The following is a 137,835-nucleotide window of genomic DNA, read 5'->3' on the forward strand; positions in this document are numbered from 1 at the left end:
TCCACCTCACCGGTGCCTTTCCAAATCCAGCTTTCCCATCTTTGGACAAAGAGGTCATCATTAACAGTTTTTACTGCAATAAAGACAGGACACAGATGTATTTTCAGAACGTTTCAGTGTATCAGAAAACTGAGGATCTGCTTTTTAAAAAAGAGAACAAGTGCAATCAGGCAAGTCTTGGGCAAGCACAAGGCAATCAAAAGATAAAAGTCGCACGGTACGCAGGAGTCACTGAGATGCTCAAGGAAACCAAGATAAAAATGAAAAACAGTGACTTATACTGAATGCTGAGCTGCGAAAAGTATCTAGTAATTTCACCATAATTCTGCCACAAGGTTCTTGCAGTCTCTCAAATTTATACTTTTAGTTCCTTACAACTGCACATAAGCCATAACACACTGTAAAAAACTATACAAATATACAAATAACAGCTCGAGTACAGGAGACACGTGGTGTATCTTTGAAGTCAGGGGTCAGTTCACATCTATTCTTCTTCGGAGGACTCACCATCGTCTGCAGGATCCGGTGGCAGGGGGCGAGCTCTGTAAAAAACATTGGCAATTCAAAGGAGTCAGCAAGAACTCCATCAACTCTTGTTTGAAAGGCTGAGAAGCCTTTTTCCTAGAGGCTGGGTGACCTAAATGACTTTAATTACTCCCAGACTGCACCTTGAGGTGCTAAGATGGACAGAAGTTGCTTTATCCTCAGTGCTAGAAACCCGGATTAAGCAACACACACACCTACCTTTCAGATGGGACAGCCTACTCGGGCGCAGAAAACATCGCACACCGACACATCCCCGGCCATCCTCTGCGCGTCCTTCTCGGCCCAGAGGGCCACACGCAGCTTCCACGTCACCTCTAGGAAGCTGAAAATTTATCTCCCACTTCACGCCTGAGTTTCAACCTCATTTACCCGTGGGACTGAAAAAAAACGTCGCGCAGTTACGCGAGTACAGCTCTTGCTTCTTCCAGAACACACCGGGAAGCTGTAGATCCTTTTAGGTGGTGACCCTGTGCGGTCTCTGCAGGGTTATCACCACCCGGCCCTTACTCAGCCAAACAATTCCAAATGGAAGAGATGAAAGTTTTGCAGCACTACAGCGCACGCCTTTTGTTTCTCCAAGAAGTAGAATGCGCTTAGAAGTCTTTGTTTGCTTGTCCTTCAAGACAGTTGAGGACTCATTCTTATGGGGCCCTCCCAGTCAAGTTAGGATTTTCTGTGAGAACCTCATGAAGTTCAACAAGGCCAAGTGCAAGGTCCTGCACGTGGGTCAGGGCAATCCCAAGCACAAGTCCAGGCTGGGCAGAGAATGGATTGAGAGCAGCCCTGAGGAGAAGGACTTGGGGGTGCTGGTGGATGAGAAGCTCAACACAAGCTGGCACTGTGCGCTGGCAGCCCAGAAAGCCAGCCGTGTCCTGGGCTGCATCCAAAGCAGCGTGGGCAGCAGGGCGAGGGAGGGGATTCTGCCCCTCTGCTTTGCTCTTGTGAGACCCCCCCTGCAGGGCTGCCTTCAGCTCTGGGGCCCCCAGCACAAGAAGGTCATGGAGCTGCTGGAGCGGGTCCAGAGGAGGCCACGAAGATGATCCGAGGGCTGGAGCACCTCTGCTCTGGAGACAGGCTGAGAGAGTTGGGGCTGTTAAGTAGAAGGCTCCGGGGGGACTTCCAGTACCTAAAGGGGCTACAGGAAAGCTGGAGAGGGACTTTGGACAAGGGCGTGTAGTGACAGAACACGGGGCAATGGCTTTAAACTGATAGAGGGGAGATTTAGAGTAGATCTAAGAAAAAAATTTTTCACTCTGAGGGTGGTGAGGCACTGGACCAGGTTGCCCAGAGAGGCTGTGGCTGCCCCATCCCTGGCAGTGTTCAAGGCCAGGTTGGATGAGGCTTTGAGCAACCTGGTGTAGTGGAGGGTGTCCCTGCCCATGGCAGGGGGTTTGGAAGTAGATGATCTTTGAGGTCCCTTCCAACCCAAACCGTTCCATGATTCTATGATTCTATATTTGGCGAAAAAATCCTTGCCAGTTAAGAATAGTGTGTCCGTAAGGCAACATTTCACACTAGAAAACTACCTTTCTAGTCTGTAGCACATCCTACAAGTTAATCTTGGAAGCGTCAGCTTGGCAGAGCGATTCAGTTTCTGATGTACAGAAGTCACCGGTGGTCTCCTAAGCTTTTCTGACACAGAGCTGACAGCCGGGGAGAGTTGCATCGCAAAGGAAGCGTGTCTGAACACTGAGAATTTGCCTGAACTGCCAATTGCTGCACTCATTTTTGGACAACCCCCACGAGGTCAGTGGAGATGGACGCTGCATTTTACCAGACTTTGCTGAGGAACATTATTTCGATGAGGATATCAAGGTTAACGGACGCACCATCAAGTTTCTAGTGGTCGCTTGCTCCTCCAAGAATAAACTGTAGTTTCAAAGCAGTCATGGAGGAAATCTAGTCACAATTTGTTTCATCCAAGGACGCGCTGACAGCGCCCACACACCCCTTGCAAGCAGCCAGGCATGCTGCTCTCCACGTTATTTGCAAGTGCCAGGGATTTTGCTGTTCGATGTCACTCCACGGACCAGTTCTGACAATACCAGTGCAGACTTTAAAGCAACACCACGGAGCACCAGGTGCAGCGATGACAGCTGAGTGCGTCGCCGCTGCTCTGCAGGTGGTTTTAGCTCGGTCGTTCTTCAAACAGCCTTTTTAATTTTTTTTTTTTTTTTTTTAAAAAAAAGGAAGTGAACATTAAGTTCAAGCAGCACGCCCCAAGAGCTGGGCTCAGCCAACGACCCAGACTCCTCAAGCACACCAAAAGCGTTCACACTGCGTTTTGCCCCTCCGATACACCGAGCGCCCCTTCCCTGCCCGTTAGCCCCAACTTCTGCCCCTCCTCCAGCCCCACCTCGTCGCAATTTCGTTTTGGAGGGACTTCCAGGGCCGTTCCCAAGGTGGAGAGGGAGGAACCCGGCGACCAAACACCCCCTTGAGAAAGCCCCAGCGCTCCGCGGGCCGGGCAGACGGACAGACGGACAGACCGGGGGTCACCACCTACTTTTTGGCGGCCGGCCCCAAGCCGCTGCTCCCCGCCGCTTCTCCGCCGGGCGCCCGGTTCTCCTTCTGCGCCAGCTGCAGGAACTCGCCGATGCCCCTTTGCCAGGCGGGGACCGGCCTCACGCACACCGGGTTCCCCCCACCGCGGCGGCCGCCGCCTGCGAGGAGAGCGGCCGTCAGCCCCGCCACAGGCCGGCCGGAGGGAGACGGAGGGAGGGAAGGAGGGAGGGAAGGAGGGAAGGAGAGGAGCCGCGCCCGCGCCCCGCTCTCACCTCTCCTGGCGGCCGGCGGCGGTCCCGCGTTAGGGCTGCTGGAGCCCAGCACCTTCCGGGGCGCCCGGGCGGCCAGCACTGCGGGGAGAGCGGCGCGGTGAGCGGCGGCGAGCCCGCGCCTCGCAGCGCGTCCCTCCCTCCCGTCCCGTCCCGTACCTTTGCGGAAGACCCCGCCGCACGCCGCCTTCGTCCGCACCATCCTCCTCCTCCGCCGCCGCCGCCGCCTCCGCGCCGCCGCCCGGCCCGCGCGGAAACGCTATTGGTCAGCGCCCGCCAATGGGAGCGCGCGGCGCGCCCGTCCCTTCAGCGGCGGCTCCGCGGTCCGGCCTCGTCAGGGTCGGTCCCCTCAGCCCGCTCCCTCCGGTCCGGTCCCCTCAGCCCGCTCCCCCCGGTCCGACCCCGCCAGGGTCGGTCCCCTCGGACCGGTCCCCTCAGTCCCCTCCCCTCGGACCGGTCCCCTCAGGGTCGGTCCCCTCAGCCCGCTCCCCCCGGTCCGGTTCCCTCAGCCCCCTCCCCTCAGACCCGTCCCCTCAGGACCGGTCCCCTCAGCCCGCTCCCCCCGGTCCGACCCCGCCAGGGTCGGTCCCCTCGGACCGGTCCCCTCAGTCCCCTCCCCTCGGACCGGTCCCCTCAGGGTCGGTCCCCTCAGCCCGCTCCCCCCGGTCCGGTTCCCTCAGCCCCCTCCCCTCAGACCCGTTCCCTCAGGACCGGCCCCCTCAGCCCGCCCCCCCCGGACCGGCCCCCTCAGCCCGCTCCCCCCGGACCGGTCCCCTCAGGGTCGCTCCTCTCGGGCCGGCCCAGGATATCCGTCCCAGAGCCGCCGATGGCTGCCCGGCCACCGCCCCCGCTCCAGCTCCCTCCCCCAGGGCTGGAAGCAGGGAAAAGTCCAGCAACGTGTCACGTTTTGGGCCAAGGCTGCCGTTAGATGCTCAGCACCGGTGGGAGTTCGGGTGGGTTCAATGGGAGTTCGCAGGGAATAAGGTGGGAAAACGGCTCCGGCTGAAAAATGATGGTGCTTCGTGGTGTTTTCCAGGGTCAAATGCGCTGCAGGACTGGGCGAGTGTCGTGGTAGCACATCCATGGACTGGCAGTGCTGGAGGGTAATCCAGGTCCCTGGGGAGCAAAGCCCAGGTCCTGGGGAGCGAGGCGGCACGCCAGGAGGGACACTGAGGCAGCTCGGGAGCCCCACCGGGCACGGAGCCTGGACGCTGGTAGCGCAGAGAGTGGACTGTTTGTTATCTCCTGCCTCCACACTATGCCTGGAGCTCCCTCTGACTGCAAGCCAGTCATAGAATCATGGAATGGTTTGGGTTGGAAGAGACCTCCTAGATCATCCACTTCCAATCCCCCTGCCATGGGCAGGGACACCTTCCCCTACACCAGGTTGCCCAAAGCCTCATCCAACCTGGCCTTGAACACTTCCAGGGATGGGGCAGCCACAGCTTCTCTGGGCAACCTGTTCCAGTGCCTCACCACCCTCAGAGTGAAAAATGTCTTCCTTAGATCTAATCTGAATCTCCCCTCTTCCAGTGTAAATCCATTGCGCCCTGTCCTGTTGCTACACGCCCTTGTCCAAAGCCCCTCTCCATAGGTGAGGAATTAGCTAAGCAGCACACAGGGAGGAAGGCCAGGCACCCTGATTTCAGCGACAGATCGTGTTATGACAAATTAAATCACGGTCTCTCCGGTGTGAGGCTCCCTCGTGGCAGCTGAGGGTCTCGCTGTGCTTCAGGCTGGCAGCGGCTGGGGCTGGAGGTTTTGCCTTTGCAGAGGGGATGAACCTCACTCTGATACCCAGCTGGAGCTGTTTTTTCTAAGAAATCACATCATCCTTCCAGTATGTCCGATGTCTCAGCAATGTTGGACCCAAATACATTCCTTCCCAACCGTTATTGCTCGTTTTATCTTTTTAACTTTCATCCTTATCTGTCTTTGCTTAACCAGGCTTCTAGTGCTGACTTTTTTTTTTTTTTTAAATGATGGCATAGTTCCCCATTCCCTTCTATCTCATGGTGCTGGCACACGTGAAACGTGAGCTAAGAATAAGATGTTATTACTCTGTTTGGAATGTGGTTTTGTTTGGTTTTCCAAGAGTGGGTTATGACACCCTAAGCCTAAACATTCCCTCCTCTCCCCAGAAGCCTACGTAGAGCGGCGAGCTGCATCTTTTCTTTCACGCAAACTTACACCGCTTCTGCCCTTGGACTTCAGAGGAGCTTTCCGAGCGAGAGAACAGCTGGCTCCGCAGATGGTTCCTAACTGGGGCCAGAGGGAAGGGAGCGGGTTTCAGAGCCGGGCGTCCCTTCGGCAGAGCTCCGCCATCATCTGCGCGGCCCAAGTACGCGGCGAAGAGACTCGGGGACACGGCGCACCTGCCTGCGGGTGAGAAAAGCTTCTTAACAAACACTCTGCAGGCAAGACGGGGTTTGTGCAGAGTTCAGGGGTGCAGGCGGTGCCTCGGGGAAACAAACCTCCCCGTCTGCAGCGGGAAAGGTGCTGAGATGTCTCCCACGCACGGAGATCCCCTCTCCCCGCTGTGCTGGGCTGGCTGCAGGCGGAGCGGGGGGAGTGAGTCCTGTCCCAGCTGAACCCTCGGCCCTTCCCTTCAGGCTGGGCAGGAGGAGGCAGCTCAGACACCGGGGGGAGGCAGGAGGCAGCTGGGGGCACCTTCCCCGCACCCACCCTGCTCCCTGCCAGCCTGGGCACGGCGCTCAGCGCGGGCAGGGGCTGCTGCCGCTCCCCCAACCTCAGCTCATCTTCCTCGCCCCAGCGAGGAGGAGAGAAAGGCCGCTTTCCCTCGCTTTCAGCCCCGGGGAGTTGCCCGCGGGCACAACCGGGGCCCGGAACGGCGGCGCCGGGGCCGCGTTCCCGGCGGAGCGGAGCGGGGCGGGATGGTGCGGGGCGGGCGGTGCGGCGCCGTTTCCCTTCCGCCGGGCGGGAGATGGCTGCGCCCGACGCTCTGCTGGACTGGTGCGTCCAGCACCTGCGCGGAGACTTCGGGCTGGACGTGGGCGAGGAGGTGGTGAGGTGAGCGGGGCCGGGGGCCACCCCCGCTCGGGGCCGTGCCTTCCGCCGGGGCCCTTCCCCTCGCAGCGGCGCGGCGGCTCCTGGCGTCCCGGTCCCCCTCGGCCCCGGGGGCCAGCACAGCAGGAAAATGGTGTTTTCAGAGCAGATTTCAGGGATCTGCGCCCTGGGTTGTCCCTCGGGTGGGTGTTCCGAGAGGGGAGCGGGAGGTGGTGGGAGGGATGTGGGGTCCTTGTGGGTGGGTGAGGAAGGGCATGGTGCTGAGCTTGTTGGTTTATGGTTGGGGTTTTTTTAGGTGGCTTGTTGGGTGGTGAAGTCTCAGAGTGAGTTTTGTAGAGTGTGGGAGAAAGGCCGGGGAGGACGTCACTCTGTGGTGGGAAAGGGGGGAAAAAGATAATTTACCTTCCATTTTATTTTTCGGTGAAACAGCCACGAGGGATTTCCAAAAGTGTTTGCCTCAAAATTTCGTGAGGATATCCTAAAGTACCTGTCTCAAAATTTGACTCATAAACCCATTCCTTACCCTGGTCTGTACAGAAACTTGAACTAAAGAGTTCAAGTTAACCATTTTTCACCATCCCATCCACTTGCAGGTACATCTTGTCAATAACAAACGAGGACGAGATCCGGGAGTACGTCATCGACCTCATTCAAGGCACTGACGGGAAGAAGAGCCGGTTTGTAGAAGAACTGCTGGCCAGGTGGCGGAAATCCTCCCAGCTCTCCTCCGAGCCTTTGCCAGCGTATCGGAAGAAGGATGGTGGGTGGTACAGGGAGGAAAGTCTCAAATAACTTCATAGAATCATGGAATGGCTTGGGTTGGAAGGGACCTCAAAGATCATCCAGTTCCAACCTCCCTGCCATGGGGAGGGACACCTTCCACTACACCAGGTTGCCCAAAGCCTCATCCAACCTGGCCTGGAACACTTCCAGGGATGGGGCAGCCACAGCTTCTCTGGGCAACCTGGTCCAGTGCCTCACCACCCTCTGAGCGAAAAATTTCTTCCTTAGATCTGATCGAAATCTCCCCTCTTTCAGTTTAAAGTCATTGCCCCGTGTCCTGTCACTACATGTCTGTGTCCAAAGTCCCTCTCCAGCTTTCTTGTAGGCCCCCTTTAGGTACTGAAAGGCTGCAATAAGATCACCCCGGAGCCTTCTCTTCTCCAGGCTGAACAGCCCCAACTCTCTCAGCCTGTCTTCATAGCAGAGGTGCTCCAGCCCTCGCATCATCTTCGTGGCCTCCTCTGGACCCGCTCCAACAGCTCCATGTCCTTCTTGTATTGGGGCCAGTTATTCTGTTTATAAAGAATTAGATGCCACGAATGCCCGTGACTGGTCCTATTTCTGTTCATCGTGACAGTGTAAAGCCTGTTTCCATTCACCAAATAAGAGTTCAGGGACATCTTTCTCTTGCTGGTAGTTACCCAGCCTTTCTTTGTGCTTCCAGAGGCTTCAGAAGTGCCTCGGGCTGGAGACCAGGCGAAAAAGGGAAAACGCAAAGGAAGGAACAAGCAGGAGACGCCTGCGTACGCCGAACCGAGCGCACACGTAGAGGAAGTGAAAACCCCCCTCGACCTGGCCAAGGTGAGTGTGTCTGGAGTCCGAGGGCAGGCACTGTGCCACTGGACCAGAGGGAAAGGTATATCCAGTGCTGACAAAAGGTGTGATTGGGAAGCGGAAATAAGCTTTCAGAAGTATGATTTCTTTGTTATCAGAGTCCTGATGAGAGGGATTATGGACCTGAAAGCACGTTTGTGTTTCTGAGCTACGTCACAGAGTCTAATAAGTGCTTGCCTCCCCCTGCAAATGCTGTGTTGTCTCATATACAGCACAGCTTCTGTGACATACACATTTGTGTGTCCTTGGTCGCTCACATAGCGCAGTGTGGCAGCTGCAAGCCAGAACCTGGGCAAATATTTTGGCAGCCGTTGGGACGGGCGAGGGTCCCACGCTGCAAGCGCGCTCTCCGTGGGTTGTACGGTTGCCCGGTTGCAACGAGAGGGGCGGCTGTTCCTGTGCATCGGCTGTTGGAAGCTGGCTGTGGGTTTGGACAGGCCATGCTCGTACCCTCTGTGTGTGTACGAGGGTCTTTCGTTGCTGTGGGGCAAATAATCTGGGGAGAGGTTGGAAGATTGTGGAATTTAGGAAGCCACCCAATGAATAGAACATTCCTTCTTGCTGTATTTAAAACTTTGGAGTCGTCCTGAATAAAGCTTTAATTGGCAACGGAAGCGTTTCGGGCTGCTCCAGAGGGGACGCCTTGGGCACTAGAGGAATCTGAGAGCTGTAGCGAGTGCCTTTCCACCGAGCAGCAGCTCTGGTTTGGCGCTTTCCCTCGTCTCTTCAGCTCCACTCCTGCACCCTTAGCCTTGAGATTGAGATGTTGTTCGATCCTGTGGAGACCTTTTTTTTCAGTGTTCATAAACAGTTTCGGCTGCAATGAAAGAGACTGCAAAATAAGAGCATGGAAACGCTGAGAAAGAAGCAATGCTGCTGTTTTGAAGCAGCACAAGGCAGTGCAGCAAGCAGCACGTGCCTTTCTCTCTGATAATTAACCAGTCTTCTGCAGCAGGCTTGCTTTCTGTGCAGTAGAACCGTTTCCCACAGTCAGCGCATCAAATAATGACCATTTTGCTTCTCAATGTTCTTGTAATTACCTGGGCTGAACTTCTAGATTTGATTCTTGGTGTTGTGGGTTTTGACTCAGAGCTGCTTGCTGGAAACCCAGACTCCTTTCTTAGGTGCGGATCCAGCCATGCCACTGCGGTGCCAGGTTGTATCAGATACAGAAGATCTGATACAACCTTGACCTTGACAGGCTGGAGAGATGGGCCTGTGAGAACCTCATGGAGTTCAACAAGGTCGAGTGCAAAGTCCTGCACGTGGGTCAGGGCAATCCCAAGCACAAGTACAGGCTGGGCGGAGAATGGATTGAGAGCAGCCCTGAGGAGAAGGACTTGGGGGTGCTGGTGGATGAGAAGCTCAACACGAGCTGGCAATGTGTGCTGGCAGCCCAGAAAGCCAACCGTGTCCTGGGCTGCATCCAAAGCAGTGTGGGCAGCAGGTCCAGGGAAGTGATTCTGCCCCTCTGCTCTGCTCTGGTGAGACCCCACCTGGAATACTGCGTTCAGCTCTGGGGTCCCCAACACAAGAAGGACATGGAGCTGCTGGAGCGGGTCCAGAGGAGGCCACGAAGATGATGCGAGGGCTGGAGCACCTCTGCTCTGGAGACAGGCTGAGAGAGTTGGGGCTGTTCAGCCTGGAGAAGAGAAGGTTCTGGGGTGATTTTATTGCAGCTTTCCAGTACCTAAAGGGCCTACAGGAAAGCTGGAGAGGGGCTTTGGACAAGGGCGTGTATTGACAGGACACGGGGCAATGGCTTTAAACTGAGAGAGGGGAGATTTTGATCAGATCTAAGGAAGAAATTCTTCCCTCTGAGTGTGGTGAGGCACTGGACCAGGTTGCCCAGAGAAGTTGTGGCTGCCCCATCCCTGGAAGTGTTCAAGGCCAGGTTGGATGAGGCTTTGAGCAACCTGGTGTAGTGGAGGGTATCCCTGCCCATGGCAGGGGGGTTGGAACTGGATGATCTTTGAGGTCCCTTCCAACCCGAACCGTTCTGTGATTCTATGATCACGCTGTGGCTCGCTGAAGTGCTCTGCAGAAATAGGCGTGTGGATGCGCAGCGCACTTGGCTTGTACCTTCAGACGTGCCATGGAGTCCTTCATGCTATAAACATCGAGCACGTTGCACCTCCCCGAAATGAAATTCCGTAATTTATCCAGGTGCAACCCTGACCGGGCAACATCCGAATCCTGAGAGTCAGGGTTGCACTTAAATAAATAGTGGAACTTAAATTTATGTTTTTAAATGGAGATTTTCATAGCAGGGAGGCTGCAAATGGTTGAAGTGTTTGTAAAAGTATTTGTAAGACAAAAAAAAGTGTTTTTTGAAGTGGAGGGTTAAAAACGGACAGTAATGTTTCATTTCCTTGTAGTTTTCTTTTAACTTAACCAAAAAAACAACTGAGAAAGCTCTGCTAAGGTTTGCTAACGAAGGTCGCTTTATCTGGTTGTATTTTTTATTTTCCTGACAGCCGTGTTTGGATCTGGCAGTGGCAGTAAAGCCACTTGGGTAGAACTGGGGGGACTGGAAACGCTGCTCTCACTTGTCACTAAACCAGTAGCGTGCTACTATTGGGAGCAGAGCAGGTAAAAAAGAGTCCAGACAAGAGGTGTCCTAACGTCACGGCACGGCTCCGCCGCTGGGAAAGGCAGCGTGGAGGACGTGGGACGTGGAAGCAGAAGAAGCTCGCGGAGGTGTGGGGCAGGGAGCGGGAGCGATCCTCTGGCAGCGCGCAGAGAAGGCGGGTTGTTGTTGGGTGGTGGGTGCAAACAGGCTTTCTGGGAAAGGGCTTCTGAGAAATCCTCTTTTCTGCTGTCGAGAGGGACTGTGGAGAGGAGAGGCGAAGAAAAGCTGCGCCCGAGCTGCAAGAGGATTTCCAAGTGTGTCACAGATACGCCAACGGAAGGCCGGAGAGTGCATTTATATGGGAGTGCTTCTTGCTGGAATAGATAAGGGTAATAAGTCCTGGGCTTTCTTGGTCATGGCCAGCGTGCAATTCATGATTCAAACCAGTCTCATCCAGTGTTATGAGATAGCTTTGTGCCCGGAGTGTGTTGTGCTGGCTTTTCAAAGCATCTGGTTTGGAGTATTGCCAGAGAAATGGCAGGAGTTGGCTTTGTTCTGTTCCTCTGGAATGATTGCTGTGCTGTAATTAATCCCTGCAGTGAACTTCTCAACAATTCACTTCTCAACTGGTACCTGCTGGAGGTGTCAGGTGGAAGGAGGAACCCTTTTATGGGATCAAGGTGTAAGGTCTGAGGGAGAAAACAGAGAATTCCGCTGTTAGATTATTAATCCAGCCATCATCTCAAGTACCTTGCTTTGTGTCTGATCAGGGTTTCTCTGCTTCAGCCTGACCTGAAGCTTAGTCCCTGACCCAGTACAGTCCCTGATTGAAACTCAGAGAGGTGAATCACGGAGTCACCGATGCCAAGTCGTGAAATGAGGAGAAGAGTTTACATTACAGCTAAATACTGGAACGTGCGGTGCATGGAAAACCTCTGCGCAGGTGGCCGTGCCGGGTGGAAGGCGTAAAACACGCTGGGTTGTTGAACTGGCTGCGAATGAAGAGGTCCTGCTGCCACCAGCAGCTCTGTTTCTGGGGACAGGCACACGCAGGACGTCATAGTTACAAACAGGGCATCGCTATCATCTAAGTAGCCCTTGAAAATAAATCTGGGTGTAGCTCAGCTGCTGTTTGAAACCGTTAAATCCCCGTGAGTTGATGACCTGAGTCTGGAGGACGGGTAGTGCGCCTGCCATCTAGCCCCGAGCAGTTTTAGCTTACAGAGGCAGCAAACAGCGAGTGGATCTGCAACATCCTTACGTCCTTGCTTTGCTTAGATTGCTTGAACCCTTTCTGGCAGTCCTAAGCTTGTCTTTCCGTTGAATCTGGGGTCTGGTCCAACTTTCATTCCAGTTGAGCAGAACTTGAGTTCTCCCCAGCCTGTTGAAGGGTCAGTGCTCTCTCTTTGCTGCGGGTATTGCCGTGTGAGTACACTTTGTTTATTTTTTTGTGCTTCTCAGGCGCAGGAGAACAGCAGCGGAGCCAGCAGCAGTAGCAACTTCTCTAAGAAGAAGCCCAAATATGTCAGCCTGTATACCAAGGAGGGGCAAGACAAGCTGGCCGTCCTCATCCCCGGGCGTCACGCCTGCGAGTGCCTGGGCCAGAAGCACAAGCTCATCAACAACTGCTTGGTTTGTGGGCGCATCGTCTGCGAGCAGGAGGGCTCCGGGCCCTGCTTGTTCTGCGGCGCTCTGGTTAGTAACGAGGTGGTTCGTGTTCGCCGGGCTTGGATGTGGTGTGGTTTGCTCAGGGCTTGGAAATGGCGTGGGGCTGAATGAGCCTCTCCTCTCGGATCAAAGCTGCTGTAGCAAAGTGCTCCAAGCTCTAACGCTGGGCGGGAAGGAGCCTGCCCTGCCTTCTTCTAGAGGAAGGAGAACTGTTGTGGCTTTAAGTCACTTTGTGTTTCTTCCATGATGTGCCGCATCAGGGAGCGGAGAGGTTTCCCTCACAATTTGCATCATTTTGGAGCTTGCCTGATTTATAAGTCTCCTGTGGCTGTCCCGTGCATGGCACTAGTGTCCCAAATGCATGCAAGGCTTCAGCCCCATGCTGGGCACAGCCCTGGTAGCTTTGTAAGGGGCAGGAGACGTGGCCAGAGCCGGTGTGCCGACTCTTCTTCAGCACTTGTGCTGTGCCCACCCTTTGGGATACCTGTTACACCCTGTATTTGGTTGAACAGGCACCTTTTGGAGAAGGGGGGGCAAGTTAACAACTCCAGATTCAGTAAAGTTAACTGCAGGATAGAGGAGAGCATCGGTTGGATGAAGTAAATGCTTGACATCGGATCGGCTGCTGTTTTTAAAGATCTGTTTAACTCCCAAGTGGCCAACCAAGAGAGAGGACCTCTGCATTAAGCATTGTTCACCTGCTCGGGGAGGTTCCGAGTGCGTTTCTCATCCTTTGAGGTCACTTAGCAATGTGCCCACCCACGGAACAGAGAAAGACCAAGCTGTACATTTGGGTTGCTTTTAGTAAAGAACGAGTTTCAGGGTTCTTCCCGTGTAAATAACACCCGAGGGAAGGAGGTGTGGGCCATCCTGGCCATTTTAAACAACTTACCCTGAGCTGTTGGTGAAGCCGGTCAAGCATGTGATGTCCTTCTCAAATCTTTGTTGTTTTTTTTTTTTTTTCTTTCTTTAGGTGTGCACTAAAGAAGAGCAGGACATTCTTCAGCGGGACTCAAACAAAAGCCAGAAGTTGTTGAAGAAGCTCATGGCAGGTCAGTAGCAATTACGTACCTGGAATATAATGAATCCAGTCAGATATGCAACAGCAGGAACCCTCCTCTGCCTTGCTGTGCTACGCGTGCCTCGACGTTGTATAGGAATGAGCATGTGTGTGTGTCCCCTGGTGGGGGACATGTGTGTCTCCTGCTGGCTAGATCCATTCATCTGAATTTTAAAAAATTGCTGACAGGCTGAGAGAGTTGGGGCTGTTCAGCCTGGAGAAGAGAAGGCTCCGGGGTGACCTTCCAGCACATTCCATTACTTAAAGGGCCTACAGGAAAGCTGGAGAGGGACTTTTGACAAGGGCATGTAGTGACAGGACAAGGGGCAATGGATTTAAACTGAAAGAGGGGAGATTTAGATTAGATATAAGAAAAAAAATTTTCACTCAGAGGGTGGTGAGGCACTGGACCAGGTTGCCCAGAGAAGCTGTGGCTGCCCCATCCCTGGAAGTGTTGAAGGCCAGGTTGGATGAGGCTTTGAGCAACCTGGTGTAGTGGAGGGTGTCCCTGCCCACGGCAGGGGGGTTGGAACTGGATGATCTTTGAGGTCCCTTCCAACCCAAACCACTCTGTGATTCTATGAAAGTCTTTCTCGGGAGCTGACACCTGAACGTTTCTTTGGGATATAAATTACCAGGACAGTTTGTGAACTTCATTTGTGTCAGACTTTACTGAGCCATTTGCCCCCGTTGCCGCACGCTGGTTGTGGTGGGCGTTAAAAGGATGGCTGGGGAGCTGGCCCCTTGGAGCATCCTGCAAGCACTCGGCAGCGTTCCTGCTCTTCAACGGAAGCAATAACCGCGAGTGTCAAAAGGCAGCGTGTAATGTCCTTGCCCAGAGGCCCCCGGGCTGCTCGGTAGGCATTCCTGAATCAGTCACGTGAACTGGATCGTTGTAGCAGTCCTTGAAAATTAGGATGAGTCTCATGTGGCATGTGTGCTGTGGAAGATGAAGTGCTGCTGTCTGATTCGCTGGGTCTAGAGAGGTGGTGGTTAATATTTTCTAATGGCTCTTCTTGTCTAACACTTATCTTGGGAGCTAAAAATAGGATCAGAGCCAAGGAAAGCAAGAGGAAATCATACTCAGTCTCCCAGCGAAGACCTGTGCACTATGGGGATGTTTGTGTGAGTTTAGCTGAAACAGAGCCAAGGTCACAGTGTTCTTGGTTGAAAAATACACTTTGCTGAAGAACTGGGGAAATATTTACTCTGGGTCTCGGTGTCAGCTTCTCTTTAGAGCTGCTGAGATGGCAAGAGGTCCTGCAAGTCCTCGAGAGCAACAGCTGATCAGAGTCGATCTGTTCATAGTCTTGGCGTAGAGATCCTGAGGTACTTCAGGATCCCCTTTTCTCACCCATTTTCTCCCTTCTGCCCCTGCCAGGTCCTGCTTTGTGCTTTATCCGTGTAGGTGAAAGCTGTGACGTGGCTACCTGTTTGTCTTGGGAGTGAAAAAATGTGGATCAGCAGCAACAGGGAAATACAGGCTGTTTTGTTTCCCTGAAATAAAGGCGTTAGCCTGCGAGATGTCTTCTGTGAAATACATCTGTTTGTTCCGTTCTGGCTTTGGTGCAAACCTTTTTTTTTTTTTTTTTTCCTCTCTTTTTTTTTTTGTTCCTTTTTGTTCAGTTGGGTTTTGGCCCCCTGCCAGGAATGGTAAGGAAGAGGAAATCATTGCTGGGAATAGATTTCTCCGTCTCTAACAATAGCTGGTCTGAAAAACCTGCTGAGGTGTGTTGGGGGAGGATTTAATTTGCGAGAGGCTCGTGCAGCAGCAGGCAGAACGCTCAGTTCGGTGCTTGACTGGCAGTTGTCGGTGATCCGTCGTGACCCAAGAGCCTCTTTGGGGAGGTAACAACACTTAGGAGAGAATTTGGCTTTTAGGAGGGGACTCAAGGCCTGTGGCTGGTGATGGGCGGAATTTGGACTGCCCAAATTGTCAGGGAAGGGTGAAGGAAAATCAAAGACCAAGACCACCTCTCTAAACACTACCTAGACGTTGTCACGGTGGTATTTAAATGCTTCCTCCTCTTCGGAGGAAGGAGTCTGTGAAAGGGGCTGGAGGGAAAATCAGGGCTTGAACCTGGTTTGGAGAGGTGCTCATCTTGATGCAAGGTGGTGCTTTAGCTTCTCGAGTGGCACCAAGACTGGGCTTTAAACAACTGACTGTCGAGCTGTGATTTGTTTTCTACCTCAGGTGCTGAAAGTTCTGGGAATTTGGATGCCATAAGCAAAGACTTACTGCCTCGCCAAGAAGCGAGGCTCAAAGCGGGCCTGGAGATGGCTGTGAAGCACAAAGACAAGTTGTTGGAATTCGACAGGACAAGGTAAAGACACGAGCTGTGAGACTATCGTGAAATAACATAAATTATCTGGCAGGCTGAGTTGCCTTTAACAGAAATGTTGCCAAGTTCCTTCTAAAACCTGGGTTGTATCTACACACAACTTAAGGTTGGTGTTTGGTGGAACAAGAGTTCCACCAAAGAGCCCTGCAATGGGTCCCGTTTGGATGTCCCTGCTCTCCAGAGAGAACAGAAAGGAGCAGGTCTGGGGCAGGCAGAGCTGTGGAACTCTTCCCTTGTGCTCATCGTCTGCCGTTGTGGTTGTTTCTCACCAGCGTGCGCCGAACCCAGGTCATTGACGATGAATCGGATTACTTTGCTACGGACTCCAACCAGTGGCTCTCCAAGCAGGAAAGGGAGGCCCTCCAGAAGAGAGAGCAGGAGCTGCGAGAGCTGCGTCACGCCTCGCGGCTTGCCAAAAAAATCACCATCGACTTTGCTGGCAGGCAGATCCTGGAAGAAGACAGCAACATGGCTGAATACCACAGCAGGTGGGTGGGAACCGGCAGGGTGAAGGCATGCCCCGGAGCGGGGAGGTGGAAATCGTTATGGATGGTGGTCTGGCTGAATCTAGAAGAGCAAGGGTAAGGAAAGCTGGGCAAGCCAATCCCTTGAAGGGCACCTCCAACAATGGGATGAAGTTTTGTGTTCTTTTCTTCCTTGAGGCTCTTTTTGGCTTGCGGTGTGTCATCTCTTCCAGCACAGAGCCTCTCCTAAGCCCAACCGTGTGAGGTTTGCACGGTGTTTCGGCAGCTGACATGTCAGGTAAAGATAAAGCTGCCCTGGAAGGATGTAGCAGAAGGCCTATCTCAAGAGAACCAGTTCCTCTCACATCCAAAGCAGGCTGAGTTTCTGTGGTAGATCAGAGTGACTGTTCAAATTGGAGATCGGACCTAGCAAGGAAATCGTTTAGCTAGGGGAGGTGGTAAAAAATGCCTCGGGTCAGAAGTGTTTGTGCAGGGCAACAAACACTTGTTTGTTGTTGTGGCAACACGACGTTGCCAGGGGGAAGCAGGGAATTCTCACGCCTCCTGTTTGTGCTTGCAGACTGGATGAAACCATCGAAGCCATTAGTTGTGGCACGCTGAGCAAGCCTGCTGGGAGCCCGGAAGCAAAGACGGCTCTGAATTCTGGTGTTTTAGTGAATCCCCGGCTTCTCCAGCCTGCTCCTCTGGTCAGTACGGGTTGAATGATTTATTCCAGAGTAATCATAAAATCACAGAATTGTTTAGGTTGGAAGAGACTTTTAAGATCATTGAGTCAACCGTTAACCTAACACTGCCAAGTCCACCACTAGACCATGTCCCTCAGCACCACATCTACACGTATTTTAAATACCTCCAGGGATAGTGACTCAACCACTGCCCTGGGCAGCCTGTTCCAATGCCTGACAACCCTTTTGGTGAAGAAATTTTTCCTGATATCCAAGCTAAACTTCCTGTGGCACAACTTAGGCTGTTTCCTCTTGTCCTGTCGCTTGTTGGAGAAGAGACCAACCCCCACTTGGCTACAACCTCCTCTCAGGTAGTTGTAGAGAGCAATGAGGTGTCCCCTCAGTCTCCTTTTCTCCAGGCTAAACAACCCCAGTTCCCTCAGCTGCTCCTCATAAGACTTGTGCTCCAGACCCAAATGACTAACTCTGGGAGAGCTGAGCTTAAGAATTGTAAATTATGGGATGTTTGCAGCACCTCTTTCCTTCCCTGTGTCTCAGAGATCCTTGGCCATCTGAATTGATTGATCAGGGGACTCCCTGGTCTAGTGGAAGGTGTCCCTGCCCATGGCAGGGGGGTTGGAACGAGGTGATCTTGAAGGTCCCTTCCAACCCAAACCGTTCTGTGATGCTACGACAGAGAAGGTTTGCCGATGCCCTGCTCCGTTCCCTGTTCTCGGGAGTTTTGGTTTATCTGGATTTTAGTCTCCTGCCTTCTCTTCAGGAACTTGGAAGAATTTCTGAGAGTCAGCCTAAGGTTGTGTCACTTTTCCAGCTCTATTTATGAAGCCTTTTCTCCCAGATTTCCAGAGGGCCTAATCTCTCCCCTCCAATTCCACTTTAATCATGGTGTTCTTGGTGTGCGCTAAGCACTTGGACGATTCCCATTTTTGCGTGTTGACGGTTGTGAATACGCTGTGAAGATTGTATCTTCCTGTGAACACTCTGAAACACCAGCAGGTAGATTTGTTCTTTAAATCCATAGTTTAGCTGTGATGCATGAAAGGAAGAGCCACACAGAGTGGAGCGTGACCTTGCTTTTCCTCCTGCCAAAAAAAGTACGGCATGCAAGCGGAGCGAGCTTGTGAGGAGGGAGGAGTGATCCCAGTGAGAGTAATACCTGTGTCCTTAAACGAAGGAAAACTTCAAATAGGATTTGTACTTGATATCCGTTGTCCCTGGAGAGGTGCTAACCTTTTTCTTGTTTCTTTTGAACGCTCTGAAGTGGGTGGACCAAACTGGTTCGCTGCCGCACAGGAAAGCCATCCGTTCCATGGACGCTGGAAACGAGCCCGGCTCGGAGCGGAACAGGTTGCGGATTCAGGATCGAGAGTTGCAGGAGATCTCGGACGATGGCTGGTGCCTCAGCATACACCAGCCTTGGGCTTCCTTGCTCGTCAGAGGAATCAAAAGGTACAGGGGTGGCCTGAACTGTGGTTTATCCTGGTCAGCTCTTGCTTCCTAGGTGAGATGGGAAGTTGTGTTCCTCAGAGGACCTCTGTGGAGTCGCTGGCTTTGTACAGTGACTGACACCTCCTGATAGCTCCAGGTTTGGAAGCTGTGCTTCCTCATCCAGTGTACCGATGGTTTGAGAAGCCGGCGAATCTGTTTTTCGTGCGAGTAGCTAAACCTGGAAGGTAGAAGTTTCTTCACAGTGGGTAAATTTAGAGAGAGGCTGAGATTTCTGCCCTGTCGTCACGGTGTACCTTTTCTGGCATTCGAAAGGTAAATAAGCTGGACACGTGGAATATGTTCTTCTGGTCTTTTTGTCCACCGTAAAGAAGCCAACAATGGGACCAGGCTTTGTTTTGAAAAACCAGAACCACACATCCACCCGCTTTGCCCACCACGTTCTGCCTCTGGGCTAGGAATCAGGTTGCCAAGAGAAGCTCCCAGCATCCCTGGCATGTTCATTCACCTCTCCTACCACTGACACAGAGCACAGAATCTTCTTTAGCCTTTTTTTTCCCCTTTCCTTCACAGAATTTTTCGTTTTTGAGAGCAAAGCTTTTCCACTCCCCGATGCTGTAAATCTGAACGCGCCCGACTTCTGCATCCGGGCAGTCTGGGGGTGCTGCCAGCTGCTGCGGTACAGCTGCAGCACCGATGCCTGGTGCCCACGCTGGGATCCCTGAGAGCTGCAGCTAATGGATGCGCAGTCCATTATTCCTCCCTAAATTTCGTGCTTGCTGTGCGTAACTTTTTGAGCTTGTCAGGGAATCGTGTGAGCAGATTGTCCTACGCGCGTGTCCGGCGTACTGCTGCACTCGCAGGGGACTGATGTCCTTTTCTGCTGTTGCTCCAAAGCAACGAGGACATGTTCTGCTCGTGGCATTATTTCTCGCCCCTCTTAGCTTTTCTCTGTCGTGCTGTCACGTTGCTTGAGTTTAAATAGTCAGGGCAAAGCTGAGCAGCAGGAGTTGCGTAGCGAAACGTTTGATTGAAAAATCTGTCCGTGTGGGCGATTTCTGCTGGAATTGAAAGTCCTAAATTCTCCTTTTTCCTCTAGGGTGGAGGGCAGGACCTGGTACACATCTCATAGAGGGCGGTTATGGATCGCAGCTACTGCTAAAAGACCTTCCCCTCAGGAAATCTCTGAACTGGAGACCACCTACAGAATGCTGCTCCGGAAAGGTGAACTTCTCTCCTTGGATCTTTGTGTTATTTGGTACCTTGAGCCCCGGAACGAGCAGTGTCAGAAGGCTGTCTCTGCTGAGCAGTTATTGCAGCTCCGCTTTTTAACCTTCCCTTCTTGAAATTCTCTTTCTGCGTTTCGTCAGCCACAGGAGCGCGGTGGCAGACGTTGACTCCGTGCTTTAGCTGGTCACGTACTCCAGGCACAAACACCATCGGATTGCTCCTGGTTTCTGTGATAGCTTTTGACAGCAAAGGTCTTGCCTTTCACTCCTGGCTCGAGCGACAAGCCGTCGAGCGTGTGCTCGTGTGCCTGGGAAGTGGCTCGTGCTTCGGTCCGTTCGCACTGATGTTAAAGGCTTTTGGTCTCTTCTGCCCGTGTGGAAATCAGGATTGAAAAGCCGCGGGTTCTCAGGAAGGCGTTATTCCCTCCTGCGGCTGGGAGGGTGCTGGCGGCTGCACCGCACGCCCGTTTGCGCGGTGTTTTGGCACATCACCCAGCTGAAAGGTCACACAGCAGGATTGTCTGCTCCCTCATCAGGGCAAGGAGCTCTTCCTGCACTCTGTGTTCCTCTGGCAAAGCAGGGAAAGGCGTGTATATAATTACATCTCTCAGCCTCAGTCCTGTCGTGGGGAACGTCCTGAGCTGGAAAAAGAATGACAGGGTGTTAAAATTGCCGTGTGCTTTCATATGCCTCAAAAAGTGGAAGTGAATGGTGGGAGGGAAAGGCATCGGGGGGTTAGGAGACCCCAGCTACGTGTGTGGGGATGCAGGCTCCCTTAAGACATATTTCTTTTGATGCAGATGTGGAATTTCCAAGCGATTATCCCTCCGGGTGCCTCCTGGGCTGTGTGGATGTGACCGATTGTTTATCCCAAGAGCAATTTAATGAGCAGGTGAGTACAGTAAACAAACCTTTATGAGCTTGAAGTCGCCAGCAAACTTTTGAAGTAGTGTAACTTGCCTCTGTGAGACGCTCTAGAGAAGACCTAGAATGGAGATTCTTAGACTGTGATGAGGGAAGACATGACTAGCATGTGGCCTCGTATGGCTAGAAGGAGAATGTACGGAGAAAATTCGTTTCAGCAGTGGTGGAAGCGAGCGGAGGACTAACCCAGACTTAAATCCATGCTCTGCCTCTCTGGCAGTGAGGTGCTTTGGTTGGAACTAGTTTCTCACATCTCTGGAACTCTTCTCAGTGAGGGCTGCCGCCTGTTCAATCCAACCAAGGCTAGCTTGAGAGGCCGTGCTGCGAGGGCTCCTGGCAGCCGGTGCTTCTCTTGCTGCATGGAGGGAGGGATGTGCACCAGGACGCCGTGGCTGTGCCGGACTGTGGAAGTCGGGAACCTGCAATGCAATAATGTTGTATATAGAATCATAGAATCATAGAAAGGTTTGGGTTGGAAGGGACCTTAAAGATCATCTAGTTCCAACCCCCCTGCCATGGGCAGGGACACCTTCCACTACACCAGGTTGCCCAAAGCCTCATCCAATCTGGCCTTGAGCACTTCCAGGGATAGGGCAGCCACAGCTTCTCTGGGCAACCTGTTCCAGTGCCTCACCACCCTCAATGAAAAAAATTTCTGCCTTACATCTAATCTAAATCTCCCCTCCTTCAGTTTAAATCCGTTGCCCCTGGATATCTGGTTTTCATTCTCATTGGGCAAACTCAGGAGCTTACCTCTTACCTCGAGGTGACTTCTAAAGCGCTGATTGCTCCTGAAACTTCATGGAGTCCTGGTAGAAAGAATTGTTCCAAGTTTTGGCCAGCCAGGCAGTGATTTTCTGCTATACCTCTGGCTATAACCATGCTGATTTTCCCATCTCAGGGAGGACTCTGATTTAGGAAATGTCGAGTACCAATTTGGGGAGCGCAGCAAACAACTCCCTGAGTGCAGCCAGCAGAGACTTTGCAGTTATTGCAGGAATTTGTGCCGTAGAGGACATGAAGACGCCTGGAAACTCAAGAGAGTGTGGAAACATGGACAGCTCTGCAGCAACAGTGGTGATGTGCCATGGGACCTTGTGCTTGGCGCTGTGGTACCAGCAGGATCAACTACTCTGGTATAAGACAGGGTAGCTTGGCCCAGGCAGAGCCATCCATGTCTGTAGCTGCTGGGACTGCCTGGTGCTTCTCCCTGGAGCTGGTGGTCACAGTGACCTCACTGGTGAGAGCTGTGCTCAGCTTGGGGTGCCCAGTCACTGGGATAAAGAGCTGTGGGAGGATGGACAGGAGAGCCACAGGGTTTTCAGAGACCCTGCAGAGAGGACATCTGGAGCCTCTACATATAGGGAAGGAGGGACATATGGAAATTATGGGGGATTAAGACTCCCACGGGAGTCAAAGGACATTTAAATAGACTTTTTCTGAATGAGGCAGGTGATTTGGAGACCAGGGACACAGATAACTATGGGGTCCTGAGATCGTCTTCACCTTGGGCTTCACCAGCTAGATCTCCCAGACATCTTGTGCCTAGAGGCAGGGTTCAAGGAGAGGAACTACCTGTAGTGAAGGAGGATTGATGCAGGAATCTCTTGAGAAATCTCAACCCTACAAGTCCATGGGTGCTGATGATGTGCATCTAGATGTGCTGAGAGAGTTGGCAGATGTCTTTTTAAGGCCACTCCTCTTACCTTGGAAAGTTTATGGAGATTAGGAGAGGACCGTGGTCACTGGAGAAAGGTGGATATTGCACATTATAGAGACAGTCAGGTCTTTGCTAATACACACGGCAGGAGGATGAGAGAGAAGGGTCATAAATTGGAAGGGGAAGGTTCAATGTGACTTGAGAAAAAACATTCCTCAGAAGGACAGTCGAGCCCTGGAGCAGGCACTGCCCAGAGGGATTGTGCAGTCTCCACCCGTGAAGATTTTCAAGACCTGAAAGGACTAAAGCCGTGAGCAACCTCGCCTGAATTGCGTGTTGACCCTGCTTTGGTCGGGAGGTTGGACTAGAGACCTCCTGAGGTCTGAGTCTGTGCTGCTGTGACCGACTCCATGCCCCGAATCTGGAGCTGCAGCTTTCCTCGGGATGTGTTTTATTAACTTCCAAAGCCTGCGCTTAGTACCAACCACAGCACAGCTGTTCTCCATACAGTTTCGTGCTTGTTCACTCCACTGCCCCATTGTACAAGTCAGGTTTGGTCTGGTGAGCATCACCAGACCATGTAGGGCTTGGTAATGAACCAAGACCATCTTGTGAGACAGAATAAATGGAATCCTTGGGACGGAGGAGGAGGATGCACCAGGCTGGTGGGCATCTTCTTGCCCTCAAGAGTTGGAGAGGCATCAGCAGCTGGGGGCTGTTTCTCATGAAGTGCTTGTCTGGTTTTCCCAAACCCGTGAGGTTTTCAAGCAGAGAGAGATGCCTGGAAGCTGGAGATGAAGTGAGTACTTCTGGTGAGGTTGTGTGGACGGAAGGGGGAGAGGTTGGAGTACGAGCAGCAGAGGGAGCTTTGGGACTGGAATACGATGACATCTGCAGGAGTGTTTGGCCTTGTAGGGGAGCAAGCGTTGGGAGAGAGAAGAGGAAGGGACACTGGGGCCAGTGTAGGGTTTTTCTTCTGTAGCATCCACTAATTTGCAGTTTGGTCTTAAATGGAGATTCTCGACCTTCTTCCGCTGTCTCTGACAGTGATGGAAAAATACGTCCTGCTCTCTCACAAGTACTTTTCTCTCTCCAACAATTCCTCCTCTTTCTCTGTGGATGTGTTCTTCAGGCGCTGGTAAAATGGCTGTGACAGCTTCTTACCATCTGGAAACCGAGCTGTAGGTGACCAGCTTTTCATCTTCCCGTAGAGGAGCCTCCCAGTTAGCTTGTGTTTTCTAGACATTCCTCCCAGTTTGCTGGCACCGGTGGGCTGCCGAGGCACTGGGGGAAGAGCAGCGTGTTCCAGGAGCACTGTAATCATACCTCTAAATGAGAGATTTACCTCTCCTCGATGCCACGATGCCATGGCATGTGCAGGTGCACATCTCACTTGCTTTTTGCTGCTCCCGTGGTGCAAACTATTTATAATTCCTGATTTGTTGCCTTTTTACGGTGGCTTTGTCCGTTTGTTTCCCAGGATTGCTTTGTGCAGCGTTCATTTCCCTGGCTTGTAAGATTGAATTCAGGGATTTGAGCGTCCTTCTGAAGCTGGTTGGTGAGGAAATGTGTGTGTGTGTCTGTGGAGTGTCACGAGCAGCTGAAGGAAGCTGAGATGAAATTAATTGGGAATGCTGGCGAGATGAAAAAGCGTGCAGCGCCAGCTCAGAAATCCGAGTGGGATCTCACTGGGAGCAGGTAATCCCTGTCGCTCACGTTGGTGATTCAGCCCAGGGCGATCAGCAAGCGGCACCAAAGCCACCTGTCAGCGGTGTAATCCACCCATTTCGTGGTGCACAAAGACTCGTCCTCACTTGAGGGGCCGAGGGAAGGAAAGATGTGTGTTTGCCACTTACGGCATGCAAAAAACATGGAATATTTTCTCAAGATCTGCAGTATATCAGCGAGTAAGGTTAATGCAGCAGCAGCAGAGACCTCTTGGAGATGGAACCACCGCAGAGCTCTTTCCAGGCACTGGGCTTTGACTCACCTCTCCTCCTCACCAACCTGCGTTTGAAGGTTCCGCGTTTTTCCGGAAGCAATCGTTTCACAAGGGCAGGGCGAGCCACGTTGGCAGATTACACCCACCACCTGGAGATGAAATAGTGCCCTGTCTTGCTCATTGTCTTTTGATGCTGGCCCTGCCTTTTTCAGCAGCCGCAGGAGTTTGGTTGGATTTTCTTGTGACCGTTTGTTCCCATAGGCGAGGGAGACTCTTCCTGGGCTGTCCCTCCTGGGACTTTTCCATTATTTCTCCGTCCTTTTGATGCTGTCATCCTCTCCCTACTTAGTCCTGGCTGCAGATTTAATTTCCTTGCTGTTTGCATCCTCTCTCAGGTTGCTAATGAAGATGTTAGTGGCACCCCGCTGGTATTTTTTTATCGCTATCCTCAGTTAATAAATATATTTTTTTTTATACTGATGCTCAAAAAAACAAAATCAAGCAACGACGCCCTGTTTCGCCGGGTGCTGCCCCAGCAGATTCAGACCAAATCCCTGCGCCAAGAGCTTGCGTTGTTATTACAGACTCGTTATTTATCCGTGTTGTTACCAGGCATGTGAGTCTGGCCTTGCATAACCCCTTCGGAGGGGTCAGTCTTGCAGCTCTGCCCTGCGTACGGGATTTGAAGAGGGACTGACGTTGGTGGAGTGGTTTGCAGATCTTCAGGGCCGTGCGAGAAGTGATGACAGAAGAGGATTCTTGTACGCGGTAGCTGGCAGGGAGCAGAGGAGGAACAGAGCAGAGATGTCCTTGTGATTAAAATCAGCGTCGCGTCAGATGACATCGCCCTAATCCCAGTTGTGCTACTTATTGCACGAACCAGCGAAATCCGTTCCTCTGGGTCTCTTTCCCACATGGAAAATAAAGCGGCGCTTCCCCGTTAGATGTTATTTACGCCTAATTTTACTGCTCAGAGCTGTGATCTCAGAGCTGCCAACCGTGTCCTGGGCTGCATCCAAAGCAGCGTGGGCAGCAGGTTGAGGGAGGGGATTCTGCCCCTCTGCTCTGCTCTCCTGAGACCCCCCTGCAGGGCTGCGTTCAGCTCTGGGGTCCCCAACACAAGAAGGACATGGAGCTGCTGGAGCGGGTCCAGAGGAGGCCACAGAGATGACCCGAGGGCTGGAGCACCTCTGCTATGGAGACAGGCTGAGAGAGTTGGGGCTGTTCAGCCTGGAGAAGAGAAGGCTCCGGGGAGACCTTCCAGCAGCCTTCCAGTACCTAAAGGGGCTACAGGAAAGCTGGAGAGGGGCTTTGGACATGGGTGTGTAGTGACAGGACAAGGGGCAATGGCTTTAAACTGAAAGAGGGGAGATTTCCATGAGATCTAAGGAAGAAATTTTTTATATTGAGGGTGGTGAGGCACTGGCACAGGTTGCCCAGAGAAGCTGTGGCTGCCCCATCCCTGGAAGTGTTCAAGGCCAGGTTGGATGAGGCTTTGAGCAACCTGGTGTAGTGGAAGGTGTCCCTGCCCATGGCAGGGGGGTTGGAACTAGATGATCTTTGAGGTCCCTTCCAACCCAAACCGTTCTATCATTCTGTGAGCGAAGCTACTCTATGAGCAGAAGTTACTATCAGGAGGGAAGGTCCACCCCAGATACCGAGGGTACCTCACCTTCTTCACGGGGGACTGAAGCAAAAGCTGCTTTCTGAATTCAGCCCTGCTGCTGAGGGCGGCTGGTTGGCTGGTGCCTGGAGCTCCCTCCATGTAGCTCTTAAATCTCAGTATTTCCAGTTGAGCTTTGCACATCTTGCACCTCCTCGGAGCGCGTTCTGGGCTCATTTCCTTCTCTTCGTGGCAGACACCCAAAAACCTTTGGTCAAGACCAGAATGATCCCTTTGTTACGCTTTTCGGCACTAAAGGTGACCTGGAAACTTTTTTTTTTTTTTTCCCCCTGCCGAGACGTGAGCGTTGACGACAGCTTTTCCTCGCTCCGGGCCTGACGTCACTGACACCTCGGGCAGAGCAAGGAGCTGCCCTTCTTTTCCTGCACGAGGTGTCGATGACTTCAGCAGCGCTCGCTGGGGGAACATGGGATGGCGCGGGCAGGGCTTGGCAGGAGTCTAAAGCACGCAGGGAACTATTTACACTGATGCTGTTTGAGCTCTGAAGTCCCTGTTCATTTTGCTGATGACTTTGATCCGAGAGACCACTGCTTTAACTGGAAAAAGAACATTTCCACTGCTGTTTCAGCAGTTGGTAGGTGTGTTTGGACTTGTTTTGAATGCAGGCGCGCACACACGCCGCTATCTCGACGCAGCTGTTATCTCAGGCTGAAATATTGGGTAATTACGGGGGTAAAGTGCTGCTTTTTCATTTCTAGGTGGTCGCTTAGTGTCCTAAATCCGCACAAGGGAACACGGCCAGGCTGGTTTGGTCCCACAGGATTGCAACTGTCCTTTAAATAGGCTCCATCTTTCCCTCGCAGGAAATTCGTGTTCAATCTCTTGTCCTTCTCTTCCCTCCCCAGTGAAAATAACAGCAAAAAAAAAAAAAAAAAGAAAGAAACTTGGGTGCCAAGAATACAGGACTTGCTTTAAATTCTCAAATAGGAGCGAAGGAGAAGGGTAGAAATGTTCTATATTTAGATTCCAGAAGGTGCCTGTTTAGATTATCTCCAAACAAATGAACAATAGCCTGCTGGTAATGTTTTCCTAAGAAAAGTTAACGAGAGGGAGAAACACAAACATCCACGTTGACGTGTACTTCGAAGAACAGGATAAATACGGAGAGACTGTTTACGAGGACCTTCTCCCTGAAGGAAAGCTTTCCTAGTGGAGGCTCCGAGCGAGACAAACGCTCGTTTGTGCGGTGCTGTGGCTGTCCTGGCACCTCTGCTCCCCGCTCCCCCGCCTCAACGGGATATTTGCCTCCGCGTTCCTGAGGCTTACGTATCCCACCTCTACTGATGAAGGATTTTTAGCAGGGTTCCGAAGGCTCCATCAGGTAGACTTCGTTCCGCAGCCATCTAGGTGGCTATTAATGATTGCAGCCGACGAAGGTCTTTGAACTTTACAGGTCCCTGAGTTCCCCTCAGCCGAATTTGTCTTTGGGCGCGTAGCCTGGTGCCAGATCAAGTGGTACGAGGCGTTCGCGGGGACCTGCAGGCGATGCGTCTCCGTATTCGGTTTCTCCTCCCTGGTTTCGTGGTCCTGGGAGCGGAGCAGAGCGGGCCTGCAGCTGGTTTGGATTAGAGGCGGTAAGAGATGGGGGAGTTTTTCCTGATGTGAAGTGCTTTGGTTTTCAGCAGAGACTCTCCGAAGGCTCCAGCTGCCTTGCATAAGCCAGCAGGTTTACTGAGGCCACCGCTCAGGCTGTTAGGATGAAGGAGAGATTGTCACTTGATGATGATTAATTTAGGAATGCGTTAACATGCCAAAGAAATCGAATGATAGAGGCTAGCTTGCCCTCTCCTCTGGTTTCCTAGACCCTAGGGAGAAACTGAAGCCAAGGCTGAAGCATATGACTTAATTAATGATGACTGTGGACTTAGCCTCTGCTACCATTTCAGCAAACTAGTCAGGGATCTGGGATGCTGAATTTTTTTTCCTCCTCCTTTCAGATGTGGTCACTCATACTTGCCGCCTTCCTCGTGTTGGGTTTTTATTTAATCCTGAAACCAAAGGTTAGATAAAATTGACCTGGAGCCTGGCTGCTGCTCGGGTGCCCCACACCCTCACCGGCCGGTTGTAGCTCCTCCAGGTTGCGCCGTGACCACCCTTTAGGTGGTGACCCCAAACGACACGGGAGCTGCCACCACGGTAGATGTCGGAGTGCCCAAGGACTACGCTTGCTAAAGCTTTCCGCGGCGTGTCATCGATTTCATAACCCTGAACCGACCGGTCCTGGTCGCTCCGGTGCATATCCTGGTTCTGCCGCACGTTGGGCCGTGAGAAATTCCATCACGTTGGTGGGATTGACTCAGGAGCTGGAAGCAGCGCTGGCATCATGCCTCCTTGGGGAGCAGCAGCAGCAGCAAGGGTCGGCGCGGCGAGTGGCGGCTCCGCAGTGAACCAGGGCAGGGACGCGGGCGCCTTATCTGCGCAGGGCTGTGTTCTCCAAAGTTAAGGGTTTTTTTTTCCCAAAGTTCAGCTGATCTCCATCACCTGCTGTGCTCAGCTGTGTGTTTTCTACCCCTTTGCTCTGCAGCTCTGATTTATGAAAGGACTTTATGAGGCTGCTTGGAAACTCCTGGCCGTATCTAGCAGGGCGCAGGCGTTCCGAGCTGCTTGAGCAGAAGCAGGTGCCCTGGTTTCCCCTCGTCTCCTCCTCCCCGTCGCCTCTTTCCCCCTCCTTGCCAGTTTTCATCCCACAGCGCGGGCGGTGGGGCCGCGTCGCAGCTGAGGTTAGCCCTGCCTCCACCGTCCCTCAACGCAGGGGGATGGAAACAGCTCTAGGACACCACCAAATATTTTTCCCAGTCCACCCAGTTTCTCCCCGACAGTCATCAGGCACTTTATAATAAACACCTCGAGCTCTTCTCGCGCTGCTTGTAGGGTTTACCGTGGGCAGGTATTTTCTCAGGCTGGGATTGGAGCAGGGTGGTGGTGGCTGTAGGTCCTGCACCACCAGTTCAGGGAGAGCAAGGGAGGGGATGCAACGTGCCCGGTGTTTGCCAGCACCGCTGAGTCCTCCAGGTCTCCCTACGGACTGGAGCCCTGGCAGAAGGCTCGGTGTTTCAGCAATCTGAGTGCACCAGTTTGAATATGAAATCTACATTTCAAAGTCCTGTTATTACGTTTTAATTGCTTCCCCAGCCCTTGGAATCAAAGTACAGCTTGTGGTGTAGGAACACGATGAGAGCCGGGCTCGAGGCCGGGAGGCGGAGAACACCCACCGGATGGATCCGACCGGCTGAGGGAAGGATCCTGCGGCCATCCCGGCCCGCTGCCTCTGGATCTGGTTGCATACCAGCTAAGCGTGCGAGGGGCAGAGCAGGCGAGGAGGGAAAGGCCTGGCTGTGGGAAGGAGGGGAAGGGAAGGGAAGGGAATGGGAGGCAGGCTGGCCGAATTGCTCGCGCACCCTGGCGAAGGGAGCCTGTGCCAGCGCAGGGTCTGCCAGCAGCAGATGTAAGCTCTCAAAACCAGCAGGGAGGATGTTGACTGCAACAATGCATCAGGGCTGCGGTTTGTAACCTCAATAGTGAGGCAGTTAACTTTTCTTTCTTTTTTTTTTTTTCCTTTTTTTTTTTTTAACAAAGACATTTTGATTGCCAAATCCATAACCATTAGCAGCTGTGGTTTCGAGCTGTTCCTTCCTCACACGTTGCAGTCTAGACCTGACAGGCTTTCAAACAAAAGTTTGGCTGCCAGCTTTTGTTTGTGTTTCTTTGCAATCCTGCTGGTTTTTTTTTTTTCCTTTTTGCCCGTTCTGTTGATTCGGATCGAACGTCGGCACGTATCCCTTTTCTAACGCAGCCTCACAGACCGGCTCCTCTGCATCCGTGTGGTCTTCCGTGGCCAAGGGCAGCGTGTGGAGTTCTTCGGGTGCATGTTCACAAGGCTGCAGTGCTGGATGTTTCTGCCTCAGGCTGGAAAATTTGGCATTTCTAGAAAGTTGGATCTGCTTTGGGAGTTCTGTTTAGGAAAATGTTGTGTTTCTCACGGGCCAAAAGCCCGGTTGGCTTGTGCTAAGGCAGAGAGAACAGGTCCTTCAAAGATGACGCTTGAAAACACGCTCAAAGTCGAAAGTGTGATGCAAGACGATGTGTCATGAGGGAGATCAAACCTGGAAGGGAAGCGCTTGGTGCTCTGCAAGCTCTTTCCAAAACTGGAGGCGTGAGTCAGGAGAAGGTGACACAGAGCAGCGGCAAACCTGGATCTCCTGGCTCGGGCGATGGCTCCTGTTGCCAGTTGAGCGTCACCTTTGGGCAAATGTGCCCTGGAGCGCTTCAGGGTGAAGGCCGGGTTGGGAAGATTGGCTAGATAATCCCCAAAAGTGAACGTCCTTGGAAAGAGGCGGTGGAGACTAGTGCTGTTAGAGCAACAGACGGGGAAACGGTGCTCCCACACCGCTCTCCTTGGAAAAGCGACAAGGACGGAGGCTGCAGTTCTTGAAGGCTGGTCCTGCAGACTGCAAAAAGGCTGGGATTTCTTTTTTTCTCTTGACGTTAAAGAATTCCTACCTGGAAAGGGACCATGGAGCCGATAACTGAGCTTCGAGCGCCGCATCAGTTTTGGCTGCAGCTGTACCCGGGCAGGTCCGCAGGGTGCCTTTGGGCAGGAACCGGGGTTATTGCTGGTGGTGCCCGAACTGGAATTGGGGAGTTTGCAGCACCCACAACCAGATAAGCATCATCTTTCTCATTTTTGCTGGCTCCTTTTTTCCTTCATCCGTATATCCGTGTTGCAGGCATTGCTGCGACTGCCCTTCTTTGGCTGTGGCACCCCCGTCGCTCGCCAGAAACTCCCGACTTTCTTTTCCCCTCTGCAAACCGCTAAAGAAACATTTTCTAGCTGGATGGTGAGCAATTTCCCTCCGGAGAGGAGGAGAAAATGGCTGTTTAGTAGTTAATTACCTGTTACGTTAGTCTGACAGCTATGAAGCTTATGAGGCATGAAAGAAGAGCGGATCCGCCTTTCCCACAAATCACCAAGAAAACAGGGTGAAGGAAGTCGTGCCCGGCTCCCGGGGGACGCCTCGCATCCCGCTCCGCTCCGCGCGTGGCCAAGGGGCTTCTCGTGTCGCCCGGGGAAGAGCCCGGTGCGTGTTTTTGCCTGCTGGGGAAAGCTGATTTATTGGCACTGCTGCTTACAGCAGCCCTGCTCTTTCGGAGCGAGATTATTATTTTTTTTTTTTCCCCGTTGAATGCGTTTTTACGGTGAGCTCTCTTGCCAACACATGGGCTCCGCTCGCTTTTATTCTTTCCAGACAGCGTTGCTTTCCAGCGCTGCCTCTTTTATTTCGAAGCTCGTAGAGAGCAGCGGAGAAACGAAGGCTGGAGCTGGTGTCCTGGCCCGGCGCTGCCTGGCGGAGCGAGCTCCATTTCCCCTGTTGTTCACCGAGGAGGCACGCCAGGAAAATGATTCAACCCTTTCCATGATTAACCTTGCAGAACATCCCAACCACCTCCTCGCCGGTCGGTGCCAGTATCCCAAGGCAGCTGTAAGATGGAGAGGATGGCAGCGACCCGCCGAAGGACTACAGGTTCCAGCGTGCCATTCTCTGCCGCGCTCCGGCTAACCGGGATGCGCGCTGGGGCCCGGCGGTCGCACGCTTGGTGGGCAAGAAGAGTGGAGGAGAGCTCAGGCTGCACTGCAGGGCTTTGCAGGCCAGCCTGTGGAAAACACCGGGACCATTCCCACCCGGTGTTAGCGTCCAGGCTCTTGAGCCGCGTTTGCTCGTCTCCTTTTGGGTCCGGAGCCCTAATGAGAGCAAAAGACGCTCTCGAAAGGTCGCTAACGAAGCTGCCGGGGAGTGTTTTGGCTTTGTGCTGTGCAGAGCCGCCGCTCCGTCGCACGCGGTGCCTTTGTTCCTTCCTCGGATGCACCGGAGCAGAGCTCATCTCGTTAGTGATGCCGTGGCTCCCCCCGGCACGTTTTCCTGTGGCTCTTTCCATCCCCCTGCCTTCGGTTCACGGCACTCGGGTTCAAGCCGACGCAGCTCATCGGGCAGGGGTGAAGAAATCGAGGGGCTCAAGACAGCCCTTCTCCATGGTTTGTTTTTTTTTCCCCACTGCTGAGATGGAACTGGGACGACCTAAAGGTCCCAAAGCCCACGTCGTTACCAGCGATGCCGGGCAAGCCTGCACGGCCTCCGCATCCTGCTGCAGGCTTTACCCAAATCAGGGAAAGAAATATTTACTTTAACAGATTGGTGGGGGGGGAAAAATGAGCAGGATTATTATATTTATTTTTTTTGCCCCTTAAATATCAGAGAAGGTGGGTTTGTGTCTCTGCTGGCTCCGAGCTGGCGTGTCCCCTCCTTTGCTCTTTTGCCGTGGGCTGCGGAGCGGGGAGGCTGGGCAGCCCTGCTGCTATTTCTGGTGGTGACGAGCTGGCGATGGGAGACGAGGAACGGCGAAACGGAGCGTAGGGAGCGTTCATTAGCAATTATCCCTGCTTGCAGCTTGATTGGGGTGGCTGCTGGGGACATCTGATAGCCACTTAATATATGTTCAAAGCGCCGGCTCCAGCGAGAGGGCAAATCTGCTGGCTGGTTTTCAGAAGAGCCCAGCGCTCAGCTCCCTTTTCCAGCTCGTACTCAGACTCTCCATTTAACCTTGAGCTCTTTCTGCGTGTTAAGCTGCCTTGAGATCTGCTTTGTTGGTTTTTTTTTTTTCCCCTTTACTGCTAATCTCTTCACAGCTAGGATCTTCCAAACCTGTTAGCAGCAAATTGAAGCCTGAGCGGTGCGGTCGCAGGGGTGGGATGAGCAAGGAGGGTGGTGGTTGCGCAGACGCCGGTGTACGGAGAGCGTATGTGGGGTTTTTGGCTGTGCAGAGCAGTGGGCTGGAGCAGCAGCTGGTGAGCCGTGCCGGCTGTTGGCAGCCCACGGAGCCCACCACCCTCCTAACTGCCTCGTCACAAGCCCGCTACGAGGTGGCAGAAGGTCTGAAAGGAGGCTGAATCATTTTTCTTGCACCGTAGTTGCATTGCATAACCCCTCTCTTCCGAGCTTTCCTGCTCATCTGCAGGACTGGAAAGGGATGGGTTTTCTCCTTCTTGAGGAACAACATGGCCTCTGGAGTTTATTTGTTGTAGAGGGCCTTTTAGCTACCTCCTAAATGCTGGGTTGGTTCCTGCTAGAGACAATGTCAAAGCCTGGAGTGCTGGCACCTGTGTTATTTACACTCTCAAAATCATAACGATGAGTGCCGTTGAAATTAGGAAGGAACATCCCCCATCAGGCTCCTGGCTGGGTTTGATTCTTGGTCTGTTGTAGCGAGGGCGTGTGGTTTCCTTCTAAATTGACCTTTTATTTAAAAAATTGCTGTTGCAGATCCTCTTTACTGGGGATATGCTCTGTCTCCTCTCTCTGGCACACTAGATGTGGCTTCTGGGCTTTTCCTACAAGTCTCAGGTTTGCTGAAGCTGTCTGTGGGGTGTAGTAGTTGGGAGGAAATTTGTTCTCCATCTCCTACATGTACCACGTTGCGGGTTGTAGAGTGACTCGACTGACCTCTTCCAACAGCAACATTGAGAGGTGAGTTGTTTACTCCTGAGATACTTGGAAAATTGGAAAATGTAACCAATTGCGTTTGGTGTCTTGGTGGAGCGTCTCCGCTGAGAGCGTAAGTCAGCTGCCAACAGGAAAAGCATCTTCGGTGCAGGGCAGGTAGGTACCGATGGCCTAGTGCTGAGCAGAAGGAACCACAGAGGTGGAGGAGTGCTGCCGTTCAGCCACGCTGTCCATCTTGGTCTTGTTGATGACAAGACAAGATGGTGTAGATACGGTCTGCAGGTGTCTACAGGCGACGTTGCTCGTGGTGATCGTGCGTGATGTCGAGAGCGAGCGCTGCTCAGGGGACCGCGTAGCAACAGGAGGAGATTTTGTGTAGGAAATAGTAACAGCTCCAGTGACTTCTAGGAACGAGGTCCACGGAGGTGGTTTCTAAACACGTTAAATGTTGGTGGCTTGTTGCAGGTGCGCTGGGGAGAGGCCGTGCTCTTGGTCCTGGTGATGTGTCGTGTGGCAAAAGAATATCTCGCTGTTTCTCTGCTCAGGTCGCAGGCAGTGGTTTCAGGAGGTACAGCGGGCATGTCTAACCTCTCGCTGCTCTCTGAGAGGAGTCTCGGTTCCTACCAGCCCCCTGCCATGTGCTCCTGCCGTTCTCCCGCTTCACCGCACCCTTCTTTGAGTGGTTCAGCCCATTAACCCAATAGAAAACTGACTTTGCCCAAAACCTCCCTAAATTTCTGCAGGGGGAACAAGTTGAATTGACTTGTGGGAGGGACCAGAGGAAGAAGGGAGCCCAGCCATTAGGTTGGCTCAGCATCTTGTGAGTGCTCAGTATCTTCTGGGAGCTCAGCCCCATCTTCTCCACCTGGGAGCATCTTGTTTCTAGGAAGCGGAAAGGGTTGCGGGTTTTCCGCAGCTCCGGCAGGCAGAAATATTCTGCTTTTGTTGTTCACCAGGATGGGATAAGAGGTTTCCGGGGTAGGTACAGCAGGAAGCCTTAAATGAACCAGCTCGGCGAGGGGCTCCTTCCCTGCCTCCTGGGAGTGAGATGCCAGAAGAAGGATGGAGGCTTTTAAAATGCAGGACACAGATGGATTTGGCACATGTACAGGAACATACCCCGGGAGCGAAGGCGAGAGGCTGTGGTGCGGAAGCATAAACCCAAGTCGCAGCTGTGGCATCCGCCTGGGCCTTGGGATCAGACTGAGCTGGAAGCTTTTGGAGCTTCAGGTTCGATCCTGGTTTCAGATGGAAGCTGTCGGTGGAGAAACCAACCTGGCTGGTGCTTTTGCAGCTGATGCCTGGGTGCCCGTTAGGGGATAGTTCCTGTCTGACACCCTGTAAGGTGCGTGAAGGGGGCCACGGTGATGTCCAGGTCCACCTAGGAGGTGGTGGCTGAGGAGATTTGGGAAGCAGCTGTACTCCAGGCAGTAAGACCTCTATGGCACACTGGTCCCAGACACGTAACCTGGCTGAAGAAGCCACTGGTGGAACCACGTGTAGTAGGAATGGACCACCTCTGCCACGAGCTTACGCCCCACCGCTTTATGGTGTGACCTTTGGAGGCCATGCTAGTGTGGGAGCTGCTGGGTCAGTCAGGTCCTCTGGCTACGGAGGGGCCACCGGCCACCTGCGTGACGCTGGGAGTGATAAAGCGGCACCAGCATTTCGCACTCACCAGGCGTTGGCCGAGGATATGCACGTTGGCTCTTTCTAACCTTCCAAGATCCTCCTTCCCTGCAGATGGGAAATGAAAATCCTTGGCATCGGCGTGGAGCAGTGGAAGCAAGTCAAGTAACGTGGCTCAGCCAAAAAAAAAAGAAGAGGAAGAAACCTGTCCAACCCCGGATCGGTACGGCAGGGCATCCGTGTGCGGTGCAGATCAGTGCGGCTCTTTCCCCCCGGCACGGTGTTGTACGGAGCAGCCAAGTGCTCGTCTCTCTCTCTCCCTCCCAGTCGACAGCTCTTACACGCTGTTGTAAAACGAGAGGGGCTGGAAACGCTTTCCCTGGTTGATCCAATCCCAGTGTCAGGCTTCTGTAAATCTCTCCTAACCGCTGGCAGCGCTGCCAAACCCCGCTACGGCGCGGGGAGAGCGGGTTGCTCCCTGCTCCCCTCTCTGTGCCCAGCTGTTCCAGGGCAAATCCAAACTCATCTTGGCAGGTCGGCGAGAGCTTTTCAAACACTCAGCCTAGGAGTCATTTGTTAGTAACAAATGGGGGATTTGCCAGGACACGCTGCTCCATCTGCTCTGGCATCCTGTCCCCTACAGCAGCCTTGATGGATCTGCTCGAGGCAGGCAGGGGAGTGAAAAAAAATAAAAGGCAGCAGTTTTCCCATGGAAGGAAAAGCGCTTCCGCAGTCTGTTTGAGCAGGGTTTCCTGGGCTGGAGCACCTCCGTGGCCTGTCAGCGCAAGGTGTGCAGCTAATGGACTATCTGAAGCGATGGTTGGTGTATACGTTTTTTTAATTAATGTTTTGCTTTTGCTTGTGAAGACCAGTGAGGCTGAGCTGCGTCCAGACAGGACTTGGGTGCGCCTCCCTCGCTCAGCGTTTGGGTTTTTTCCTCCCTTTTCCCTTCATGGGTAATGAGAGAAACAATCTGTTTATACTCTGCCTATAAAATTCCCCCATGTCTTCATCGCAGTGAAATCTCTCCGTAGACTCCGTACGCAGAGCCAGCCCTGCGCGGAGACAGCAGCTTCTCCGAGCCATCGACTTGGCATGTCGCAAGTTGTTTTTCTACCACTCACCCTTCGGATGCGGACGAATCCCAAGGGTTGTGTGTCCCACAGCAGGACACTGCACGCTCTCCAGATCTCAAAACCCTTGTGTTTGGACTGAGCTTCACGGCCAGGAGATGGGGATGTATCCGGCACTGGGACAGCTGCATCAGTAGAAGACGTGGCTGCCCTTCTGGTGGTCATCAGCTCGTTGGGTTGGCCAAGCCATGTTGGCTGAGGTGCTGATGTGCCATCTGCAGCCGACTGGGGCTTGGTGGGGGTACCCGCATCCCCGGTCAGCTGAATCCCGGGATGCTTTGGGCTGAAAATCGGTCTCACGCTTGTCCCAGCGCGAGGCAGGCAGTGAGCAGGCGAGCTTGGGAGGGCAGGGCCCCCGACCACCTCTTCATCGACACCCCGCGCTTTAGATCAACGTGAGCCAAGTGTGAAACTGCAGCGTTTCGGTGGCGAAACGCAGGTCGGTGCTAAAGGGGCTGAAGAGGGTTAGGGAGCACGCAGGGAAGCGGCTCGGTGAGCAGATCCAAGACAGGAGCAAGCTCTGGCAGAGGTGTGATGAGGAGAGGCTTAGTGAGGGGCTCGCTTTGATTAAGACCCAAATCTGCAATTGGTTTGGTTTTGGTTTTTTTTTTTTTTCATTAAAAGTTTTTGAAGTGGTTTAGTCTGAGCTGCTACAGCCTAGATATGACCCATCTCTTGAATTTCTCTGCTCCTGAGCGCCGAGCTCTTTTCACACCCGCGGCAGTCGGTCTGACTTTGTTTTGTGTGTGTGTCTGTGTTTGGCAGCATCCAGATCTGAGCCAGGAGTCCGACTCTCCATTTGTCTTTATCTGCACTAATCCCCAGGAGATGGTTGTGAAGTTTCCCATCAAAGGAAAACTCAAAATCTGTAAGTAGTAAAGTTTCCACAGATGCCCCCCCTTGGCCTTTCGTGCCTGCTCTCGGCACCACCTCTGCTTGCCTTTGCCATATGAGTTCGCAACCTTTGCCCCGTGCTCTTTGATCTGGAGGTGTTTGTTTAATGACTCGAATACATCTGTAATATTTTTTTTTGTCTTCAGTTCCCCTTTCCCCAGATGTTGCTTCCTTCCAAATACGTGCCTCTTCCTGCCTCTGCAAACACTCGAGAGTCAAAGGGTGCTCGTGTCTGCAGCTGATCCGCTGCTGGCATCGGCCGGGGTCGGGATACGAGCCGGTGCAGCGGTGCTCGGTCGGATCCGCGCTAGCTCCTTGCCTGCACCTCAAAATTGCCCTCTCGCCCGTGAGGATGGTGATGGCTTGAAGCAGCAAGAGCTGCGGGGCCAGATGGACGTTCTCCATCCGCAGGCCGGCAGGATGGCATGTCCTGGCAGAGCTCGCAGGGAAGCGCCGCAGCATCTGTCCGCGCTCCCCTTGCCAGCGTCGTTAGTCCCTTTTATGAGCCACCAGCCCCTCCGCAGGCTGCCAGTTATTCCCGCCCGCCGCCGTCAAAAGGATGGAGGAGGGATGCAGCAGCTGGGAGCCCGCAGTCAGCTCCGTCCTTATTAACAGCCTCCCCGCCACACGGCCCGGGGAAGGACTGTGCACGCTTTCAGGAGATGTGGAAAATTAATTTGACGGGCTAAAAGCAGCATAAGCAGAAATAGTCTCGGCTGTTTGCGTAGCAGAGCTGACAACTGGGGGTTTTCTTTCTCGTTTGCAGCGTGGTTCTCCGGGAGTAGAGCAGGATTCGGTCGCGCAGGAGTGGCAGGATTTCTCAGGACCGGTTAATGAGGGCTTTTGAATCGTAGCATAGGTTATTTTTGTTGGTTTTGAGGTTCTTTTGCCTTTTTTTCCTCTCCCTGAGCGTTGAGGGTATTCCTGCCCTGCTGGGGTGCTGAGCAGGGCGAAACACTTGGGTTTCTTCCCCGCCTTTTGCAGCAACATCTGGGGGGTGCGTTCAGCCGCTGGCGACAAACGACGCTTGGTGAGCTGCCGCGCTCGGATCTTGCCAGCGGCACCGTCCTTCCCAGGGATGGGTCTTTCCCAGCATGCTGGTGAGCAGGCAGGGCTGCTCCGAGTTATTCCGGATGCAAACATCTTTGCCGCGGTAGAACAGCCTCGTCGCTGCTGCGTGCTGGAGCAGCCGCCGCATCCTTTTTAAATTTTTTAATTCTTCTTGTTTTAAACCTCTCCTCGCTGTCGTACGGGCGCTCTCGTGCCCCTTCACTGCCACATCTGCCTCCATCCGGCCGCGGTGAGGAGGAGAGCTGCCGGCGGCGGCCGAAGGGGAAGCTGCCGCGCGGTGCGTCTGCCTCGGCGGGTGCAGGCGCTGCCGGTCCCCTCCCCATCTGTCACATCGTCTCCTTTGTGTTGTGACACTTTCCTGCTTGGAGAAGGATCAGTCTAACAGCCTGGAAGGAAGCCGGCTGTGCTGGCGGCTGCCCGCTCCTGCTGCTGGCCCTGCCTTTCCTGCCCTCTGTCCCGACAGGAGCTGTCACGGGAGCAGCGACGGGGGAGACCGTGGAGTTGCACGTTCCCCTCCTGGAGGGGACGTCGTCCGTCTGGGTGATGTTTGTGACAGCCTAGGGAAGGAGCAGGGAAGGCTGGGACCTCTCGTCGGGCTAAGGTGCTGTTTTAATAGGAGCTGGCATCGCGTCCCAGGCAGTCAGCAGCTTAATTCTCCAAGCTGGAAGCAGAGCAGAGGGAAGGCGCCGGCTCACGGCCCCACCTGAGCTCACCGCCTGCCCGGTCGCCTTGAAGCCTGGCTCAAGCCATGACAAAATGCCAGTTTGTCTTGTTGGGGAGCCAAGCTGGAGCAGTTTCCTTGCCAGATAACAGCATGGAGCAACCTGATCTAGTTGGAGATATCCCTGTTCCTTGCAGGGGGGTTGGACTAGATGACCTTTGAAGGTCCCTTCCAGCCCTAACCATTCTATGATTCTATGGACCTCACCGCGATGACATCCGAATGCTTCTCCGTTGCAAATTAGTCGTTTCTTGCAGCCCGGGGATGGGGAAAAACCAAAACCACCCCACTCACATAGCTCCATTTTGGCTGCCGAGGTTGTCGTTTGTGCGGAAGGGACGGGCACTGCGTGTGTCGCGTTCAGGCTGTCCCCAAACGCGACTCCGCTTAGTTTCAGCGCGTGAGGACAAAGCTCGGTGGCAGTTCTCGTGGGAAGTTTCCTTGAATCCAGGCAAAGCTTCCCTGAAGCCTCCCCGGAGCGTCGCTCAGAAAGCTCCCTTCAGCAGCCGACGGCTGGAAGAGCGCGGAGGAGCGGGCGAAGGGACACACCGCAGCGTGAGACGAGGGTCCTTAAATCATTGAGCGGAAAGAGAAGGAGACCCCGGGGCTCTTGCCTTATTTTTAGCCTTTTCCTAGAGGTTATCCACATGATGCTTTATATTTGCCAGCTGCTAGAGCCGAGGAGCCTCCTGATGGCGTTTGGGGTCCGGGAGTGGCAGGCAGGTGCCTTAAATACGAAGCTTACAGCCCCAGAGGTGACACAGCGTTGCTGGTGGGGGACCAGAGCATGGAGCGAGTGTGAACTCGTCACGTTTCTCCTACTGAAAACCCCACGGCTTGGTGACACTGTGATCCGACACGCCGCTTCTGGACAGCCTGGCTGTGCCGGCTCTGCCTGGTTGGGTGCCCGTCACTCTTTCCAGCCATTGCAAGGAGGGGGCTGCTTCTCCATCCTTAGGCAGGTGGGGAAAGTCTTCTCCCACACAGGGTGGCAGAGAGGATGGTGGATCTCCCAGAGCTTGTAGGAGATCATCTTCCAAACTCTGCGGCTCAGGGTGAGACTCCTGTCTGAAAACAGATGTTTCAACTAATGCCCTATTTTACCCTTTTGCTTGGCCTAACTTTTAATTTTCTCATTCTCCTGATGGCTGGAAGAGGTTTGGAGATGCCCTTTTGTGTCCCGTGGGCTGCAGGTTGGCAACTGCTGCACTGAGGTGTCAGCAGCATCTGGTTCCTGCTTCCAAGAACTTCCCTCTCAAGCTCAGACAGGAGCAAGGCTGCCCCAAAACTCCAGCCAAAGGAGGAAGACCAGGTTCAGGGAGGCTGGGTTGTCCTGGTCGGACATCCTGAGCGAAGCAGGATGTAACCTGCCTCTCCTGGGAAAAACGTTGTTGGACTCTTTGTTGGGCTGAAATTGAGAAGTTTTCTCAGTTTAAAGAGAAAACGATGGTCTCTGGCTGGTTTGGATTGGATTTCTCTGGACAAGCACTTGCTTCTCATGTCGTGTGGACGTTTACTGGCAGTTTTTGGAGAAGCGGCCAAAGCAGGACTGGTTTGGAACTGGTGGATCTTGTCCCCACCAGGGGTGAGATCTGCTATGTGCTGTAGCTGGGCTGGAGCAATGTAGCTCTGCCAGGGACCTCATGGGCTGTGCTTCACCCACGGGGTGACACGGGGCTTGATTCCCCAGAGTGACGATGCCGAGGGACTGGAAGTGCCACCAGCTCCAGCTCCATCCGCCTCACTGGGATTTCGCTGAGACGGGTTCTGTCCATCTCCTTGGGATCAGTTTTTCCTGCTGGCTTCTGCAATGTGGTGGAGCCCCATCCCTGCTCCCAGCTACAGACAGACAGGATGAGGCTGGGAAGAGGCAGGGGAGCAGGAGCAGGGAGGTGAGTTCCCAGGGCGATGTGGCATTAGAGGAGGTGACTGGCACTGGCTGATGGCAAAGCCTCTCCGGGAGTTTGGCTCTTTGCCGTGCTGCCCCGCTTAAGGTCACCTTCCCTTTCTTCCTCTCCCTTTTGGAGGAGGGAGCTTTGCCTGGGAGAGCGGGAGCATCCTTGCTTTTTTACGGGCAGGGAGAGGGGGACGGGGACGGGGACGCTCCTCTGAGGCAGCCCATCGCCCTCCTGGCTTGCTCGCCATGCCTGGCGTTTGGCTTCTTCTGCAGGAGCTGCCCAAATGCCGTGTTCTGGTGTCCTGCTCCTCTCCCAGGTGGGAAAGTTGAGCTGGAAGCAAAGCCACTCAGGGGAAGGGGAGGTAGGGTTTGCTCTGGATCCCAGCGGAGCAGCTGACCGCGGGTGCCTGGGCTCCCCGAGATGCTGCCCAGTGGTAAGGGCAGCGTGGCCCTCCCAGCTGGGTGGCCTTGAAGGCCACCAACCTGGCACTTGGCAGCAGTCCCATCACATCGTGTGCCCCCTTGCATCGTCATCCCCACGCTGAGGCTTCATTGTCCCCAAGCCCGGCTTTCCACCACGCCGGGGAGAAACGTGTCCCTGACATGGTGCTTGACGGTCCCCCATCTCCTTCGAACGTGTTGGCACGCATCCCGCGGGCCGGCCGAGCGATCGATTCCCCTCCGGTAGCGGCAGGCGAGTGCTGGATGTTAATTTACTCTCCTCCTCGCCGAATTTCCCCCTCTCCGGTGTCTCTTTGCCGTGTCGGACATGCTCGCCCCCGGCTCCCTGGTGTCGTGCCGGCGGAGGGAAGCGGCGGCGGCTGGAAACGCCTGGCTCCTCAAGCATGATAATTGAATGTGACAGGAACACACTAACTAGGAGACCTCGCTGCCTCCAGCTGATTTGCATTGCAAATAGCATTTAAAAATAAAGAGTGATGAGGGTTTGTTGTGTTTCCTTTTTTTTTTTTTTTTCCCAATCCTCTCTTTGCAGGGAAGCTGGATGCAAAGATCCATCAGGGAGCAAAGAAGGGGTTAATGAAGCAGAAAGCGATGGGGTGAGCCGAGGGGGAGCAGCGCCTCGTTCCCACGCAGCACCCAACTGCCACCGAAGGGTGCCGGGAAGGTCCTCGACTCTGGAAAACAGGTGCAAGTCGGATCTCAGAGCGCTCTTAGGTATTGCTTTATCCGTTGTATTCCAGAAGCATTAAAAGAGACGTGTTTTCACCCCGCTCCGGCCCGACAGCCCTGTGCTTCCCGGGAAGTCACGCACTGCGGACAAGGGTGGGTGGGAGACGGAGCTTGACGGGATGGGATTCAACCAAGTGCTGGTATCTCCACATCTCCTCGTTGCTCCAGGCTCTGCCTTGCCGTGGTTTAGATGCTCCTCGTTCCCCGGAGCGTTCCCCGGAGCCCACCATACTCTGGAGGGGATGGAGGAACCCCGGAGCGCTGCCGGCATCCCTCCTCCTCCTCCCTGGGGCCACGGCGAGGAGCAGGGCAGGGCTGGATCAGCTGCTTGGCACCATCACTGGTTGCGGGTTGTCCCAGCCCTCATCCTCGGTTCCTGTCGCTACCCCATCAGAGAGGAGGAGGAGGAGGGTGCGAAGCCTTTGTGCCAGCTCCCTGTGCCCCCTGAAACTCGGCAGCTGGACACTGCGACACTGGAAATCTCCCACTAGCGCTGCTGTTTGCCCTGGGAGTTGTCTTCTCGCTCCTCTCTTATGGGATCTCCGGGTTGCTGGAGATGGTGGATCTGGATTCAACACTCATCCGCATTATTCCCCATTTGGAAAACTCCCATGGGTGTTTCAGCTCTGAGTTGCCTGGGCTTGGCACGGAGGTGATGGTATGGGAGCTGCTGTTCAGCATGGCAGAAGAAGATGGGCTTCTCCTGCTTTCTTCCTCCTCTGGCTGCATCCCCCCAGTCCCCCAGCCTGTCCCTGTCCCTCATGTCCCACTGTTATGATCCCAGTCAGCTGTGCTGGGACTCCTGGTGACTTCACTGCACATGTTTCTCTTCTTGTATCATGGAAGTCCTCCTCTCTTGGGTGGACGTGCCTCGAGAGCGAGCGGAAACGTCTGCAGTGTCGTAGGAGTGGAGCTGTGGGGATGGATGGGGAGCTCGGGGTGGCATCCTGAAGACCTGGTGCTATGGGGAGGAGGAGGCAGGAGAGGACTTGGCCTTGTGGCCAGGTGGGACAGGCAGGACATCATGCCTGCGGCTCCCTGGAGCACCTCTCCTAGAGGTGGAAGGGGTCAGCTCTCCAGGAGCCGGCCTGAGGGCAGCGCTTGGGGGACCAAAATGGGGGAGATGCTCTTCCCGGCAGAAGTCAGGTGCACAAAGAAGGAGCATCCAGTTACGTGGCAAACAAGATCTTTCACAAAACATGGCTGACATCTCTGCTGCCCTGCCCTGCGCCTCACCGGCATGGCCCGGGATGAGCCCCCGTCACACCTAATGCCCGTCAGAATCCCCACCTCGGGGCACCGCTTCCCGGGACGGGTCGCCCACCCCGTACCTAAGCCGGGCTTTTGGTAGGAACCCGCGATTTGGCTTCGTGTTAAACCAGATCCACCTCCTGCCCCCAGCTCCGTGACAGCAGCAGCTGCTTTTGTCACCTCCCTGGCCTCTATATCGGGCCGAGCCCCCATCCGTGTGCCACCTGAAGGTGCCATCCCTGAGGATTTCACCAGTCGGCGGTGAAAACCATTAGGTGCTGGGGGGCCCCAGTAGCCCCGGGCAGGCTGGATCACCAGCAGCGCTCCTGGTCATGGCGAAACACGCTGTCGGAGGGATGCTGAGATCGTTTCCGAAGACGCTTGGCAGTGGTTTTATTTTCCTCCTGTATTAATTACATCATTAATTACATCATTAATTACATCATTTATGCTTTTTCTGGGGAATGAGCAGGCTGATGCACCAACCCATCCCTGGTATGTTCTGCATTTCCAACGGAAGCTGGTTTTCCCACCCTGGAGCGTATCATTCCTGGTCCAGGATGCCATGAGGATCAACACTGAATGCCCAGAATACCTTTTGCCCAGTCTTTTAAAAAATTTTGGAAAAAAACGACCTGAATTTGTTAATAGAGGTTGCTTTGGGGCCCACCAGCATTGGGTGTGTGCCGTGTGAGGACAGTTTCTCCTCTTCATCTCTTTTGGGTTAAAGGAACGCTCTTCTCATCCCCCTTTTCCTTCTGGCTCCCCTCCCACCTGCCCCAGCCCCAGAAGTCAGAGAAACAGGGTGATGGCACCCAAAACTCAGTCCTCCACGGCATCCCATCTCCTTCGCCAGCAGTTTGGGTCTCCCATTGTCCTCGTCTGGGGGCAAAAAGCATTGGAAGAGGTTGGCTGAAAAGCATTGGAAGAGGTTGAGTGTCTCCTTTGGTGTCTTCCTGAAACTGCTGGAGGATGAGACCCACCATCCCCAGGGACAGTAGCACCTCTCTGGGCTGGGATGCCCTGTGCCAGAGCCCCGGTGGGTGGATGGAGGTGGTGGTGACCGCTCCATTACCCTTCACTGCAGGACCGTGTCCTGGCTCCGAGCTGGGGTGCCGGCTTGGATCGTGCGCCCATCTTCTGTCGGCACAGCTTGTCACCATGGCTCGCCTCGCTCGGGGCCAGCCGCTCCTGTGCTGGGCTGGTTTTGGGGCGTCCTGAGGGACACCCCTCGCTGAGATGAGCCGAAATTTCCTCACCCTGGCCAATGTGGGGACAGCACCGGGGCTTTGGGGTGGGGAGCGGAGGGTTTGGGGAACGTGCCACCTCCTGGAGCCGAGGAGGGCTGGGGATGCGGGGGCTTTTGGGAAGGAACTCCAGCACCGGAGACCCACCTGGCGAGGAAAACTGACCGTGTGGGCCATGACTCCGTGGGGTTTTGGGGTGGATGCGGGTACCCCAGGGGGCATCCTGGGTGGTGACCCCCTCCTGCCCGCTCCCGGCAGGTCTTTCGGAGCCCGAAAACCAGCCTGAGCGGCTTTGTGCCCGACGGGTGGCCGGTGCTGCTGCCGGTGCCCCCGAAAGCCCAGCCGTGGGGGCCGGGGGTCTCACACCCCTAAAACTTTGCCCCCCCCGCCCCTTTCCGAGGTGACTCTGCGGCTCGCACCCCGCTCCGGCCTTCGCCCGCCGCTCCCGCGCCCCGATCGTGATCCGCGCTCCGCGTTTTCCGCCCGCGCCTGCCGGGCCGCGGCGCCCCCTTTGTGCGCCGGCGGCGGCGCTCTCCGCCCTCCCGCTCCGCGATCCGCTTTCCGCGTTTTGCGGCGCTCCCGCGCCACTCCGCGCCGGCTGCCGGTCGCGTTCCGAGCGGAGCCGAGTGCAGCCGAACGGTGCCGAGCGGAGCCGAGCGCAGCCGAACGGAGCCGAGCGCCCGCCCCGCCCCGCCCCGCCCCGCCCCGCCCCGCCAGGCGGACACCGGCGCGGCCTGCGCGGCGCGGGCGGCATGGCGGCCCCGGCGGCCGGCCCTTAGCTGCCGGCGGAGCGCAGGAACGGCCAGGCGGCCCCATGGAGGAGACTTAGGGCCGCCGGGGACGGGAGCGGAGCCGGGTGAGTGTGGGCCCGGCCCCGCGGCGGGGGGTGCGTGTGTGTGGGGAGGCGGCCGCCGGGCCTGGGCCCGGCCCCCCCTCCGGGACCGTTGGGCCCGGGTCTTCTTCCCCCCCCGCGACCGTTGCGGTCCGCGTTGCCCCCGCGGTGACCGTTGGGGCGGCCGTTGGTGCCGGTTCCCCCTCCCCGGTTTAGGCCCCCCCCCCCCCGTGGTTGCGCGCCGCCGCGGTCCGGGGCCGCCCGTGTGTGACCGTTGGGACGGGGCCGCGCGCCCCCCGTGACCGTTGGGGACAGCCCCCCCCGGTGGGGGGGGGTCTGTGGGGGTCCGTACCCCCCCGGGGGTGCCCGCCGTGGGGGTCACCTCCTGTGCGGCTGCGTTACCGGGGGGGCACCCCCGGGGCGGTGGGGGTGGAGGTGCCCCCTCCGCCCCCCCCCCCCCCCCCCCCGCCGTGATGGGGAGGGCTCACCGTGTGCGTGGGGTGCGGGTCCCCCCAGGTTGGGGGGGGGGGTGTTGTGTCCCACCGCGTGTGCGGGGGGGGGAGGGGAATCCCCCGTGTGTGGGGTCAGAGCCGGGGCAGTGTTTGGGGGACACACACACGATGCACCTGGGGGGGGGGGGGAAGATGTTGGTCCCCAGGGGGCGGCTGTGACCCTGCGGGGGTGGGGGGGGTGTCTCCCCTTCTTGCCCCCCTCCCCCCCCGGCTCTGTGCGGGGACTGGAGGGGTGCCCCAGACCTTTTGGGGTGCCGGTGGGGGGGGCCACGCAGCCCCTCGCGGGGGGTTCTCGGCACAAATCGCGGAAGATTAAATTTTCCCGAAGGAGTTTAGCGAGCGCGAGTTGTCCGTGTGTGTTTTTTTGGGGGGGGGGCACAGCTCCTCCGGCGAGGAGTGGTGCTCCAGCCCCCCTCACCTGCCCTTCGGAGAGGGCCCGTGGGGCCCCTGCGGGATGGCGACCCGGTGCCGCAGGACCAGTGGCCCCGGAGCCCCCGCCGTTTGGCAGCCCTTCCCGGGGCGCATCCCGGGAGTCGGGGTGTCGCCGCGGGTGACAACGTGGCCACGGCGGTGGCGAGGCGTCCCGAAAAGGCTGCGGGTGGCCCGGAGGGGCGAGGGCGGCTGCTCCTGCGTGGAGCTCTCCCGCCCGTTGTGTACACCGGGAAGGTCACAGGTTCAGGTCTGGTCTGTGAGACTTGGCTCCCCTCCATCTCCCAGCAGCCTCCTTTTTTTTTTTTTTTTTTTTTTTTCTTTTCCCCTTTATTTTTTCCTTATTCTGAGAAGGCCCTTTCCTTTGGAGGAGGCATTAGGCACCGAAGAGCTCACGGATCCCCTTTTTCCCCCCTCTCCAGAAGATTAAGGATGCCGGCTTTCGAGCTCCGGCGCGCGCAGGGGCGGCACGGGGTGCTCGCAGCCTTCCTTGCCTGGACATCCTCAGGAAAACCTATTTCCACGCTTTGTGCCATGACTCCGGCGTCGGATTATGCTGCACATTTCTAGCTCTTTGTTGGCGGTACGCGGCCGCGCACGCACGGCACTCGGAAAAAATCCGGGCGGCTTATTTTATCGATTAGCTCTTGACCAGAAATAATCTATAATTTATTATTTCGAAGCCGTTTTCGGTCTGGGAACAAAAATCCTTGCCCTTTTTACCCTCGTTCACCCAGCGAGGTTTTTCCTCCTCTCCCTGCGGGGCAGAGCTCGCCGGAGAAGGGAGACGTGCGCAGCACCGGGAGCGCGGCCGTCTCGGTGCTGCAAAAGGACAAGGATTTAATGTTTCACCTAAACTGGCCTCGCGTTCAGGACGAGGGCTCCGAGCCAGTTAGAGCCACCAGAGGAAATTAATTATCAAGCAAGTTGTAATGATCTGTAATTGAGTATGGCCAGGACACGGGGATTATTTTATTTTTGTTTTTTTTTAATTTTTTTTTTTTTCCTTTTTACGAGCTGGGCGCTTGGACTCGTTTTCCAGCGGAGGGGCTGTGTGTTTTCCGAGTCGCCATTAGGCCTCTCGTTAGCCGGAGGTTTGCGAGGTGTCCCTTAATCCGTGCGTTATCCCACTGCCGTGCCCTTGGCGCGTGCCAAAAACGGTGTTATCCTTGTTTTTTTTGGGGAATGGGGAAAAGCTGCTGTGAATAAGGGCCGTTGGTCCGGCTGTGGCCCCGTGCCACGGGCTGGGTGGCAGCGGCGGATAACCTCTCCCTCTCGGCGGTTGCGGGCTTGCAAAGTCCCGACGCGGCGGATGTCGGTGGGCACGGCCTCTGCTTCTGCCTCCTCTAAAGGCTTTTTCCCTTTAAATCCTTAGGCTGGGTGAAAACGTGCCTTTTTTCGGGAAGAAAGGGCTGGCAAAGTGTGAAGGGGGTTGAGGGGTTCTTGCGCTGTGTTGGAGCTACCTAAAAGCTTGTTTGTCTTTATTATGGATGAAGGACGGTCGGAGTTTGCTCTGTCTGGTTTATTCCCTTTGAGAACCGGGCTGCCTTGAATCAAAATTTGCTTCCAGATTATTTTTATGGGACCTTTGTAATTTTAATTGTGTGAATGAAAGAAAACGAGAAGCTGCCTCGTCTTTCTAGTACTCCCATGCGGGTGTCTCTGCCGAAACAATGTCCGAGAGTTGCGTCTACGCCGTGACGGAGGTTGGAGATCCGTCCTGGGATCGCGCTCCCGGAGCTCGGCCACAAAACAGAGGTGCTTGGGGACCAGAGTCGCGTGTCGTGCCCGATGTTGGGATTTATTCGGTATTTCCTGGGTGTCCGTGGCCTAAAAAGAGCTCTTGCTCTGCTTGCTCCTGGAAGGAGGAGGAAGAGCTGGGCCGGATCGTGTTGCTCCTGCCCTCAGCCGGGCCGGGAGGGCTCCCGTTGGGATTAGGGCCTCGGGACGCTGATGCAACACTGGGCCCAGCTGTACCGCAATAAGCCTCTTTGTGCCTTTATCCGGAGTATTATGTAAATAAGATGGTATTTATGGTGCCAGGTATGTTGTTTCGGGGAGGTGGGACTGGGCGTGAGCAGCTGTGCCCTGTGAGTGTTGACACTGCTGCTTCTGGCCGCCGTCCCCGGCTGGAGGGGAAGATCCTTGTGGAGGAGAGCGTCACGTGCCGGCTTCCTACGGGAGGGAGGTGAGGCCGCAGGTGACCTTGCCAGGGGCTGGTGACGGTTTGGCTGTGCCCACTTGGTTGTACGTGGTGAACGCAGCGAGCGAATCGTCTCCGGGTAGTCCGCAGGACATGGAGTGGTCTTCCACCGAGCTCGAGGTGAGGTCCGTGGTTATCTTTGCAGGTTTGCTGCAGAACATGGACTCGTGAACTCAAGTTTCTCCAACTTCTGGGTTGCGAGAGTCGTGGGTGCGTTCCCAAACCTGCCCCGTGTTTCTTTGCAGCTGATGGTGGTTTGTGGAGAGAATTGTTTTGAGAAGCACCAAAGTCCCCGAAGCACCTGGAGATGGCCTGGACTGCCCACAGTTCTCTGATGCCTCTTCTTATGCTTTGTGGGCACAGGGCGAGTGCGTGTGGGCTCTCCAGTTGTGGGGAGAGCTGGTCCCTTCCCCTTGGAGCTTTGCCCCCTTATTCAGGAAAGTCGTATGTTGGATGCTTCTACGATGCTGGCTGTGACTGGAAGGAGGATGATGCCGTTGCTTGGGAGTGCCTGACCCCAGCGGGGTTTTGGGGATGTGGGGTATGTTGAGGAGCTCATCTGGGCGTGAAGGACCTTTTATAGGATCAAGTGTAGGTAGATGAGCTGGCTCAGATCACGCAGCTGCCCAGGGAGCTTGTTGGTGGCTACGTGAAGCTACTGAACCAGAGCTTTGGTCACTTTGGCAGCAGCCGGTCTGCTCCACGTCCCTGTGCTGGCTTGGCTTAGATGAGGAAGGAGTGCTGGTTGGTTTTGGGAAAGAGAGGAAAAAAGATCCCACCGGGACGTGGCTTCTTTCACCAGGCAATTTGCTAACGAGGATTGGTGCCTCGTGGTGCGACGTGGTTTCAGAGGATGGAGTAAGGCTTTGCTCCAGTGGTCCTATGGTTCAGAAAATAGGGGATGGCTGGGAGACTTGTTCCGTGGCTCTAGTTGCTTGTGTGATTTCTTTTTTTTGAATATCTGTCATTTCTTTGAAGGAAACACCTATTTCACTTCTGGGTTTTGGTGAATAAGTGATTTTTGAGATGAAACCGAGAAGTTGTTTTGCTTTTGCTGCAGCTGAGTGTCCTTCACAGGCACAAAAGTTACTGACGTAGCTGCTGAAGCGTCAGCTCGGATGTCGTGCGAGGGTATAAAAGGATGTGAGTCCGTTCTTGTGGATGAATAAGGAGAATTCCAAGAGAATCTTGGTATTTCGTATTTCAACATTAAATGTTCAAATTCTGCAATTCATTTCCTTGTTTATGGAGTAAGCAAAAGGAAAGAGAATATTGTCTCTTTGTGCCGCTCCTTCCCCGGGCATCTTGTGGGCACAGAAAGGTTTTGCGGCGTCGGATTCTCCCTCGGAGCCGTTCCCGGGCCTGCTCCGCCGCTCTCGTGATGGCTGGAAGGGCGATGTCTTTGTACGGTGTTACGTCACGTGTGATGTCTCCTCTCTGAGTTACTGATAATGAAACAAGGCAGTTTGAGAATTATTATTATTTTTTAAAATCAATTTGCCGAGCCCGTTCGTGGTTTTGGTTAAACAGAGCGTTCCTGGCTCAAACGAGTCCAAAGATTTGGCTCGTAGCTATCCCGGTGCTTCTCCAATGGGAGGAAGGCTGGAGGAGAATCCTTTTAAAGGAGTGAGAACGAGGTGTGTAATGACTTCGCTAACGTCCATGAATTCCAATGAAGAGGTAGAGCCTTGCTAATCTCTGGAATTACTGCTCCTTCCCCAAAGATTCCGTAGCTGATGCCGCGATGAAGTTTCTTGTCCTGAAGATCTCCCGGTTGTTTTGGGGGCTTTTCACAGTGAACTCCGACGACCAAAGGGAGCCAAGTGCACTTTGCTGCATGATTCCTCCTGGTTTTTGTTGTCGTCCCTTACGTGCCGGCTAATTCGCAAAATTCGGCGATTTGCAATGGGCCATTAGCGCGAATTAGCGACTTTCTGACGTACATCACAGCTTTGCAAATGGGCGTTATTAATCTGTGAAATGCACCCATTTATTATCCCTCCCCAGGGATAATCCCTCCCTCGCCGCGCTTCCATTTGTCCCCGTCTGCGGACGCCTTCCCTCCTCCTTCGCTTCGCGGGCTGGCTGGTTTTTCCCAAAGCGTTCCCAGGCCGGTGGCTTGACAGCAAGAGAGATGACGGCCGCGCGTCCGGGCCTCCACTGCAAATGAGGCCTTGGCTGGTGTGGCCAAGGTGCCCTAATTGCTTATTGAGTGAAGGGAATTAAAGGCATTAGTAGGTGAAGTGGCAGCTCCTTCATTTCTGGAGCAGCAGAGGGATATTCATCCTCATCTGAAGCCTGGGAAACGGCCAAGGCTGCCTGTGTGCTCTTCTCCCAAAGGAAAGAGTGAAGCCCAGAAGCTCTCCCTTCCCTGGGAGCAACCCGGGAGCGAGCAAGCGAGCGTCTGTCCGTCCTCTCCCAAATTGCGCTGGCATGTACCCCTCTTCTGTCAAGGTGGAGCTGTGGCTGGGAGCCAGCGCTCAACTGGGCATCGCTCAGCCGGCATCGCTCTGGTAGTCCTCCTTTGGATGGAGAAGACGGAAACAAGATGTTGACTTCAGCATGGAGCCTTCTGTATGTCTGCCAACGCAGCTGGTGGTTTCCCTTTCCTCCTGTACCTCCGTGGAGGGTGATCACAGAATCCCAGAATGTCAGGGATGGGAAGGGACCTCAAAGGATCATCTAGTCCAATCCCCCTGCCGGAGCAGGACCACCTAGATCAGATCACACAAGAACGTGTCCAGGCGGGTTTGGAACATCTCCAGAGAAGGAGACTCCACAACCTCTCTGGGCAGCCTGTTCCAGTGTTCTGGTACCCTTACTGGGAAGAAGTTCTTCCTTGTGTTTAAGCAGAACCTCCTGTGTTCCAGCTTAGATCCATTTCCCCTTGTCCTATCATTGATCCTTGTTGGAAACCTCTACGGCTGCAACCACGAGAGCTCCAGCTTGGGACTGGGACCACCATGGGGTTGAGGGACGGCAGGGATACCAGGGTGGCCGGGAGTGACGCGAGGAACCTCACCACCTTCAAAGCCCCCCCCAAAGAAGGGGTACAATTGGCTGGTTCAGAGGTGCCCACTCTACTTCCACCAGCGTCCAGGAGCTTGAGCTGCTGCCAAAACTGCAGCTGATGTTCTGCAACCCTCCTGATGGCGTTGGGCTAGCGGGGGAAAAAGGGCGAGCTCCTTTTCTTCGGCGCTTACTCCAGTGGTTATTTATTCCCGTTGGTTGTCCTGGTCTTCGCCAGCTCTTCTTTCTTCCCCTCACCGTGACTGATGCTTCGCGGATCTTTCCTGATCACATCCATCTTGCTGCTTCCTCGAGCTACTGGCGGCCTTCCAGCTTTCTCTGAAATTTGTAAGCCTTTTTCGTTATTTTTACGTGCTCTCCACCCCCTTCTAGGTCACACCTGAGGACAGGCCACCGGTTCAGATCTCTTCAAGTCTCTCGTAAATCGGTTCGCTTCCATGTTAGCTCTTAAATCCGCACAGCTGCTCTGCTCTGCCGGTGGAAACCAGCTCTCTGCTCACCGGACAACCAACCCCCGGGTTTGTCCCGATGGGAAGCGTCGTGATGCAGAGCTCGGTGCCAAAGGGATTTGCTCAGATGTCCCGTTTTGAGTGTTTAATGTTATTTCTGGCAACAGCCAGCAGCGGCGTGGCTGGCTGGCTTCAACGGAAACGGGCTTTGCGGCGGTAGGAGAGCACCCAGGCCACGGCCAGTGCCGCCGGCGGCACCTCCGATGAGCCGTAGCGCGCCGGCTTGTCAAGCTTGGGCTCATCTGAAGCGCTTCCGAGTTAATCCTGGCCGGTTCTTGCTCACAGGGTTGCTTTTTGCTTTTGCCACCGTGTAGCTGCCAACGGTCCCGGTGTCAGCTTTCGACAGCCAAACCCCGCGGTGATGCCACTCTGCTCCCGCGGCGATGCCTGTGCCTGCCAGGCGCCCGCTGGGTGCCGCGTGCCGCCGACGCTGTGCCATGTGCGGTCGCACGGATGGCACATGGGGATCGTGGGGCGAGCGGCGGGTTGAGGTGTGGGGTGAAGATGGGGCTGTAATTTGAGTTATTGTTTAACCATCACATGTGGGTCTGGGCATGACGGTGACGTGGTGGTGTCTTCAGCGTTCAGACGCAATGGTGAGGGGTGAACCTCTGTCGGACCTCCCTAATTGCGAGTTGATGAGAAGCTCACCATGAGCCGGCACCGTGCGCTGGCAGCCCAGAAAGCCAACTGTGTCCTGGGCCGCATCCAAAGCAGTGTGGGCAGCAGGGCGAGGGAGGGGTTTCTGCCCCTCTGCTCTGCTCTCCTGAGACCCTCCTGCAGTGCTGCGTTCAGCTCTGGGGCCCCCAACATCAGAAGGACGTGGAGCTGCTGGAGCAGGTCTAGAGGAGGCCACGGAGATGATGCGAGGGCTGGAGCACCTCTGCTCTGGAGACAGGCTGAGAGTTGGGGCTGTTCAGCCTGGAGAAGAGAAGGCTCTGGGGAGACCTTCCAGCAGCCTTCCAGTGCCTAAAGGGGCTACAGGAAAGCTGGAGAGGGGCTTTGGACAAGGGTGTGTAGTGACAGGACACGGGGCAATGGCTTTAAACTGAAAGAGGGGAGATTTAGATTGGATCTAAGGAAGGAATTCTTCCCTCTGAGGGTGGTGAGGCACTGGACCAGGTTGCCCAGAGAAGCTGTGGCTGCCCCATCCCTGGAAGTGTTCAAGGCCAGGTTGGATGAGGCTTTGAGCAACCTAGTGTAGTGGAGGGTGTCCCTGCCCATGGCAGGGGGGTTGGAATGAGGTGATCTTTGAGGTCCCTTCCAAACCAAACCATCCTATGATTCTAATGGAGGAGAGATCAGAGAGCTGAGCTTGCAGGAAGCTGCCTCTGTCGTTTTACCCATCAAATGCTTTTTCTCCCATGCATGCGGTTTTCTCAGTTCCTCTTTCCCAGTGCAGCCGAATGTTGAGAGCCCTGGGCACCAGTATGTGCTTAGGGATGTGGATATGAGTGCTGGGGTTGCTGAGAAAGCTCTCGGCTGTTCTCAACTGTCAGAGATTTTGAAGTCTGCAAGGTCGTGCTTGCTGGGAAGGTCTAGCCTGGTTATTTTTTTGGATGAGCAGGCTATAGCCAGCCAGCATCCAGAGGAACAGCCAACGTGAGCCTTGCTCATCTCCGCGGCAGAGGCTTGGGAAGGTGACGTGAGAGCCGTAAGGAAGTGCTGGCACGGCTCTCGTCTGCCCGAGCTGTGCTTGGTGCTTCGCTGTGACCCGTCCTGCAGACCCGGCTCTGCGTGGCAGGAGGTCCCTCAGCTCTCCATGGGAGGGCTGTGCATGCAAGCGAGTCACTGAACTTAAAGGAGGCTAAAAAGAGGACGGAGACTTTCTTTTCACAAGGAGCCATGTGGAGAAGTCAAGGGGCAATGGATACGAGAGGTTTCATCTCAACATAAGAAAGGAATTTTTTTACAGTGAGAGCAAGCAGTCACTGACACAACCTCCTCAGGGACATGGTAGAGTCCCCACCACTGGAGGTTTTCAAGATGCTAATGGACAGAGTGGTAGATAATCTCATCTGGGCTCCCTTTCTCACAGAAGGTTGGACCAGGTGACCTTTTGAGGTCCCTTCCAACCTGGTCTGCTCTGTGCTTCTATGACCTGAGTCATGTTGACATGTATGTTCACGCTTGTGTGTAACGATGGTGCTTGCTCAGCTTCCCACCGGAGAAAGGACTCCAGCGGGGCCATTCAGCGGAGAGCAAGTGGGAGTGCAGAGAAGGTGACATTTGTCCTTCATGGGGACGAAATGCAGTGACGTTTGGTGCCTTTGTGTGAGCCTGGAGGTATTGATGTGCCTTCTGCTTGAGCTGAGGACCTTGGGTGATGTTTCTCTCACCCTTAGCTTTCTTGAAACGTGAAGCTGTGGACATCCCTGTGTGTTGGTGGAGGAAATCTGAGTCGTGTTTCATTCAGTAGGTAGCTTGAAAAAAATGCCAGGGCTGAGAGGCATCAAAATCAAATAATTGGAAATCTGAAGAACTTGCGGGCTCTTGAGGTGCAAACAGATGAAAAATTTGGACTTTGGTGATGACGCTTCCAAGAGCCATGGGAGGATTTAAGAGGAACTCGTTCTGGTTTTCCCAATTTTACGATGTAAAGGAAGACTGGAAACATTTCCTCCTTCTCGTTTCCCCCCTTTTTGTGTACCTCACGTGTTGGTGACGTTGCCACCAGTTGTGTTTGGCTTGTTGGGAGCTGAGGGAAGCGAGAGGGTCTGCCGAGGGCGGCTTTGCTGTTGAGCTGTTCGAGAACGTTGAAGATGTAAAGAAGTGTTGATAAGAAGCAAACGCTGAGTTTTAGCTGATCTGGTAGAGCGTTTTCTTCAAACACTGCCAGGTTGAGATCTGGCACCGCGTGCCCTGATCTTGTATCTACGGTTTTGCTGGGCTTGTGTGCCGTAGTCTCGCTGAATGTTGCTGTAAAGGTCGTGTTTTAAGGTCATGAGCGGATGGGGGTGGACATGAGGATGAATTTTGATCCGAGCTGTGTCTTTGGACTGATGATGAACGGGAAGTTGACATTTGAGTGTGTATTTGGTAGCAGGTGGATGTCGTGACTGATGAATCTGCTGAGCTTTGCTCCAGGTAGGGCGATTGCCTGGCTGCCCCTACACCAAAGAGGTCTTCGCTCACCTCTCCCATCTTCCTCCATCTCCAGCCTCTTCCAGTGACCTCACCCGTCCTGCTTTTGTAATGCCTGGACTGAAATATTTCTGGCTTTTCTCAAGAATGCCAACAAATGACTCATGACTGGGGCGCTGCCCTGTGTCAGGTTCATCTCCAGTGTCAAGGCTCAGCCTACGGAAACTTGGGAGTCCCAGCGTAAGTTTCTCGACGTCTCTCCGGGCGCTCCGGTTGCAGTGCATGCTGGAAGCTGTAGTCTTGGCGGGACGCACCTCCATATTAAAAAAAAAAAAAAAGAAGGGTGGCTCCATTTTATTCAAACTGGGTTCAGCCTTCTCCCTCCTGGCAGCTCGCCGGCGCCGTCCCGCTCGGCTCCAACTTCTCCCCGGGGCCGGCTCCTTGCGCGAGCGAGGAGATGGGGGAGCGTGGCTCCTCCGTTCCAAAAATCTTCCTTAATTCCACATTGTTTTGAAGCCCTGAGCTTCGCCGTGGTTTTGCCCCGGCTCCTGCGGGGCCGAAGGCCGACGGAGGGATCGCGGCCCCGTTGGGTGGCAGTCCGGGAGGGTGTCGTGGTGAATCTCCTTTGTCTGCTCCGGCTTGAGTGATGTATGGGGGAGAGCAAACCCTCCTCCCCTGCGTGGTTTCTGGAGCTGAAAGCAGCAAGTGAGTGAGGAAGCTCCTTTGTGCGGATTTCTCCGTCTCCTCTTGAGCGTGCCAGCTGGCTCGCGTTCAACCTTTCTCTTTTTTCTTTTTTTTTTTTTTTTTTATTTTTTTTATTTTTTATTTTCTCTCCCCCATCCCTAGAGAGAAGGAGGCGGGGAAGAGAGGGGAACGTCTTCAAAAGAAATCTGCAGCAAAGCCATGCGAGTTACTTCACCAAAAATCCAACCCAAACAAGCCCAGCTGGGGGATTACAAACGCGGTGGTAGGAGCCGAGCGGGGAGCGAGCGCGGCGGCTCGGGAAAGGCCGGCGTGTTCCCCCCACCCCCCCCCACCCCGAGTTTCTTCAGTCGTAAAAGGAAACAAAAAGGGATCTTGTGCGGAGGCAGCGTGTGGGGAGAGCTGCCGGCCGGCTGCCAGCGGGAGGAAGGGCCTCGCCACCGCGGCCCCTCGTGCTGTTGCCTCGGCGGAGCGGGGCCGGGGGCTCGCGGGGAGCCCGGTGGGGGGCTGGCATCGCTTCCATGGATGCGCTCCCCCCATCTGCCGGCGTTGCCTTTGCCATGGGAATGAGCGGAGGGGTCCATTTGCTGTCCAGGGTCGTTCCCAGCCGGGGCAAACGTCTCCCTGAAACCCTCCGCTCTCTGCCTTGTGCCCCGCCGGAGGAAACGCTGCGTCCTGGAGATTCACCCCCCGGCTCCTTGATTCCCATCAGCTTCGCCGCTCCTTCTTGCGGGCATTCCTGAAAGTTAATCAGGGTGAAAATTGCAGTCGGTCATGTCTGGAAGCCACCAGAGGCTGATCCTGGAGCGCTGCAGGCTGGAGCATATGGGTATGAGACAGTCTCCCTCCGTGTGGGCTGGTTGTTGCCAGGAGAAGAGCTTTCTCCTACATCTCACCACCCTTGGGCGTTCCGTCCTGCCCCCGCTTTGGTTTCTTGGCCTCTGGGAACTGGGAGAGAAAGCCGGAGCGGGGTGAGTTTGCTGCCGAGCATCCTGCCTGTGTTTTAGCACAAAGAGCCGGGGACTCGCGCCGTTCCCTCTCTCCCTGTTCCAAGGCGAGCTCTTCTCTTGGCCCGTCTTTCTCCAGGTGTGTTCGCAGCTCCGAAAGTGAACTTTCAGGTTCGCCTCTTTAACAGGGTTGGCTCCATCCCAGCCCGGAGATGCGGATTGTGGAGAGGTCTCGATGCACCTAATGGAGTTGAATTATTCATGTCTGGTGCTGTGTGTGTGCAGCATTCCCAAGCAGAAAGCTGTCTCCTTGTAGGATCTGCGCTCCAGGACTGCTCTTAAAACGCTTTGCTGGCAGGTCTCCAGGCCAACAAGTGAGCACATGCTTTCCATGTTGCGCGGGGATCAATCCCGCGGTGGCAGGAGGTAAGGGGAAGGACACGTTTATAGCCGAATCCATCTCCTCCGTCTGTTTGCTGAGACGCCGGGATTTGTGGCGATGTTACTCCCCCCCTGCTCTCCCCGCTGGGAGAGCCAGGACGATCTGGATAGCACCTGGCGCTTCTCCAACTTGGGCCAACTGAGCGGTGGGAGAGGGACCTCCTCCTCTGGACTGTAGGCTGCGGTAGCCAGGGGGTCCCATCCAGCCGGAATAGCAACGGCGTGGCAAGTTTGGGGGTCTTGAGGGGGGTCTTGCTTGGGAGAGGGACCCGAAACGCTCCTCTGGCTGCAGAGATTGAGCCCACGAGAGCGGTGCTTTGGAGAAGAGAAATGGGGAGTCGGGATGGGAATTCTGGGGAGGGGGTTTTTGAGCTGCAGGAAGTGGTTGAGCGCCGTGTGCAATGGATGATGTTCAGGGGATTCTCCCTGCCCCAGATGGTGTACTGGGCTCCTGGCCTTCAGCCCTGGCCTGGAAAGGACGGATCCCTGCTCCGATCCCTCCTCCTGCAGCGGCACGTCCCCGGCTCCCTGCCCCGCTCTCGGCACGACGTTGCAGATCCAGCCTGTTCTCGTCTGTCCTGTTTGCGGCTCCTTCTCCCCTGCGTTAGCAGATCTCGGGCTCCCTTGGCGCCTCCTCCGGAGGGGGAATGTTTTTTCTCCTCTTGTTTTCTAACCCTTTGCGTGCTCCTGGCTCTCTAATCGCCGAGGGCCCAGCGGACTTCTGGGCTCCTTCTTCCTTTTGTTGTGGTAGGAGTTGGCAAACGCTGCTGCCGTTTGCGTAGTTCCAGACCGAAGTGCTGCTCATCTGCTCTCCTCATTTCACAGATATGAATAATATTTATGTGTATGTGCACGTATGTATATATGTACCCTGAAAAGTGCCAGGCGAGCTCCCCGGTCGAGCGGAGAGCCGGCCAAGCTGGCGGCGCAGTGGTGTTGCGTGGAGCGGGCGATGCCGTGCCTGTCGCAGTACAGCCCTGCGGATTGTCCATCACCTTCCTGCGACGCCGAGGCCGGATCCTGGTCTGTCCATCCCTCTGCGCTGGCCCATTGTGTCCTCCAGCCTCGGGTGGGCACCTCTCGGAGCCTCATGCTCTCCCGGTAGCTCACGTGTGTTGGTTCTGCGCGGCAGCGCCGTGTCCCCAAGCTGTGTCCGGCGGGGTTGTGACTGGACACGCTGCTTCGTCTTTGGGCTCGTTAGGGGCTACCAGCTAAAAAAATGGGGTTCATCCACCTCGCTCCTGGCTTTGCCCATCCGGACAAAGAAATCGCTGCGGATCCGCGGCACAAAGGGAGCTGGTTGCGGCAACGCGCGCCGGCGTGGAGGTGAGCGCCATGCGGAGGTGAGATGGTCGCTGCCGATCGCCGGCTCGGAGAGGCAGGTCGATGGGGTTGGGGCTGGGGAGCAGGTGCTGGAGCAGGAGGAGGAGGAGGAGGAAGAGGAGGAGGCAAGAGAAACACGCGGTGCGGCTTTGGGAAGCAGTTAGAGACTCCGGTGCACAAAGTGATCTCCTGATTCGGCACTTTTCTCTGCCGCTCAAATGAGAGGTCAGTGCTTTTCATTTCCAGCTCGCGTGCTCCCCCCCGGCTCCTGGGGTTAAAAATCTCCGTAATGACCTGTCAGGGAGCGGATTATTAGCTGTACGGAGCCGAGGATGCTGCGGGGAGCAGATGGAAAATGGTCTGGCTGCGGCAGCCTGTCTGATGAAAGAATCCCTGGCATTTTTACAGTGTTTGCATCTCTGGAAACGCACCATGAAGCTGCTTTCCAGGCTCTGCCTGCCGGGGTTTGGAGAAATTTGTGCATGTGTGGGGTTTTTTTTTTGTTTTTTTTGTTTTTTTTTTTCTTTCTCATTTCTCTAAGTCACCTGTTTTTGAAGCGTTGCTCGTAAATAGTACCAGGAGCCGACAGACCCGGAGCTCGGCAGGGAAAGGGAGGAGGACGGTGCTGCTGGAGAGGAGCTTCCTCCAAATGGGTGGTCAAGGATTTCTTAAGAGATCTGGAGAAGCGGGCAGCTGGGGCCCAGTAACTGGCCGGGTGGCTGCTGAGAAGAAGCTGTTTCATGTGTTAATTATGTCTCGTCAGTGTAATCGCCACGAGCTAATCTCAGCGAGCGACTCCGACTCCGGGTTGCGCGTGGGTGTCTTGTCTTGTTTTCTCCCCCCCCCCGTCGCTGCCGCCGGGGACACGGCAGCGTATAATGCATCTGAGAGCAGGGATTGGGGCTGGGAAGCCGGGAGGAGAAATTTTGGACTACGAGGAGTTGGCCACGGTGTGGGCAGGTAGGGCCGATCCCCTTCTTCCCGGTTGAGAACCGTGCCTCGGTTTCCCGTCCTTCGGAGCCTGCTACACGGCTCGTCATGCTGGAGGTGATGGTGGCTCAACATCCCAGAGCAAACCGCCTGGGAGTGCGGGATGAAAACCCGTCGCTTCCCACTGCCATTTGGCCTTTGGTGACCACACCGATGCATCCCGAGCATGGCAGGCGCTCTGAAGCTCAGGATTTATTTCCCACTGAGGCACTTGACTTCTCCGGCGAGCGGCTCTCGGCCCTCGCAGCGGGGAGCCCTCCCCTCGGGTGGCATCGGCGGGAGAGGAATCAATCCTCCCTCCTCGGGGCAGCGCTCGATAATTCAGAGGGAAGCAGCGAGCGGGGAAACGTGTGAGTAATGTCTTGTCGGAACCGAGAGCCGTGACCTGCCAGGGCTGGGATCGATCGAGGGACTGGTGCCAGATGGCTGCTGCTGCAGGGGACGGCTGAGGAGCAGCCCCCGGCCCCAGGGGGGTGGCGGGAGGATGGTGCCTGGTGTCGGGCGATGGGGGATTTGGGAGGTTGGGGGGGTTTCACCCTCTCCAAGACTTCTCCTTGCTCATGTGGCTGCTGACCACGGCACATCTGCCTGTTCGGGGCTCTTCGTGCGTAACTCTCTTCTTTTTGCTTTCCCTTCCAGCAGCGATGCTGTCACCTGGGCACACTCCGACCGCTGGAAGCCCCCCGAGGACGTAGGTGACCCCCAGGACGTGGAGGCAGGGAAGAGCCTTGAACCGTGAGGGGCCGTTAACTCTAAGATGTCCTTGAGCAGCGGAGCTTCCGGAGGGAAAGGAATCGATGCGAACCCGGTTGAGACGTACGACAGCGGGGATGAGTGGGACATTGGCGTAGGGAATCTCATCATTGACCTGGACGCTGATTTGGAGAAGGATCAGCAGAAATTGGAAATGTCGGGCTCCAAAGAGGTGGGGCTCCCGGCACCCAACGCGGTGGCAACCTTACCGGATAACATCAAGTTTGTGAGCCCGGTGCCGGGCCCGCAGGGCAAGGAGGGCAAATCCAAATCGAAAAGGAGCAAGAGTGGCAAGGACAGTGGCAAGCCAACCCCGGGGACCTCCTTGTTCACTCCCAGCGAGGGAGCTGGTGGCAAGAAGGAGGCTCAAGGACGCTCTGGGGACGGCGCCAACTCGGGCAGCTTGGTGCCCGCCGTCGCTCCGAAGGGCTCGGAGAAATCGGCCAAGGCGTCTCGCAGCGTGGCCGGCTCCAAGAAGGAGAAGGAGGGCGGCTCGTCGAAAAGCAAGAAGGAGAGGAGTGAGGGCACGGGGTCTGCGGTGGAGAAGGAGCCCGGCGTGCTGCAGCCCCTGGCCCTGGCAGTGAGGGTGGGACAGTACGACGGGGGCCAGGGGCCAGAGCCCGCTGCTGCCGAGCAGCTTGGGAGTATCGCTATTGACACGGGAGCTGCGCTCAATCCCTTGGGAGTTAAGTCGGAGCTGGAGGATGGGGAAAGCGAGTGCCGGCAGCTGAAAAAGGTGAAGTCGGAGAAGGTAAGAAAGGCGGCGGGATGCGGGTGGAGGGGGCATCGCCGGTCGCTGCTGCGCCGGGACGTGCTGCTGGGGCTGACGAGGGACCGCGTGTCTCGGAGCGTTGAGGGCCGGCGCCGATGCGTGGCTGGTGCCCCCTGGGTCTGGCGAGAAGACGGTTTGGCTGCATGATGTGCCAGGATGTGGACGTGGCGATGGGAGGGCAGCGGTCAAGCTGTGCCCAGCTTCTGGGAACTGGTACTGCGCCTCGGGGTATCACCCTGCTGAACTCTGGGGGATTTGGTTTCTGCGGCGCTGCGGCTGTGCTGAGCGGGTCCAAAGCCTCTGGCTCCCGTTTTTCTGCGGGATGAGCCTGGGCTGGCGGTGAAGGTGATGTCCTCATCCTGTGCCTGCTCCAGCTCCCCACAGGACAGGACAGCGTCGGTTGGTCGCCGTGCTCTGCTCCCCGATGGCGTCACCTTGTGTGTCAAAGCTCCCGCAGGAATTTATTTCCCTCTGGTCGCCTTGTTTGCGGAGAAGGAGACCTTAACGTGTTAGTAAATGTGGGATCTGCATGGGGACGTGGGGTCGACGGGAGGTACCGCCTCGTTTCGTGGTCCCCAAGATGTTGGGCAGATTTCGTTTTTCCATCCGCAAAAAGATACGAGTATGCAAGGAGAGAAGGGTGGTGGGGATGGTCAGTCATAGGATGGCTCTGGGAGTAGGTTGGTGCTTCCTCTGCTCGAGAGGAAGGCTCCTGGGGCAGGTGGCTTAAGCCTATAAAATGAAAGAGCGATGTGGAGATGACATGTTGTTTCCTTGTCCTTTCTGGCAGCAGAGCCAGAGTGGATGAGACTGGGAAGAGGAGCAGATGCTCTTTTGCATGATGGATTTGAGCGCTCCTGCAAAAAGCTGCGGATGCTGAAATTTCACCGACGCTCTGGGGCACCGGGCTGGGTTTGTGGAAGAGGAACCCATCGCTGGGGTGTACAGGGCAATGTCTTTTGGCTTGGGAAAGGCCTGAGGAGGGCTGGAGCTCGGGAAGTGGTTTGGGAAGTATCTCAACATGCTTGACTGTTGTGTTCCTTCATAGCCATCTGCTGCTGGCGCTGTCAAAGCCAGCACAGGAGGTGGCTGCAATTTTGGTTGTACCCTGAGTGGCTTTTACTGTGGTTTTTCCTATTAAAGATTTATTTCTTGCACTGATGCAGCTGCAGAAGGCCTCTGCAGGTAGAAATGCCAAAGTGAGTTGGGGATTATGAAGGACCAAACATCACGGACCTTGACAGGGTGGAGGGGTGGACCCATGAAGTTCAACAAGGCCAAGTGCATCTGAGTCAGAGCAATCCTCACTATTGGAACAGACTGGGGGGTGAATGGATTGACAGCTGCTGTGAGGAGAACGACTTGGGGGTGTTGGTTGATGGGAAGCTCAACATGAGCTGGCAATGTGCGCTGGCAGCCTGGAAAGCCAACCGTGTCCTGGGCTGCATCCAAAGAAATGTGGCCAGCAGGTCCAGGGAGGGGTTGTCCTTCTCTAGTCCTCTCTGATGAGACCTCACTTGGGTTGTAGAGGGCTTATAAGAATGATGGAGAGAGACTTTCTACCAGGTCCTACAGTGACAGGACAAGGGGTGGTGGTTTTAGGTGTAGATTGGTTTTTAGGTGGGACAGGTGTAGATTGAACACAGGAAGGAATTTTTTATGATGAAGGTGGTGAGACAGTGGAATGGGTTGTTCGGAGACGTTGTGGATGCCCCGTGATTGGAAGTGTTCAAGGTCAGGTTGGACTGGGTTTTGAGTAACCTGATCGGGGAAAGATGTGCCTGCCCATTGGAAGGCGGGTTGGACTAGGTGATGTTTGAAGGTCCCTTCCAACCCAAACCATTCTGTCTTCTCCGTGCAGATACCTCGTGAGGATGGTTCTGCTGTTTTACTTGTCCAGATTCAGGTACAACTGTGTCAATAAAGGCTCAGCCTGGAGGGTTGAGCCCTGTTTGGAGAAGTGATTTAAAGTCGTGATCTGCTGGAACACGTCAGGTTTGGGCTCAGGAGGAAACACTGACTGTGTTTCGTCAGCATCCTGGAGGCAGCCGGGTGGCTTCCTTCAGGTTGGGAAAGCTATGCGTGAGGAGAAGAATGCATGGTGAGGGGTGGGAACGCAGTTTTGTTGCTTGAAGAACAACCTGAGCATGGGTCAGTGACCGGGGCAGGGTGGAAGATGGAGGTGGGCAGTGGCGTCAGGCTATTCCTGTCTCCTGAAAGCACCAGAAATGCTGCTAAGTGGCGTCTAGAGGACAAGCGAAGAGGGGAGGTACATGCTGGCTGTGGGAGGGCAGCTCTAACAAGGCCAAGCGCAAGGTCCTGCACATGGTTCGGGGCAATCCCAAGCACAAGTCCAGGCTGGGCAGAGAATGGATTGAGAGCAGCCCTGAGGAGAAGGACTTGGGAGTGTTGGTTGATGAGAAGCTCAACGTGAGCTGGCACTGTGCGCTGGCAGCCCATAAAGCCAACCGTGTCCTGGGCTGCATCCAAAGCAGTGTGGGCAGCAGGTTGAGGGAGGGGATTCTGCCCCTCTGCTCTGCTCTCCTGAGACCTCCCCTGCAGGGCTGCCTTCAGCTCTGGGGCCCCAACACAAGAAGGACATGGAACTGCTGGAGCAGGTCCAGAGGAGGCCACGAAGATGATGCGAGGGCTGGAGCACCTCTGCTCTGGAGACAGGCTGAGAGAGTTGGGACTGTTCAGCCTGGAGAAGAGAAGGTTTGAGGGAGACCTTCCAGCACCTTCCAGTACCTAAAGGGGCTACAGGAAAGCTGGAGAGGGGCTTTGGACAAGGGTGTGTAGTGACAGGACAAGGGTGTGTAGTGACAGGACACGGGGCAATGGCTTTGAACTGAGAGAGGGGAGATTTCGATCAGATCTAAGGAAGAAATTCTTCCCTCTGAGGGTGGTGAGGCACTGGCACAGGTTGCCCAGAGAAGCTGTGGCTGCCCCATCCCTGGAAGTGTTCGAGGCCAGGCTGGATGAGGCTTTGAGCAACCTGGTGTAGTGGAGGGTGTCCCTGCCCATGGCAGGGGGGTTGGAACTGGATGATCTTTGAGGTCCCTTCCAACCCAAACCGCTTTATAATTCTGTGATCCTTCTGGGGATTGCATCAGGGGGATGACGGGGAGACAGGTTCCTACAGGCCTGGGAAGAAACCCCGCCTGGGAAGCCAGCAGCTTGCTCAGATTGAAACAGGAACGGCCGCAACGTGACTCAGCCCAACCTTTGGTCTCCGACAACTTGTCCTCTGCTTAACCCTGCGCTGCTCCCGCTTCCGTTTCGGGCCGGGAGCCTGAGTTCCGTTTGGGGATGGAGAAGGAGAGACCATCTCTCCCTCCAGCAGCTTCTGCCCGGGGTGGGTGTCCTCCCTGTGCCTACGTGGGTAGAGGTAGGCTCTGTGGTACCTCCGTGGCTGGGTTGAAGGCCGCTTGAGCAGCGAGTGTGTTTCCCGTGGTGAGGTGCTTCGGTGCCACGGTCAGCGCGCTGCTCGCTCCTCCTTCCGCTTTTGTGCCCTCGAAACGTCTCGCCGTAGGGTTTTGCAGCTCTCCTGTCCCTGCTGGGGGTAGGAAGGAGCTTTTTGTTGGATATTTTCAGCCACTCTTTCGTGCCTGCGGGTGTCTGACATCATTTCTGCCCGTGCTCCCGTGTCTGACATCACAGCGATGGAGCCTGTGGATATGGCTCATGGTCTTGATGGGAGATGTTTTGGCGGTGTGACCTCATGGCTCTTGTGGTCCCTGCTTTCCGGGCTGAAGCCTCAGGAGCCGAATACCCCAGATTCTCATTTTCTAGGCGTGTATCTTGGCCGTATCCAGCCTCCTGGCACGCCCTGGCTTGTTACGTACTCCTGTCAAACACGGTGTCGTCAGTGTGTCGGGACACAAGCGATAACTTCAGGGATGAGGCTGATCCTGACGAAACCTGTTGGCAGTGACCCTGCCGAGACCTTCCAGCGTCTCTGGCATGGGACAAGCACCGGGCGCAGGTCTCCCCTGGGCTACTGTTTGGCACCCGGGCAGCTCCTTGCACCAGCCCGTGCTGCTGGATTCCCAAAAATATTTGGGGAGAGCAGCAGCGGGAGCTGAATGCTTCTTGCAGCAGCGAAAGAAACAAGTCTACGCTGATGCCCCATGTCTGGAGCACGTGGACCAGCAACCAGCCCCGGCCCTGATCGGCACACGACAAGCCACGGGGTGTTGGAGATGGTTTGGTTTGGAGGGGGCCACCGGTGTTCCAGAGGGAACGGCGGCTCTCGGCGAGCAGCCGCGCTCTCCAAGATGGCCGTGTGTGGAGCAGCGGCGCTGGCCAGCCTTGGGAAGCCCGTTTCCACCGTCGGCTGCTTTCCCATGGCCTCGGCGGCCCCGGCACCGGTTCGCTGGGGCAGCGGGCGCTCACTCGCCGGCCCGGCACCCGGCACCTGGCTCCGCGGCACGCTGGGGCGAGCCGGCCCGGCCCGCCGGCGTGAAGCATTAAACAAAAGAGCCTCCCAGCTCTTGGCTGCCGCTCCGGCTTTGTGTTGATGGAGAGGTTGTTCAGCAGGAGGGAGGGCGTTTGGGGTTTGGTTTTTTTCTCTTTTTTTTTGTTTTTTTTTTTTTTTTCTTTCCCTCCCCTCCTGACGGGCGTCCAGATGCGACGCTGCCGCAAACAAGGGAAAGGCAAACAGAAGCCGCTGGAGACTCGGCTCTTCGGAAAAGCCTCTCCGGGTCACGTGCGCTGCGGTTTCGGGCAGCCAGGAGGTTGGATTCGCTCGCGTCCCGCTGCGGGAGTGGGGCTAGAAGCCACCGGTATGGTTTTTTTTGTTGCCCTGAATTTTTCCCTCCGAACGCAACGTGGTTACGCCCTGCGTGGTGGCCCCGGCGAGGGGTGGCCCGGTGGCGAGGGACGTCGGAAGGTGGGGGACACCGCAGTGGATGGGCCCCAGAGCTGGTGTGGCAATCCCTCTGTGGATCTGCAGGAGGACAGCGTGGCGGCGGAGGTGGTGCTCCAGCAGCCACTGGGAGGTCAGACAGTGGTGGTTATGCCACGGTGGTGGTTACGCCATGCCAGTGGCAGCTGCCAAAAAAATAGTCCCCAAAAATACATCCCTGGGCTCTCCCTGCTGCCACTGTCTTGTATGGCAGTTTGCAGTGTGGCTTTGGTGTCATCTGTGCAGACCTTCTTCCCCTAAACCCATGGATGGTGTCTTCAGTGCTGTTCCTACAGCTGTGACCATCCCAGCCTGGCCAGGATGTGGGATGACATTCCCCCCCCCCCCCAGGTGCTGGGTGCCCCCCACCCATTCATTAATTCTTTACCTGCAATCAAAGCACAGTTACCTTTTCATTTTTAGCCATTGTTGGTGGAGCAGTGAGGGTTGGAGTGCAGATGTGCTCAGATGACTCCAGCTTGAAGAGGTTGAGATCTGCCCAGAGGGCAGTAGCTCCACCAGGTCCAAGCCCAACGGGAGATGGCCGTAGACTCTCTTAAAGACGTTTCTGTGTGTTGGATATTGTGTTTGCTTCCAACTTTGTGTGTCAAAGAGACAGGTGCCCTGTGTAGAGCCCAGAGACTGCTGCGGGCTTGGTCCCGACCTGATGGTGGAGGCAGCTCCTTGCACCGTGCCTTGGAGATGTGGCTGCTAATCCTGTGCTGCTGCTTTGCATCATCTTGCTGGTGGGTATAAACGTCTCCAGCTCTGCCATGGCCTCTTCTGTCACGGTATTCCAGCCACCACCAGCTTCTTGTTGTCCCTTAGTGCTTGTCCTCCTTCCCCAGCTTGATGGTGGCACCAGTGAAGCAGCCCAAGGGATTCATATTGCTCAGAGCTTCCAGCTCTGCTCTCCACGCATCCTTTTAGGACCTGATCTCACCCTCCATTGATGACTCTTTGTGTCTTGCTCCTGTATAAAATGGTTCAAACATGGTTTGACCACGGAGCTCCCCGTGGAATGGGGTGGGATCGAGTAGCCACCGTGCCGAGGGCTCGAGCCCTCTGTGCGTTGAGAGCCTCCTGTGCTGGCAAAAAAACCCAACACACCGAAAGAGCTTTTCCCACCCCAAACGCCAAGACGTTTGATGCAAAGCTTAGGCGAAACGGGGGCTGCTCTGAGCCGAGATCCCCATCGAGGTGAGGATGAAGAGGGCTCCTCTGCGTTCGAGGTCGTGGTTTGGGAACGCTCGATGTGGGGCAAAGCCGGGATGGGGCGTTGTGGGCTGGTCCCACCCTTGAAGTCATGAATGTGATTTTGACCCAGATGTGATGGGTAGTGCCCGGCGTGGGTTTCCTTCTCATGGGGGCAGAGTTTGGGCAGAGAAACTCCCACTGTTCGGCGTTCCGGTGAAAACTTCTGCTTTACAGCCCCTCCAAAGCTCGCTCCGTCCATCCCTTCCGAGCTGGCATTAACCCTGTACTTGGTTTTCCCCCCGGGATTTTTAGGGCATGCGGGAAGCCTGGTGCTTGGAGGGACCTGCTCATACCCAAAACCCCGGGCAGAAGCCGTTTTCCTGCCATCCCAGCGCCGGTTCCCACCCCTCGCTCCTCAGGGCTCAGCTGTTTTTGGGGAACGGCAGCTGGAGCGAAGTTGGCAGCCCAAGGAAGTGGCATTGGGGGGGTACAGGCAGCTGCCAGCTCTTGCCAGCCCCTCTCGCTGTGGTTGCTTTGCTGGAATCGGCCGCCTCGAGAGCTGCTGACAGGGCTGTGTTGGGAAGCCTTGGGAATTACACCGCTGGTTTCCTTCTCGGCCCCGGCGCCCAGAGCCTTCTGCCGCCGGAACGCGGCGAGCGGGGGGCGCGCAGCCAACATGTGTCAGGAGCTACAAAGGAGGAAATTGGCCTCGTTCGCTGAAAACCACGGGGTTAGTCTTGGAGTTTTGGCTCCTGCTGAGAGGTTATTTATATGTGGGATTTTTTTTTTTTTTTTTTTCCCTTTTTTCTTTTTTTTTTTTTGGAACCGCTAGATGTAGCAGGCTGGGGATTTCAGCCGATCCCGCCTCGGAAGGTTTTATAAAGGAAAAATGACATCTCTCCCTGTTTGCTTTCCCGGCTGGCAGCGGTAAAGGGCTGAGCTGGTTTTGATGCCCGACCCGTCGCCGTTGCCATATCCCGTTGAATAGATCGTCATGCTGGAGCGGGAAGCAAGACCTGCGCCTCCCCGTCAAGGACACATCTCCCCGTTCCCGAAACGCGGGAGCAGGAATGACACCGCGCTACCGAGAAGGCGGGCAGAGAGGGGACAGGTCCTGCTCCACGGGGTCCGTGCAGCGCTTCCGTGGCACGAGCGAGCCGCAAATTCGCTCCCGCGCCGCTTTGATGAGCAATTTTGACGGAAAGGCCAGCGGGTGATTGATCCCGCTGACTCACGGACCCGATTTCTCCTCTGGTGGAGACAGTAGCTGCTCGAGGTGGGTCAGATTCCGAGGCTATCCGGCCTCTGGTAGACTCTCTCGTGTTTGTTGCGTTGCTTCCAGGCTGGCGGTGGCTGCTTGTTAGCCTAACGACCCCGGTTACCGGCACCATTTATCCGCCCGAGGGAGATTTCTTTAAAGGAAGATTCCAGCGTCTGGAGAGCCCTGCGCTACCCCGAAGGCTTCAAAACCCGCCGAGCTGCTCCCGCGGCGCTGCCGGGGAGCTGATGCAAGGGGAGTGTGCCAGGAATAACCCGCTAATGAGCAAAGCTGCTCCTCCGCCCGGCAGCCCGGGAGGCCGCTGGAAAGGGCTGCGGAGCAAAATGCTGCCTGTGTTTTTTCCCGTCTTCTCCTTTTGAAGGGCGGCTTGTTGGGGATTCACCTCATTTTCCCATTTTTTCTGCAAGCGTGACGTCTTCTGTGCTGCTGCTTTTTGAGGGTGATTCAGGCTGGAGCTGTGAAATCCGTCTGACTTGTGAGTCCCTGTGTGCAGGTGACCTCGGAGATGTGTTGGGTGAGGGGGCACCCAAATATTAAGAGCTGATGGCCAGCAGCACCCTTGTGCAGGATGAAAGACAACTGATAGTCACAGTGCGTTCAGCGCGGGGGTTCCCGACGCAAAAAGGACATGGAACTGTTGGAGCGGGTCCAGAGGAGGCCATGAGGATGATGCAAGGGCTGGAGCACCTCTGCTATGGAGACAGGCTGAGAGAGTTGGGGCTCTTCAGCCTGGAGAAGAGAAGGCTCCAGGGAGACCTTCTAGCAGCCTTCCAGTACCTGAAGGGGCTACAGGAAAGCTGGAGAGGGGCTTTGGACGAGGGTGTGTAGTGACAGGACATGGGGCGATGGCTTTAAACTGAAAGAGGGGAGATTTAGATTGGATCTAGGGAAGAAATTCTTCCCTCTGAGGGTGGTGAGGCACTGGAACAGGTTGCCCAGAGAAGCTGTGGCTGCCCCATCCCTGGAGGTGTCCAAGGCCAGGTTGGATGAGGCTTTGGGCAACCTGGTGCAGCGGAAGGTGTCCCTGCCCATGGCAGGGGGTTGAAACTGGATGATCTTTGAGTTCCCTTCCAACCCAAAATGTTCTATGATTCTATGGACTTTTTGAGGAGACTTCTTGGGATGTTCCCACCTTGTGGTGATCGATGCCTGGAGCTGGAGTCCTCATCGGGCTGGGAGAGGAAAACCATCCCCAGGTCTTGTAGATGTTGAGCCAGCAACTGGAGTCGGAAAGCTGGGAAGACACAGGCTGGGACGGAGTCACCGGGCTCAGAAATGGTTTCAAGCTCCCAGCAGCCTGACGATGTGTTGTATTTGGTGACAACATCTGCTCGAGATATTCCTGTCCCCGTTACTCATTCCTGCCCACGGACCAGATCGGGGAACTGATCCGATGTAAATAAACGCGCTCGGGGTTTTCTAGGGTGAGCTCAGGCTGCGGGTTGGCACAAGTGGGCACGCTGTGCCACCGGGACCACCGGGATTGCCTGGAGCCGGAGGTGACGGCTCTGCCGGGGCGATGCTGTGGTGTCAGGGCTCGGGGGCTCTGCCCGGCCACTGGCCTCTTGCGGGGCTCGCGGTGGCCTTGGCCAGCACCGCTCAACCCAGGAGGCCCCGCGGTGCCCGTGCCGTCCGTCTCTCCTCCTCCCTTGCCCCTGGCTGGCTGAACGGTGCCAGCTGCATCCCGGCGCGCTGTGGCCAGGATAAATCCCTTCGCAGGAAGCCGTTAACCACAAAGCGTTTACACGGCGCGGTACCGGCACGTGTCTGCTGGTGCTTCCCCTGTGCTCGACCCTGAAATTGGTTTAAAACTCGGTGAGCGTCTGGATTTATTTGGGAATAGCGCCCGGCCCTCATTCACTTGGAGTCTGTGGGAGCGAGGAATGATGCGGGGAGCGAGCCCGCTTGGCGGGCGCAAGCCATAATTCTCGTGGCGACGTGGAGGGTGCCACGTTTTACGTCCCGTCGAAAGGACGGGATGTGGTACAGCTCCCAGGCGCTTCTCATCCCGTGCCGAGGGAGCAAGAGGAACCGGCGGGGCTCTCGGCTGCCCGCCCTTGATGGAGACGCTGGAGCCTTCGTGCCTCAGTTTCCCCCATCCTCCTCACAGGCCGAAAGCTGCCCTGTTAGGCACGAGCGCAGGCTTTGTCGAGGAGAGCACCCGAGGTGCTCCGGCTGCAGAAGGCACCGTTACGGCTACAAATCCTGTGGTCGTGTTGGTTTTATGGGGTTTGTTGTTTTTTTTTTTCCTCAAGCCAGGAAGTAATTTCATCCCAGGAAGCTCGCTCCCCCAATGAGCTATGTAAATGCAATGTTGTGATTTTTTTTTTCCCCCAGGTGCTACGCGAACGAGCGTCATTCCCAGACTCTCCCCACTCGCCCCCCCATCCATCCTTCCAGTCGCTGGGATGCAGGTACGCTGCCTCCTGTGCTGGGAACAGGTGGATGTGGCTTGTTGTGGAATGAACCACGTGCCACGTGGCTGGCAGCCGCCCTCCTCGGGCTCAGCCCTTGAACGAGGACCTCAGAGCTGGGGCTTGGTCCTGGGTTCAAGCCTGTTGTTGGCTGGGCTGGAGGAGGGAGAGCTGCATCTGCCTGGCAACTCGTCCATGGATGGTGGCGAGTGGAGACATGGGTTGTGGTGTTCCCTGGGGAGGGCATCCCAAAAATAATCAGTGCTGCTAAAGCTGGTGTCAGTGCCAGGATGCTGCATCACCAATGCCACGGTGTCTGTGATGTCCTCGTGGTCCCGTGCCGGGCACAGTGCGGCCGTGTGTGCCAAGAGCAGTGGCCAATGTGACTACAGCAGCTCCAAGCGGGTATTTCCAACTGGTGCTGCCCTGCCAGCTTGGGATCCTGACCCACCCTTCCCGGTGGGATGCACAGCCCCAGGTCTCCACTCTGGTGCCTCCTGTGTCCCCTTGACCCACCGTGACGTAAGCAAGAGATGCACTTTGTGAGGAGAAGAGAAGGCTCTGGGAAGACCTTCCAGCAGCCTTCCAGTACCTAAAGGGGCTCCAAGAAAGCTGGAGAGGGGCTTTGGACAAGGGTGTGTAGTGACAGGACATGGGGCAATGGCTTTAAACTGAAAGAGGGGAGATTTTGATTGGATCTAAGGAAGGAATTCTTCACCATGATGGTGGTGAGGCACTGGACCAGGTTGGCCAGAGAAGCTGTGGCTGCCCCATCCCTGGAAGTGTTCAAGGCCAGGTTGGATGAGGCTTTGGGCAACCTGGTGTAGGGGAAGGCGTCCTTGCCCATGGCAGGGGGGTTGGAACTGGATGATCTTTGAGGTCTTTTCCACCCCAAACCATTCTGTGATTCTATGAGAAGGCAGCAAAGCCATGGGAGAGATTGAGGGACATCAGCACTGGAGCTGAGCTCCAGCAGTTGAGCGGGGAAGGGAGACTTGGAAGAAGAGGAGAGAGCTGGGGCCGGGCCCGGTGTGCTTGGAGACTGAGGGAGATGGCTTTGGAAGGCTGAAAAAGATCCTATAAGGGGAGGATGGCCGGGTGCCAGCAGCCTCTTTGAAGTGGTAACCAGGTCATCAAGAAGAGCTGGCGTGTGCTGTCGAAGCCTCTCCCGCCCGGGTCTTGGGGAGATGAGCAGATCTGTAGGGCGCCTTGTAAGTAGAGCGTCGTTTTGGGGTTTCAAGTGGTGTTTGCTGTTCCATGGCTTGGAGGGGAGGAAGGCAGCCATGTCTGTGTATCACGGAGCCGAGCAGTTGGCTAACAGGAAGGTTTCTTTTTTTTTGTTCAGCATTAACATCTCAAGGTACAGGAACTCTTTAGGTGTTTAGTGTTTTATGGTCTTCCAGACCAGCTGTTAATTCTTGACTTTGTGTACGGACTGAAGGGAGCTGGAGGGGCCGAGCTTTGAGTGTCCCTTTGAGGGAAGCCAACCTTTTGGTAGACACCCTACAACCTTCAGCAGAACATCTTTTAGCTGCCCTGACCTAGGGGAAGAGTTAAAGCTCTTTGTTAGAGGGTAGAGTAGGTGGTTCAGCTCTTGGGCTGTGCTCTGCAGGGACTGGATCTTGCATCAAAAAAGCAAAGGCCACACGTGAAACCACCCTCTGGCATAAGGGTGACCGAGCAAGCCGTGGCTTTGCCAGGTTGTTGCTTGGTTCGTTTGCGGAGGAGCCACGTCCTAGCAAAAGGCCTTGCTTTTGGGGGTCTCATAGCCTGTACTCCTCTCTGCTCCATCCTGCAGACGAAGAAAACAGGAGATATTGGTGTTCCCCACGATGGATAACTCAAGGGTAGCTAATGGGAGCTTGGAGCCACTCATGTCCTGCCCACCTGGTCTCTGTAAATGGGTTCCCCTAAGGGCATGAGGGGGGTGCATGGCATTAAAAAACGGAAATTTGGGGATTTCCGGGCTGTATAGTCAACAGCAGTGCCTTGGCTCCTGGCAGGAGCACCTCCCTTGATGGGGCCCTTCAAAGGTGGAAGATGTGTTGGAGAGGACAGGGGCAGATCTGGTTCTGGTTTTTCTTGTTGTGTGAACAGAGGCTGTTCTGAGGTTCCCATTGCACCGCCTCCGTACCCAGCGTTCCCAGCATGCTTGAGTCCTGGAGTCAAACGCATCCACCTTCCCACAGGGAAGGAGCACTCTTTGGCTGTTCTTGGCTGGGAGAAGAGGATGGGTGAGATGCACCACGTCTTCGAGGCGTCCCAACGGTCTCCAGCCTTTGTCCGCAGGAACGAGAGCGACTAGACTTGCAGGTGCCTGTTGTTTCTGGACAAGAAACCATTGGCTTCATCTTCCAGGCCGTAGAAGCAGCCAGATTTTCTGGGCAAGGAGGGGGATCCAATTTGATACAGATCGCAAGCTGGTAGCACAAGGAGCCCATGATGAGAGGTTGGCATCTCCTTTGAAGCCACTGTCAGGGAGTAGAGCATATGGAGCTGGGGAGAAGGTCCGAGTTTTTATTAAATTGGACATTTCTGGGCGTGGAGACCTGTGTTACAGCACTGTGCTTTGCTGCATACCCGCTGCTTTGCCGTTGAGCATTGGCCAGAAGCCTTTGGGAACTGTCCTCTCTGGTCAACCCGTTTCAAACGTTGGCACTAAAGCAGCACCTGGTGAGAGGGGCCTCAACAGCCCGTGTCAAGCGAGCGATTCCAGTGTGCACGGCCATTAAAACCCAGTGTCCTCTGGGAGCTGATGGCCTGATATAGGAGATGGGAAGAGAATCGCTTCCAATTTCCCATTGATCCTAACGAGCCGGCGTGGCAGACTCGGGTGGCCCGGCTGTGTCGGTGGCTATAAGCTCCAGCACTGAGTGCTGCTCTCAGGTCCGCTTTACTTCTCGGTTCTAGGAAATGGAATAAAGAGAAAACCACTTAGGAGGATTTTAATCAGTACTTGGCAGAAGAACTTAAAGAAACCCAAGAAATCTTCTGACAACCGCGCTTCACGCTGAGATTGCTAATGAATGGAAAGGGCAGAGACGGGGCCGTGGGTCGGGTGGGTTGGGTTTCTTCTGGCCTGTTTAATGGGATCACATTAGCGTTCCTGCCTCCCTGGGCTGGGTGAGAGGAGGGGAAAAATAAGCCTTCTTCAACGTGCTGGCAGCTTGCTGGCAGCTGGAAATGAGGTAGAGTCCTCTGGGAGCAGTTGATGAAAGTCGTCCCAGACCTGCTGGAGATGGCCAGTGTGGCTCGGGAGGAGAAGATTGCTTAATTTTTTGTAATAGTGGCCTTGCAGATTGGAGCAGCAGTGTGATGTGGTTGGATTTCTTCAAGAAGTTGACCTCGACAGGCTTGAGGAGTGGGCCCACGTGAACCTCGTGAGGTTCAACAAGGCCAAGTACAAAGTCCTGCACGTGGGCCGGGGCAATCCCTGGTGTCAATACAGGCTGCGGGATGAGAGGATTGAGAGCAGCCGTGTGGAGAAGGACTTAGGGGTACTGGTGGATGAAAAGCTCAACATGAGCTGGTGATGTGTTCTTGCAGCCCAGGAAGCCAACCGTATCCTGGGCTGCATCCAAAGAAGCGTCTCTGGCAGGTGGAGGGAGGTGGTGCTCCCCCTCTACTCCACTCTCGTGAGACCTCATCTGGAGTAGTACAGTCAGCTCTGAGGTCCCCAGCGCAAGAAGAGCATGAACCTGTTAGAGCAGGTCCAGAGGAGGGCTGTGAAAACGGTCAGAGGGCTGGAGCACCTCTGCTTTGGAGAAAGGCTGAGAGAGTTGGGGTTGTTCAGTTGGAGAGGCTCTGGGGAGACAGACCTTCCTGTGGCTTTTCAATGTATGAAGGAGGCCTATAAGAAAGATGGAGAGAGACTTTTTGCCAAGATGTGTAGTGACGGCACAAGGGACAACAGTTTTAAACTCAAAGAGGGGAGATTTAGATTGGAAATACAGAAGAAACGTTTTGATGATGGGGGTGGTGAGACTGGAAGAGGTTGCCCAGAGTTGTGGATGCCTTATGATTAGAAGTGGTCATGGTCAGGTTGCATGGGACTTTGGGCAACCTGATCTAGTGAAAGATGTCTCTGTCCATGGCAGGGGCTTGGACTAGATGGTCTCTGAAGGTCCCTTCCAACTCAAACCACACCATGATTCTATGGCGCTAAGGTGTTGACGGTAACGGTAAATGCCGTTGGGCGTGGGAAGTGCTGCTGTGAAGTTCCAGGCCCTCCTGGGCGACTTCTGGATTGAACCAGGCGTGCGTTGAGGAGTGTCTCCTTGCTTGGACAAACCTGTTGCTGTGATGGGAGATGAATCTCAGCTCTCCAGACCCTCGCTTAGAGCTGATGGTGAGTTTCCAATAATGTTTTCTCATCTCAAGTTTCTCGTTTTGGGGTTTGGCTCAGTTGTAACGCCTTCTAGAAATTGGTATTTTGGAAAAGTTGATGAAAAATCCATTGAGCGACATGAGTCACTTGACCATGTAGGGGAAGGAGAGCTGAAGGAGCTGTTCTTGGCGTGCGTGTCCTGCGGATGGGTAACCCAAATGAGCTTTTATTTGCCAATTCCAGGCAAGGTGAGCACGTAGTTTTGGTTTATGAGTGTGGGCCCTGGCGCTGCTGAGCAGAAACCTCCCCAGGTTGTGTTTATTTGTAAAGGGCTCTTCAAGTCTGCGTTGTACCATTGCTTTTGGGTTTATTGATGTTCCAACATCTAGGCCGTTCTTCTAAACGTGCTTTCACCCAAGACGACGTTAAGGGAGCAAGAACTGTTCTGATGAAGGTGCCAAAAATAATCTTTGCTTGAGACGAAGTACGTCTCTTGGGACTTTCTCATGTGAAACAATTTGTGGGTGAGCACAATGAGCAACTCTGGGAAACCCCCAGCTGCTCCAGCTGGTCGTTCCTGCTGGGGGTTATGGGACTGTAAATTCTTCATGAGAGCGTTTGAGTTTGTCACGTGCTGCATGAGATGATCTCATAGCGATCAGGGAAGTTGCAGGAAATCATGGTTGAGGTGACCATATCCTTGAGAGGAGGGATGCGCACGTGGTTGGGTTGATGGGAATGGTCTGGAACCTGCTGGTGCACGTATCCATCTTCCTCACTCACCGCATCGAATTGCTTTTGCTCCTTCAGGATGACATCTGATCCCGTGACAAGCTGATGTAACGAGCCCAAGTGCCGGCATTGCTTTGGGTGTTGAGGATGGTGACAATGCGATACGGATGGTCTCTAGGGTGTTGTGTGAAGAACCATCTGAAAAGTAGGTTGGTGCAGCATCGGAGTTGAGCGTTTGGCTCTTGGCACCTGGGAAGTGCAGAGCTAACCTGAGGGTGGCAGCCTTAACTCTGCCCGCTTCGTCGTGTTCCTCCTGGCAGTGTTTCCACTAAAAATCCGTATGCTGGGACTTTGTTTGACAACTTGTGCACTGGAAAGGAGCTACACTTCTTCCGTGATGAGACGTGTAGGTATTTGCGGCATGTGTTCTCCAAAGTTACATGGCCAGGAAACAAAATATGGTTTTGGATGTCATCTGCTTTGGAAGGGGCAGAGTTAAATCTGCTGGAGGAAGCTTCATCTGCTCCTCCCCTGGCTTGCATGGGATCCATTCCTGGCTTTGTGCCGTGCCATACCTCTCCCGAAGGACGTGGGATTGACGTGCTTGAAGGAGGACTTGCTTCTGAACCTCTTGGCTGATGGCTTGCGTGTCGCGTTGAGCCGTAGGGTTCATGTTTTGTAGGTGGACTTTTCTGTGAGAACACTGGGGGCTTTCATGTCCCATTGTGTAATAGGCACGTAGCCGCTTGGGTTCTTTCGTCGTAGAATCATGGAATCATTTAGGTTGGAAAAGACCCTGAAGATTATCAAGTCCAATCAATTGAGTTAATGTGACACTGCCAAGTCCCCACTAAACCATGTTGCTCAGCTCCATGTCCGCATGTCTTTTAAATACCTCCAGGGATGGTGACTCAGCCGTTGCCCTGGGCAGCCTGTTCCAATGCCTGACAACCCTTTTGGTGAAGAAATTTTTCCAAATACCCAATCTAAACCTCCCCTGGCACAACTTGAGACTGTTTCCTCGTGTCCTGTCGCTTTTCACTTGAGAGAAGGAACCGACCCCCACGTTGCTACAACCTTCTTTCGGGTAGTTGTAGGGACGGATGAGGTCTCACCTGAGCCTCCTTTTCTCTAGGCTGAACAATCCCAGTTCCTTCAGCTGCTCCTCACAAGACTTGTGCTCCAGACCCTTCAGCATCTTCATTGCCCTTCTCTGGACACGCTCCAGCGCCTCAATGTCTTTCTTGTGGTGAGAGGCCCCCATACTAGACACGGTATTCAAGATGTGGCCTCACCAGTGCCGAGTGCAGGGAATAATCTCTTCCCTAGTTCTGCTGGCCGCACTGTTTCTGATACAAGCCAGGATGCCATTGGCCACCTGGGCAAACGACTGGCTCACATTGAGCTGGCTGTCAGTCGGTACCCCTAGGTCCTTTTCCACCAGGCAGCTTTCCAGCCACTCTTCCAGAAGGCTGTGGCATTGCGTGGGGTGAACAACCAACCAGCAGCTTTGGAGGGAGTGGGAATGAAGGGTGAGTGCAACCAGGGGATGACACCACCACCATTGACCAGAGGATCCAAGTCATGACCAACAGCCTTGACTCCATAAACGGTTTTGGTACGAACCTGGAGGGGGTTGTATCAGAGAGACAGCCTGTTCCTTCTCAGGGGCTTCTCTTGGCTCTAGAAACATAAATTCTGGAAATCACCATCAGGCTTGGTGTCTCTGCCTGCAGAGCTCCTCAAAGTCCTGGGATGGCTGGGCGCACCCATGTTGGCCAGGACCCATGCTGGCTCCTGCCTGGGGTTATGGGGAATGGGGCAGGATGGGGAGCCTGGCTCCAGAGACTCGCTGGAGAACTCCAGCTGGCTTGGAACCCACGGGGGCTGAAAACAGCTGATATTCCGTCTGGGCCAAGAATTTGTAGGGGCTTAATTGACCTGTCCTGGCGCCGGGCGGTAAGGCCGTTCCAGGGTCGGATTTACTGCTGTTGGCACGCAGGCGCCCGAGCACCCGGTGCAGCACCCAGTGGGGCAAACACCACTTGCTTTTTCTGGACCAACATGAAAATCTCAGCGTAGGGTTGCTCGTGAGGCTTTCTTTGAAAGTCCAGCACTGCAGGTCTTGACCCTTCATCTTGTTTCTGATGGAGAGGTGGTGGTACAGTGTGTATTTTTGAGTGAAACGTGATGGATTTGGGGAAGATTTTGGTCCTCAGACCTTCTCTGCGTGGAGGGAAGGAATCTTTTATCTGTGTGTATTTTTCATGAGCACGTTAGCAGCATGGTGGCCTGGGCTTTGCGTGCTTTCCACCATAGCTACTGGGCAGTGGTGGCCTGGTGGTGCTTAGCTATTTAGATACATAGCTACTGGCCTGATGGTGTTCTGCTGGGAAGAAGTTAGGTGCTGGAGCAGAGCTGCCTGGGCTTCACCTTGCTGAGGAGCTGCTTTTGGTGGGGATGACAGGGAGATGGCCTTGGGCTTGCAGCTTGATCTGAAGGATCATCCTGGAGTCACGGTGGGATGTGGGATGCTGACACATGGATGTGAGCGCACTATCTGGGGAAGTTGGGCTTGGCTCTGGAAGGTGATCGTTTCACAATGGTGGTGTCTTCCTCTGCAGGTCTTTGTCCTGACGTCTGAGCCTGTCTTCTTGTCTCTGACTGCTTCACCACTTCTCCCATTCCCACCTGTTGTCCTTGTAGGGGAAGCAAAGAAACTGGAGGAGCCAGGTTTGGTTCCACCTTTGGTCTCGGCAGTGTCTGACTCGCAAACCCCTCGGACACGTGGTGTTCTAAGAGCCTCTCATGCTTGAGATGATGAAGGTTTTGCCTGGAGGCACTGGGTTGGGATTCGTTGGTGAAGGAGGCAGGCCAGCCACGTCAAACACTCCCCCTGACATGCCCCAGTGGTTCCTCAGTGCCAGGGTGTCCTACCAAAGCCGACTTGCACGTGAAAGCGGTGGTGTCAGTGTGTGGGTGCACGCCGAAGCACACCTGCATCTTGGGACGTCACTTTCTCTCACGCTAGGTGGGAAGAATAGAGCTGGCAGCTGTGCTGAACAGCTGAATTGGCTCAAAATGAAAGTGTGCATTTTCTTAGCTCTTCCATAAATCTGTCCAAACATGGGAAGTAGACTGTTCCACCTCTTCTGCCACGTTGCAGCCTGCTCTCCTCGATGTGTGTCCTCCCAGAGCCTACACGCAGCTTGCCTGTTGCTCAAGGGCTTGCTGCTACTCTTTGTACCCTTATCATGAAGTTGGGTTGTCCTGAATGATGACTGGCTGAGATGTGAGGTCCTGCTCTCCTCCCTGCTGTCCAGAGGATGACCACAGCCATGATCTTCCTACTTGATGGCACCTACCTGGAGAAGAGAGCATGGTATGTGGGGACAGGAGGCAGTGCTGGGGTATTGCTGCTCAGCCTGGGCATCTCCAGCCTTGCCTGTTGTCCTGGGCTGCTTTCAGCCCAGCCAGGTGTCAGGAGACAGCTCTCTGGATGCAGCAGATATTTGGTTATGATCCCTTGGAATACAGGACATCTTGGAGGAGAGCTTCACCATCCAAAGTCCTTGTTCAGCCTAAGCTTGGGCATGGGAGCTTTCCTGCCCTACCTACTTGTGTGGTCATTGGAGCTTCGCTGCAATACTGGGAGGTGTCCTGCCTGCTCCTGGCCTCCTCTTCCCACACTGATGTTCAAGGGTTTGTGCAACCATGTGGGGAACTGGGTCAGGGAAATGATCCAATTAAAAGCTACACCAAGCAACATCAAAAGCAGGTTTCAACCAGCTGGTTTCCCAACGCGACACAAATGCTTATGTTGGTCAAAGAAGGTTTTGGGTCAGGGTAGGAATGGGTGGCTGTGGACGGAGCGTGGTGGGATGGTTTCTTCTGGTGGTGGTGCCGGTCCGTGAAGACTTGCTGAACGTCGCCTGTGTTGGTAGGGACAACAAACCTGACTCCTGCTGGGGTTCTCACTGGTGAGGCTTCGTTTTCTTCCCGGAGAGCCCAGTCTCTGCAGCTGGATTGATGTTCCAAGGTTGCCGTTGCTTACGGAGAGCCTCCTCGCCGTGCTTCGGGTAGGCTCCTTCTCTCCCAAGGGTGCAGCGCGCAGGGCTGTGGGCGCAAGAGGGGAATGTCGGAGCTGCGCCGCACCCATCGCCGTTCCCGCTGCCTGGGGCGAGGGGGGTTGCCTTCGGTAATCCCAGCTAATCCCTTAATCTGTATCAACACTGATAGGTATTAAAGCAGCAGATAAGGTTCAGACCGTGGCTTGGAGCTCAGCGATATCCCCACCCTCTTCCAGCTAAATCCGTGCTGATTGCGCTTTCCCTTAAGGGGACCGTGCTCCTCTTCCAGCCGAGCAGCTGGAGCGGGTTGAGCGGGTGGATTAGCCGCTCCCAGCTGGAGTACGCCCTTGTCGCTGAGCTCCAGCTTCCCAGACAAGTCCATCGATCTGTCTACGTGTGTTCCCGGCGACCAGCATCCCCTGCTCGCTGGAGCGAACCCCTCCGGTCGCGTTTTCCTCTGCGTGTAGCTGAGCTGGAGCAGATCTGCTGCCTCCTGCTTTTTATCTCTTAGGTCCACCTGGATATAAGCCTGATTTGGCTGTAAACACTTCATGGACCTCTTAGGCAACAAACGTGACACTTCCCTGGCTCAGGCGGTGCTGCTGATCTGCGGAGCCTTGCCTGCTGCTCCGTAGCAGGATTTCTCACCTACCCCACCTCCAGACCAGGACTCCCACCACCATGTCCTTCTCCTCCTCTCTTCTTTTTGGGCACCTGTACTCATCACTGAGGGCTTTGATGTCCTCCACTTGTACAGCACATGGACACCTTCGGTTCCTCAAATGATGCAGTGCTCTCCCATGAAGATGGGACTCCAGAGGTGGCTGTCTCCGTATTTAGTGGGCAGCAAATGAAGGTTATCAATGACTGGAAGAGCCGCTCCTGGTTGAGTTCCCTACGCGAGGGAACTCAACCTTGTAAGCTCATCCCACCTTTCCCTGTCCTCTTCCAGCGTCTCCCTGTGCTCATGGGATTCCTCTGAGTTAGCCACCAGTTCCCTCATCAGCAAAGCCATGGTTAATCCTTCCCATAAATCCTTTAAGCTGTCAGCAAACAACCCCCTTCTTCAACTTCTAGCACGCAAGCTCAGCTGGGATGGAGCCTGGCTCACCACAACCTCAAGGTCTTATTTTTGTTCTCAGATCATCAGCTCCTGGTCCTGTTTTTGGCCAGCACTGGAGGTTCTCTCCACCATCGCTGTGGAGCAATGGGTGACTCGCTCGCGCGTGGCCTGCAGTGATATATCTTAGGTGGAAAAATATTCAGGTTCTTAATTACCTAATGGCAGGTTCCCGGTGTGTCATGTTGTTTGAAGTTGCAGGTGAAGATTTGTTGCTTAGATTGAAGGTGGCTGAGGTCTCACCTCTCCGAGGAGCCTCCTGTCCCGCAGGGCAGCGTGTCTTGGCCTTGCTTCTGGTCTACGTGAGCTGATGGTGCAGCTGGTGGGGCCAGAAGGGGTTAGAAATGTAGAATAAAGCTTTTTCCGTAGGCGTGTTTGCCTCTCTGCGCCTGAACCCTCAAATCTTTGCGTAGCTCTTTCACTTTAGAGTCATGGAATGGTTTGGGTTGGAAGGGACCTTCAAGATCATCTAGTTCCAACCCCCTGCCATGGGCAGGGACATCTTCCCCTGGCTTTGGGTGATTTGAGTGATCATCTAGCTTCCCTATCACTTTGTGATGATGGTGGTTTGACTCTTCCAGCCTTGTTTATTCCTTCAAAACCTGAGGTCGTTGTCGTCGTTTTGGGTTGTGTTTTCATTAGTGATTAAATTGGATGCTTCAGTTATCGCACGTTCTTGTTTTGGAGGATCTCTGGATATCTCCTCTTTGGAAAATTGACGTCCTCTAAGGTATTCAGCAGAACCCAAGGGAACAGCAAAATCAGCTGAGCGCTTCTCAAAGCCTCAGCCTGCGTGTCTTGAGGTTTCTCTCCCGTGTAATTTGGTTTCTCTCTTAAAATCTCTGGATGAAGCACGCTTGGGAAGTGAGGGGGTTTGCATGGCACTCGCTCTCCAGGGCTGCCAAACAAGCACCGCCAGCCCTTTCCCACTCGTCATCCCGGGAGGAGGAAAGGCTCCGAGCTCCCTGAGGAATTACCAAACGCCATCTTGCCGTGGAGCAGTTGTGTCTGGGGATTACTCGGTAAAACAGAAGGGGAGGGGGGAAAGGGTTAATGAGGTTGGCAGCTGGCGGCTCCAGAAGCTGCCAAAGCCTCGCTGGTTCAGCTGGGCGGCTCTCAGGAGCGCGGGGTCCTCAGCTTATCCCTCCAGTCTGGCAGAGGAAACCAGATTTGGAGGAAATCCCATATTAAATTTGAATTTGGGAAAAATGGATTTCTTGAAATTGATTATTTTTTTTAAAAAAGGAAAAAAAAAAAAAAAAGCCACGAGCCCAACAACAGCGTGCTTGTTAGCCCGGGCTAATTGCAAAAGCCACTTGGCTTGTGAGAGTGGACCTGTGACCACCTGCTTTTTGCCCCGGGCTGTTTTGCTTCTTGCTTCTCTCCTGGCAGCGGGAGAAGGAACCGCTCAGCTCCGTGTTCAGGCGGTGGGATTGCCGGAGCAGCCGCCTGCCTCCGAAGCCTGGCACGCCGTGAAAACCCCGGGGCTGAGTTTGGGGTGAGTGGAGGTGGGAGAACACCCACGGGCAGGTGGCGGGCAGCTGCGCCCCCGCTGGTTGCCATCCCTCTTTCCAGGAGCTCCGGGGAGGATCAGCCTCGGGCGTTACGCGCTTTCCGCAGGCTGATGTTCTTGCTCACCTCCCGCCGGCAAGCACGGGCTTGAACAAAAGCCAGTTGCCCACATCTGCGTGGTTTCATTCTATTTTTTTTTAAATTATATTTTATTATTTTTTTACTAACAAGCCGGGCGATCTCGGCTCGGCTGTTGGCACCGCGTCTTGCAAGTGGATGACGGATAATGGGCCTGGCTCTTTGCCCGCGGAGGAGGTGAGGCTCCTATGGATAGGTGACCCGGCTTTATAAATCACCGCCGGTGCTTCCCACCTCTCTCCTGCGTCTTGGCAAACCTGGTATCTGCCGCGAGGCTCCCCGAGCACTCCGTGCTTGCCGTCGGAATCTCCCCGGGGCGAGGAGGCAGGGCGGGCTCCCCTTCCACTCCTCTCCCACCTCTTTTAACGCGGTTTCTCAAAGTAACTCCAATAATTAAACTGCGGGCTGGAGGCATGGCTCACCCCTCTGCCGCGCTTGCCGCGACGTGGCCGACGTCTCCTTACGTGCGCCGGGGCTCAGCCGACGGCCTCCATCTTGAAAAGCCAGAGGTTGGTGGGTGACGGGTGGTTTTGCTGTAGCAAAACTTGGATTTCCAGCAGTTGGCTGGTGCTCAACCTTGGGGCACGTCAAGTTTCCAGCTCGTAGGGTTTGAGCCACACCAGTTCCTCCCTGATCTGCTGCTGTCGGTCACGGACCGACCCAGGAGTCTGTGCCTCCCCTCCTTTTTCTCGACAAACGGTGGAATCAGCACGGTGAAATGTTGTGGTGTCTCTACTTTTGGGGTGCCGAGCGGGCTGTTCCCGTGGGTATCCTCGGAGAGAAGCTCCTGCTGCCAGCTGAGCCTTCCCTGCCAGCTCCCCGCTCGAGCCGGCAGCTTTCCGACTTGTTCCTCCAAATTTGGAGCCCAGCTCGTTGGATTTTGCTTTTTTTTGGAAGCCACCAGCAGGTTTGCTAACGAGGAGGAGGAAGCCTTGGGATCTGGCCAAGGGTTTTGCTCAGCTCCGTGCTTGCTGGGTTACCAGCGCTGAGTTTTGGGGTGTCTCGGGTTGTCCTGTCCGTTGATGGAGCAGGGATGGGATGAATCCGCCGATCTCGGCGCGGGTTTGTTAACGAGCCGGAAGCCTGGAGGGGCTGCAGCGGGAATCGCTCGGCGGGGGAACGCCCGGGCCCTGAGCATGGCGAGCGCTGGCAGTCCCCGGCGCTCGCTAAACAGAGCACAAAATTGCCGGAGCGCTTTATTCCAGCAGCAGGAGCAGAGGCGAGCGGAGCTGCCAGCCTGCCCGTGCTCGGCTGAGCGCGGCGCGACCGCCGCTGCCTGCCTGTGCCATCCCGCAGCGGGCAGTGGCACGGGGCTGGGCTGCCAGACGTGATGAAGAGGAGGGTGAGGTGTGACAGTTCCTGTGGATTTGCCTCGGTTTTGTCTGCCTTCCTTTCAGGGCTGGCTTTTCCAGCTGGGGATAAGACCAGCAGCTTCTGCTCGATTTTTTTTTTTTTTTTTTTTTTTTTTCCCTTCCTTGAAGGTTTTTGCTCCAGCTGTTGGTGCTGCGGCATTCCGGCTTTTCCTTAAGCATCTGCTCCTGGTGGCTAAAGATGCAGCAAAGCCGGTCACGGATCCCAGCGCTTGGTTTGCCGCTTTTTGGCCATGAGGCTTTTCTGGCACCTCGGAGCCTTCGCTTTCCAGGCCGCCTTTGGGGAGCTGCGATCTCGGGGATGGAGCCACCAAGGCTTTGAAGGACAACGTCTTCCAGGGACGGGCTTTGCTCTCCTGCTCGCTGTGGTCAGTGGGTCGGGTTGGGGGCAACCACGGGTGGGCCCTGCGGTGCCTTTGCAGAGCACGGGTGATGGAAGGCTCCGTCTCCGGTTCCCGGTCCCCGCTCCCCTTGGCAGCGGAGCTTGCCTGAGCCCGGATTTTGGGATGGCTTGTGATTCTTGGGAGGGTTTGTGCACGCGGAGGGGTCGGAAAGCTCTGTTGGAGGCTATGAGATGACTTCAGGAAGAGGACTTTGGGGTTTAAAGCACAAAACAAGCCACATTAGCGCTCCAGGTACAGCCTGGGAGATGCTTGGGCAGAGGGATGTAGCGGTGAGGCCACCGCAGCCGCGGCTGTAGATAGCGCCCTTCTCCATAGAGGAGCGGCTGGATCGTTCCCCTCGCTCGCTCCATCCCTTTCTCTCTCCCAGTGCCCTCTTCCTCCTCCTCCTCCTCTCTGCCCTTCATTGCTCAGTGATTGCTGATGCAATTAAAACAAGATGTGTCTGCAGCCTCTGCGCTCGTCTCCCTCCTCTGAGGTCTTCCTCCGCCTGCACGCTGTGCGAGGAGGTGGGAGCTGCTGCCTGCGTTGGCCGGCTCGTGTCCTCAGCGTAGGGTCCCCAGAGAGGGGAATTGGGGGCTGGAGCAGGGATGTCTCTCCTGACCTGAGAAGGTGGCTGTTGGACTCTCGCTGCTCCCAAGGATGTGAACAGGCTGGAGCAGAGACCGTCTGGCTTCTTGGAGCTGATGTCTAACCCCGAACGTGTCCCTGAGGACCAGGGTTTGGTTTGCAAGCGTGACACTGCATGTGTCAGCTTGATCAAGTGCCCGGCAAAGCTTCCCAGGTCAAGGAAGACCTGTGTGGGGGAAGCAGGAAGGTGGGGAGTCCTCTCCATTGGTTTCTTTGGGTGGTCTCCATGCTCCAGAGCATCCTTCTGCTCTCCAGCCATCACGCATGTGCTCTCACAGCCTTGGGACTGTCGTGAAATGCTGGAGCTGCAACCCCGAGCTGGGCCTGGCTCCCAGGAGGACTAAAGGCACTGGTTGTCCCAGCGGGGCTGTATCCCAACTGGAAAGCACGTAGCATGGATGGGCCGAGGCAAGGCTCGTTGGAGGAGGGTGGGCAAGCGGTTGAGCAGGGTGAGTTTTAGGAGAAGCTGCTTGTGCTGTGATGGCTGGTGGAAATGCTCCCAAGATGACATAAATGGAGGCTCCTCTGTGTCTTGTGTTTCCAGCTCCAGAGCGGCTTTCCGTAGCCTTCGTGAGGTTCGTGTGGGTCAGTGCCTTGCCGGCAGAGCCAGGGCTGGCCGTGGTCCTCCTCACACCTCTGCTCCAGGCTGTCCCATAGGTGCCAAGCTGAGGTGATGATGACTGATGGGTAGGACATCTTGCAGGGCTGGGGATCGTTTGTGCAGCAGCTACAGCTGGATGACTGATGAGTTCTGGTCTCTTGGCTTTCAAGGGAAGAAGAGTGACAGCCATGGGCCGTGAGAGATGCTCAGGATCCTGGCTCAGTAATCTCTGAGGACGGCAGCTGCAGAGGCTGCTGGCACGGAGGCCAGAGAGGGCACAGAAGACATCTGCTCCCCTCTGGGTGGGAAGGGAGGTTGCTAGTACAATGGAGAAAGGCTTTTCTCCTCTACTGGTCTGCATCCCGCGTCTCTCCCTGCTTGCATAGCTCTGCCCAAGGCAGTGTCCCCTGGTGTGACTCCGACCGAGCACCCTCCTCTCGGTCTCTGAAACCTTTTGTGTCTTCTGGTCTCTTTACTTGCTCCTTCTGGAAGTCAGTGCCACTCCTCCAGCACTGCCCGTTGGCTTTGGTGTGTCCCTTTGCCTTTTGACATCCTTATTTGTGTTCCTCTGGTTATTGTTGGCTTATTCAGTAACAATAACTCTGGTTATTGGCTGGAGGGCAGGGATGCCATCCAGAGGGGCCTTGACAGGCTGGAGAGGTGGGCCTGGGTGAACCTCTTGAAGTTGAACAAGGCCAAGTGCAAGGTTCTGCACTTGGGTCGGGGCAATCCCAAGCACAAGTCCAGGCTGGATGGAGAATGGGTTGAGAGCAGCCCTGAGGAGAAGGACTTGGGGGTGCTGGTTGATGAGAAGCTCACCATGAGCCGGCGCTGTGCGCTGGCAGCCCAGAGAGCCAACTGTGTCCTGGGCTGCATCCACAGCAGCATGGGCAGCAGGTCAGGGAGGGGATTCTGCCCCTCTGCTCTGCTCTCATGAGACCCCACCTGGAATACTGCGTTCAGTTCTGGGGTCTCCAACACAAGAGGACATGGAGCTGTTGGAGCGGGTCCAGAGGAGGCCACAGAGATGATGCTTTGGGCTGGAGCACCTCTGCTATGGAGACAGGCTGAGAGAGTTGGGGCTGTTCAGCCTGGAGAAGAGAAGGCTCTAGGGAGACCTTCTAGCAGCCTTCCAGTACCTAAAGGGGCTACAGGAAAGCTGGAGAGGGGCTTTGGACAAGGGTGTGTAGTGACAGAACAAGGGGCAATGGCTTTAAACTGAAAGAGGGCAGATTTAGATCAGATATAGGGAAGAAATTCTTCCCTCTGAGGGTGCTGAGGCACTGGACCAGGTTGGCCAGAGAAGCTGTGGCTGCCCCATCCCTGGAAGTGTTCAAGGCCAGGTTGGTTGAGGCTTTGAGCAACCTGGTGTAGGGGAAGGTGCGTAGGGTGTCCCTACAAAGGAGATGATCTTTGAGGTCCCTTCCAACCCTAACCAGTCCATGATTCTATGATTTGGGGACATTCTTCAGATCCACTTCTCTGTAATGTCTGTGGTGGTGTTCCTCCACATGAAGGGAGGAATTTCTTTGCTTTTCACTAAGTTTTGACTCTTTAATCCTGTTGAATCCCTCCCAGTCCCTGGTCCTTTCCTAGTCCCCGTGCAGCTTTGCTAAGGCTTTCATCCCTGCAGCCGTCACCTTCTCTGAGGCAGTGCCCTTCAAATGCCCATGTTTCATCTTTAGTCTCCATGACCAAGAAGCATCCTTGGGATCTGACACGTTGCCTGTGCCCCTCTCCTTTCCTCGTGGCCTCTGCTACCACGCACATTTGATCCCTTGAGCAGGAGCCCTCTTGGCTTCAGGTCTGGGGCAGCTTTGCTTCTCCAAACTGCTGTACTTTGCTTCCTAACTCTTTTTTTTTTTTTTTTTTTCCCCCTGGGCCACTACTTTCTCAGTGGCAGTGGGTTGGCCTGGCCAAGGACTGTGTCCCTGGGTTGTGCCACTGGGCTGCATTGTGTTGGATGCCCTTGGGGAGCTTCTTGGTTATCCCAGCATGAGTTACACGGTGTTGTTGAGGGGACGTGGCTGTGGAGGAGAGGAGCTTGGTGATGTTCAGGCGGGCACCGAGGTGTCACCTTCTGCTTCTGCTTGACGAAAGCCGCTATCGAGTGCAGATTTTGGCAGAGACCCGGAGTGATGGATGGTGAGGGCAAGGAGGGCGTTTGCTGCCCACACCGCTCTTAAGCATGGCACTTACCCTCAACAGCCGTCCATCTATCCGCCTCTTGCCTTCGTGTGCACCTCCCTGCCCGCTCCCAGGGTGTCCTACAGTTGCGCAAAGCCCTGCTGCTCCCCGGTTGGTGCCCTCTTTCATAGCCCTGACCCAGAGCAGCCCTGCTGTCTGCAGATAAGCAGCCCAGTAGCATGCCCTGGCATCCTGAAGCTGCTAGTTGGCACGTTGGAGACCTTCTCCCTCAATCCAAATAATGCCTCCTGTGATTACTGTCAATAAAAAGCTGTTATTCCTTTCCATCCGGTACAAGGCAAGGGTAGATGATTGTGTACAGACACGCCACCTCTGTGTTATCAAGAGAGGTGGTGTGATTGGAGGTCAGATGGATTTATTCCAGGGATTTGCAGGCAAAAATACACTTCTGCTTCTTTAGGCTGAAGGAGAGGTATCTAAAGCTGTTGGCCAACCATTGCAGTAGTCCTGTAGCTTCCAGCGTAGGCTCTGAAAGTCTGTCCCGTTGGTAATGGAGAATCCTCTTATGTGGGGCACCATTGGGTCACAACACCGATCCACGACGGGCATGTGACAGTGATGTTCTTGGGAGGGACTCTGGTATCCTGCCTTGTCTCACTTCCCTCGATTTTGTAGTTTTGGGGTTTTTTTCTTCCTCAAGAACCTGGCCTTGAAAAATCATCCTTGATTAGGAATCAAAGGCCAAGAACTGCTGTGGGATTGGGTTCCCAAGCAGCCTGGGAACGTGGTGCTGTAGGGTAACGAGGTCCCCGTATGATAAAGGCATCCTTTTTACAGAAGCGACCAGAAGGATGACTTGAACAGCACGTGGTGCCCAGCCATGGCCTCCAGGCCAGCCCTGAACCCCTGATTGCAGTCCAGCTCTGAACCCTCAGCCTTTCTTGGGCAGGATGATCTTTTAATCGTCCCTTGAAGCCAACCATTGAGTGTGGAAAGCCTGGGGAGCAGATAAGGAGCTCCCTGATCCCTTCCCACCTCTTGTTGAGGCAGGAGGGGAGGATGGAGGAGGTGGAGACACACAGCCAGCAGGTAATCAACCCCAGCACTTGCTTCTTGTTGGCTTTTTTTTGGCCTTGGAAGAGCTCTCCACAGCTGGGAGCCTCTGCTGCAGGCATTGGGGTGCCTACGGTGTCTCTAGCAGCGTCTTTGCTTTATTTTAGGGATTCCAGCTAAAAATTCAGCATATTGGTTGAAGATGACCTCAGCTGGCGCTCAGCCTCGCTGCTGCCCTGACCTGTGTGCCCACCGGCCCCGGCGTCTCATTTTTTGACATGTGTTGAGAAGGTGCTGCTGGGTGGGAAGAGACACAGCGGCTGCCGGTGGCAGATGGGGTTTTTTTTTTTGGTGTTTTCTATCTCATTTCCAAACAAACGCTGGGCTTTGTTTCGTGGCGAAGGGGAGCGATTTCTCCTTAGCTGGGATGCGCTGACCCGTGGGTGTCCCTGCGTGCGGCCTGAGGAACGTGAGGTTAGAGGCTAAAAACCTTCCCGGAGCTTAACTGGGCTGGAAGGAACCTTCAGCCGTGGGTGGTGTCGGCATCCCCCTTTGGTGGGGACTTATTTGGATTTCAGATCCAAGCTCTTCCCCTCGCCACGGCCCGCAGGAGCCGCCGAAGCCGTGGCTTGAAGCTGTTTTTCTGTTTTGACGTGGAGTGCTCTCCAGGAGGAGAAGGGCTGCGGGCGGCGTAGTCCCGTGACGCGCATCCCGCAGCTCCGCTCTCCTAGATGTGCCGAAGGCCCCCGGCCTGGCTGCGCCGCGCTCCGGCTGGCAGGTCGCCTGCAGGTGATGAGTTATGGTCTGGCTCGGCTCCTCCCCGGCTGCTCAGCCTCCCCGCGAGCGATCGATCCTCTGCAGTCGTGCCGCTCCACCGCCGGCGGTTGTCAGCACAGAACTCTCCGAGTGAGACCTTCAGGCATGGCAGCCCAGCTGTGGCTGGCACCCAGGGCACCGGCTCGCAGCGGCGTGGCGTTCGCAAGGCGTCGCGGTTGATGGAAAGGTGGTTTTTTGGCAAGGGTGGTGCGGGAGAAACCAAACCCAGGATGGGCGCCCGGGGCTTGACTTGACGTTCCCGCCGGCACGGTGAAGCCCGCAATCCTGGGGCAGAACCCAGCTCGGCTCCCCCTCCTCCTGGCAAATGCTTTGGATCAGACCAGAGGCACCGAGGAGTGTTTGAGCGGAAGAAGGGAGAGCTGCTTTTCAGCTCCGAGGCTGGAATTCCAATCCAGAGCGATGGGAGGTGATGGGAGCCCATGGGTTCACGTGCAAAGCTCGTCCCTCCTCCTCACGCGGCTTGTCAGTAAGAGGTTTGGAGTCTCCTTCTCTGGAGATGTTCCAAACCCGCCTGGATGCATTCTTGTGTGATCTGATCTAGGTGGTCCTGCTCCGGCAGGGGGACTGGACTAGATGATCCTTTGAGGTCCCTTCCAATCCCTGACATTCTGGGATTCTGTGTTTCATGGCTGTGCTGCTCCAGGGTCGGTGGGTGCGACTGGGCACCGTTCTGCTAAATTTCATAATTAAAAAACCCCTTGGGAATTGGCTTGAGAAACTTCCTACCTAAATTGCCATGTCCTGCAGGTACCAACACCCGCGTGTTCCTGGCGGGAGCTGGTAGACGTGGGTGCAAACCATTGCTTGAGGGATTGGGGAGCGCGCGGCATGTATTGGATGGAGTAGGAGTATCAGCTTGTGCTGCTTTAAAAAAAGAGCATGTTTGAAAAAATTTGCTGGAAAGGTGGGATTTGGGAAGTGGGGAGAGACACGGTCGTGGGACCCACCACAAAAAGTGGAGATGTTCGTCATCCCCATCTTAGCGTGAGGTTTCCGTCTCGTGCGCCGGGGAGACGGAGGCACGTGCTCCACAAGCGACGTTGGGAGTCCTCAAAGGGCAGCACCGCGCTCGTCCTCGCTCTGTGGCCACCTCCGATGGGACACGTGGGGTGACACCCTCCTCTTGCTCACCCACATCCTCACGTATCATGTGATAGGACTTACTTCTTGCTCTCTTCCCTCCTGTAATCTCCCATCGGGCTGTCAGACAGAGCTGGCTTTGTGTCTGGAAAGCACCAGGATCTCTCCTGGCAACTTGAGCAAAACCTACAAAGCAGAGGAGATGAGAGCCAAGCGGGCAGCTTCCTAAACACGCAGCCTGCAAGGGCTGGGACGTGGAAATCATACCAAACCACGTCTTTAATATTAAATAGATGGAAGGAAGATGTCTCCTCTTGCCTGAGGGATAAATAGATCTGAAACTCTTCCTAGACTTTGCTGCTTATCGCATCCGAAGTATGTGTGTCTCACCCTGGAATTAAGCCTCTCCAGGAGCCGCCAGTGCCCAACTACAACGAGTGTGTCAAATGCTCCCACTTTTGTGTGCAGCGTGTTGGCACGTCTCCGAACGCAGCGCCCAGTGAATGGATTTGCTTCCTGTCCCCCAAATCCGTAGCTGCACGCGCCCCACGATCTGGACGGGGGAATGAGATGTGAGGCTTCTCAGTGTGCCACCAAGGCAAGTGTTGAAAGCTGGCTGTGGTCCCCTGGTGCCCTCAAAGCGATGCTCCCCCAGCACTAGACCTCTGCCAGGAGCTGTGTGGGAGGCTCAGGAGATGCACCCTGCTTTGCAGGGACCTCATGTTGTCTCCTTCCCTCCCATCCCTGCCTCAAGCAAGTTTTTTAGGTAGGAGCGCTGAGCACACAGCTTGGCCTTCTCATGCCTTGGAGACAAGAGTCCACAAGACCTTCAGGAATGAATGTTGCTTGTAGCTGCAGGGTGTTGGGTTTCTTGTGCAGGAGAAATGCTTAGAAAATACTCCAGCTCGCCGACTGCCATTTGTAGGTAGACTGATGTAATGAGAGAAGGATTTTATTCTTATCCGCTTGGCCATGGACCTCCTGCTCCAGCCATCTAGGTGGACTTCTGTGCTGAAGCCACTGTGACACCCATTATCACGGTTGCAACGTGGAGGAACCTCAAGAGAAGATAACCCTGCCAAAATTTGGCTAGCCTGAGATTGGCTGGTGCCTCGTCTGAACTTGGGCGAGTCTGAAACTGCTGGATGTTGGCTCTCTGTGAAAGGACGAGGACCGCTGCTGTGTCTTGGGAGCAGCACGGAGGTGGCTGTTGGTGATTTGGAGCCCGGCTTGGGGGGGTGTCAGCAGCACTTGGGTGCTGAGGGGGTGCCATGGGGAGTGATGTGGGTGCCTTGTGGTTCTGGTGGAGGGACGTAGGAAAGGGGAAAGGAGGAGAGCAGTAGAAGGACGAAGGATTTTCCCACTTGGAAAATACCAGCGTGCTTAGGAACAAGTTCACTGCCAGGAAGCTGTGGCCAACGTCTGAAACGTTCCTATTCTTGATTCATCCCGTTCCTCCTTGCTGTCAGCCTCTGCATCACCCTGCGTAATTCCCCTCTCTCCTTTTGATGTTTTCATCCCTCGTGTGTTTGTGGATTACGACCATGTTCCCACATAGCTGTCGCTGAACCAAGTTGTCCATATTTAGCTCTTTTAATCTCCTCTTCCAAACCAATCCCTTCAGCCTTGTTAGTTTTATTCCTCTGCTCTGAACTTCCTCTGATTTGTCCTTTTCAGTCATGAGATGTCCAGAGCTGAGGGCAATCTCTGCTTTCCTGAGAAGTGCCATCAGCACAAAACTACTAAATTCCTCCTTCTCCGACGCTGTGTCCCAACTGAATCGGGATTGAGAGAGGCAAGGATGGTTTGGTGTAGACGCAACTGAGCAAAGTACTGTTTGCTGCTCCTGGATCTGCCTCCAGGTCTCTTTTGCAAGCTGCTCTCGCCACGTTAGTACCTGGTTTCCCAGTGGCTATGGAAAATCGGGCAAGCGTAGCCGAGCCAGCTTGGTGACACCGCTTTGTGCCGTCTCTCTAAAAGGAACCCGTAGGCCGCCTTGCATGGACGAAGGCTGAGAGAGCAGATACAGATTGGACATAAACAAGTTTTTACGGTGATGATGGTGAAACACTGGAAGAGATTGTCCAGGGAAGTTGTGGATGTCTCATCATTGGAAGTGCTCAAGGACAGCTTGGACAGGGCTTTGAGCAACTGACCTAGTGGAAAGTATCCCTGCCCATGGCAAGCGAGTTGGACTAGATGATCTTTGAAGGTCCCTTGCCACCCAAATTATTCAATGATGCATCTTGGCGATGATCCCCTGCTAGATCATTGGGAGGACCACCTTGGGGTAATGATCGACTGATTTTGGATGTCTGCAACTTCATATCCTCATCACTTTTCTTGCACAGCAACTCAAGTGTGACTGCTACTAGTTTTTGGACCCGTTTGCAGTCCTTGGATGTTGGGAGATCATAGAATCACAGAATCATAGAATGGTTAGGGTTGGAAGGGACCTCAAAGATCATCTAGTTCCAGCCCCCCTGCCATGGGGCAACCGAGTGCTGTAGTTGTGGCTGTTGTGGAGGTCCAGCCATCCCCATGCCACATCTACAGCTTGGTTGATGAGAACACCTGCAAGTCAAGCCCATCTTTCACCCCACACCCCATCTGTTCTTTCTCGCCTCTTCTCTGAAGACGCAGGGGCCTTTTCACGTCATCTTTTGTGCTTTAACAGATGTAAAAGTTGTTTTTTAGCCATGTTATAAAACCATGTCTGTGCACACAGTTGCGTTGTCCATCATGGGTCCTTTGGCTTGGCAGCAACAGCAGAGCAGTTGCCGTGGCTTTGTCCCTTGTCACCTGGAATGGGCGCTAGCGATGCAGTTGCTCTGCATACTGGAATGGATGGGGGAGAAAGGTGGTCCTGGACCGTGCGCCCAGCAAGCAGAGAAACCCAGCCTAGATGAAGCAGGTCTGAGCCCTGCTCGTTTTCACTGCAAGTCTTGGATCCACCTCCTCCCTTCAACATTTACTAGAGTCCAATTTTATACCGAAATTGTTAGCGAATCCTGAGCTGTCTCCCCTCTGCTCAACTTGTGGATACTCATCTTTCCAAAGGTAACAACTTTGTGCAGGACATTGTGCCTGGATGAGCATCATTAGTTAATTAATTGATTTACTCATTAATGCTCTGAGTTTGCACGTAGGTGGGCGTGCTTGCGTGGCCGTGCCCTGACGTGAATTGTTGGAGGCCCAACAGCCACAGCGTCCAGGTCTTGGAGGTTTAGACTTGGAAGATGAAGGTGGAGAAAAATTGGGTGGAAAAAAAATGAAGAAAAGGTTGAACCAGGCAGGTGGAGCTGTGCCATTTCCTAACCGACAGCTGAGCTGCTGTGCCAGCCCTGACCTACCAAGTGTTTGCCTTGGCCTTTGGTCCTTGGTTGCTAATCCTCGTCAAGATTTATTGGCAACTTTTGGGTTCTCATCATCTCCAGAGGGCCTGTTTTCAGTCTCTTTTATGTCAGGAGAACCGTGTTTTTCTGATCTCTTTGAAGGTGGTAGTGGAGTCAGGTATCCTCCAAGAAGGACCTGGCCCGGGGTGTTTGCACGAGGACCTCTAACTGCGGTGGGAACCTGCTGTCATGCTGGTGTGTACCCGGCATGGGCCTAGCAATGCTTGCAGTAGGAACTTCAGTTCAAATGTGGTATCCTTCTCCTTAAAAACAGAGGTTAACTGCTTTCTTTAGAGCCTCCTGGGAGTTGCAGGGTTACCCACGCTTGGTGGCAGGGCAGACCTGTCAGTCCACCTAAACGGAGACACTGAGCTCTGTCATATGTCCTTCGTCCCTAGAGCTGCTTGGGTGGTGGATCATTCCTGGATGAACCCATGGCCCCGACACTCAGGATCTTGGCCAGGTTGCACGAGACAGACCCCGTAGGTCTTGTTGCCCGCCGGGGAGTTGGCAGAGTTGGCGCATCTTGCCATGAAGATGCTGCTTTTTCCTGTGATTTCTCTTGCCGGCTTCGCAGATTCGGGTTTTAGGGTTGTCTCTAGCTTGGCTGTTTGCAACCTCCATGTCCTTTGGCCGGGTTTTGTGTGGCCAGTGGTTACCAGCCGGCTTTTGACGGCGCCTGGAGCCACATTGCACCACGGCAAGTGGTCCATGAAAGGCCTCTCGGATTTATATCCTCCTTCCAGGAGACTGATGGGCTGAGGCGCTCGTGAAACCTTCTACGTTGCTCCTTTGCCTGGTCAAAGAGTGACGGTATTATTTGAGCGCTGCTCGGATTTGGGCCTGAATTTCACCTGGTCCAAGGAAGAACATGTGTCTGTCTCACTGTCACGGTGGTTTTGGTCCTCTTCCTTCTGGTGTGAACATCTTTTAGTGGGAACAAACCAGAAAGCGAACATGGGGGTAGTTGGTGGAGAGCAGCTGGGGAACGGCAGCTGGAGGAGCCTGGTGTAGGTGGGCATCATGAGCTAGGGGGGTTTCAGGGACTTGAAGAGTTGTCTTTTGCAAGATGGTTGGGTGCAAGGCTGAGACCTTGCTGGGAATCTGGTTCCTGGGGAAGAGCTGATGGCCTCCAGCCCAGAGAGCAAAGAGAAGATCACATGCATGTCTCTGAAGAGGGACACCGGAGAGCCAAGCTGCACCGGTGATTGAGAAGGTCCCCAAGAAAGGGGCCTACTGTATCTCCCATGGAGGGGAGGATTCTCTTTCTTCTTGGGTGGAATTGCCTGGTTATTTTGTTGGGTTTGGGGGAAGGAAAATAAATAAAACCAAGACTTTGCCCCATAGTGGTCCTTCCTCTTAGGATCCTGGCTTGAAGGATGCACAGCTGGTGTTGGTGGTGCAGGAGCTGCTGGAGGCAGAGCAGCAACGTAAGAAGCCAACCACCCATCAGCGCTATGGGCCGTGTGGACAGGCAGATGGGCACAGGTTGGGGGGGCTTAATGGGAGACCTGGATTCCCAGTGGGAAGCTGCTTGCCGTCGTTCGAGCTTTCCTGCTCGGACAGCATGCCGGACGTGAGGATGATTCCGGTGACCAGGAGCAGCCTCCACACAGCAGCAGCAGTGCTGAAGAAGGGGCCAAAGGCTGAGTTGGTTGACACAAGAGAAGCTTGGCAGTCAGGCTCCATGTTTCCAACCATCTCTGCCTTCCCCTGACCCAGACGCATCTCCAGTGCTTTTCCACATGGGATCTTTCCCCTTTTCACCACCAAGCGAGCTGCTTCGCGTTTGAATTCCATCGAGGAGACGAGCCTGACGCAGCTGCTCAGTGGGATATCGGTTGTTGGCAGTAGGTGAACCGAGGTGAACCCCAACGACATGGAATCATAGAATCACAGAACGGTTTGGGTTGGAAGGGACCTCAAAGATCACCTAGTTCCAACTCCCCTGCCATGGGCAGGGACACCCTCCACTACACCAGGTTGCCCAAAGCCTCATCCAACCTGGCCTTGAACACTTCCAGGGATGGGGCATCTACAATTTCTCTGGGCAACCTGGTCCAGTGCCTCACCACCCTCAGAGTGAAAACAGTCGACTGGTGGGACTGATGCACGGAGGTCCCTGCTTGGATTTCTTCTTTCCCATGTCTGCTCGTGTCAACTGTCTCCTTTCATGGCTGCTCTTCGCTACGTCTCTCCTACCGGAGACACCTTTTCTTTTCCTCCCCCTTCCTAGAGCAGATCTGATAGTCTTGTAAGTGGTTGGAGCAGGTGACTCGGTGCCAGCGTGTCTGTCTGGGATACTATTCCTGTCTTTATGGAAGCCGCAGGAATATGCAAGCCCATGCCTCTGCGGTGTCTGCCCGCTCGTCATCTCGAAACGCTGCAAGCGCCGAGATAAGACTCGTTGTGTTCAAGCAGGGATTTTATTCCCCTCTCCGCCGGCGAAAGCAAGCGGCTCGTCGGAGAGCGTGCCGGGTAACGTTTGAATTCCTCCAGCAGCGGGGCCGGGGTTGATCCGCGTACGACTGTCTGGATCACGTAGGTGTTTGGATCAGTCCTTCGTCGCTGGTGCGGTGGGAGGTGGTGGTACCTCCGGCGTTGCCGGGTGGGCTGTCGCACCCCAATACACCCATTAACCGTGACCGGGTCTGTTCTCAGTGGTGCTGGCAGTGGGGCGGTGAGCTTTGTGCAGAAGTCCTCGTCCGGGCTTTGGTTCTTGTGGCCTGCTCATGTGTCATTGGGACAGACTTCCCCAGCCAGGTCATGCCCAAAATGCCCAGATGAGGATGTGTCTGAGCTTGAAATGTGCCCGCCGTGCCCGTGCTGCGTTGTTTGGCCACCATCTCCTGCCGTTCTGCAGGGATTTGCTGTCCAGAGAAGGGGTTTGCATGGATGGAGGCAAAGCCCCTGTGTGCAGGGGACAGCTGGACCTCGGAGCTGGGATGTGGGTGCTTGGCATGGCCGGGAGAAGATGCTCAGGCAGCCTTTTGCAGGCAGAGCCTTCCCATCGCACCGTGCCGTCAACAGCCTCGCGGCTGGGAGATGCTGTGAATCTCCAGCAGGTGCCTGGGGGGTGAGAGCAGACCATGTGGAGCACCGAGGACAAGCTGCCAAGGAGCATGGAGAGGAATTGGCCTCTCCTGGTTTGATTTTGGGGAGATGGTGAGAGTCACGGGTGGTAGAGCCATTCTGGACCATCTGGGTGAGGACTCGCCCTCTCCCTCCCAACCTGCCATGCTGGGGCTGGCTTTGCCTGCCGGCTCCTGAGGACAAGCTGCATCATCCAAGGAGAGAAATCTGGACCACTGCTCCTTAAAAATCCTTAATTCCTGTTCACATTGTCCGGCTCTTCCAGCAGTGGCACTGGCCACGGAGTCCCGCGCTGGCTCGTCCTCTCTGCGGAGTGAATTCGGGGAGCGCAGTGCTGAGCCCGCTGCTCCCTGCGGCACGTGGAAGCCTTAATCCGTCCTCCTTGTGGCGTTTACTGCTTCTTGCTAGAAGAGGCTGTCGGAAACGACGATTCTCCTTTTTTTCTTGGACCAGCCGCCCCGATGTCGTGTGGGCTCGGATTTGCCAACTGAGAAACCCAGTGTCCTCCCTGAGCGCGTTCCCGTGGTCTGTAGAAGTAACTGGCTTTATTTATTTAAGCTGGCGTTTTCCCAGGGAAGGGGAATTGTCTCCTAAATCAGATTTCTTTTGGTACATCTTGATGTCAGCAACCTCAACCTCCAGCTACCAAGAGAGGAGAGCAATGGGCAACAGTGTCAGGATCAGTGTCCCCGACCATGCTCCCATCCTTGGACCTGATGCTTGTGCCACCATTATTTCCCTGCGCGCAAGGTTTTGTTGGAAGCTCTTGTTGGCTGCTTTCTTGCTGGGGTCCAGATAAATCCAACCAGCAAACAGGGTTCATTGCCACCCGTGCTGTTCAGGTAGAAGGTCTTCTGGAGCCTCCTCCATGCTACCTGGGGTGGTGTGCCTCCAGTGTGTCGGGGTGTTGTCGCTGGGGGATGTGACCATGAGCTCTGGGTTGAGTCTGTTGGGGTTTATTGAGCAATGCCTGCAAGTAGATTCAAGACTGAATCATAGGTGTGGTGGGCACTGGTGTCAACAAAGGGGTTTGTCTTCAGGCTCTGCACACCCAGCTTTGGGGGTCAGATCGGAGAAGACTTTGGTTCCTCTTTGAAATCCTTGCCGAGGTCACTGGCGGTGGGGGAGAGGTGCTTCGGGTGCTGTGGTTTTGAGGTTTGGAGATACCCACCAAAGCTGCTCATCATCTGGATGGATCCGGTCCCTGGTTATCTCTGTTCAAGGACTTGGAAGCTCGTGTTCCCAGGTCCTACTCTGAAAAAGAAAAGCTGTTGAGGATGTGATGACTGAGCAGGACAAGAGTGACAACATCAAAGCTCCCAAGTGTTGGGTTGAACCATGTAGTGACATGGGAAGTGTTGACTGCAGCCTTGAGCATTGCTCCTGTGATGGAGCAGTTTTGGTCCATGTTTTGCCTCCTGGCACACGGCAGCTGAGAGTTTGTGACCAGTAATGAGGCTCCGCCTTGACTTTTGTTGTCTATTTGTGTTTGGAGGCGTTGAAGGACTCTTCTAGATGGACAAAATGGGCCACCACGCTGTGAAGCTCATCAACGTGGGGATACACTGGAAGCCTAGCACCATCTCAGACGCACTGGTGATCTCACACTGACCAGTGCAAGGTCCTCGCTGACAATCGGGGGGCAGCTCTCTGGGGGCCCTACACCACCTGGTTGTTCGCACCCTCTCTGCCCTTGTAGATGCCCCACAAATATCTGTGCTGGTTGCTAATTGTGAGGTTTTTTGGTGTCCCTGTTGGCTTTTATTGCTCAAAAACGCACTTTTCTCACCCGCTTGACTTGGATTTTTGCGAGCAACCCAAAATGCTCATAAATATGAGTGGGTGGTCTGGGCACTGCTTTGTGTGCATCTCCCCATGCCAGCACCCACCCCAAACGAGGGCTATGACAAGGAACAGGTTTGAATTCCCCACTCAGAGCCCTTTCCCCAGGCCTGGCATCGCGTGACACCATCGGCATCGCCCCAGTTTCTCGGCGGATTTGCTTCCCCCCCTCGCCATTGAGCAGTGGCCCCACCGCCCGGCCTTGGCTCCCTTCCACTCCGGTCCCCGGCAGCGCCGAAAGCGCGTTCCTCGTGATGGGAAAAGCCTCCGCCAGGAACACAAAGGGCTTTCATGATGGGAGGCGGCGGCGGGTGGGCGCCGATGGCCACCGCCGGTCCGGGGAAGCTTCTTCCCATCTCGTTCTTGCGGCGGAAACGTGGAAGCTCCCTCCAGCCGCGAGCGCGCGGCGCTTCTGTTCGCACCCGCCAGCGTTTCATCTTGGAGCTTCCCCGGAAGGAAAGGGAAAGAAATTTTCCTTCTGCAACGGGGATTTAGCGCCCAGAAGCGTTAAGTGGTTCGCTCGGGGGGTTGGCGTGCGCCGGAGCTGGAGATCTCCCCGGCGCTGTCCTTGCTGGCTGGAGGAGACGGGAAAGCTGCTGCTGGAGGGTACGAGCGGTGCCCAGTGGCTCTGATGCCAGTGTCTCCCTTGGCTCCCGGCCCGGCGGATGGAGCCGGGTGCCTGCCGACGGTGGGAGCGGCCGGCAGAGCCGCCCTGGCTCCCCCGGCCATCCCGCAGCCACCGGCAGCCCAATCTCCTGCTCCGGAAAAGCAGGAGGATGAAAAGCCGCGATAAGACACGCGCAGAGGAGGCTGAACTCAGGGACTGGCCCATCTCCCTCTTCCTCCAGCGTGGCTTTCTGCTTTTTTTGGGGATGGAGCCCAGCGAGGCAGCTCCGGTCCTGCCCTCGCCCTTGGAGAGCCACCCTGAGCCTTTTGATTTTCCTCTTGAGCTTTGGGCACGGGAACGGGAGATCCGCCTCGTGCCCCCCGGCTGCTAATCGCGGCGGTGTTTGCTCCGGCGCGGGGCGAAATATGAAATCCCATCACGCCGCCGCGCTTATTAGCGGGATCTCGGCGAGCTGCTTATTATGCACCGTGGCGTAATGCAGATTACGGATGTGACCGGGCGATAATTAGCGGAGCTGGAACTGTAATTAAACGCTCCGGCGCTGCGCCGCGCTTTCTGGCGCAAAGGGGAAGGGCGCCCAACGGTTTTCAAACCGGCGAGTCCTCGGTGGGCACGTGCGGCCGAGCGCTCCCCGTCGCCACCCGGGCGTTCCCCCAAACTGGGGCAGCCCAACTGGGTTCCTCTCCGGCCGGTATGTTGCTGGGGACTCGCTTTCGGGTTGTGTAATGGGGTGTTGAGGAGCCGTCCGCTTTCTTGAGCCCCTTCGAAGGAGCCTCGTGCATCTTGCTGGATCCACCAGGATGGGTGGGATGGGGTTGCTGTATTTTGGGGGGGGGATTTGCCTGGGGGGCACAGGCTTCCTCTCCAGTAGGCTCATGGGGGTTTTTTAATGCCAAAATCCCTTCTAAAATCACACGGGATGCAACTGGGGCACCAGCCATGGGGCAGCCTTGGAGGCAGGCAGTGATGGACCAACAAGGATGGGTCAACAAGGCCAAGTGCAAGGTCCTGCACATGGAGCAATCTCAAGCGCCAGTACAGGCTGGTTGCCCTGGCAGAGCCAGAAAATCTCCAAGTTCTCCGCAGGGGTCACGTGCGTGTGCCCCCACTGCAGCCACCACCGTGGGAGCAGGCAGAAGCCTCTGGGCAGATGTGATCTGCTCATCCACCCAGAGATTTGCACCTTCTCCACTTGCAAACGGTGTTTGTGTTGCTGAGGATGTGGAGAGGCTTTGTGGGGTCACAAGTTGCTCGGGGAGTTGAAGTGCTCCAGCCACTCGCTGCAGTTGTGGGCACCGTACTGCGTGGGGCGGGTGAGGTTGGGCATGCAAGCTTCTGCTGGGGTTGTCTTGCTTAACAGATGGAGGTGCGTGAGCAAGAGAGCGAGCAGATAATTTTGATGATTTTGGTGGCTGGTCAAGACCAGGATGCCAGTTCAGGGTGGGAGTCTGACCGTTTGGTGGCTGCCGGCAGTAAGGCCGGACGTGGTTGTGGACTGGTGTTCGTGTCCACTCTTGGTGACCAGTAAGCTTGGCCTCTCCAGGGTTGTCATCATCTCTCCTCAGCAGAGCCTCAGGAGGACATCTCTCGACGTAGACGTGGATGCTCTAGAGGGATCTTCCCCTGTTTGAAACTGAAACCCAGGTCGGCGCTGGCTGACGATTTGATTAACTTCCTCCCTCTGCCTCTGCTTTGAGGTTGCTCGGTGTCTTATCAAGATCATAAACCGTGCAGAGAGGAGGTGTGAGCAGAGCATGAGCAGATAGCCCCAGACCTGCTGCAAAGCCTCAGGAGCCAAGGCCAGGGGATAACTGACTGCAGCAGGCTTGGCTGATGAACCATGAAGGACGGGGAGGTCTCCACCCTACCCTTCCCTGGGCCAGCAGGAAGATCAGCCCGTCAGCCATCCTTCTCCTGACAGACCTGTCATCTGCCAGCGTGGCAGAGTGGCCCAGGACCTTGGCTCGCCAGCAGCAGGGTGACTTGGCCGTGGTTTCGCTTGGCGAGTTGGGTTGTTGACTCTCCAAGCCCGGCTCTGGCCGTGAGATGTGGTTTCCACGTGCAGGGATCGGTTGGCTCAGCTGGATCAGGCTGCCGAGCGGATGCTCGCCCAGAGGAGAGGGTTGTCATCCGAACGCCTGCGTCTTCAGGTGGTCACAGGGTAGATTTGGGAGGAGCAGGATGGTGGTTTTCATGAGCGCTGGAGGGAGACTGCTACTCGTTTGTCCTGTCCTGCCAGTTGAGCAGAAGCCTGTAATTTTTTTTTTTCTTCTCATGAACCATCAGGTCCAAAGTCATTGACTGTGTTAACATCTGAGCAGTAGCCAAAAGCCACCCTGACCAGGGGTGATTGTACCGGCAGAAGCCGTCGGGGAAGGAACTTGGCACAAACTCTTTCGGCAGGAGAGCAGCTATCTCCTGCGGAGGGACTTTGGGTGTGATCTACATGACTACAAAACACTGCCTCTCCAGGGCTGCGTGGGTCTGGGCACGCCAGGTGGGAAGGACTGTGAGATCCTTGTCCTCTGATGGGGTGTGGGACTTGAACCGCCTGCTGGCACAGGCGTTGAGAAGGTGGCGGCCCTGGCCTTGAGGTTCTTCAGGAACGTAGATGCCTGTTGATACTTGCTCTCCTTCCTGTATTCCTGACGCTGACCGACATGTTTCTCCTTCCCCGCAGATGGAGTCTCCGGTCTCTACGCCCGCGGTGTTGCCCTTGCACCTCCTCGTCCCCGTCGTCAACAACGACATCTCGTCGCCTTGCGAGCAGATCATGGTACGCACCCGCTCGGTGGGAGTGAATACCTGTGACGTGGCCCTGGCCACCGAGCCCGAGTGCCTGGGCCCCTGCGAGCCCGGGACCAGCGTCAACCTGGAGGGCATCGTCTGGCAAGAGACAGAGGACGGTGAGTATCACCGGAGAGCTTTCTGCTCTCCTGCAACGTCATTTCGGAGTGACGGCAATCCTTATCCTTCCCGCGTCCCCGCCGTGGTGCGCGTTGGCACGTCCTGGCCTTTCCCTTCACCATCTGGGTGGTCAGGACACAGAGGAGCCCTTAATCCGCCCGGCAAAGGGATTATCGTGCCCAGGACTTGCACCAGCCCAATGTGGGTATCCCCTTGCCCAGCCAGCGGGGGGAAATGGAAGCTGTTGGCGAGAGGCGACTCGTTGCGGCGGTGCCAGAGGAGCGGCCGTGCCAGCCCGCGCGGGAACGCGGCGGACTCGACTCCGTTTCTGCTTGGCAACCCGCAGGTCTGTCACAAACACGCTCAGACCCTGGGAGGTGGCACAGATCTCCTGCTGGATTAAAAAAAAAACCCAGCGGAGCTTTCCAAATCGACTCGGTGGGAGATCGGGCTCTCGTCTCTCGTGCCAAACCAATTGAACCTTTTTTTTTTATTTCTTTCTTTTTTTTTTTTCCGCCGGAGCTCGTCTCACCCGCACAGCTTGGGTTTGCTTTCCCAGTTCCTTTGATGGGTTTTCGTTGCCGTTGGGGCGCTGCCAAGTAACGCGGGGATGAATAGGTGGCGCAGCGGGCCGTGGCGAGCGCTGGAACCTCAACCGCTCCGGTGGCAGTGAGGTGCTGGAGGTTTCTGCTTCGAGAAGCTCGAGGTGAGCTCCTCACATTTGTGTCCGGCTTCAGCTGGGAGCTGGAAGCAGAAACGGAGCCTGGAAGCTCAAAGGTGACCTACAACCTGGTGTAGTTGGAGAGTGTCCCTGCCCATGGCAGGGGGGTTGGAACTGGATGATCTTTGAGGTCCCTTCCAACCCAAACCATTCCATGATTCTGTAAGGTGAGAAAAAGCAGCGGTGGTGGAGGCCAGCTGATGGTTCACCTCGGCCGGGAAACCAAGAGCTCCTCTTGGACATCTGCTCCTGCTCTTCCATCACCGTTGCATGCGGGGAACAAAGCTGTTGGCCTTAATCCCCCGGCCGCTCCTCACTGCGACCATCTTCGTTATCTCTGATGGACGCTGAACTGAAACCCCCATTCCCGTGGGCTTCTACCAGGGGAGTTTCCTTCTTTCTTTGTGCTTTGCGAAGACAACGATGGGCCCAGTTTGCCTTTCCCGTTTCCCTACTGGGAGACTGGTTTTGAAACTGTGTTTGGCGCAGGACCGAGCACTGCGATGGCTCCCAATGTGGAGCCGGCGAGCACCGAAATTATTCCTGCTGGGAGAAGTGCTGTGAAATGAGCTGTTGGGGATAGAGAGGAGTGCGTGGACTGTGCTGGGGGAAACTGGGACACGATTGCTTAGGATGAGGACCTCACTCTCTTCTTCACCATCCGTTCAGGATGGACAAACTCCTCTGGATTGCGGCAGCCGGGAGCTGTAAGTGTGTTTTTTCTGCTGCTGGAAGGCGGGAGGGAGCCACACGTTGTAAAATTGGACCCAAGGAGCCTCTTCTTCCAGCTGGGCTTACTGGTGGGGACAAGGCACCACAAAGCAGGATCATGCGGGGGCTCTGCTCCAGGGCTGGGGCGGCTCTGTCACGAGCATCTTCTCAGAGAAAACACACGCAAGGTCTTCTGCTGAGCTCCCTGTGGTCTGCGGAGAGCCCCATTGCTTTACAAGGCATGCTGCCTTCAGCTGGGGAAACTGAGGCACAGCTGGGCGAAGTGTTGGGACACGCAGCAGTGCAGAGGAGCGTTGGCACCCCCCACTTTTGAGGCTGCACACTAAGGGCCCCCCACTGCATCCCAACCCCTGCCAGTGTGCCATTGGGGTGTGATTTCCCTCAAAACAAAAGCCCCGGAGCTGCAGAGTTCGCTGAAGACCCCACAGCTGCTGGAGACCTCCACGGGCAACAGTGAAGCTGATGAGAGCTCGGATCTTGTACGAGTTTGGTTTTTTTGGGTGGAAATCAGGAGAAGAGGCTCGTGGTGGGCGAAGGAGCCCAAGTGGCCGTGCCAGGAGGGACAAACAGAGCATCCCCGGGGCAGAGAGCGCCAGAACACCCTCACCACCCCAACTCCTGGTTGAGAGGTGGTGACGTAGGAGCGGTTCCTGGTTCTCTTCCCTTTTCTCCTGCTCCTCACCCCACCTGTCCATCCGCGTCACCCTTCGCTTCCGCAGCCGCCGTCCGCGAGCGCGTGCCTCGGAGGCGCCCGGCGGTTTCCCGCAGCCCGGCTGGTTTTGGTCTGCAGTAATTCGATGAGCTCACGCAAAGATCCTTCTCCTCCAGCTTCTGCTTGGTCGCCACCCTCGCGAGCGATGACTTTTACTTCCAGCCCTTCGGAAATCCGAAATCCCACCATTGCCTTCAGTCGCTTCTGGTGTGCCGTGCGCGTTGGCTCCCGTCGTAGCGGCATCTCTTGTCCTCGAGTGAAAGGTTGGGGTGAAACCATCCCTGTTTCCTGCCTGGCATCTCTCTCCTGCTTTCCCATCGCTAGTAGGGGGGTCAAGGGTGATGCTGGGGGAGATACTGGACCTGACTGTCCGAAGCCAGAGCTCATGAAATACATAGGGATGCAGCGAGCATCTCCCCTCACCTGAAGGTTATAGAGGAGAAAGCTACACCAAGGGCAGGTCTACAAACCCAAAGGAGGTGCTTTCAGCGTGAGCGAGCACACCTGTGTGGCTGGAGACCATCCCCAAGATCTCCAGAGGGATCTCAGTACCTTCACCAAGAGGGATCCATCTCTCCCCCTGCTTTTCGGAATGCTGCAGCCTCACTGGACCCGCTCGGAAAGAGCCCAGGGCTGGTGGATCCCGATGTGCAGATCCCACCTGCTCCCACCAGGTTGAGAGTGGAGCTTCATCGCAAGAGATTTGGCGAAGCGGTTGGATTGGGAAGCTCTTTCTCGCAGCGCTGGCCTTGCACCAGGCATCCTCTCCGGCGGTGGAGCGGAGCTTCTTAGCTCCACTACAGCAACCACTCTCTCTCTAGGGGTGACATCCCTGAAATCCCTGGAACGATTGGCATGGGGAAGTGCAGAATTATGTTCGCTCCCACTTACGTCCCGGCTTCCCAAGCGGAATGCCATGGGCGCTTCTCGGGACACGGGCATCTCTCCTCGACGGCGCGATGCCTCCTTGGAAATCGGATTTGTGTGGGACGTGCTCCGCAGGCTCCCACGGTACTTGTTCTGAGGTGGACTTTTTTTTTGCCAGCTGCTCTTCTCCCGATGGCGCGTTAACAACGCGTGCCCCCACGCCGAGGGGATCCGTGACTCTCAGCATCCCGGCAAAAGTGTACTCAGGCTCTGGCAGTCGCAAAACTTCCCTTCCCTCGGTGCTGGGAGGCAACGTGGTTCTTTAACCAGAGCTCCCTTTCTGTGGAAAACAGCTTTTGGGTTGTCCCTGGGGCCATGAAATCATGGAAAAAGGCTCCCAAAGCCAGAGCCTGGCAACGCTGGAGTGACCTCAGAAGGAGAAGCTGGAGGTGGCCCATCTGAGATGGGAGCATGAAGCTCCGAGGAGTCCCATGACGTCCCTCCTTTGTCCTCTCCCCTTCTGGAAGACCTGCCATGAGACTGTGATCACCTCTAAAGGCATCCTGGTGGGCTCCCACACCCGGTGCCGGGCTCACGGTCATTCTGCTCCACCACTGCTCCTGGTTGGTGTCCGACTGAGGTCCGGTCTTGCTGGCGGCACCAGTGGTACGCGCTCTCCGCTCACGCTGGTGACACCATTCCTTTGCGGAGCCCGTCTTGTGCGGGGAATGTGTTTCCTTGGTGGGAGCAGCTGCCTCGGCAGTTCCCCTAATTCCGTTAGGTGTGATTTTGATCTGCAGGAACGATGAACTGATCTAATTATCCCAGAAAGCATCGCTGTGTTTGCTGCCCCGTTAGCTGCCGGGTCTCCTCCATCCCCCTCGGCAGAGCTGGGGTCCCCTGGCGCGGAGCATGTCACCTTCTCCCCTCGGGACTGAGTCCCAGTGCCACGCCGGTGCCGTCGGCAGCCGAAACGAGCTGGTGTGGGACACGCAAAGCCTCCGAGCACCAAGGGTCACTCTTACCTGCATCCCTTCCTCCAGCTCCATACTGGGATGGCAGCGGCAGGTCACCCATGGCCGAGCTTTGTGCTCTCCGGCTGTTCAGATTGTGCTTTTACAAACATCTCCTGGGAGCGAGCGCGTCCTCAACGTCTGCAGATGCCAACGGGGACACATCCTCCCTCGGAGCAGGAGTGAGATAAAGTAGATTAGGAGAAGATGGGGAAGGTTTGGAGGGTGAGGGGCAAGCACTGGAAGGTTTTACCGTAACCGCGCGGGAGCCTGACCCCAAACTCGATGGCTTTGTGTGTTGGACGCGCTGCCTCGCCGTTTCCCGCGGCTTCACTCGTGCCTCCGGTTGCTCTTTGTCCCTGGAATGTTTTAAAAGTGGGGTGGGTCAAGATTGTCCTGCTTATGGGTGGGCTTTGGGGCTTCAAAGGGGGCTACGCCGTCCCCTACGTACACACCCTGGTCTTCCTAGCCGTGCGGGATCGAACCCGGGACCAGGAGGTGAGTTTGGAAGGCTGATGCCGGAGGGGCAAGGAGCGGGAATCTGGATTTCTCGTTGGCTTCAATGGCATTTTCCCAAGTAACGAGCGGCTGTAAGTCCCCCCCAAGGTTGCCGAGCCAACGCGTGGGCTCAGCGCCCTCCTCCTGAAGCCGTGACGACGCGGCTCTGACCGCTCTCATCTTCCGCTCGGCAATCCGGCACCTCGCTCCGGGCAGGAGCGTCATCCGGCGCCGCCAAGATGGCTGGTGTTTCGGGCTGCTGCCTCACACCCTCCTCCCGTTTCACCGAGGATGGGGAGGCTCCAAGCCCCCTCCTCCGGCGCGGAGAAGCAGAGCTTTATTACGGATCGTTCAGCCCCACCACGTTGTGTCTCGCATCTGGAGACACCTGGAGCAGAGCTACTGCGCCGCTTGTTGCTCTCGAAGCATCTGTTGGGTTTGTACGGAGGGTTTTATCCACAGGTGAGCAGTGTTCCGCTCCGGACAGGACTATTGCTCGTGTCCGTCTCCCTAAGGCACAGCTGGAGGTGCTCCGGGTGACACCAGCCGCAGCTCCTGCTTCAGGTGCCGAGCGCTGGATTAAAGGGATCGTTTACAAGGAGGCTCTTGAGCTGCAAGCTGCTCTGCCAAACTTTCCTGGGAGCTAAATGGGCTTCAGCTCCTCTGCCTCCCTTCTCCAGGAGCATGAGGATGAAGGTCTGGGCTGCTCGCAGGTGGCCCCGGCGGCTTGGTGCCATGGCTGTGTTCTGCCTGCCCCACCAAGCCTTGAGAGGCACCAAGGTCCCTAAAATCCTGGAGGCATCTTCTGGATGAGTTTCAGGTCATGGGGAGGAGCTGCAGCCCCCATGTCCATTAGAGCCAGCTCCAAGATGGACCCACCGCTGGGCAAGGCTGAGCCCATCAGCGACAAGGGTAGTGCCTGGAGCAGAGATGCACCTGCAGCCCATGGAGGACCCCACGCTGGAGCAGGTGGATGCACCCAAAGGAGGCTGTGACTCCGTGGAGAGCCCACGCAGGACTTGTGACCCCTATGGGGGACACATGCAGGAGTCCTTCCGTTCCTGAAGGACCGCACCCCTGGCAAGGACCCATGCTGGAACAGTTCATGGAGAACTGGAGCCCATGGGAAGGACCCATGTTGGAGAAGTTCATGGAGGACTGTCTCCCGTGGGAGGGACCCCACACTGGAGCAGGGGAAGGGAGTGAGGAGGAAGGAGCAGCAGAGACAACGTGTGATGAACTGACCTTGTGCTGGCCATCTCCCGCCCCGTGGTGTCCTCTGCTCTCCTGGCAGCAGCAACAGAACTTGCTTTGGGTGTTGTGCCCCAAGGCCTGGGCACTGTGGGTCAGGCCGGGGTTCTCTGCACGTGAGCAGGGCCTATGGCAAAGCTGGAGCATCCCACAAGTGATGCAGCTGGAGAGGAAATGAACTGAAGAAGGGGCATCCTAAAGCCAGGGTGTCCCAAAGATGATGCAGCTGGAGAAGGAATTCATCGAAGAAAGGGGATCCTCAAGTTAGGGGCATCCTAAAGCTGGGGCATCCCAAAGGTGATGCAGGTGGAGAAGGAATTCGTGGAAGAAGGGACATCCCAAAGGTGATGCGGCTAGAGGAGAAATTCATGGAAGAAAGGGGCATCCTAAAGCCGGGGCATCCTAAAGATGATGCAGCTGAAGAAGGAATTCATGGAAGAAGAGGGGTCCTCCAGTTGGGGGCATCCTAAATCTGGGGCATCCAAAAGATGATGCAGGTGGAGAAGGAATTCATGGAAGAAGGGGCATCCCAAAGGTGATGCAACTGGAGGAAGAATTCGTGGAAGAAGGACCTTGGTGGTGGCCTGGAGTAGGATCGGTGCAGGCTGGATCCCTGCTCCTGCTCACTGGTGCAGATGGGACATGGGGCTACACCAACCCTGGATCTCAGCTGGTTCCTGGACCTGCAGGCAAACTGCCTCTCCTCAGGGTAGGAAATGCCACCAGCTGCCATCCTGTCGCCTTGCAGAGGTCCTCTGCATCCCAGTTTCTCAGCAGGATTTGGAGGCGTTCTGGGTTGGACTTGAGTCTTCATCTTTGTGAAGGGGGGAAACGTGTCCCAGGTCCCCCCAAGCGCCGTTATGGTGCTTGGGGGGACCTGGGACACGTTTCCCCCCCCAGTGCAATGGCTCCTGGTGCAAATAGACACCACCACCTATGTTGTAACATGGAAAATCTCCATCCCAAGGGGGATTATCCATCAGAAAGGCTTAGTCTGGTCTAATTAAAGGCTGGGATGGGATGGAGGACTTCATGCAGCATTGTCCTTGTCCATCCCACATCTCTACCAGCTGGGTGCATCCACCGAGCCCCAGCTCTACCATCACAGAGCACCCAGAAGGTCCAGGTGGTGCTTTTTTTGCATCCCCCAGCTCCCTTCATCTCTTAATCCTTTAAAAATGGATAATCTCGTGTGCCGTCTTCCCAGACAGCAACCTTCCCAGACAATCCACCCTCCGTTTTCCCCGCGTACGACTCTGCGGTGCCGTGGGCACTCGGTGACCGGGATGCTGAGCTGGGTTTGGGTGGTATCTATCGCTTAAGAGCATCCAAAGTGTCACCTTCCCTTGAAACCAGGTGGAACTGGAGTTATCCCAGTGGGATTCCTCCTCTACAAGAGCATCTCCAGCCTCGGAGACGTGAGGGCATCGCCTCCTCGCTGCCCGCCCTTGCCTGATCGTCATGCTGCGGCGGGAGGGGGACGTGGCGGGTGAAAAAAGCTGCTTAGGATCTATCCCCGGGGTTTAAATTGTCCTGGGTTATTGTTGGAGGATTAGGAAGGGATTTGGGATGATTGGTTGCAGCAGGTTAAATATAGGCTGGTGTGTGGTGGAGCGGAGGGGTGACGCTCCGGCAGGGAGGGGAGGGCCGGCGGCGGCGGCGGGGAAGGAAGAGGGAAAATGCCAACATGTCCTTTCTAATATCCTACGGTGGCGCCGGGATGCGCAAGAGCCTCCGGTGCCGTGCCGGGCAATTAACTTCCAGCCGCATGTGGTCTTCGTCGGCTTCGGAGAGGGATTGAGCCGGCACGGGCTGCGCGGCGGGGAGGGCAGAGGGAGCTGCTCCCCTGAGCCCTGGGGCCGGGAGGGGGTCCCCAGGATGGTCTGGTCCCCGGGATGGGGTCTGGGTTGGGGCTGCTGGTCCCTCAGGTGCCGCTTGGTCCTTCTGCAGCTCCTGGGAGAATCCCGCGGCGGCTCCGCGGAGGTGCCCTGGGGGCCGTGGGTTTGGGCTGGGGCATGGGGCACAGCTGGCAGCTTCACTGGCTTTTAAGGAAGGGGGGGGACACGTTCCTGCCTGCCAAAAAAAGCCACGTTAGGAGCACGGCGGTTGAAGACCACCCTCTGCATGGGATCACCATCCTCCTCCCTCCCTGCGGGGGGCCGTGGGCTCCCGGCCGTTGGTGTCGCCGCTCCTTTCTACCCCGCGTCGGCTCCGGCATCGCGTCCCGGCCGCATCCGTGTTAAAGCAGGTCCCCAGCACCTTCCTCCAAAGGCAGGACCCAGCCTCTGCTCCTCACTGGGATGAACCGGCTGTAGGTCTTGGCCATGACCTTCTCCCACTGGAAGGCCATGGTCTTCCCATGACCTTCTCCCAGTGGAACACCCAATGTTTTCCAGGAGGAGAAGGGGAAAGAGAAGACCCGCGTTTGATTTCTCTTTCCGAAGGATGCCCATGTGTACATAGATATATTATTCCCTCTCCAAAGCCTGCAGCTGGCTGCTGGCACGGCACGAGGCGGGATACGGGCTCAGATTTATAAACGTGCTTCAGGCACAGCTGCTCCGGGCTCCCTCGGCTCCATCCATCTCCCGGGGCTGCGCCGCTCCGTATCTCACCGCGCTCAGCAGCCCTTGCAAATGAGTTTCCCATCTCCTGAGTTTTACCTTGCTCAGATAAACGGGCTCAACGCTCCCAGTCCAATTAGTTCTGCGGTGATGGGAGCGATCCGTGGCAGGGAGGAAGGAGCCACGGAGCTGAGTGATGCTGTGAAAGACCCCCGGGCACCCCTAAGAACCGATGCCGAGGGTCCACGTCCTCGATGTGGGTATGAGCCAGGCTGCTTCTCCTCTTGGATTGGTGTGGAAAAGCTGAAACCACCGAGTTTTCTGAATGCCCCATGTCTTTGTCCCATGGTGGGAGGAGATGCGGCCCCGTGGCTGGTTCTCCAGGCAGAGATACGGGGCTGACGGGTGTCCCGGTGGGTGCAGGAGCAAAGCGAAGCTGGAGGATGCGGGTTATTCCCCCAAAATTGTGTTTTCCTGCCAGGGGTGGTCGCCTGCACGGGGATGCTGGGCTCAGCTTGCCATCTAGTGGCAATAACAGCCTTTTCTGGAGGACCGTGGGGTGGCCACGCACGAGGGGGTGGTCATAGCCCTGCTGGGGGGGTCGTAGCCCTGCTGGGGGGCTGCTGCTCTGCCTTGGGGTCCACAGCCTTGCTGGGGGTTGTCTGCATCTCCCCCGGGGTTCCCAGCCCTACCCAAGCGCACGTGGAGCCAGGGGATCTTCAGCCCCCCCGAAACCCTGCAGCCCTTTGGGGTCCTTGGTTTTAGGATCTCCACGGAAACAGGGAAGAGCGCTGAGCGGCTCAAGGAGGAGAGGTTGGGTGGACATCGGCCAGAGCTGTGCAGACAGAGGGGATGAGCCAAGAGTCTCCATCTCCCATCTTGCTGCCCCACCAGCCCCGAGCCTGAGGCCTCACCTCTCCCAAGTGCCCAAGACCCCTATCTGCCTTCCTCCAGTCCTAGAGCTGAGCTCTTCCTCCTGCCCATCTTGAGGGGTTGATCCCCCTTAGCCCTGATGCCCAGGGAAGGGCAGGACACTGGGGGGTGATGCCTGGCCCTGCCTGACCCTCTCCCCTTGCCTTGCAGGTATGTTGGTGGTCAACGTCACCTGGAGGAACAAGACATACGTGGGGACACTGCTGGACTGCACGCAGCACGACTGGGCACCTCCCCGGTAAGCGGGCGGTGGGATCTGGCAGCGCGGTCTCGGTTCCCCTTCGCCCTGGCACAGAGGGCAAACCCAGCCACGTCCGGCCCCCGTGGTACCCGCACACTCTGCCCTGCGCCCCTGAGGCTGCCACGGGGGTTGGCGTCTCCTCCTCGCCCAGCCGAGCTGCTCTATGGCTCTTTGGCCCTGCGGTCACAGGCTCCCTTGTCCTGGAGACTGCAGATGGTTGAGCATCTGGAGATGCTTGGAGATGCTCACAGCCTTCCAGTACTTAAAGGGGGCCTACAGGAATGCTGGAGAGGGGCTTTTTCCAAAGCTGTGTAGTGACAGGACACGGGGCAATGGATTTAAACTGAAAGGGGAGATTTAGATGAGATGTGAGGAAGAAATTCTTCCCTCTGAGGATGGTGAGGCACTTGATTAGGTTGCCCAGAGAAGTTGTGGCTGCCCCATCCCTGGAAGCGTTCAAGGCCAGGTTGGATGGGGCTTTGGGCAACCTGGTGTAGTGGAAGGTGTCCCTGCCCATGGCAGGGGGGTTGGAACTGGATGATCTTGGAGGTCCCTTCCAACCCAAACCATTCTGTGATTCTATGGACCTCTCTTGCCAGTTCTTCTTTCCTGGAGCAGTGTGGGGTCAAGCCTGTGGGATTGACAATGCGGGGAAGAAGGGGGAACCCACTGTGCAGCGTAGGTACCGTAGCCCGGCGTGGCCACGTCCCTGTTAAACCTCCTTGTCCTCCTGCCGCCAGGTTCTGCGACTCTCCCACCAGCGACCTGGAGATGCGCAATGGCCGGGGCAGAGGCAAACGCGTGCGGCCCAACAGCAACACGCCGGTCAACGAGACCGCCGCCGCCTCCGACAGCAAAGGGACCAGCAACAGCAGCAAGACGCGGGCAGGAGCCAACAGCAAAGGGCGCCGGGGCAGCCAGAACTCCTCGGATCACCGCACGCCGCCGGGCGGCGCGGCGGAGGACGTGAAGGCCAGTCCCTCCTCCGTCACCAAGCGGAAGAGCAAACCCCTCTCCGACATGGAGCTGAACTCCAGCTCGGAGGACTCCAAGGGCAGCAAACGCATCCGCACGAACTCCATGGGCTCGGCGGCCGTGCCGCCCGCCGCGGTCAAGGTGGAGCCGGCTGTCCTCGACCGAAACTGCCCTTCTCCCATCCTCATCGACTGTCCCCACCCGAACTGCAACAAGAAATACAAGCACATCAACGGGCTGAAGTACCACCAGGCCCACGCGCACACGGACGACGACAGCAAGCTGGAGGCGGATGCGGACAGCGAGTACGGCGAGGAGCCCGCCCTGCACGCGGACGTCGGGAGCTGCAACGGCGCCGCCGTCTCACAGAAGGGCTCGCTCTCGCCCGCTCGCTCGGCCACCCCCAAGGTGCGCTTGATGGAGCCCCACAGTCCCTCCCCGTCCAGCAAGTTCAGCGCCAAGGTGCCCTGCAAGAAGAAGCTGGGTGGGGAAGGAGACACCGACCCGGGCGCCCTGTCCAACGACGGCTCTGAGGATGGCCCCTCGGTGGCCGACGAGACGAGTAACGACGGTTTTGACTCTCTGGAGAAGCGGTGCGTTGATAAGGACAAGTCAAAGAAGGCGTCTGGTGCTAAGCCGGAGAAGATCCCTTCCAAAAGCTTGAAGTCCACCAGACCCATTGCGCCAGCCATCCCCCCCCAGCCGATTTACGCCTTCCAGACAGCCACCCTCACCACAGCCAGCCCCGGGTCCGCCACGGGCCTCGCCACCACCGTGGTCCAGACCATGCCCAACAGCCCTCAGCTCAAACCCATCCAGCCCAAGCCCACGGTGATGGGAGAGCCCTTCACAGTCAACCCCGCCCTCACCCCTTCCAAGGAGAAGAAGAAGAAGGACAAGAAGAAGAAGGAGCCCAAGGAGGTGGAAAACCCTCTGACTCCTGGCAAAGCCTGCAGAGCAGAAGAAGGCAAGAGCCCTTTCCGGGGGGAACCCAGTGACCTGGGGACAAAAGGCGAGGGGCTGCTGAACGGCTCGTCCGATCCCCACCAGAGCCGGCTCGCCAGCATCAAGGCCGAGGCGGATAAAATCTACAGCTTCACCGACAACGCCCCCAGCCCCTCCATCGGTGGTGCCAGCAGGCTGGAGAACACCAACCCAGCCCAACCCATGACTCCGCTGCACGTCGTCACCCAGAACGGGGCTGAGGCCAGCTCAGTGAAGACCAACAGCCCGGCCTACTCGGACATCTCCGACGCCGGGGAGGATGGAGAGGGCAAGCTGGAGAGCATGAAGGTGAAAGATCCGGAGCAGCTGGTCAAGGAAGGTGCCAAAAAAGCTCTTTTCCCCCCGCAACCGCAGAGCAAAGAGTCTCCCTACTACCCAGGCTTTGAATCCTACTATTCCCCCGGCTACCCCCAGGCGAGCCCAGGGCCCTTGAACCCCGGTGGCCAGGCCGTGGCCGAGACACAAGCCTTGAAGCTGAAGAAGGACGAGGAGCAGGAGAACCCGGAGGTGAAGGTGAAGAGCGAAGGCTGCGAAGAGAAGAAGGCAGAGCTGGGCAGCTCCAGCCAGCAGCCCTCGGTCATCCAGCAGCGTCCCAACATGTACATGCAGTCCCTCTACTACAACCAGTACGCTTACGTGCCGCCCTACGGCTACAACGAGCAGGGCTACCACGCTCACCTGCTGAGCACCAACCCCGCCTACCGCCAGCAGTACGAGGAGCAGCAGAAGCAGCGGCAGAGCCTGGAGCAGCAGCAGCAGCGAGGGCTGGAGAAGAAAGCAGAGCTGGGCTTGAAGGAGAGGGAGGCAGCACTCAAAGAGGAGTGGAAGCAAAAGCCACCCATGCCCCCCACGCTCACCAAGGCCCCGAGCCTCACGGACCTCGTCAAGTCGGGGCTGAGCAAGGCCAAGGAGCAGGGAGGCCCCGACATGGCTAAATCCGTCATCATCCCCAAGCTGGAGGACTCGTCCAAGCTCTCCGGCAGCCAGGTCGCCGAGGGGCTCAAGGTGAAGCTGAGCGAGGCCAGCCACCTCGGGAAGGAGAGCGCCGAGACGAAGGCTGGCTCCGAGTGTGGCCGGCAAGCAGAGGTGGACCCCGTGCTCTGGTACAGACAGGTAATGCCCGCCCGCTGCCCGCTCAGCCCAGCCTGCCAGCCCGCCGGTGGGCTTCCTCCTGGAGGAAGCCCCTCACCGTGGCTTTGCTGCAGGGCTTTGCTGGGGCCATCACAGCAGAGAACATGTTGTCCTCTGCTCGTGATGGGACTCCATGAGGTTCCCTTGGGGCCAGTAGAAGGATGGGGCTGGGAGGCCACGGATGGGCCAAGGGGAGCCTGGGGAAGGGGAGCGGGGTTTGCTGGTCTCCTCCAAATCCAGCGTGGGTTTGGGGCAGGCAGGGCTGGGAGGAGGCAGCCGCTCTGATGGTTGGCTGGTTCTTGCAGGAAGCCGAGCCCCGGATGTGGACCTACGTGTACCCAGCGAAGTACTCGGACATCAAGACGGAGGATGAGCGGTGGAAAGAGGAGAGGGACCGAAAGTTGAAGGAAGAAAGAAATAGAAGCAAAGAAGCCGCCTCCAAGGAGGATGGGAAGGAAAGCACCAGCTCCGAGTGTAAACTGACCCCCACCGAGGAGGCCCGCATGGTGGGGAAGGACCCCAGACCCAGCGTCCACGTCCCCGTGTCCTCGCCCCTCACGCAGCATCAGTCCTACATCCCCTACATGCACGGCTACTCCTACAGCCAGTCGTACGACCCCAGCCACCCCAGCTACCGCGCCATGCCCACCGTCATGATGCAGAACTACCCAGGTGGGCAGCCGGGGGGTTCCCAGGGACGTCCCTTCCCGGGCTGTCCCTGCTCCCGGAGCACGGGGACGGCTGCGGGACATCCTCTCGCACGCGGTGGCACACGTAGAGCCGCGTGCTCCCGCTGTGCCGCCTGAGGATGGCTCGTGCCCTGACTGCCCTCTTATTCCCCCCTCCAGGATCATACCTACCCTCCAGCTACTCCTTCTCCCCGTACGGGAGCAAGGCGTCCAGCAGCGACGACGGTGACAAGTCGCGAGCCAGCCCCAGCGTGAGTTGTAAATCCAGCTCCGAGTCCAAGGCCCTGGACATCCTGCAGCAGCACGCCAGCCACTACAAGAGCAAATCACCCACGGTGAGGATCAGGAACGCGCCGGCTTTGCCCAGCTCCGTGTACGAGCTTCGGGATGGTCCCCGGATCCTAGAACCAGCCCGGAGCGACTCCACCCGCTGTGGGGTTTTTGCCATTCCTGCTGCTGTAGGAGACCTGGGGCCGAGGAGCAATCCCAAAACACAACCCCTTTGGGATGGCCGAGCCAAACCTGCGGGCAGGGCTGGCCCAGAGGAGCCCTGGGATTTCCCCAGGCTCCCCAGGCGACGCTTGTCCTCAGCCCTGGAGCTGGTGGGTGGGATGCAGGAGCTGTCTCCATCCCACGGCAGCGTAGGGTCTTGCACTCCTCCTGGCCTGAGCTGGGATGACACAGTGGCAGCAGACCCTGGTTTGGGGCAGGAAGGAGCTGCCTGAAACGGGACCTGTGCCTGCCCTGCCGCTTTTGGGCGGGTCACCAGCCATCCCATCATCTCCCAGCAGCGTCGTGGGGAGCCTTTGGGGAAAGGCAGGAGGAACATCATCCCATGGGGCAGCCTGGAGCGCCTGGCGTGGGTCCCATGCTGCCCCTGCAGCATCCCTCAGCGTGCATCTGCTTTCTCCTCTCCAGATAAGCGAGAAGACGTCTCAGGAGCGGGACCGCAGCGGCTGCGGGGTGGTGGGGGGCGGCGGGAGCTGCAGCAGTGTCGGAGGAGCCGGCGGGGGAGAGAGGAGCGCCGACCGGCCCCGCACCTCGCCGTCTCAGCGCCTGCTCTCCACGCATCACCACCACCACCACCTCGGGTACTCGCTGCTGCCGGCGCAGTACAACCTGCCCTATGCAACAGGTGAGCGCCAACCCTCACCCCGGCACCCGGCCGCGGCACCGGGCACCACTCAGGGGAGCCAGGAAAGAGCTGGAACCACCTTGGGGTGGCGCGAACCCTTGTGCCAAGCTTTGCTTTGACCAAATCCGGCGCTTTCCCGCTCCCCTGGCACAGCTGGGTGCCTGTCCCAGGCTGCTGGCTCCTGACACCGCTTCTCCTCCGCAGGTCTCTCCTCCACAGCCATCGTTGCCAGCCAGCAGGGCTCCGCTCCCTCCCTGTACCCACCTCCCCGGAGGTGAGACCGGTAAGGCTCTCCTCCCGCCGCACCGGCACGGCCACCCTGCCTCGCCAACGGCAACCGGGCTGGGGTGGAGGTGGCCGGGCAGGGGGATGCCCGTGAGGGCAGAGGGGTTGGGGTTTGGCCGGGGCTGCCGGCGGCGGGCGCTGACTTGCCCCTTGGGTCGTGGCAGGCCGTGACGCACCGGGACACCTGGGCTGTACGAGACATGTGACTGGCTCACATGGGGAAGCGCTGGAGACTCCTTTAGACATCAGTTGAATGGTGTTAATGGTTCTGCTTGACGTTCCTGCCGCGATCCGAGGCAGACTCTGTCCTCTCCCCCCATCCCGGCCGGCGGACACGCACTGACTCCCACCCGCTACACCCTCCCCTCCGGCGAGCGGCCGAGCTGGTTCCTGCGGAAATATTTATTCTACTGGGCACCGGCGCGCGGGATGGAGGTGACTCACCTGCCTGGTGCATATGAAGAGGAAACGGAAGCACTGAGGTTTCTCGATGGATTTGGGACCCCGCTGCCTCACCGTGCCCGCTGCTTCACGACGGGACTGGGGCAGGCAGGGTGCTGCCTCCCGCCTGCTCCGTGCCGGGGCGCGAGGCGCGGGGCCGAGCCTGCCGTGGGGTCACAGTCTCAGGAAGGGAAGGGCTGGATCCCGGCGGTGTTGGGAGGCTGATGCGAGCTGGGGGGTGGGAGTTGTCAGCCCACCTGGAGGCAACTGTGGGGCACATGCAGCATGTGGGACGCAACCTCTGCCCGGCCCGTGGCTGCACCCGCACACCATGGCACCCACTGCTCTGTGCTGGCGTGGGCAGGAGTCACCGGTGGGTGGTCAGTGGCCAGAGTGGTGGGTTGGGGGAGCCGGGGGCTGCTCTTGGCCCCAGTAATGCAGCCTCTGCCCCCCTCTACCCACATCCTGGGGGGCTTGGTGGGGCTGGGGGCAGCTGGGCACAGCGCCGGGGGCCGTGCCCATCACCCAGCCCGCTGCCACGGCCCTCCCCAGTGCCTTGCACGGGCCAGACCATGGCTCATGCTGTGGCTTTCGAGTTGGTTTCTGAGCTGTGACTCTGTAAACCCCCTGCCCCAGCGTTTCCTCTGCTCCCCCCGGCCCCGGCAAGCGCTCCCCACACCCTGGGGCAACGCATCCCGCTCGGGGCAAGGGCTGCAGCGCCCCTTCGCAGCCACCTGCTTTAAGTGGGCTTCTCCAGGCCGTGGGCAGAGCCCGGCAAGGAACAAGCACACTTTGGCTCTGCCAGAGGCTCCTGGGCCGTGCCGGTTCCTGCTCCGGCCCCGTGCCGGGGCTCCCGGCACCAGGCCCTGGAGGAAGCCGGGTCCCCACTCCTGGCTGCTCCCCAGTACCCGAGGACAGGGGCTTTCTGGTCCTCTGCTCCCCACCCCGGAGCGGTTCTCCGCAGGCCGATGCGCTACCTCGGCCCCGCTGCAGCCGGGCCGCCCCGGCGCACTCTGCACCGCTGCCCGGCCGGGGAGCGCGGTGGGGGCCAGCGGGCTCGGCTGTGTGTGTGTGTGTGTCCGTGTCGCACCCGGCTCCGAGGGGCCACTGTACCGGGATGCTCTGCCCGCCGGGCTCTGTACATACTGTAAAAAGCAATTGTTTGAAAGCTGTTGTTTTGGTTTTGTTTTCTTCCCCCTCTCTGGTTCCCTCCCTCCCACTTTACCCAGTTGGAAAGGAGGTACTCGCTGGTCTCGGCCCCGGCCTGCGCTTGTTGTTCATTTTTTCTCCCACTCTGTTGTCTTTGCAAGGAGATGGGGCCAGCACAATCCTCGGGGATGGGGTCGGCGACACTGAGCAGCGGCTCGACCCACCCCGTGCCCGTTACGGAGCCACATGCAGCCGCCGAGTTGGGGAGCAGTGGGGTCAGGGTGATGGGGGGAGCCCCACATCCCACCCATGGAGGAGCATCCCACCGGCTGCTCCTACCTCCAGCCTCGGCTGCTCTGGCAGCACCTGGCTCCCGGCACGGCCAGGGCCCACCATTGGCTCCAGGGGCACAGAGGAGGGTGTCCGGGCTGGGCAGGGGGGTGATGGGGGGTGACAGTTGCAGGGGGGCAGGGAGGGGCTGCTCCCCACCTCCCCAGTTGGGTCCCAGTTGAGTCTCCCTTTAGGTGTTAACCGAAACAACGGTTTCTGCAGAATAGGTTTGAGGTTTGACGTTTTTTTCCGGGTTCTCCTGGTCAGGTCCCACCCGTGGGGCCGGCACCCTGGCCCACCATGGCGGTGCCCCTCCCCTGCCCGTGGGGTGCCCCCAGCCCCAGCCCGGCCGGGGTGTCAAACCGTCGGTGTTTATAGCTCTCGTTTCTGTTGGAGTTGCTGTGTTGGGTTTCATTCCAGTCTTCCTGGTTCCGCCCTTCTGTAAAGTGTACATTATTCCGAGTTCCTTGTTTTTTATATATATATATATAAATATATATATATACAAACTGTACTCTCCTGCCGTTGTACATTCGGGTGAGGAGAGAGAATAAATCTTTTTAAGAGACAATCACAAATCTGTGAGGGTGGCTTTTTCTTCCTGCTCCCCCGAATTCTGGTCCTTTATCCCCAAAAGCTGTGGTCAGTATTATTTTTTGGCGGGGTAGGGGGGAAGGGGGGGTGGGCAGGGGGGTAGAGGGGAAGTCCCCCAGCTCTGGGGCACCTGAGAGGGCTTAAGCTCTCGCTGCCAAGCTCACCGGTCCACGGCCACCGAGGCTGCGGCGGGGTGGCCCACCAGGTCCTGGGCATTTGGATCCGGCCCCTCCGTTCTGCCACCAGCACCCACAGCTGCACCTGGGTGGGGGTGCTGCTGCCAAGCTCAGCCCCAACAATCTGGGTCAGAATCCCCCCAGTGCCCCACAGCCTGCCAGGGTCCTGCCCGCCCCCATCTCCGTCACCCCAGGGAAGGCAAATGGGGGCACTGGTGTGCCGCAGGGCAGAGCCTGGCTCCTCCGGCTTCCCAGCGGAGGTGGCTTGAGCAGGAGGCAGCACCCCGAGAAATCAGAAGCACCTTTTAGGTTTCTGAGACCTCTCTGCCTTTGCCCACACCAGCCTGAGGCAGGACAGGAGAGAATTTGGTACTTGGGGCACTGGCACAGCCTCATAACTGCAGGTTATTCATGAGGTCAGGAGATGATCCTCACTCCCAAGCTCCCGTGATGAGAACCTTGCACTTTACTGGTAAATTCTGCCATGAAGGAAGGAGCAAAGCGGTTCCCACCCCATCACGTCAGGGATGTGCCAGTAGGGACACGCACAAACACCCCAGGAGGCACCATCCGCCCAGGGAAGGAGTGAGGGCACCTCCAGCTACCAGAAGGGATAAAACTCGGCCTTTCAAAAGCCAGAACTAGAAACAGGTGGTGGTTCAGCTGGGGCACAGGTGCCAAGGTCTCCTCTGCCTGTCTCCGCACCTGGAGCGAGGGGCAGGAGGGGCAGCACCGGCCGCAGAGCTGCACCAGTGCTGGAGGGGCTGGTGGCCCCATAACAACAGCTGGAGCAGAGCACGGCCTCCCATTTTAAACCAGGCTTAGGATGCGGTGCCCCACTGAGGAGGGAGGAGAGCCACCAGCCCTTCCATTTCATGGCAGGGGAAGGAGGGAAAGAGACACAAACTTTAGGATGATTTATTCACACAAACTCGTGTCCCGGCCCCACCTCTCTTCCCCCAAACAGAAAAACACTGACCATGACGTTTATGGAATGGCTCGGACAAAATCCTCCCCAGCAGGGCGAGAGCACAACAAAGCACGCAAGGACAGTTCCACCCGCCAGCAGCCAGGCCAGGAGGAGAGCTCACGGCACGGCTCCGGGGCACGCTCCGTAAACACACCCCTCTGGTGCGGCCTGCCAAGGAAAGCCAGCCAGGTCACATCCGCACGGCACAGAGACAAGAGCACAGCCTCATTCTCCAACATTACAAGGGGCAAGGTGGAAACATGAGCTCCCGCCGGCACCGGCCCCATCCCGGGAAAGCCCCCGGATAGGGAGGGTGTCCCACCGTGACCGGCGGAGCCGCCATCAGCACCTGCCCCCCCCACGCAACCCCCTTTGGTTTGGATACAGCCGTTCGCGCGCTGTCTTGACATCATCTCTTTGGAAAGGTGAGGAGGAAGAAGAGGGGACAGCCCCGGGCCCGCTCCTTACCCATCCCGTGGCGGAGGATAAAGGCGTGAGCTTTTCTCTTGGACCATCACACCGCAGGCAGGTAAGGAAGCGTTCTGCCAGGTATTGCTCCGAAGGCTCCGCTGACCCTCGGAAACCGTCACGGCACTGCGGGAGGCCCACCCCAGGCTCTGCTCTTTTCCAAGAAGCAGCCTCAGCTGTTGGAAGTTCATCTCAATGCCCCTTTTATTGAACGCCGGGATAGTGCAGCGGTAACATCGAACAGAGTTAAGACTGCTTAAAACAAAAGCTGGAAGAGCAAGAAGTTTAAAGAGGGGGGAGGGAAAAAAAAAAAAAAAAGGAAAAAAGATTAGACCAGTTAAACCAGCATCGGTCGCCCCAGAGCGGAGACGCACCAGGGTTTGAGTGTAGTGTTCAAGGTTCAGCTGGAGCACGTCTCCTCCGCGTGCCCACCACCCGAAACACGCCTCCTGTTCAATTAAGAGTCTGAGTGGAAAGACAAAAGGGCAGTCGGTCAGACGGGCGCGCGTCGGGCGACGGGGACGGGACCGCCACGGGTTCGGAGAGGTCACGGAGCTGGGACCGCACCCACCGCCGTGCTGCCCCAGGCGGCCCCGGGCTAACGCACCCCGCGGCGGCACGGAAGGAGCTCCTGTGCCAGTTCCTAAACATCTTCCACTTACTACGTGGTGATTACATGTGTGTGGATAAGCTCTCTAGGCAACACGTTTCAATGAGACAGCCAACTCCGCGGATACACAGGCCAATCTAACAATGAGAAATGCAGTTTCAGTCCAACAGAAGCTGGTCTTCCCTTTCCTCAAGAAAGGAGGTGGAAGCCTCTCTCCCCTCAGCGGCGTTTCCAGGTCACGCTGGAGTCCCCCGCTGCAGCTATTCTTCATCAGAGGAAGAGTTCTGATCCAGGGGGTACACCATGAACATCACGTCCGGCCGCGACGGGACAGAGGGGTGGCCAGGCCTCACGATTTCAAAGCCCAAGAAGCTGAATGTCTTCAGGAGTGGAGCTACCAAAGAGAAGGAAATCCGTTACCACCAGGAATAAGCCTCTTAACCTGCATCACCCTAGAAGCCATGGGTATCGAAGCGTGCCGAACGCCCTCTGGGAGCGCATCCAGGGCTTCCTGCAGAGAAAGAAACCATTGGAACAGGACAGCCCTCTCAAACAGGTGGTTTCGTCTCTCCCTGCGTTCCTCACAGCTGCTCCAAAGCACAAAGGGGATTTTAGTTGTGCAGCCGAGCAGCTTCGCCCACGCCACATCTGTTCTATCCCCTCTGAGAAACAGCGACGGTCGGTTATTGACCTGCACAGCCCCACCTCACCGGGACGCGCGTGGCCATCCTGCAGCACATCCAAGTTTTTTTTCTGTGCTTCCGTGGGGGGCTGCTCTCGGCACCCTTTGAGCCCCGAGAGTGGCTCAGACAGCAGCAGACAGGAATCTACTTACTCAAGGTCTAGGTAGGCGTTTGCTGTCTCCGTGAGGAGGACCTGGAGCTCAGTGGAAACTCCAGACGGCTCAGCGCCGCTCAGCGCGGTCCCCCAGGAAAGCCACCATGGCTCACGCCCAGAAATTCAGAGCGGGGTCAGTCCAGAACCCCCTACATCACCTCAGTCAGACCCAGGGACTGGACGCATGCTTGCTTGTTACTCAAACAACTTCCCTATGAAAGTTACCCTGGAGCAGCAGCTCATCCCTACGGCATCCTCCGACGGTCAGCTTCAAGCCACCGAACGGTCATGCGGAGGAGCTCCTATATATTCTCAGGACAGCACCGAATGTCAGCTGCATTGGCAAGGACCCAGGATCTGGAGCGCTCCAGAACTCACACAAAAAAGCCAAGAGCAACACGCAGCCCATTTTTAAAACCCAAACCCACTATCGGGTGTAAGCGGCCACCGCGGAGGTCACCTGCGCGACCCGTGGCGGTGGTGGCATTACAGCAAGAACTTAATCTGACAATTTTTGGCATCGTGGTGCCGAACGACGTCTTCTTGGGCTCAGCTTGGCTCGAAGGACGCGCTTCGTTTTGGAGAAGACAGTGCAGCTTGTGAAGCAGCAGAGTAAAATTAGAATTCCGGTTGGAATTACTCCTGCCACAGCGATGGCTGCGTTACGAGCCTGTGTCCAGCAAGGTTCGAGTGACACGAGCACAGCTCGGTACCTCACCACAAATCTCCTCAGGCTTCCGTGATGTCACCGCTCATCCGACACGTCTATCTTTAGATCCTAAGGCAGCCTCCTTAAGCCATGAGCATCTATATCCAGGGTGAGGATTACCTGGAGGGCCAGGAAGGGCAGAAGTGCCAGGAGATCTTTAAAAAGCAGATGAGTGTCAGGGCCACGAGCTACAAGTGGTCCTTTCCTACAGAGTAACTGCTCCCTGGTTTCTCCTGCCAAATGACAGAAGCCTGGTGCCAAATGGAGACCTTGGCTCCGCACCAAAGGAGAAATATTAACCCATTTCTGGACAAAGAAATACTCCAGGTAATCCAGAAGCAGCTTCCTGCATGAGACTACTAGGAATAATTTAACAGCAGGACAGCAAAGCTGGAGAAACCAAAATATTCCCTTCTCCCTTAGTCTCAAGAAAGCCTCCTCTGCAAGAAACTGTTTCTGATTTGTGAGAACACCATGAGAATTACACACATAACAATTATTGCAGCAGGAAGCGTCCCGCGGAGCCTCGTCTTGGGATTCCCAGAGTTCTGTCCAGCTTCAGCAGCGCTGTTTTAGATCTAGGGAGCAAACCTGACCGCGGGGGCGAGTTCTCACCTCTGTCCTCTCTGCTTTTTCTGAAGCAAACAAAGACGTAGTTCACTTTCATTTTTTCTTCAGCAAACTCCAGCAGCGCCGACAACCTGCCAAGGAGGAAGAAGACAACATCAGCTCTAGGAAGTCCTGTCCTGAGGAAGCCTCTGAGCATTCTCAACCGTTGGGCTGTTTTCAGGCAGAAAGACGACTTGTTTACAGACCCTTCCAGCGAACAATGGGCGCTGAAACAATGGGCTTCCTGCTTGGGCCCCGCGGAACCAAGAGCTGTCCTCACCCCCAGCCACCCAACGAGTCCCTGTCCTGGGCATGCCAGTGTGCACGAGCGCCCATCAGTGACTTTGCACAGAAGCCTTTGCACGAGGGAAGCTGGACATGGCAGCTGATGCCAAGCTGGGATATATCCCCCTCTCCGCTGGCAACATACACAAAGGGATTTGGAGGCTTTGCCCTTTAAGGGAAGGAAAAAACCACCAAAGCAGCTCAGGCCAGGCAGAAGAGAAGGGAAAAACACCACCGAAGGAGCACGTGCACAGGCAAAGCTGTTTCCCTGCATGCACCAGCTGGATGGCACAGCTGCCGCATCCCAAGTCTGCGCTTCCTGCCTTTCCGGCGAAATTATTTCTGCCACCTCTTGCTGGAAGCGGCGCGGCGTCAACCCCTCTCCCAGCCCCGGGGATCGAGGCAGGGGAGAGCGGTGGCAAACTGGGCTTCAACCCACACGGAATGAAACAGCAGTCAGCGGGGCCGGAGTGCAGCGGGGGAGATAAATTTCCAAGGGTTTTAATACGGTAATGAACGATTTTAATTAGAGCCTCTGCCAGGCTGTTTTACCTGGCTCAAAACAACCCGACAAAATTGTGCTTCCTGCCAGGACGACACAGGTGGGTGAACACCCTCCCTGCAGAGCTGCTCCCGAGAGACAGCTCAAGGATTGACGGGCTGGCTGAAGAAATGACACAGACCTTGATCCGCACTCGGATCCAAATGGGACAAGTGTGAGACAGGACGAGCACTGGCACTCACTGAAGATGCCCAACGAGGTGTTTTTTTTTTCTTAATTAGCTTGTGGCATTTACGGGTGAAGCCTTCTTGGAGGTTTAGGAGGACCTCAGAGAGCTCTGCAGAGGAATCCACTAAAGCCACATCCAGGCTGCAGTGCTCCCCGCCAGCGGAGGAAGATCTCTGGCAAAGCACTTGGCAGGAAGTAGCTGCTCTGGAAGCTGCGTTTACACAAACTTCCCAGAGAAGAGCTGTCTGGACAAAACACTACCGTATTCTGCCAAGAGAGAAAAATCAGAGATTCTGGCCAAGCCCAACGCCTGCGTGGCAGCACGCCAAGAGCAGATCTGCCGGCTGACGAGAAGGAGCGCATCAGTATAATGGAGGTGGGGTTTTTTTCCCCCCTGAAAGAGGAAAATGCCTGCCAAAATAAGCTTACCAAGTGGCCAGCAGAAAAAAAAAAAAAAAAACCAAAACACAAACAAGAAAAGGGGAAAGGCTTGTAGATTTTTCCATAGCAAAGTATGCAAAGAATGACTCTGCTCGTTTATTGCTTGTTTTTCATCAGCACAGGGACTCAAAACCAGTAACCCATCTGAAATGATCACCGAGGGGGGAGAAAAAAAATACATGGAGGACTAACAGGAGGAGAATTCTCTGAAGACAAAGCAGCAAGGACACACTTCAGACACACAAAGGCACATACAGCCCATTCTCCCCACACGCACAGCATCACCCACGTAAGCAAAGCCCTGCTCCCTGGTGAGCCGCGGACGCAGCTCCGGGATCCTGAACTCACCCTTCTTTGCTTCCATCAGCTAATAATCCATCAGGGATTTCCACAAAGAGGCTCTGATTAGAGAGCACTGCATCCCAGGAGGAGGTCTTCACCTCTGTGACCTTGTACTGGAAGTGGACAATGTGAGGCTTCCCTTCGTGCACTGGGACATCTTGGTTAACAGTGATCTTCTCGTCCTGGGCAGGGGAGGGAGGAGAGCTCGTGAAACACGCTTTGGGGTTAACGAAAACTACCCATAAGATGGTAGACAAAAAAAAAAAAAACAACATAAGAGACCGTGCTTAAGCCAGCAAGCATGCAAAGGGACTGTTTTCGGTCGGAGCGGCCTCCTGAAAAAGGACCAGCCCTTACAGACCAGTGTCCATCCAGAATTCCTGCCCATCACCGAAATTCCCCACCGTGAGACTCGCCGTGGCTCGTGAGGGCACGCAAAGGCGGCTGCAAGCTCGTGTCCGAGTCTCAGCGCTCTGAACAAGCGTGGAAGTGGTTAAGAGCTATTGTTCTACCTGTATTACCTCCTTTTTATTCCAACCTAACACAAAAATAAAGAAAAACAAAGTTGTACTCCCCGTGCTGTTTATAATGAGATGCAAATGCCAAATAAATGGTATTACAGTTTTACCAAGACAACCATTATCCTGTTCCCTTCCCCTTTCACTGGCTCAGGGATGCTCCCTGACAGCTCAGCGGGATTTTCCAGCCTTGTTTTCCTGTTCACGGGAGCGCGGTTCTGCGTATTTCCATCACATTAGGTTTCTGGGGAGTGAGAGCCCCTTCATTCCCCGCAGGTCCCAGGCACGTCTTTGAAGGGCAGTTCATGGACCACCCTTCCAAGAGCACAACTTGAAGGGACAAGCTGGAAGAGCATCTGCTGCCACAGTCTGACCAGTTTCGTTGTCTCCCCCCAGTCCCCAACAGGCTTTTTCTTTGAAGGATGACCTCAAATTGCTTTCCCAGATTTTACAACCAACTGGTATGGCAAATTGTTTGCCTCCTGGTTTAAGGGAGGAAAATACATAGCGCGGAGAGAATCCCAAAACGGAGAGAAGCTACATGGATTTGAAGATTGTGATGAGGTCTTTTCCAGAGACCACAAACGTACACGGCCCACTCCAACACTGCTCCAACTAGAGTGCCAAGCCTGCAGGCCGCCTCGGATTCAGCTCAGCAGTTCCTCAAAAACAATTTTGTGGTTAAACTCTATTCCTCCTCCTGACAGTTTTTGCAGGCAGTTGGCTTGCCCAATAACGATTTCCACATTTCACTGCAAAGAGCTCCTCCGAAACAGCAAAGGAATTCATTAGGTTCCCGAGTGAACACTGTCAACGGCAGCAGAAGCTGAACCGTTCCCATCTGCTTGGTTCCAGGCTCATGCATCACACTACGAAGTCACCTGCACAGCTCTGAAGGGCAGAAGCAAACCAGCCAACACTAGCCAAGTCCGCTCTGTTCTCGAGTCAAGGGAATGCCTGGGAAAGCCATGTGCCCCTCTCTCATCACTGGCATCAACAGGTGGGGTGGGAGGTGGTTTACTCCATCGGGTCGTTAGGTGAGCCATCGTCCTGCTTCCAGGCATTTTATTTTAACAGGGTGATTAATTCAGCAGCTCATTACGAGCTCTGATCTGCTGACCATCAGCTGGACTGACAACGAGACGAGCGACAACACTGCAGAGACAGCACCTCACCAGCCAATCTTTAGTAAACGCTTTGTAGTGATACATCCTCATCTCAGACCGTAACAGCAAAGGAAATTTAGGCCAGTTTGGATCTGCAGTGAAAAAGCAGTTATGAAAAGGGCAGTACAAACACACCAGCAGCCAACAGTGCCCAGTAAGAGGGTGGAAAACTCCACAGCGTCGCTGCTTTTCAAGCAGATGTTCTCTTCTAGGTCTTTCAAGCATCGCTGAAAGATCAGCAGTTCAGCAAAAGCACCTCCGAGCGCCTTCCAGGCTCCTCAGCCCTGTGTCACGGTGATTCCTGTCACCACGTGGATTAAAACAGATCCCTTATGGCTTGACTATCGTGACGAGGAAGAAGCCATCGAGTGTGTCAACACTGGCGACGAAGTAACGCCGCGTGCAGATCAGGAACTGCCTGGCTTTGGTAACCAGAGCAGAGGAAGATGCCAGTTATTTAAAGCCCACAGAGCTTAGCTGAAAAACAAGTTTACGCTTCATCGGAATAAATATCCTGTAGGAAATAAGTTTATTCATCGAGTTTGAAAGAAGTTTTTGTCGTTGCGCCTGCTGTCGGGGTTTTACTACGGTTTGGAGCCAAGTGCACTAAGAAACCTACCAACAGCTGCTCAAGTTCAGCCAGACCGCGGAGCCGGCAGCAAGAGGCAGATTTGAGCTGAGAGCTCTGCACTGCAGAGGTGTGTTTGGAAAAAAAAAAGCCCCAAACCAAGGGGATTACATGCACATCCTTCACCAGGGACTTTACAGGAGCCTTTTGCAGTTGTTGTTGCCAGGCAGAAAGTGTCTCTGCTTCAGAAAAGATCCTTCTCTCAAGAAAAGCTCACAAATGCTTCTTTTCTTACACTTCAGGAAAACAAAAACAGGTTGAGGAAGTTGGAAAAAGCAGGCTGGGACTGACACATTGGAAGGGGAGCCTGCAATAGGAGGGGAAAAGCTTTCCGAGCCTTCTGGCTTAGCCCTTCTGCCACCAGAAGTCACACCCTGCGCTCCAAACCTAACGAGGTTTTTCCACTGAAAAGCCCCGTAACGCGATGGCCCGTGAACCAAAGGCAGCAAAACCACAGGGATTCGGAGAACCAGTTTCCCTGGTGCAGTGGGAATGACGTTTGCACAGCCCAGCTTGGGCAGCTATGGTATTTTATTTCTAGGCATCGAAAGAGACGGCGAGGTGCTGAGGAGAGAGGCCGTTCCTGTGAAGCAGCAGCCCAGAATTTTTTGGAAGCCGCTCAAAGCAAAATCCTGTTTACGCAACAAACGTTTGGTTTTAGTTCACCCCTGCAAAATCCCCCCACCATGCTACTGTGGGGAAAAAACCCAACCCACCAGGCTGTCCCCGACACACAGCTGCGAAAACCACCGGCTCTCCAGCCTCGGGCTCCGTTCCAGTCAAGTAAAGCCACACGGACCAGCTCCCATTGGTTACAATTCGCTGAGCACAAGACTTTGCAACCCAGCTCCGCTCCTCGGACGTCCCGAGAAGGACTGGGGGGAAGGCCCCGACGCGCTGGCAGTGTAAGAAGAAAGGATGTTATGATCCACCACAGCCAGGCGAGTCGAGCACGCCGCGTAAGCAGCCTTCTGTTGGCATGTGCTACACCTGCCACCTCCTGCCAAGCCTGCCAGCCCGAGCACGTCCCGGCCGCGCAGCACCGGCGCCGTCCCAGCTCAAGTAAAGCTCCCTTGAAGAAGGGCCGAGGTGAAGGGAACCTGTTCTCCCACGTTATGAATGACAGGACGAGAGGGAATGGCCTCAAGTTGCGCCAGGAGAAATTTAGGTTAGAGATCAGGAAGAATTTCTTTCCAGAGAGGGCTGTGAAGTATTGGAACAGGCTGCCCAGGGAGGTGGTGGAGTCCCCATCCCTGGAGGTGTTTAAAAACCGTGTAGATTTGGTGTTGAGGAACATGGTTTAGGGACCCTGACAGTGCAGGGTGACTGGTTGGACTCGATGATCTTGAGGGTCTCTTCCAACCAAATGATTCTACGATTAAGTCTTTCAACACAAAAATCCCAACAACTCCAGGGAGCTCCAGCTAATTTACAGCGCTGCTGTCCACGAGCACTGGGCTGCACCCTCCAAAGGAGGCAGGCCCCATCAGAAAGGTCATCCCTCCAACTAGACCAGCTGGCAGAGCTGAAAAAAGTACTTCAGCTTTTGGGTGCAGATGCCTTCTGCGGCGACACTGAAGCTTGCTGGCTGAAAAGCTCAGCCCGGTTTAACGACAGCACCGCTAACTCGAACGGGCAACCGAGTGGGGCAGAGTCCCAGTAACCCCTGCCTGAGGTTGGACTTCAAACCACCGGGCAACACAGGTCACTCTGCTCTGGGACGAGCTGTGTTAAAGAAGGGGCTGGTTTTCCTGACAGATCCTGCTCGGGTTTGTCAGCAACACACCCAGAAGGAATTACATCCTGATTTCTGGGATGCAGCTATCTAGATGACAGCCTGCACACCGCTGCCAAAAGCTTCCGTGTGAATTCGAGGCCGTACCGAAATCAAACACTTCAAAGCCTGCGAACCGTGATTCCTTCCACCAGCATCTCCCCGGCGTTGAGCCCGTTTTCCACCTTCGGAGCTCGCCTGGTGCGCGCGCGAGGCTTGGGAAAGCCAGCCTGCAGGAGTGCAGGTTGCAGGGTCTGCTATTTTTCCACCCAGAGGGAATTCACTGTTTGTCCTGAGCCCCTCTGGAAGGTATTTATGTACCTTCTTTATCTGACAGGAAGCTCACTGTGCTGCCTCTCTGCTGCTCCTCTGCACTTCCTGCCCCTCTGACACCTGTGACAATCCGACTCGATGTCCAAAATTCACCAAGGCTGCGCTAAAGAAAACTCTGCTGAAGGCAGCAGCGAGGTCTGCGATTCTCTCCCGAATTTCCCGAGGAGGCTTCCGTCGCTGTGACCCAACAGGGCCTTTATCTCCTCATCCCAGAAAGTTCGTGTGCCTCCCACAGGGTCATTAGAAATCAAGTCTATCCTGTCTGAACAGCCAATTCTGCAAGCTTAGCACAGGTTTAGGCTACCTCATCCGACAGCACTTTACTCCCTGGAGAAAGTGCTCCACGAGCGGAGTAACTCGTGGAAAAGCTGACGCTGTCCCAGAGACAGATGCGTGCCCCCGTAACACAGCACAAAGCTGCACGAGCGCCGATTATCCTACAGCAGGGAACAGCCAGGTCTCCTCATCCCAAAGCCAAAAGGAAACGTCCCGTGGAACGAAGAGGGCCAAAAATACGGGAGCTACGCAGATCCATGTTCTCCTAAGTAACTCTGCAGATACAAAGCCTTCCTGATCTTGCCTCATCCTGCGCACATGTTCTAGAAACATTCCCATCTTTTTGTGAAGTCAGGAGTTACGCTGCCCATCGGTTCAGGCAGCTCCCAGCTTTACCTTCCGGACTACGGCACAGGAAGGAGCTTATCAGCCCTTGTCTCTCTGCATTTCACCTTTCTGCTTTCCCGCTTCCTGTTTCTCCGAGGCATTTAAGAAGTTGTCTCACGTTTTGATAACGCTGGCTCCACCCACAATAGCTGACACCGGCCCCCGGCAGCGGGGCTTGTGAATTATTTGCTGCACATCTTGGAGAAAAGGCCTCTCGTTTCTGAAGAAACGGGATATTTCAGCAGGACAGGATGTGCCAACAGGGCGGCTGAAAAATCACCTGTTCTCCCACGTATTACCTTGGAGTTATTTGCATTTATCCCCACCAGTCTGCGACAGCGACCGAGCGCAGGTGTGACATGGGTACAGGGCATCATTTAGACAGCAGATCTTTCTCACCTTATATATCAGAGCTGAAAGAGAAGGATCCCTGCCACCCCCTCGCCCACCGGGGATCTTCGACAGTGGGTGAGGGGCATCAGGAGCACCACAGAGGCCCGGGAACAATGTGCCTGCAGCACTGCAGCTGGGGACAGTTACTCAAAGGTAAAATACTACTGCAAGAAAAAAAAGAAAAGATAAAGAACACCAGGTTACGTTAGCAGGGATCACATTTCGGACGCTACAGTTCAGTTCCTCACGGCCCCAGAGCGCTCGTACCCGTGCCGTGGGTATCCCTGCTCCTCCACAGCATGCCAGAAGCAGCTATCAGGGCTTCGGCACCCGGACACGAGCGTTGAAAACCCTCGTGCTGCCCAAGTCGGTGGCATTTGGTTAGAAACCAAACCTCTGCAGCCCAGGACCAGAGAGAGCGCTGAGCAACCTCATGCTAATAAGGGCCGCCTGGAAGGCTGCCAGCAGCAGATGGCTGGAAACGCATGACCAGATGAGCACACGTCTTCTACAGACAAATATCTACAAATAGATCAACGGGACCCAGAAGGAAGAGGTTTTAAGTTTCGCGTTTTCGAAAGGAGGAGGAGTGGAAGGGCTGGTTCTTCAGACGTTTTCAACGCGCTCTGCAACGTCCGAGTCGACATTTTCACGCGCAGACGAAACGTCACCCGCGTGCCCTCCAGCCCAACCCCAAAACCTTACGAGTTCACCTCGCAGATCCACTTTTAAGAGCAAGAAAATAAGTTGCTCTTGCAGTTCGTAAGTTTGGTTGGTTGTCCTGCACGTGGTCTTCCAGGATCGCTTTGAACGCTGGCTTGAGCGTCTGCCCTAGCTTTCAGGAAGTTCAAGAAAGCAAACTGTTTTACTTGTGGAGCATTGCTCCCTTTCTCAGCACCGCAAGAGCTCTTTGCCAAGGCACACGGCGCAGCAGCGGTGTTCCTCTGACAAAGCCTGCAAAAGCAACGCAGAGAAACCAGTCGGTCCCCAGCGCTCCCATTAGGAAACACGCCAGTGCAAAGCTATGTAAACACCACCAAAATAAAGGGGAATCCGAGAACACGGAACGAGGAACAAGGCTACAAGGGACAGCCCTCACAGATGTACTGACAACTTACTGTCTGTCCTCGAACTTCTCACTCGAGCCGTTCCCAAGACAGTGTTTTCCTACTCCGATCCCTCTCCGTGAGGGAAGAGGCATAAGCATCCAAAGCCCAAGCGCTGAGCTGCACGATCAGAAGCGCCTGAACCGCCTGTAGAGGCTGCTGGAACGTGCACCAGGCTGCAAACAAACTGCTGAAATGTGGCATTTCCCTACGCCGAAAGACAACTCGCAAACGCAACCACGACACAGGCGGAATTTGCCAAGAACTCCACTTGCCATCTCGTACCAAAATAATCTTTCTACAGGAAACGCAAATATTCTTCCTCCACATACTTCCTCCTCTTCCAGGTTCGCCAGCCTGGGCTCTTCAGCAGCATTCCCATGTGCCATGGCCTACGGCAGGCACTGCTTGGAGAAAAGGCTGTTTAAACACACTGGGAAAAAGATATGAAGCGGGCGCACTGGAAACATCTCCGCACACATGCTCAGTGGCGTTTGGTGTTCATCCAGTCCCTCCTCACGGCACGACTGGGGCTATCAATGGACCAGTGTGCATTCAGTAGTAGTGGATGTCTAGAGGCATGACAAAGCACTTTGCTGTGCGGTTCCCCACCCCCAGAAAGCTGTTGGCAGCTTTGTTATTCCCTTCCCTCCTCCCTCACCCCCCAGTACAACAATGTACTATTGATAGCTCTCTCCGACTTGTGGCCAAGACATCAAGAAGCTGGATAATGAAGTGTAGTTGTGGGAAAAAAAATAATAATAATAATTAAAAAAAGCAAAGAGAGAGAGGCAGTAGTTTTCATGCAAAGCAGTTCAAGACACTGCCCGGTTTTGCTTCCTCTGGCAGAGGCAGAAGTCAAAACACAAGTCCCCTTCAGCTGCTGAGCCCTGCCAGCAGTGCTGGGGCTTCATCTAGCCCAGACCTGCACCCTACCACTGTCCTCCCCCAGAACCAGCTCGGGTCCCGGGAGCAGCACCACCAGGAATGGGGAGCGAGTATGTGTGTGCGTGGGGCACAGATTAAAAGAGGTTTTGCTTCCTCCAGACGCGCGTTAGCACCCTGGGAAGAAGTTCATGCAAGTGCCCGACAAGGTCTGATCTCGTCATGCCTCCGCACACGAGCGGTCCGCTGCAACTCTGCTCCCCGAGGCCTGTTTATAGTTGGAAAACTAGGACTGAGCTCCCTTCTAGCCTCTCTTCTCTCTTTTGAGACGCTGCTTTCCAGCGGCTTGGTTTAGATTAAGATGTGTCTAGATCCCCAAGAGCCTTTCCCTGAAGAAACTCCCAAGCAAAAGCTTCTTGACTGAGTCCTGCCTGAAAGAGGAGCTGGAAGTCAGCGTATGTTGTCAGCCAGCAGGTATAATTTTAACTCACTAAGCTTCCAGCAATCTCAACCCCGTGCCCTGTCCCTGGGAAGCGCAAAGGACAACTCCTCAACTTTTGAACCCCATCGCGGCTGCTCTTCGCCAGCCCTCGCACCTGAAGCCCCAGGCCAGCGCTGCTTTCACTCCACGACAACACTCAGCACCCCGGGGCCTAGAAAGCTGCACGTTTTCTTGGGGTTTTTGGGTTTATGTTTGGGTTTTTGTTGGCGCTGAACACTCGGGCCAGATGGCAGGATCCACACAGCTCCCTTGACATTACAGAAATGAAGTTTTTTTTGTTTTCTTTTTCACCCCTTTTTAAAACAGCTGCTGAAGATGCGGTTGCACTTAGCCCATGATAAGAAGATATTCTGCTGCCAGACCACGGCAAGTCGTACATATTAAGGAACCTTATTCGAGGAGCAACTCCTAAATAACCATCTGAAGAGGACAGTATAGCTCAAGCGTCTGCCATACAGGCAGCGGCCAAGAAACGAGGTTTACACACATCCTCCGGGCGCTTATCTACGCGGCACGGCAGAGGCTCAGGAAATGACACTTTTCGGGCTCTAAACAAGGAACAGACACACAAGATAATCCGGTCAGCGGAGAACAACACCCGCAAATCGTGCGAGTTCACGCCTGCTTGATAACCGACTCGCCAGGAAAAAATTTAAAAAAAACATAAATATTAAAAAAAAAAAAATCACCTTTGAGATGCGCGGGGAGGAAGAGCACAAACCCTCCTCATCCTTAAGAGCTTATTAGCAAAAGGGCGCTCAGACACTCGCTGCTGAGGTGGGGTAACACCCACCCCCCCGCCGAGCCCGGACACCCGCCCGGGGGTCTCCCCGCACAGCAAAGGGCCGCCGCGACGGGGATTTTAACCCGGGAGAGGCGGAGAGACACCCCCCTCCCCCCCGCTTTATCCCTCTTCCCGCCCGCACCCCAGGCCCGGCGGCCGCCGCTCTGAGGGGCGGGAAGGCCGCGGCGGGCGACGGGGTGGGCCCGGCGGTGCGGGGCGGGTGGGGCCGGCGCCGCACCGCACCTGTCCTGGGTGTTTATCATCCTCGGCTCCGGCTGCGGCTCCGGCTCCGGCTGGGTCCGCCCGCTCCGCTCCGCTCCGCTCTCCTCAGCGCCGCCGCCCTCGCTCGCCGCCGCGCTCCGACTGACCCCGCGGGCCCGCGCGCCGCCTGGCCCCGCCCCTCCCGCCGCGCCGCGCCGCGCCCCGCCCCTCCCGCGCGCGCGCAGCCGGAGGAACCGCCGCCCCGAACAAAGGCGCGCGCCGGGCGCGCGCGCGCTCGCTCACTGCGCAGGCGCGCCGCTCCCCCCCCCCCGCCGGGGTCCGTCGCGCTCCCTGAGGGGACGAGGGGGGCTCCGGTCACAGCGCGGCGGGAAGGCGGAGCGCCCGTAGGCTGGAGGCTTTCCCGGGGCCGGCGTGGCTCCTGTTGGAGTGGCGGGGGAGGAGGGTGGGGAGCGGCGGCACCGGGCGCTGGTGGGGCCGGTGCAGGCGCGTCGCTGGCTCCGGTGTGGGGTGTCCTGCTTGAAGGGGGGTGGTGGCGCTGGGAGCTCGGAGCGGGGTGAGCAGGGGCAGGAGCAGGGAAGGTTCAGCCATGGCGGGGCTCTGCAGGGGCCGGCGAGCAGCGTGCCCGCCAGAGACAGCGGCAAGAGGCGGCCGGACCAAGGCAAGGCGCCCGGAGTGAGCCGTGGGGTCCGGTCCCGCAGAGCCCGGTGAGCGCCGAGCTCAGAAACCGAGCAGCTCGCTGGGTTTGAGACCCTCGGGGTGCCGGGGGGGGAGCCCCGGGGGAGCCCCGCAGCTCCCTGCGCTGCCCGGCCGCTGGTGCTCATGGCACGGAGGACGCGGGGCAGGCCGGGCTCCCCAGTGACGCACGTGGCGGCCCAAGTCGCGACGCCCCCAGCGAGCGCGCCCACCGCGGGAGCCGAGCCCGCTTCCCAGCGCTGGCCTTCGCTCGGCGGGAAGTGACCAGCTGTTCTGCAAAAAGCTGGACGCCGGCCAGAGCCCGAGTTCAAACAGAGCCCGTTAAATGGCCTTTTCCCCCTTCCTCCGCGTTTAAAGCCCTGCTTGCAGCCATAATTCTATTTATAATACCCAGGAAAAGCGAGCTGAGACTTTCCCACAGTGCCGGCTTCTCAGGCGATTGTCGTTCGGGAAGCTGGAATGTACACAGTATTATTTTTGTATCCCCCCGGGAAGGCTTTTTTTTTTTTTTTTTTTTTTTTCATATTGCATGTCGCTCCATGTCCCCATCCGTGCCGAGGAAAGTCTGCAAAACACAAGGTCTCCAGCTGCTGCTCGCGACTCTCGAATGCTTTGCAGAGGTGCTGCTGGTTCAGGTGTCTCCGCCTGTGAGCTCCTGGTGGTGGGTGCTGTGAGAGATGTGCTGATAGCTGAGGGGCTTGAGGCCAGAGACGATATCGCTGGTACCACCTGTCTCGTTATTGAACCCTTGGGGCACCCGTCATGTCACTCGCTCGCTCTTTGCCTCGGTGTACCCCTGTGCGGAGGAGGGAAGATCGATAATCCTGCTCGGAAAAACAGAGGCTCATTGTGTTGTCCTGCCCAGGACAATGAGAAGTGCTGTTGTGCTGTGGTTTTGGGGTGGCGCAGAGACACTGCGTGAAGCTGGGCATGACCACCAGGTTGCGGTGTCACCATTCGTTGGGGTGTTGCTGCCAGCGGAGTCCAGCGGGTGCTTTTTTTTTGCCTTTCTTGGCCATGCAAGGCCGTTCCCCGCACAGGGAGCTGCTCTGGGATATTCCAGGCAGGCTGCAGACATGGCCAGGCTACGGCAGCTCCGTGCCGCCCCTGCCCTCTGCGAGCTCCCGGCAAGCACCCGCAGGCCGTGCGCCTCCTGGCAGGCAGATATTTTACAGAGGGATGAAACGCCCTGCTCGGACCCTTACTCCAACAGCGAGAACACCCTGCCTGTCCTCTTCTTAGGCATTCGTCACCTGGGAACGCTGCCTGCACCGCCTGTGGCTTTCCCTTTCCCTGCTCCGAGAAGCCCTGTGCTGCTTTCATTCTCGTGTTCGCAGGAGGGTGTTCCTGCTGTCCTTCGTTCGCTGCCCTCGCTGTAAGCGGGCACCGTCACCCTCCTCCTCGCCAATCCGTCCCCTTCTCTTCTTTTTGTATTTCTCCAATAAAAGCTGTTTGCAGGCGGTTGCCCAGCTCTGAGAACTCGGCGTGTGGCTTTAGCCCGGTGCCCAAGAGGCAGCCCAGCAGAGAGCTGTTGTTTCTCCTGGGCTCTAGTTCTGCCAGTGCTGCGTCGCTCCTTTGTAAAATAATTTCTGCCGTGCTCTCTCCTGACCTGGAAATGGTTTTGTTGCCCGGCCTGGGGTTTCGGCACCGAGAAGTGCTGTTGCACCACGTTTTTGGATGGTTTTTTTTGCTGCAGCCTGTCTGAGGTAGGACGTGCACCTCTGACTAGCTTTGCTGTTTGTCACGCTGGGCTTTAGGATTAATTATCCCAAATTCCAGATGCGGAGCAGATGACGTCTGCCGCCTTTCTGTTTTGGAGGCTTGCAAACAGTAGTTGTGCATCTGCTTAATTATTCTCGTTAATTATTGTGATTGATTGTCGACTATGCAGCTCTTAAATGATATGTTCCATCAGGACAAGCTAGAGAGAGAAGTGATACATATTTCCCCAGCTGGGGAGCGGAGGCCCAGAGCTCATCTGCTGGTGACCAGTGACTGAACTGGTGACCACTCGTGGGCTGGAGCTGGGCAGGTGGGTGGTGCAGCCTCTCAGAGCTGCCTGCCGCCGAGACGGAACATGCTAGATGGAGACCAGCGGGGACAAGATGACAGGAGGACAACCGCGGGACTGACAGCAGAGACGCTGCCCAGATGTTGGGGGCCGCGGAGGAAAGCAGGGTCCCCGCGGGATGTGCTGGCTCTCCAACATGTGCTCTGTGCTCTTGGCTGCAGTCCTGGCCACGCTGTCTCCGCCTTTGCGTGAGAAACGGCCAGGAGCGCGTTCGCTCGCTGGGCTGGCTCCATGGCGATGCGGTCACGGGATCTC

General features: G+C 55.9%; 4 protein-coding genes across 4 annotated transcripts; 2 read left to right on the forward strand and 2 right to left on the reverse strand.

Annotated features, from left to right (window-relative positions):
- Positions 1-484: 484 nt before the first annotated feature.
- Positions 485-3,522, reverse strand: PCLAF (PCNA clamp associated factor). Its single transcript, XM_086620572.1, has 4 exons — positions 3,480-3,522; positions 3,324-3,401; positions 3,068-3,209; positions 485-542 (listed from the first exon to the last, which is right to left on the reverse strand). Exons 1-4 carry the CDS (start codon positions 3,520-3,522, stop codon positions 485-487), a joined length of 321 nt encoding a protein of 106 aa, XP_086476698.1.
- A 2,742-nt stretch (positions 3,523-6,264) lies between these two features.
- TRIP4 (thyroid hormone receptor interactor 4) lies at positions 6,265-41,584 on the forward strand. The gene is made up of 13 exons (XM_086620243.1): positions 6,265-6,350; positions 6,941-7,107; positions 7,795-7,931; positions 11,998-12,231; positions 13,178-13,256; positions 15,459-15,588; positions 15,879-16,094; positions 16,651-16,777; positions 18,039-18,226; positions 19,323-19,447; positions 20,253-20,344; positions 36,686-36,788; positions 41,498-41,584. The coding sequence occupies exons 1-13, from the start codon at positions 6,265-6,267 to the stop codon at positions 41,563-41,565; spliced, it is 1,752 nt and encodes a 583-aa protein (XP_086476369.1). The 3' UTR covers positions 41,566-41,584.
- A 3,426-nt stretch (positions 41,585-45,010) lies between these two features.
- ZNF609 (zinc finger protein 609) lies at positions 45,011-117,691 on the forward strand. Its single transcript, XM_086620329.1, has 10 exons — positions 45,011-45,048; positions 59,834-60,698; positions 102,173-102,398; positions 111,841-111,928; positions 112,672-115,024; positions 115,348-115,714; positions 115,891-116,066; positions 116,650-116,866; positions 117,071-117,149; positions 117,316-117,691. The coding sequence occupies exons 2-9, from the start codon at positions 59,952-59,954 to the stop codon at positions 117,142-117,144; spliced, it is 4,248 nt and encodes a 1,415-aa protein (XP_086476455.1). The 5' UTR covers positions 45,011-45,048; positions 59,834-59,951; the 3' UTR covers positions 117,145-117,149; positions 117,316-117,691.
- Positions 117,692-121,272: 3,581 nt separating this feature from the next.
- OAZ2 (ornithine decarboxylase antizyme 2) lies at positions 121,273-134,890 on the reverse strand. Its single transcript, XM_086620446.1, is given in 6 exon segments — positions 121,273-122,283; positions 124,051-124,136; positions 125,849-126,024; positions 131,324-131,404; positions 131,406-131,481; positions 134,838-134,890. Coding segments are annotated over 6 exon segments (573 nt in total). The 5' UTR covers positions 134,858-134,890; the 3' UTR covers positions 121,273-122,149.
- Positions 134,891-137,835: the final 2,945 nt, after the last annotated feature.

The sequence above is a fragment of the Tauraco erythrolophus genome, chromosome 14, assembly GCF_009769465.1.
Source record: "Tauraco erythrolophus isolate bTauEry1 chromosome 14, bTauEry1.pri, whole genome shotgun sequence".
Classification (NCBI taxonomy): domain Eukaryota; kingdom Metazoa; phylum Chordata; class Aves; order Musophagiformes; family Musophagidae; genus Tauraco; species Tauraco erythrolophus.

Excerpts from the sequence above, each read along its gene's own strand:
- PCLAF (XM_086620572.1), bottom strand. The coding sequence starts at position 3,522 with ATGGTGCGGACGAAGGCGGCGTGCGGCGGGGTCTTCCGCAAAG. Across the intron at positions 3,402-3,479 it reads CGGCGGGGTCTTCCGCAAAG|TGCTGGCCGCCCGGGCGCCC; the intron begins GTACGGGACGGG and ends CTCTCCCCGCAG. Across the intron at positions 3,210-3,323 it reads GCCGCCGGCCGCCAGGAGAG|GCGGCGGCCGCCGCGGTGGG; the intron begins GTGAGAGCGGGG and ends CTCTCCTCGCAG.
- TRIP4 (XM_086620243.1), top strand. The coding sequence starts at position 6,265 with ATGGCTGCGCCCGACGCTCTGCTGGACTGGTGCGTCCAGCACCTGCGC. Across the intron at positions 18,227-19,322 it reads CTCGTCAGAGGAATCAAAAG|GGTGGAGGGCAGGACCTGGT; the intron begins GTACAGGGGTGG and ends TTTTTCCTCTAG. Across the intron at positions 19,448-20,252 it reads CAGAATGCTGCTCCGGAAAG|ATGTGGAATTTCCAAGCGAT; the intron begins GTGAACTTCTCT and ends CTTTTGATGCAG.
- ZNF609 (XM_086620329.1), top strand. The coding sequence starts at position 59,952 with ATGTCCTTGAGCAGCGGAGCTTCCGGAGGGAAAGGAATCGATGCGAAC. Across the intron at positions 102,399-111,840 it reads CTGGCAAGAGACAGAGGACG|GTATGTTGGTGGTCAACGTC; the intron begins GTGAGTATCACC and ends CTTGCCTTGCAG. Across the intron at positions 115,025-115,347 it reads CCGTGCTCTGGTACAGACAG|GAAGCCGAGCCCCGGATGTG; the intron begins GTAATGCCCGCC and ends TGGTTCTTGCAG.